The following is a 144,179-nucleotide window of genomic DNA, read 5'->3' as shown; positions in this document are numbered from 1 at the left end:
TGAACTGATGAAAACTGATCACTTGTGTTAACACGATCTCTTACAAGACCTTTCTCTGCCTTTGGGGACCCTTCCCAGACAGAGGTGGTGATGGTTTAGTCGCTAAGTCCTGTCTAACCCTTGCAACCCCATGACTATAGTCACCAGGCTCCTCTGTCCATGGAATTCTCCAGGCAAGAATACTGGAGTGGGTTGCCATTTCCTTCTTCCAGACAGAGGTCAGAATCCCCTTCTGTGACCACTTTGGCCACATAGAGATAGGAAGAGGAGGGGCTGATTCAGAAGTAGAAATGTGGGTTTCACCCACAGCTTAGTCCCTCCAACAGCCACAGCTACCATTGCTGGCCACCCATCATACTGGAATGCAGCAAACACTCCCTGCTAGTGTAATATGGTACAGAGCAGGCCCCTTCCTGCCTAGTGGGAGCACAAACGGGCATCAATTCTCTTTATACAGATATTTTTATTTAAGATGGATTACTACGTAGAACATGTTTTTTCCCCCTAAGATTCTAAAATCTTAAATGTATGACCAATTTCATACAATCTATCGTGTCTATGGTCCATGAATTAGAGAGCAACATTTTTATATGCATGGATTGAGACATGAATGCAGAGAAAAATGATATAAATAATATCACAATCAATTTTCTCTGAGCACTGATATAAATTGCAGTTGGCTACGCTTTTCTAAAGTCCTGATTGCATTGTCACACCAGAGATTTCTCAGCAGATATGCTTGCATTTCCAAATGAAAAGGCCAACACAATGGATAGTCTCACATATTTTAATATTTGATTCAATTGCTAATTAAAACAAGCAGAGCATAAGAATAGAATTGGAAAATAGACATGCCCGTATGATATCCCTATGGCCATCATATTTCTGAATTCCACTTATAATAATTTTAAGTATCTTTGAGCATTTACAGTGCTGGTAAAAACTTAACTTCCCTGATTCAGTTTTGTTGTGTATAAGTTTTAACTGATTTTGATTTTTAGCCATCAGGGAGAGCACAAGATAGTAATATAAACTGAGAAAAATAATCCAGTCTCTCATATAAAAATAGAGAATTTTTATATAAGTGAGTCCTTATATGTACATATTATATTGCCTTTTGAAAGTAATCTCAGAGTGTCCCCATTGCTGGGATCTTTCATAGCTCAGGAGTCAGTGTCATTTAGTAAATAGATACTCTGTTCTGTTTTTCTACCTGCAAACACTTTTGACAGCAAATGTGTGAGGTTTCCCCCCACACTAACAAATTCTCTGACTCTCCAGATACCACATGGGTATCCTACAATTCAACTCAACTCTGACAATAACTACCTGGAATTAACATCAGACTCCAGAGGTGAAGGGTTCAGTCCCATGAGACTGCCTTACTTCAGACACAAGTTCGCAAGTCTCTCAGGCCTCCCATATGTCTGATGGACCAGCTACTACCATGACTTCTTAGGTTTGATGACTTGCTAGAATGGTCCACAGAACCCAGAAAAACAGCTTATTTACTACTAGACAAAGGATACAACTCAGAAACTGTCAAATGAAAGAGTTGTATGGGGCAAAGGGTGGGATGAAAGGGTACTGAGCATCTGTGTCCTCCATGAGGGCACCACCCTGCCAGCAACTCATTGTGATCATTGACCCAGAAGCTTTGTGCACCCTGTCATTTAGAACTTTTCACGGATGTTCTATTCAGTTCAGTTCAGTCGCTCAGTCATGTCCGACTCTTTGCGACCCCATGAATCACAGCATGCCAGGCCTCCCTGTCCATCACCAACCCCCGGAGTTTACTCAAACTCCTGTCCATCAAGTCGGTGATGCCATCCAGCCATCTCATCCTCTGTCGTCCCCTTCTCCTCTTGTCCCCAATTCCTCCCAGCATCAAAGTCTTTTCCAATGAGTCAACTCTTCACAAGAGATGGCCGAAGTATTGGAGTTTCAGCTTCAGCATCAGTTCTTCCAATGAACACCCAGGGCTGATCTCATTTAGGATGGACTGGTTGGATCTCCTTGCAGTCCAAGGGACTCTCAAGAGTCTTCTCCAACACCACAGTTCAAAAGCATCAATTTTTCAGCACTCAGTTTTCTTCACGTGGATCTAATTGATCAAATCACTGGTCATTGTTGATTAACAAATCTACAGCCCTTCTCCCCTCCCAACCTTCTAATCATATTTTGATCTTTCTGGCAACCACATCTCGATGCTGTCTAGGCATGTCTCACTGCTCTAGGGTCTTGACCAAGAGTTTGTTCATACCTGCAAGCATGCCAAAAACCTTCTGACAATTCTGGTTTCTGTTACAAAGATTGGGTTTTCCCTCCAGATAATTTGACCAGTGCCAGGAATCACTTTCCCCTCCAGGAGAGACAGCCCTCCCTGTGTCTGTATTCTCACCTCAACTTGGAACTGATTCATTTTCTATCCTTTCATCAGAGAGCAACTGTAACTGTCACTCAACTGAAGTTATACACTTCAGTAATAAGGCTGTTATCTCACAGCAGGTTCTATTGAGGACTGAAGCCCTCCCTTCGAGAGGAATTACACAGAACAGGAAGCTCTTGTCATTCCAGCCACACTGAGAAAAATGAGCTTAGGTGTCCAGTCAGAACACAATCATCTTGATATTTTGCTTTCTTTCTCAAAATGCACACCTATTATCCTGCTATGATTGTGCCATCATCATGGCCTTGATTCTAGAACTTTCTCTGACCCTTCATCAGATTTTGAATAATATGGGGATTTCACACTAAGCCGATCTCCTGGGTAATTGAAACGCTTCTACAGCTTGTGAGGCTGCAGCTACTGAAATGAATTTCTTTCTAGCCTTTTGGTTTACAGTACTCACCAAATTCATAAGTGTGAATTATTCCACAGAGTGTCACTTAGGGGAGAATATTTTCCTTCGTGTACAGAGAAGCTTCTTTAATGACTCACTTTTCTTGAGGTATTTTTCACCTCCTACATACCTGGGCTGCTCATTAAAAACGAACCAATCTGGACTGATTTCTTACACTCTTAGAGCAGCCTCACTGAGTCACAGATTTGAATGCTTTGGTGCCATGGCTTTCACACTTTTTGAGCATAACTCTCCAGTGACCCAGTGTGTATGCCTGCACACGACTGCGCGCGCGCGCACACACACACACACACACACACACACACACACACACACACACCAAAATGTCAGACTAATGCTTACTTTCGCTTCATGTGACACACTCAAAACTATTATATTTATTTTGTTCCATTAATTATTTTTAATTTTTTTTATTTCATCACTGAACGGTGGATTACAAACGCATGATATTGGTGAGTGTGGCCTGTTATCATTAGGCAAGAGATACCTCATTTAACATATCCTGGGTAAAGGGATTATGTTTTAGAAGGGTGAAAATTGTTCATAAAAATGAATGATGAAGTGAACAACCAAGCTTCCAGAAGGTAATAATCAAAGCACTCTGGGACATCTGCCCTATCCTCAAACTGACCACTGATCCTTGTGGCTGTCTTGGTAAGGTCCTATAACGATACAGAAGCATTGGTCTAAACCATGGACAGTACTCAGTGTGCAAGAAGTAGATTCTGTGCCAAAGAGATGATAGCAGAGATGTCACAATGAAGAGAATCACTGGAAGCCAGATAAAAATGTTAACTTAGAAAAAAATGTATCACGCCCCTCAATTGCCTAGCATAGATGTACCTTCTTTGTATAACACTCTTTTAAAAGTATTCATTTTCCCAGTATCATTAACACCAAAAATAATGTAATTTTCCCTCATGCAACTGTAATCTTGCCTCAGTCTCAGCAATGTGACATAATCCAGGTTAGACATGGTCACAGCATCATCTTCAAGTCTAGAATTTCAAAATGACACCTGTTCCTCTGGACCAGGTTCAAATATGGTTCCTTCCATTCATATACTGTATGATTCAATGACACGCTTAACCATTCACAGGATTTTATATATATATATATAATTTATTTATATATTTTATATAAATACATATTTATAATATTATATATAACACTTATGTATATTTATATTATATTATATAAGTTATATATTATATAATATACATGTTATACAAATTATATATTGTATATTTATATTATTTATGTCATATATATTCATATAATAGATATAATATATATTTACATATTATGTATATGTATATAAAATATAAAATCAGTCAACTCAGTCACTCAGTTGTGTCCGACTCTTTGCGACCCCACGAATCCCAGCACACCAGGCCTCCCTGTCCATCACCAACTCCCGGAGTTTCCTCAAACTCATGTCCATCGAGTCAGTGATGCCATCCAGCCATCTCATCCTCTGTCATCCCCTTCTCCTCCTGCCTCCAATCCCTCCCAGTATCAGGGTCTTTTCCAATGAGTCAACTCTTCACATGAGTTGGCCAAAGTATTGGAGTTTCAGTTTCAGCATCAGTCCTTCCAATGAACACCCAGGACTGATCTCATTTAGGATGGACTAGTTGGATCTCCTTGCAGTTCAAGGGACTCTCAAGAGTCTTCTCCAACACCACAGTTCAAAAGCATCAATTTTTCCATGCTCAGCTTTCTTCACAGTCCAACTCTCACATCCATACATGACCACTGGAAAAACCATAGCCTTGACTTGACGGACCTTTGTCAACAAAGTAATGTCTCTGCTTTTTAATATGCTATCTAGGTTGGTCATAACTTTCCTTCCAAGGAGTAAGTGTCTTTTAATTTCATGGCTGCAGTCACCACCTGCAGTGATTTTGGAGCCCCCCAAAATAAAGTCTGACACTGTTTCCACTGTTTCCCCATCTATTTGCCATGAAGTGATGTGGTCAGATGCCATGATCTTAGTTTTCTGAATGTTGAGCTTTAAGCCAACATTTTTATTCTCCTCTTTCACTTTCATCAAGAGGCTTTTTAGTTCCTCTTCACTTTCTGCCATAAGGGTGGTGTCATCTGCATATCTGAGTTTATTGATATTTCTCCCGGCAATCTGTGAAACAAAACTGGAATGAAATAGCAATAAAAACTCCCATTTAATAACAGGAGATGGAGAAATTACTACACAAAGGGTGTACATACTTTACCTTGATGGACAGTGATAATAAATTGAGTCAGAAACATTCCTTTGCTGACTAATTTTTTGACTAAAGAAGAAATTATTTCATCAGGCAACCTCATGATTCTTCGTTCTGCTCCCATTTACTAAGTCTTCCAAGGCTGTTCTTGATAAAAGAATTAGGGTTAATTGTAGGTCACATGGAGAAGGCAATGGCACCCCACTCCAGTACTCTTGCCTGGAAAATCCCATGGATGGAGGAGCCTGGTAGGTTGCAGTCCATGAGGTCGCAAAAAGTCAGACATGACTGAGTGACTTCACTTTCACTTTTCACTTTTATGCACTGGAGAAGGAAATGGCAACCCACTCCAGTGTTCTTGCCTGGAGAATCCCAGGAATGGGGTCGCACAGAGTCAAACACGACTGAAGTGACTTAGCAGTAGCAGTAGTTCACATGCTTTGTTTAAGATTTGGTCAAGTTCACCCTTCCTCCATCATAAACTGTGATTAAGAGCTGCATGATATAAGAAAATACAGTTGACCCTTGAACAACACAGAGGTTAGGGGCACAGACTCTCCCTGTAGTCAAGAATCTGCATGCCACTTAGAGTCAGACCTCCTTATCCATCCCTGAGGTTCTGCATCTGTGGATTCAACTAATGGCAGATTGTGTAGTACTGTGGTATTTACAGGGCTTCCCAGATGGCCCTAGTGGTAAAGAACCTGTTTGCCAATGCAGGAGACATAGGAGACACTGGTTCGATGATCCCTGGCTTGGGAAGATCCCCTGGGGGAGGGCATGGCAACCCACTCCAGCATTCTTGCCTGGAGAATTCCATGGACAGAGGAGCCTAGTGGGCCACAGTCCGTGGGGTCGCAAAGAGTCTGACTAACTGACTGAAGCGACTTAGTATGCACACACATAGCATTTACTATTGAAAAATAAAAATCTGCCTATTAGTGAACTGGCACAGTTCAAAGTCATGCTATTCAAGGGTCAACTGTAGTACATTCCATGTAAACTATGTGTTTAGGGGCAAAGGAGAATTCATCCAAAGGGAGGACAACACAGTCTGAGGATTGTTGTGAGCTAGGCTGTAACCCCATTTTGCATCCTCTACTATTATGAATGAACTCAAATGAACAAACATTTATTGAATGCTTTCTGTCTAGTCAAAGCTATGGTTTTTCCAGTAGTCATGTATGGATGTAAGAATTGGACTATAGAGAAAGTTGAGTGCCAAAGAACTGATGCTTTTGAGCTGTAGTGTTATAGAAGACTCTTGAGAGTCCCTTGGACTGCAAGGAGATCCAACCAGTTCATCCTAAAGGAAATCAGTCCTGAATATTCATTGGAAGGACTGATGCTGAAGCTGAAACTCCAATACTTTGGCCGCCTGATTCAAAGACCTGACTCATTTGAAAAGACCCTGATGCTGGGCATGATTGAAGGCAGGAGGAGAAGGGGACAACAGAGGATGAGATGGTTGGATGGCATCACCGACTCAATGGACATGAGCTTGAGTAAACTCCAGAGTCAGTGATGGACAGGGAGGCCTGACATGCTGCAGTCCATGGGGTCGTAAAGAGTTAGAAGCGACTGAACTGAACTGAACTGAACTGTGTCTGATTCCTCCTCTTGGAGGAATTGGATTCAGCCAGTACAAGTGGATGCCAGCCATGGCAGCCAACTCTGAAGAGGATTATGGCATTTGGTAGCCTTATCAAGAAACATAGTTACTAAGGGCAGCCAGAAAAGACTGGGCAGGCCACAAGGCAATTTCAGCACTGCCATATGAGTTTCAAAGGTGAAACAGCAATTGCAGATCTGAGAGGGTGACTGCAGGGTCCAAAATGAGAGCTCATGTAAGAAATAAGAAACTGGGGGCAAGGAGGGACAAGTCAGGAGACAGAGTGACATCAGGAGAAAGGGTCAAGAATGTTAGCCGTGAATAGGGCTCAGGGTTTTGGAACTCTCTCTTGCTGAGCGCTGACTATACAGGGATGAATCAGAGTCAGAACCCTGAGCAAACAATGGGCCAACATCAAGGCCAGTTTTACAAACCATGCTGGTGCCAAGGTTCTGGCAGGGGAAGCAGCAATATTCTCCCTTTTGGGAATTTTGCCACCTACCCTGTGAAATGATTGATAACACAGTTCCTTAGGGCACAAAATAGTATGGTGTAGTAAGAAGAATCAGAATCTAGAAATCAGAAAAGCTAATGTTTGTTAATTTATTAATGCCACAGATGTTTATTGAGTGCCTTTTATATTTATTTATACTATCCCTGGGGCTGGTGATACAGTCATGGACAAGACAAGGCTCCTGCCCTCATAGATTAGATTCCAGATGAGTAAGTGATACATCCAGTTATTAATACCTCCCCAGGATCTCAGTTGAAGAAGGATTATCTATTTTTTTAAGTTGGAGGATAATTGTTTTATAATACTGTGTTAGTTTCTGCTGTACAACAAAGTGATTCAGCCATTTGCTATTGTTGTTCACTCACTCAGTCGTGTCCAACTCTTTGCGACCCCATGGACTGCAGCACACCAGGCTTCCCTGTCCTTCACCATTTCCCAAGCTTGCTCAAACTCCTGCCCATTGAGTCAGTGAAGCCATCCAACCATTTCATCCTCTGTAGTCCCCTTCTCCTGCCTTCAAACTTTCCCAGCATCAGGGTGTTTTCCAATGGATCAGCTCTTCACACCAGGTGGCCAAAGTTTTGGTGCTTCAGCCTCAGCATCAGTCCCTCCAATGAATATTCAGGACTGATTTCCTTTAGGATTGACTGGTTTGATCTCCTTGCATTCCAAAGGACTCTCAGGAGTCTTCTCCAACACCACAGTTCAAAAACATCAATTTTTTGGCTCTCAGCCTTCTTTATGGTCTGACTCTCACATCCATACATGACTACTGGAAAAACCATAGCTTTGACTAGACGGACCTTTTTTGGCAAAGTAATGTCTCTGCTTTTTAAACTTTGTCTAGATTTGTCATTGCTTTTCTTCCAAGGAGTAAGCATCTTCTAATTTCAGCCATATGTAAACATATATCTCCTCCCTCTTGAGCTTCCCTCCCACCACCCTCCCACCCTACCCCTCTAGATCATCACAGAGCACAGAGGTGAGCTCCCTGTGCTATACTGCGGGCTCCCACTAGGAATCTATGAATGTATCTATGTGGAGTCTAGAAAAATGGTGCAGATGAACCTATTTGCAGGGCAGGAATACAAACACAGATGTAGAGAAGGATTCTCTTTAGACAGCACCCTAGCTTGTCCCAAAGTGCTCAAAGCCTAATGGGATAGCCTTAGTTAACAGACAGCCCAACTTGTTATGCCAACTGGCACCCTGGATTTCTGCAAGGCCTACCAGCAGAGATAAAAGAGCAGGGACTGATTTCCTTGTCCTAAGTACCTGGGTCTGTATTAGGAGGTGGCAGTTGGGTGCAGTTTGGGAGCTAGATTATAAATTCTTTGAGGGCAGGAGTTTTGGTTCACATATATATCCTAGGGTTTAGCAGATTATTCACCACTTAGTAAAGACTCAAAAATTTATTGATTAAGTGAATTAATCCATGGAGATAAGCTAATTGTGGCATCTTTTTGCACTAGATCTATAGTGAGACAGCCCTCTAGTGAAAAAAAGGGAAAAATTTAGTCAAATAAGCATTTGACAGCATAAGTTGTGAGTGGAAGGTTTAAGGCTTTTATAGCCACACTAGTAAACAATTTATATTTTTATCTATTTTCAACAAATGGATTCATTATTTGATGTGCCCCAAAATACCAGTTGTTTTAACATCTCAAGTTGGCTTCATAATACCAAAAAATATTTGATATATATGTAGGTGTATGTATGATAGAGGCCTTTATGAAACAGGCCAAAATATCAGAGAGCTTGCCTCTTGGCAGTGACAGTTCCAAATGATTCATCTGTGTTCTTTTCAATCATTGCTGACACATCATCTGGTTAATCTCCTTCATTTTTCCTTCTGTACTCTAGAAATGGATGTGAGGATATTTTTTGCATTGTTAAAGCCAGAGTGTTAGCATCATGCTGTTTCTCGGGGACAGATCAGAGTAACCATTGGATAGCTATGGAGTTTCTCTTCTGTCCCTGTGTAATTATTTGGGTATTTTGGAAAAACAAACAAACAAACAAACAAAAAAAACACTAAATGTAAAATATACATTTATTTGGGTCTTGTTTGTATGTGACTTTTAAAAATACCATTACCGTGCTTATTGTTGTATATGTTAGAAGTGATCAGTCACTTTATGATCATCAGCTGTCCTGAATCTGTCAGTCTCTACCCAGGCCTGGCCCCAGACATTGTTGTGCTTTGGAAAAGCAGGACTAGGAGCCCAACCTGACAAGGTATTAGAATGATTCACCTGCCAAGAGAATATTACCATGCACTGTTGTGTGATGCAGCAAAGGCCTAGAAGCTCAGGCTGTGGGAGTAGCAACAGGCTTAGCCCTTGGGAACTCCATGGTCCTCATGACTGCCCAGGACGTCAGGAAACAGGTTCCTTACCTATCACATGGTGTTTGGTACACCAGACTACCTAACCCCACTTCTTGCCTCCTCCTGTTTGCTAGCCTGTGGTAGAGACTGCCTGATTCTCTCCATCCCTTCCTTATTGTCAGCTTTCCCTCCAGGAGCTCTCCTGCCACTGCCATCTTTGTTCTCAGTCTTGAAACTTTATTCCCAATATTTTTTCTAGACTTTCAACTCCTTTAGCTTCTGACCTCTCCTCAGGGTGCTACTCAAGTTTAATATTCTGGGAGGTTCTTTTGTTATTAATAAGATTTTCTGGCCTTTGACTCCGGAGAGAAAGGAAGACTGCTTATTCCACCAGTGGAGGGCGCTCGCTCGCTTCTTCCCCTGGGTCTGCCTCCATCCTGTTCCACCCTCCTCCCAATCTCAATTCCATCCTCCTCCAAACATTTGATGTGACCAGTATTGAGTTATGGTTTTTAACAACTTCTTTTTAGGAACCATTTCTGATTTGTTCACCATATCATCATCTTTTTCTTTCAGTGATATTAGGTAAATACTGCTGTTTCTATTATCACCATTTTGTAAATAAGGAAAATGAAACTCCAAGACAAAAATTAATATGATGTAATAATACATAGTAAGTTGATAATACAGTGCGACTCTCTCCTATGTTTCTTCCTTTAACCCCATTGTATCAGATACTGATGTTTCTATGTTTTTATTTAGAATATCCATAAAAGTCAAATGTGTATTAAGTTTTTAAAACATTTTAAAGATATAACATGGATTTATACTATTAGGTAAATTTCATGAGTACAGCATTATATTTCTACTTTTGTGTACACTACAGAGTGCTCATGTGTATGAACTCGGGCTATTATGCTAAGTGAAATACGTCATATGGAGACAGACAAATACTATAAGATTTCACTCATTTTTGTGGAATGTATTAAGCTTATTTTGACTTTTAGGACCACAGGAAAAACAACTTTATTTATTTTAAAAATATGCTTCTAAGCAAATATTTATTTAAAATATATTTCTGGGACTTTCCTGGTGGTCCACTGGTTAAGACTCTGTGCTTTCAATGTAAGGGGCATGGGTTCAACCCGTGGTCAGAGAACTAAGATGCCACATGCTATGTGGTGCAGCACAGCCAATTTTTTAAATAATAAAATGTATTCCCAATTATGTAATATGATGTCTAAGTTACTATGTTTCCAAGGGTTTTTTCCTACCTGTATAGGAAAGCTAGAGCCCACTACCTTTAAGAAAACTCTGTTGCCTGTCTGTTCCATCTCATGAGAAGAGTAAGAGAAAGCTCTAGTATAGAAGATAACTGAATACAAATTTCTAAAATGAGGAGAGATAGCAGGGTCAGAATAGGAATGTGATGATTCTCACTTCTTGCTAGGCAAGATAGAATCCAAACAATGAAATCCAAATAATGAAAAATAGAAATCCAAATAATGAAATAAAGTCTCTTCAGTACAGAGACTTTATGAATTTGATATAAAACAGAGTTCTTAACCTCCAGGAAAGTAACTGGAGTAGAAAAGTGATACATTCAGAAATTCAGTATTCACTTTTTCCATAACCATTCTTTGAGCACTTTCTATATGGCAGACATTATTCTAGATGGAGTAGGGGGACAGGGATACAGCAGTGAAGAAAACAGACAAAAACTCTACTTTCGTGGAAGTTGTATTTTAGTTGAGACAAATGATAAACATAAAGAAAATTTTACATCAGGGTCGCAAAGAGTTGGACATGACTAAGCGACTGAACTGAACTGAGGTAATAATATTATTAAAGAAAGGAAAGTAAGGAAGAGGAATATATAGGGACATGAAGGTATGATATTTTACTTAGGGCACTCAGAAGATATCAATGATTAGTGAAATTCAATGAGATAATTGAATGACACGAGGAAATAACACACGAAGATTTGGGAGGCATAGTTTGCAGAATAATAATCCCCAAAGGTGTCAATGTCCCACTCTCTGGAAGGTGTGAACATGGTATCTCACTTGGCAAAGGATTTTGTAGCTATGATAAAGAATCTTGAGATAAGGAGATTATTCTGGGTTATACAGGTGAGCCCAATGTTATCAAAAGTGTCCTTGTTAAGTGAAAGAAGGAGACACAATTGTGGGTCAGAGAAAGCTTTGAAGATGTGAGGCTTCTGATTTTAAAGATGGAGGAAGAGGCCATTATGAGCAGGGAAATCATCATGAGATAAGGTCAGAGTGAGAACACTGGCCAGATCAGGTAGCATCTCTTAGGTGATAGAAAGGCTCCTGCAATTTATTCTGGATGACAAGGGGGATGCTTGGAGTATTTGAGCTGGAATGAGCAGGGTTGGTTGATTGAAGTTAGCATTCTTGCTGACTAGAAAAAACCAGGGCTTCCCTGATAGTTCAGTTGGTAAAGAATCTGCCTGCAATGCAGGAGACCTGGGTTCAATCCCTGGGTTGGGAAGATCCCCTGGAGAAGGGAAAGTCTACCCACTCCAGTATTCTGACCTGGAGAATTCCATGGTCTATACAATCCATGGGTTCGCAAAGAGTCAGACATGACTGAGAGACTTTCACTTTCAGGAAAAACAAGCAGGTGCTCAGCAGATAGAATGTCAGACATAATAGGATAACAGGAGTAAAAGCACAGTTGCAGGTAGTTCATGGAAGGTTCAAAGATAGAATTAGACTAGTTTATATGATGATATACTATGGAGGCCAGAGTGGGAGAGGCTGCGATACAAAAGTAAGAAATCTGGGCTATTTATGAGTAAATGAAGGGACACTGACTGTGAGAGTGGGGAGCAGAAAGAAATATGATCAAACAAGTTTTAAAGAAGATTTTGCTGGTATATTATGAGCTCAATTCATATGAAACTTGATTCAGGTACAGAGTTTAGAAACCTGTGACCATACTACATATGAAATTGAATGCAAGGTTAAGGTTATTTTCCAGATAATTTGAGGGGAAAGCACAGTACTGTTAATTCTAAAAAGTAGATTGAACCCCTGTACTGATGGCGTTCTTTCATTTTACCTTTGCAGTTCAAGGCAACCAAAAGAACAAGTTGGTTTTTTTTTTTCTTTTTCCTCTTAAAATGAAATTTAGAAACTCTAGTTTCTAATGTGAAACCCCCAAATGATCACTGGTCATACATTTAAGTTAAAAGTTCCTTCAGTGTTGCTTAATATAGCCCCATTTTGGAAATAGCAATTGTTAATATTGCTCATGAAAACATTTGCTTTATGCTGCTATGTCAAATGGCTTTTCTAGGAGTATCTCCCATTTATAATAGAAAATATCAAACTTGATAGAGGAAGTGCAATGTATCAATACTTATTCCACTTGCAATATAAAGTAAATATTTTAATTAGAATATATTTGACCCTTGAACAACATAGGCTAGAATCAGGAAGGTCCACTTACACTCGAATTTTTTTTTTATAGTAAGTAAGTATTGCATGACCCACAGATGGTTGAATCTGAGGGTATGGAAAAACCAGACACAAAGGGCCAACCAAAAGTTATACATGGATTTCCAACAGTGCAGAGGGTCTGAGGCCTTAAACCCCATGTTGTTCAAGGATTAACTGACTATCAGGTATTGTGCATCTATGGGGAATAAAGAATGTTTTCTAAACCTAAACCTCACACCTTATAGAAAAATTAACTCAAAATGGATCATGGTCTTAAATGTAAAATGTAAAACTATAAAACTTTTAGATAACAACATAGGAGACCTAGGGCTTCAGGGCCTAGGGCTATGCAAAAAGTGCTTAGACTTGAAGCCAGGGATATGATCCAGAAAAAGAAAACCTGATAAATTGTACTTCATCAAAATTTAAAACATTTCCTCTGTGAAATACTGAAAAGACATGCTAGTAAGTAGCAGAAAATATCTGCAAGCCATGTATCTGACAAGAGACTAGGATCTAGATTATATCACATTTTCCAAAACTCAACAGAAGAAAAGAAAGCAATCTAATTTTAAAATGGGCAAAAACCACATTTCACCAAAGAGGATATATAGGTGACATATAAGCACATTAAAAGAAATACAACTTCATTAGCCATTTAGGGAAATGCAAAGCTTCCCTGGTGGCTCCGATGGTAAAGAATTTGCCTGCAATGCAGGAGACCTGGATTTAATCCCTGGGTTGGGAAGATCACCTGGAAGAGGGTATGGCAACTCACTCCAGTATTCTTGCCTGGAGAATTCCATGGACAGAGGAGCCTGGCAGGTTACAGTCCATGGGGTTGCAAAGAGTCATACATGACTGAGCAACTAACACTTTCACTTTTTCAAAGTAAAACCATAATGAAATATCATTGTACATCTGTCAGAATGACTGAAATAAAGTGACAACCCCAAATGTTGGTGAGCGTGTGGAGAAACTAGACCACTCATACGTTGCTGGTGGGAGTGTGAAGTAGTATTCTGAAAAACAGGTCACAGTTTTCTTTAAATATTAAACATAAAATCACCATATAACCCAGCAACTGCAGTCTTGGGCATTTACCTATGAAAAATGAAAACTCATGTTCACACAAAAATGTTTCCACAAATGTTTGAAGCAGCATTTTTTTTTAACATCTAGGAACTGGAAACAACCCAAATATCCTTCAACAGGTTAATGGATGAAGTGACTGTAGTACATACTTAAATATCTTGCATCTTGAAAAAATAATAACCAAACCTCCCTTGACCTCATTTTGCCTGCTTTCCAGCTACTGTCCCATCTCTCTGCCAATATTCACAGAATAACTTGTCTAAAATGCTGTGTGTACTCTTTGTCACCAGTTCATCATCTGCTCTTCTTTTTTTCAACCATTCCAATCCTGCCTTCAGCTCCTACCATTCCCCTAAAATTGCACTGATCATAGTCACCATGGCCTCCATTCTGTGATGGCAATGACCACTCTTCTGTCCTAATATTGCTGGACCCTTCAGCCTCATTTCATGTAGCTGATCCTCCCCCAGCACCCCTTTAAAATATCTTGGCTTCCATGAAATTACATGTTTTCCTTCCTAGCTTCCTGGCTATTTGTTTTCAGTTCTTTTTTTGTCTCTTCCTCCTCAACTTTACCTCTTAATGCAGAGGTATACTGTAGTTCAGTACTAGACCATCTTATCTTCCACCATTAATATTTTTTATACTTTTTAAAAAAATCTTTCCTCCTCATATTCATTTTACTCATTTACTTATTTAAATCTTTTGACCATGCTGTGTGACATGTAGGATCTTAATTCCCCAATCAGGGATGGAACCCAGGTCCCCTGACAGCACAGTCTTAGCCACTGAACCACCAGGGAAGTCCCTCTTCCACCATTAACTTAATCAGTAAATACATTCCAGCCACACTGGATTCCTTTCTAACTCCTGAATGTGTCAAGTCTGTTCTCTCCTTAGGGTGTTTGTCTTGTTCCCTAGAACACCGTTCCACTGGACCTTCCTATAACTTGCTCCTTCACCATATCCAATGTCTCCTGACATGACTCACCATCCTTGAATCTTCTGTCATTCATATTTTAGATCACATACCTTCCTTGAGAGTATTAACCCCTTAGTCTAAATTTGCTCTCCTCCTCCAGTTATCTTCTATCAGGCTTATTCTAATTTATTTTCTTTCTAGTATTTCTAACTAAACTCATCTCATTTATTCATTTGTTTTCTGTTATCTGCCCCAGTTTTTTTTTCCAGTAGTAATGTACAGATGTGAGAGTTGGACTATAAAGAAAGCTGAGCATCAAAGAATTGATGCTTTTGAACTGTGGTGTTGTATAAGACTCTTGAGAGTCCCTTGGACAGCAAGGAGATCGAACCAGCCCATCCTAAAGGAAATCAGTCCCAAATATTCATTGGAAGGACTGATGCTGAAGCTGAAACTCCAACACTTTGGCCACCTCATGCGAAGAACTAACTCATTGGAAAAGACCCTGATGCTGGGCATGATTGAAGGCAGGAGGAGAAGGGGAAACCAGAGGATGAGATGGTTGGATGGCATCACCGACTCAATGGACACGAGTTTGAGTAAACTCCAGAGTTGGTGATGGACAGGGAGGCCTGGTGTGCTGCAGTCCATGGGGTCGCAGAGTTGGACATGACTAAGCAAGTAAACTGAACTGAACTGATCTGCTCCACACACCCCACTAGAATGTGAACTCAGTGACAACAGAGTAACTCATATCAATATCCTAGAACCTATAATAGTGACTGACACATAGAAGGATTCAGTAAATTTTAATATTTAAGGAATAAATGAAGAAGCATATTACAAGCACAACTATTAAGTGGAAGTCATATAAAAAAATAAGACATTAAGTGGTCTTTAAACATGTGCTTCCTTTAGAGCAGTGAGTAGGTAATGAAAGTGGAATTATATTTGTATGGAGTTCTTAAGTATCATATGTGCTATCATATGTTTAATGAATTTAGTTAGTACTGCTTCTGTATGTCAAATTAGAAGCTTGAAATAGCATTAGGGAATTGAATCCTTCCTTACAGTTTTATTAGAAAGTCTGTGTTCAATCAAAGCCCTTGGATTTGAACTTTAATTAGATTTCAAGTGATCATTTAGGGGCTTATTTGTTGGTCAAAAGAACAGATTTTATGGTTATTTTGTTTCCTATTGCAACCAAAAATATCAATCATTGAACACAGTGACAAAAATAAAAGAACTAAAAATCTCATGATCATGGTTTTAAAAGTAAGTAAGAAAAAAAATAAAAGTAAGTAAGAAAAGTATATATAACAAATGAATCAAAATATAGTAACATGAAAGCAGTACTAAATCCATCAGCAAGTAGCTTGGAGGTCAAAGACAGAGAATAGTATTATGTGTCATAAAATTAGAAAAGAGAAATGAATACTGTAGCTACTTATTCATTCACCATCATCTGAAAAATCATTTTTCAGGTAAATGAAACTTAACTCTTGATGCAGTGAAATTTATATTCACTGAATGAAATATTTTTTTAAAAGGCATTATATCTTTTTTTTTTTTTTTTTGGTCTGGCGATCACTTTATTATCCACACTCACAAACAGCATATTTTACTTTTTGAAGCCTTCTAAGCTTGTCTTCCCATTCATAAAGAGTAACTTCCTGACACCTGGTCAGGAATGCTGGAGAAGAAATTGCATAGCCCAGAGTTAGCTGGAAATGTTTAAGATTTAAAATACCATGTCATTAAAATACCATTTTGATGCTGATGAACTTTCAAATAAAAGCATTGATAATCCCAAATGTTTGACCAGTTCAGTAGACAACACCGTGCAATAGCAAAGGGCTTCTCTTGAGGCTCAGCTGGTAAATAATCTGCCTGCAATATGGAAGATCTGGGTTCGATCCCTGGGTTGGGAAGATCTCCTTGAGAAGGGAAAGGCTACCTACTCCAATATCTGACCTTGAGAATTCCATGGACTTATAGTCCATGGGATCAAAGAGTCAGACCCAACTGAGTGACTTTCACTTTCAGGTGAATTTAGTCTGAGGTTCAGTTCAGTTCAGTCACTCAGTCGTGTCCAACGCTTTGTGACCCCATGGACTGCAGCACACCAGGCTCAGGTTAACCAGTCTGAGGTTAGACACATTCTTTTCCCCTTCAGCCTCAATTTTCTAATCTGAAAAGTGAGGTGGTTGGCTTCTGTTATGTTTCTAAAATAACTTCTACCTCTAATATTCAATGATGCAACGAATTTTCTTTTCTTTCCATAATAAATTTATACAGACACAGTGAAATGAAAGTCACTCAGTTGTTTCTGACTCTTTGGGGCCCCAAGGACTGTAGCCTACCAGACTCTCTGTTCATGGAATTCTCCAGGCAAGAATACTGGAGTGGGTTGCCATTCCCTTCTCCAGGGGATCTTCCTGACTCAGGGATCAAACCTGGTTCTTCTGCTTCGCAGGTGGATTCTTTACCATCTGAGCCACCAGAGAAACTCCAACAGTAGGCATAAAAATCCCTCCAATGTAGAATCATCTGCTAAGGACAGCATTTGTAGCCTTGAAAACCAGGAACTCCCTGGAGGTGAACATTTGGGTTCAGTAATCCTGAATTTACCATAGGAGGTTTGAAATTCTTTCCTGCTATATTATTATTTTAGTCTAAAATAATTGAAATCTAAAGTTTTAAACTTGGGGAAGAGTAACTAAACTATACAAGTGACATAGGGAGATGCAGTGATGAGCTGATGAAATATTCTTCATTTCATAGCTTTATTTGTTGTCATTATTTCTTGTTTTGTTACATGGTACAGACTAGCTATAAGCACTGAGTTTATTGTCAAGACACTCTTGATAATTTCAAAAAAGGGATGAATCCCCTTACTGTTCTAAGCTCCACTTATACTAAGAATGAATAAACTTGGCTATCGAATGTTGCAATGCCGATATTTTCTTTCTAATTCTTTATTATTTTTTTTCATTTTTTATTTTTCTTTTTTATTTTTTTCATTTATTTTTATTAGTTGAAGGCTAATTACTTTACAATATTGTAGTGGTTTTTGCCATACATTGACATGAATCAGCCATGGATTTACATGTGTTCCCCATCCCAATCCCCCCTCCCGCCTCTCTCCCCATCTGATCCCTCTGAGTCTTCCCAGTGCACCAGCCCTGAGCATTTGTCTCATGCATCCGACCTGGGCTGGTGAGGTTGGGATGTTCTGAGAGAATAGCACTGAAACAAGTATACTATCGAGGGTGAAATGGATCTATTTTTTTATTATAATGGAATTTCAAGCCAATCCTATTCTTTGTCCTTCCATTTATTTTATCCCTTCTGTTTCTCTGTTTGTTAGACAAGGTTAAAATAAAATCCATCAAGTTGAGTCATTCAAATTGAACTGCCAAAAGAGCTCAATGGAAAGCTAGATGAGAAAACCACCCTCCACCCATCCACCCATCCTCCTTTTCTTACCTTTTACTTGTCTAATTTCAGGTACTCCTGGAAGTGAACCCTGTGGTTTCAATAAGGAAAAAAATAAGCTGACATTAAAAAATGATGGTTTTGATTTTTCTAATTGAAAAACAGAAGTTTTGATATGGATGATTTGAAAAATACATCAACATAAGAAAAAGGGGAAAGCATTCTAATCACAGAGAGATCCTGTTATCTTACAGTTGCTTAAATGCCTTTCCCACTTCATGGGATCATACTGTGAATAAAATATTGCATCCTTTTTTGACATTTAAGATTATATCTTGAGACTGTCAGTTGTCATTAAGTATTCTTCAAAAATGTGATTATATTGGAGCAGCATATCATTCCATTGTATAGATATACAAAAACTGACAGCCAAACCAAGAAAGAGCTGATTGAAATGAGTTCTTCAAGCTGTCTTTCTCTTCTTTCCACCACTCTTGCTGGTAATTAAGCAGTCAATGTAGTTTGAGTTGTGTCATTTCTCCTCTATGGGCCATAATGACAAGAAATCCATTATCATCTGTCCCTGGTAACAAAGGTGAAAATCACACTGTCCCCCTAACCCTTTCTCAAATGTTTCTGTCACTTGTTATATCTGCAGGCCTTCTCCTATGTGTGGTGTGGAATCATTTAGTAATCAGTGGAGAGGAAGTGACAGCGGCTTGGGCAGAAAGCCCTTCATGTTGACATCTCCACCCCAACTCCCAGACAAGACAGACAACCCAAGGTCATGCTAATCAAATAACTGACCCACAGCCCCAGCACCATCATACATGGAGCAGGCAGTACATCAGGAAAGCTCTTTGCCTTTCTCTCTGGATTCCCCAGAGAATACTCTTTGGCAAATGGGATGACTTTAAGCTCTACTCCCCAATCCATCAGTCCCCAGGATCTAGCATCACTAGCCATCAGAGAAAATCTATTGCAAGGAAAGTTGTGAAGAGTCCAAAGGAGTAATAATAGCTCATTTGACAGCACATTAAAATTTGTTCTACTTTTAACAGAATGTGGATCTCCTTCTTTTGTTCCCAGAGGGAAGTAGTAACCCCTAAACTTTGCCTTTACCATTTTATCAACTGCATAGAACCCATGAAGAATAGTCTCACTTAGATGTCTGGTTGGTTTGGGTTCATCCTTCAGCGAATATAGCCTAGCCTGTGTTTCATCAAAGACTCAAAGCAGCTTCAAAATTGAATTTAGCCTAACTTTTAGTCTCTCGTGTGTCCAATTTTTCCAAATATCTAAGACTTACCAAGCTACTAGTCTAACACCTAAAGAACTGAAAAACAAAACAAAAGCAAACTTGAACCAAATTTTCAACTACTTCAACTGCTTATAATACTTTCTCCAGCTTTATTGAGCTGTAGTTCACAAAATTATAATACATTTAGAGTGTACAGCATGATGATTTGATATACATATCTGTCATGAAATGATTTCCACAATAGGTTAATTAAAACAAACATCACCTCACACAGTTACCATTGGGGGGGGGGGGCTGAGATTGCTTAAGATATACTCTCTCAGTAAATTTGAAATATAGAATATAGTATTTTTAACTATAGTCACCATGCTGTACAGTAGGTCCTCAGAACTCATTCATCTTTTTTTTTTTCATTTATTTTTATTAGTTGAAGGCTAATTACTTTACAATATTGTAGTGGTTTTTGCCATACATTGACATGAATCAGCCATGGATTTACATGTGTTCTGCATCCCGATCCCCCCTCCCTCCTCCCTCCCCATCCCATCCCTCTGGGTCTTCTCAGTGCATCAGCCCTAAGCACTTGTCTCATGCATCCAACCTGGGCTCGTGATCTGCTTCATCCTTGATAGTATACTTGTTTCAATGTTATTTTCTCAGAACATCCCACCCTCACCTTCTCCCACAGAGTCCAAATGTCTGTTCTGTACATTTGTGTCTCTTTTTCTGTTTTGCATATAGGGTTATCATTACCATCTTTTTTAATTCCATATATATGCGCTAGTATACTCTATTGGGCTTTATATTTCTGGCTTACTTCACTCTGTATAATGGGCTCCAGTTTCATCCATCTCATTAGAACTGATTCATATGAATTCTTTTTAATGGCTGAGTAATATTCCATAGTGTATATGTACCACAGCTTCCTTATCCATTCATCTGCTGATGGGCATCTAGGTTGCTTCCATGTCCTGGCTATTATAAACAGTGCTGCGGTGAACATTGGGGTGCACGTGACTCTTTCAGATCTGGTTTCCTCAGTGTGTATGCCCAGGAGTGGGATTGCTGGGTCATATGGCAGTTCTATTTCCAGTTTTTTAAGGAATCTCCACATTGTTCTCCATAGTGGCTGTTAGAGTCTTTATGTAGAGGATCATGTCATCTGCAAACAGTGAGAGTTTCACTTCTTCTTTTCCTATCTGGATTCCTTTTATTTCTTTTTCTGCTCTGATTGCTGTCGCCAACACTTCCAAAACTATGTTGAATAGTAGTGGTGAGAGTGGGCACCCTTGACTTGTTCCTGACTTTAAGGTAAACGCTTTCAATTTTTCACCATTGAGGATAATGTTTGCTGTGGGTTTGTCATATATAGCTTTTATTATGTTGAAGTATGTTCCTTCTATGCCTGCTTTCTGGAGAGCTTTTATCATAAATGGATGTTGAATTTTGTCAAAGGCTTTTTCTGCATCTATTGAGATAATCATATGGTTTTTATCTTTCAATTTGTTAATGTGGTGTATTACACTGATTGATTTGTGGATACTAAAGAATCCTTGCATTCCTGGGATAAAGCCCACTTGGTCATGATGTATGATCATTTTAATATATTGTTGGATTCTGTTTGCTAGAATTTTGTTAAGGATTTTTGCATCTATGTTCACCAGTGATATTGGCCTGTAGATTTCTTTTTTTGTGGCATCTTTGTCTGGTTTTGGTATTAGGGTGATGGTGGCCTCATAGAATGAGTTTGGAAATTTGCCTTCTTCTGCAATTTTCTGGAAGAGTTTGAGTAAGATAGGTGTTAGCTCTTCTCTAAATTTTTTGGTAAAATTCAGTTGGGAAGCCATCTGGTCCTGGGCTTTTGTTTGCTGGAAGATTTCTGATCACAGTTTGATCTATTTCTTCCTGGTTCAGTTTTGGAAAGTTATACGTTTCTAAGAATTTGTCCATTTCTTCCAAGTTGTTCATTTTATTGGCATATAGCTGCTGGTAGTAGTCTCTTATGATCCTTTGTATTTCAGTGTTGTCTGTTGTGATCTTTCCATTTTCATTTCTAATTTTGTTGATTTGGTTCTTCTTCCTTTGTTTCTTGATGAGTCTGGCTAACGGTTTGTCAATTTCATTTACCTTTTCAAAAAAACAGCTTTTAGATTTGTGATTTTTTGCTATGGCCTCTTTTGTTTCTTTTGCATTTATTTCTGCCCTAATTTTTAAGATTTCTTTCTTTCTCCTAACCCTGGGGTTCTTCATTTCTTCCTTCTCTAGTTGCTTTAGCTGTAGAGTTAGGTTATTTATTGGACTTTTTTCTTGTTTCTTGAGGTAAGCCTGTATCACTATGAACCTTCCCCTTAGCACTACTTTTACAGTGTCCCATAGGTTTTGGGTTGTTTTGTCTTCATTTTCATTCATTTATATACATATTTTGATTTCTTTTTTGATTTCTTCTATGATTTGTTGATTATTCAGAAGTGTGTTATTTAGCCTCCATATGTTGGAATTTTTAATAGTTTTTCTCCTGCAATTGACATCTAATCTTACTGCATTGTGGTCAGAAAAGATGACTGGAATGATTTCAATTGTTTGGAATTTACCAAGGCTAGATTTACGGCCTAGGATGTGATCTATTCTGGAGAAGGCTCCGTGTGCACTTGAGAAAAAGGTGAAATTGATTGTTTTGGGGTAAAATGTTCTATAGATATCAGTTAGGTCTAGCTGGACCATTGAGTCATTTAAAGTTTGTGTTTCCTTGTTAATTTTCTGTTTAGTTGATCTATCCATTGGTGTGAGTGAGATATTAAAGTCTCCCACTAAAATTGTGTTACTGTTAATTTCCCCTTTCATTCTTGCTAGCATTTGCCTTACATATTGTGGTGCTCCTATGTTGGGTGCATATATATATATATATATATATATATATATATATATATATATATATATATATATAATTGTTATATCTTCTTCTTGGATTGATTCTTTGATCATTATGTAGTGTCCTTCTTGGTCTCTTCTCACAGACTTTATTTTAAAGTCTACTTTATCTGATATGAGTATTGCATCTCCTGCTTTCTTTTGGTCTCTGTTTACATGAAATATTTTTTTCCAGCCCTTCACTATCAGTCTGTATGTGTCCCTTGTTTTGAGGTGAGTCTCTTGTAGACAGTATATATAGAGGTCTTGCTTTTGTATCCATTCAGCCAGTCTTTGTCTTTTGGTTGGGGCATTCAATCCATTTACATTTAAGGTAATTATTGATAAGAATGGTCCCGTTCCCATTTGCTTTGTTGTTTTGGGTTTGTGTTCATACAACCTTTCTGTGTTTCCTGCCTAGAGAAGATCCTTTAGCCTTTGTTGAAGAGCTGGTTTGGTGGTGCTGAATTCTCTCAGCTTTTGCTTGTCTGTAAAGCTTTTGAAGTTTCCATATCTGAATGAGATCCTTCCTGGGTACAGTAATCTGTGTTATATGTTATTCTCTTTCATTCCTTTAAGTATGTCCTACTATTCCCTTCTGGCCTGAAGAGTTTCTATTGAAAGATCAGCTGTTATCCTTATGGGAATCCCCTTGCATATTATTTGTTGCTTCGCCCTTGCTGCTTTTAATGTTTGTTATTTGTGTTTGATCTTTGTTAATTTGATTATTATGTGTCTTGGGGTGTTTTGCCTTGGGTTTATCCTGTTTGGGACTCTCTGGGTTTCTTGGACTTGTGTCACTTTTTCCTTCCCCATTTGGGGGAAGTTCTCAGCTATTATCTCCTCGAGTATTTTCTCATGGCCTTTCTTTTTGTCTTCATCTTCTGGGACTCCTATGATTTGAATGCTGGGGCGTCTCACATTGTCCCAGAGGTCCCTGAGGCTGTCCTCATTTCTTTTAATTCTTTTTTTTTCTTTTTTCCCCTCTGTTTCATTTATTTCCACCATTTTATCTTCTACCTCACGTATCCTATCTTCTGCCTCCATTATTCTACTGTTGGTTTCCTCCAGAGTGTTTTTGATATCATTTATTGCATTATTCATTTTAATTGACTTTTTTTTTATTTCTTCTAGGTCCTTATTAAACATTTCTTGCATCTTCTCAATCCTTGTCTCCAGGCTATTTATCTGTAACTCTATTTTGTTTCCAAGATTTTGGATCCTTTTTATTATCATTATTCTAAATTTTTTTTCAGGTAGATTCCCTATCTCCTCCTCTTTTGTTTGGCTTGGTGGGCATTTTTCGTGTTCCTTTACCTGCTGGCTATTTCTCTGCCTTTTCATCTTATTTAGATTGCTGTGTTTGGGGTGGCCTTTCTGTATTCTGGTAGTCTGTGGTTCCTCTTTATTGTGGAGGTTTCTCCCAGTGGGTGGGGTTGGAATTTTGGCTTGTCGAAGTTTGCTGTTTAGGAAAGTGTGTGTGTCGGTGTTCTGGTGGGTGGAGCTGGATTTTTTCTCTCTGAAGTGCAATGGAGTGTCCAGTAGTGAGTTTTGAGATGGGCTTATGGGTTTGGTGTGACTTTGGGCAGACTGTATATTGACGCTCAGGGCTATGTTCCTGTGTTGCTGGAGAATTTGCATGGTATGTCTTGCTCTGGCACTTATTGGCTCTTGGGTGGTGGTTGGTTTCAGTGTAGGTGTGGAGGCTTTTGGATGATCTCTTATTAATTAATGTTCCCTGTAGTCAGGAGTTCTCTGGTGTTCTAGGTTTTGGGCTTAAGCCTCTTGCCTCTGGATTTCAGTTTTATTCTTCCAGTAGCCTCAAGACTTCTCCATCCATACAGCACTTATAATAAAACATCTAGATTAGTGATGAAAGGTGTCCCTCCACAGTGAGGGAAAGAGGTGTGATGAAAGTGGTGTGGTGACACCACAGTGGTGAAAGTGGTGTCCCTCCACAGTAAGGGACACCCAGAGAGGTTCACAGAGTTATATGACGAAGAGGAGAGGGAAGAAGGAGATAGAGGTGAGCAGGAGGAGAAAAAGGGGGATTCAAGAGAAGAGAGACAGATCTAGGCAGTACTCTGTTCCCTAAGTGTTCTCTGCAACCCAGATCACCCACAGATTCACTGAATTGGATTGAGAATTTGAGAAGAGAAGGGGGAGGGAGGAAAGAGAGGTGATCTGGGGGAGAAAAAGGAGAGTCAAAAGGAGGAGAGAGTGATCAAACCAGTAATCACACTCCTGAGTAAAAATGGGCACTGAAGTTTGGATTTGTAAATGTTCAAAATTGGTATCAAATACTGAAAAACAAAGATTAAAAATCTAGAGTAGAGGTTAGACTCTTAAAAATACAATATTAAAAAAAAACTAAAACACAAAAAATTTAAGAAATATATATGAAGTTTGCTTTAAAAATAGGGTCCTCTTTTTTTTGGGGGGGGCCAAGTTATAGTGGGTTATAAAAATGAAAATTAAGGAGTAGTAGAGGAGTAATAGAGGACTTAAAAAAGAGAGAAAAAAATTTAATTAAAAAATAATAGTAAAAGTATATCTAAGAATTTCTCTAGAGCTTTTGTGGGCAGTGTGGGTTCAGTTCAGTTTCAGATAGCATCTTGTTCCAGCTTACACTTCTCAATATCTATAGGCCCCTTCCGGTGTAGTCAGTGTTAACTACAGAGATTTTAACCTGTTGCACCTTGTCACTTCTAAAGCGGTTCCCTTTATTTGGCTTCTGTTTGCAGGTCTCTTCAGTGTCTAATTTCCGCCCTGACACAAGTGGGTGGAGGTGGTCTCTTATTTAGGTTCCCTTGTTCAGTCATAATGTGGGGAGGGAGGGGCACTGCAGACAAATGTCACTGGCATGTGTGGGGAGTACCCAGAAGTGTTCCGGTCACACTGGGTTTGCTTCTGCTCATGGCGTGTGTGCTTTCCCTGTCTACACTGCTCAGGCTCCTGGTTGCTCTGCAGGGAGTGGGCCCTGCATTGCGTGCACTTCCTAGGTCTAAGCCACTCAGGTTCAGGTTCTCAGGTACTCCACAAAGGCCCAAACTTGGTTGGACCTGCATTTTGTGCCTTCCCTGACTGAGCAGCTCAGGCAACCAGGAGCTTGATGAGTGCACTCTCCCCAGGTGCAGTGCGCCTTATCCCCTCCGCGGTCCCAGCCTCAGTTTCTGGGCGTGCTGTCTCCTCGTGTCTCTTCTGGGGACCTGATTTCTGGTTGCGACCCTCCTGGTGGATGTCAACCATCCAGAATCTCAGGAAGTTTTTGGTTAGAGACTAGAAGCCTGTTTGCAGTTTGGTAGAGGATGCCATCTCTGGGGCCAAGTTTGCCCCTTTCCTCTCACTCCTGCCTCCTGCCTCAGGCGGGTGATGGGCCAGTCTGCAGCCTGCAAGCTCCTCTCTGGTATTCGCTCAGTCCTTTGTTCTGGGAACAGGCCAGTATTGCCTAAGTTTAGGGCTTTTCCCAGGTTAATACTCTCCCTCTTGCTATCCCACAGTTTAAGTTGCTAGCCCCCTCAGATTGCCCTCAGGGCTTTCAGGCCCGGTCCTTACCCTAAGCAAAGCCACCGCCTGCTCCTCTCTGTTCAGCCCCCACTTGCTGGTGGCGGATGCAAGCGTCTGGGGAACTTTTCTGATGGGAGTTGTTTCTAGGCATGTAATCTGTGGGTTTTATTTATTTGTGCTCCCAGTTAGGTTGCCCTCCGAGATTCAAAAACTTCCCCCAGGCCCACCAGTTAGAGGGTTTCCTGGTGTTTGGAAACTTCCTCTATTAAGACTCCCTTCCCAGGACAGATCTCCGTCCCTAACTCTATTCTCTCTCTTTTTATCTTTTATATTTTGTCCTACCTCCTTTCAAAGACAATGGGCTGCTTTTCTGGGTGCCTGATGTCCTCTGCTAGTGATCAGAAGTTATTTTGTGGAGTTTGCTCAGTGTTCAAATGATCTTTCGATGAATTTGTGGGGGAGAAAGTGGTCTCCCCATCCTATTCCTCCACCATCTTAGCTCCTCCCCCAGAATTCATTCATCTTATAACGTTTGCATAATGGCTATATCATTTACATTTTTACCAATGGTATGCAAGACTTTCCTTTTATCTGCATCCTCACCAACATTTGTTATCTCTTGTCTTTTTCACAGTAGTAGATAGCCTAACAGGTGTAAGATGAGTCTCACTGTGCCTTTGATTTACATTTCTCTGATAATTAATGATGTTGAGTTCCTTTTCATATACCTGTTAGCCACTTACATATATATAGCAAAAATGTCTATTCAAGTCCTTTGACTATTTTTAATGGGATTATTTGGTTTTTTGTTTGTTCATCTTCCTCTTGAGTTGTAAGAGTTCCTTGTATATTTTTTTCTAATTTACTTTGTCCAAAAGTCAAATATTTCTATAATTATAAAAGGCAATACATTTTAGATTTAAAAAGAAAATGATTTCCCCTAAATAAACTTTCCTCTTGCAAAATGTATTAGACTGGAAAGGAAGTATTAATCTGGAATATTCTGAACTACAGAACATATTGCCATGTCTTGGTACAAAGAACCTAATGCAAATAGTAATTCCGATGAGTCATTTTATTTCCAGCTTGTTTTAAACTGTGAGATAGCAATCAGGCCTAATTATTTGAATTTATAAACATTTAATCTCAAGACAAATTCCTTGTGCTGATAATGTTAACTTAGTAAATGCAACTTGACATTGATATATTACAAAACAGTAAACGCAAGTTGACATTGATATATTATAAGACTTCCTCTTTGGATATTATATTGAAAGAACTTCATGAAGGAGGGCAAGAATAAAGGGCACAAAGAGCTTCTCTGGCTACCCAAATTTAAGCTGCAACCTCTCCAAAACACACACAAACACACACACACACACACACACACACACACACACATTTCCTGTTCCCTTTTCAACCTTATATTCCCCCATAGCACTTACTACCATAGTATCTGTACCACTAGAATGTATGAACTCTGATATTCTTGGATATTTTGTACATTAACTTCTTATCACATATTGGGTTTTCAAATATTTTCTCCCATTCTATAGGTTGCCTTTTCATTTTGTTGATTCTTTCATTTGCTATGCAGAATGTTTCTAGTTTTATGTAGTCTTGCTTATTTTGTTGTTGTTGTTGCTTGTGCTTTTGGTATCAAATTTAAAAAAATTGCCAATACCAAAGTCAAGGAGCTTTTCCCCTATGCTTTCTTCTAGGAGTTTTATAGTTTGAGGTATTATTCAAACTCTTTAATGAATTTTGAGTTGATTTTTTATGTGATTTAAGATAAGGGTCCAGTTTCATTCTTTTGCATGTGAATATCCACTTTCCCCAACACCATTTATTGAAAAGACTAACCTTTCCCCATTGTGTATTTTTGGCATTTTTGTAAAAAAAAAAATTAGTTGATTTAATATGACTGGGTTTATTTGGGGGCTCTCTATTGTGTTCAGTTGACCTATGTGTCTGTTTTTATGCCAATACCATATGCTGTTTTGATTACTATAGCTTTGTAATAGTTTGAAATTGAAGTGTGATACCTCAAACCTTGCTTTTCTTGCTCAAAAGTGCTTTAGCTATTTGGAATCTCTTATGGTTCCAAACAAACTTTAGGATTGTTGTTCAGCTGCCCAGTCATGTCTGACTTTTTGTGACCCCATGGGTTGCAGCACACCAGACCTCTCTGTCCCTCACCATCTCCCGAAGTTTTCCCAAGGTCATGCCCATTGTCTTGGTGATGCCATCTAGTCATCTCATCCTCTGATGCCCTCTTCTTATTCTACCCTCAATCTTTCTGAGCATCAGGGACTTTTCCAATGAGTCAGCTGTTCACATCAGATGACCAAAATATTGGAGTTTCAGCTTCAGCATCAGTCCTTCCAATGAGTATTCAGGGTTTATTTCCCTTAAGACTGACTGGTTTGATCTTTCTGTCCAAGGGCCTCTCAGGAGTATTCCCCAGCACCACAGTTCAAAGGCATCAATTCTTTGGCACTCTGTCTTCTTTATGGTCCAGCTCTCGTAACCACATGTGACTACTGGGAAGCCCATAGCCTTGACTATATGGGCCTTCATCAGCAGAGTAATGTCTCTGCTTTTCAACATGCTGTCTAGATTTGTCACAGCTTTCCTGCCAAGAAGCAAATGTCTTCTGATTTCATGGTTGCAGTCACCATCTGCAGTGATTTTAGAGCCCAAGAAGAGGAAATCTGTCACTACTTCCACCTTTTCCCCCTCTTTTTGCCATGAAGTAATGGGGCCAGATGCCATGATCTTAGTCTTTTTTAATATTTAGTTTTAAGCTGGCTCTTTCACTCTCCCCCTTCACTCTCATCAAGAGGCTCTTAGTTCTTCTTTGTTTTTTGCCATTAGAGTGATATCATCCACATATCTGAGGTTCGTGATGTTTCTCCTGCCTGTTTTGATTCCAGCCTCTAACTCATCCAGCCTGGCATTTCTCATAGCCTGCTCAGCATATAGAAAAAGCAAACAGGATGACAGCAGACAACCTTGTTGTATTCCTTTCTCAATCTTGAACCAATCAGTTGTTCCATACAGGGTTCTAACTGTTGCTTCTTGAACCACATACAGGTTTCTCAGGAGACAGGTAAATGGTCTGGTATTCCCATCTCTCTAAGAGCTTTCCACCATTTATTATGATCCACACAGTCAAAGACTTTGGCATAGTTGATGAAACAGAGGTAGATGTTTTTCTGGAATTCCCTAGCTTTCTTTATAATCCAGGAAATATTGGCAATTTGATTTCTGGTTCCTCTTCATTTTCTAAACCCAGTTTGGACATCTGGAAGTTCTTAGTTTGCATAATGCTAAAGCCTAGCATGCAAGATTATAAGCATGACCTTACTAGCATCGGAGATGAGTGCAATTCTCTGATGGTTAAAACATTCTTTGGTACTATCCTTCTTGGGACTTGGGATGAGGATTGACCTTTTCCAGTCCTGTGGCCACTTCTAGGTCTTCCAGATTTGCTGACATATTGAAAACAACACCTTGATGGCATCATCCTTTAAGATTGCAAATAGTTCTACTGGAATTTATTCTACACCATGTATTAAAAAGACTATCCTTTCCACATTGTGTATTTTTTCGAATTTTTGTCAAAAAGTAGTTGATCTAATATGCCTGGGTTTATTTGGGGACTCTCTATTGTGTTCAGTTGACCTATGTGTCTGTTTTTATGCCAATACCATATGCTGTTTTGACTACTATAGCTTTGTAATAGAGTTTGAAATTGAAGTGTGATGCCTCAAACTTTGCTTTTCTTGCTCAAAAGTGCTTTAGCTATTTAGAATCTCTTATGGTTCCAAACAAATTTTAGGATTACCTTTTCTATTTCTGTGAAAAGTGTCATTAAAATTTTGATAGGAATTACATTGCACCTATAGATCACTTTGGGTGATATGAACATTTTAACAATAGTAATGCTTTCAATCCAAATATTTTTTCCATGTATTTTCGTCTTCTTCAACTAAGTTCATAATGTTTTATAGTTTCCAGTGTGTATGTCTTTCATATCTTTGTTTAAATTTATTCTAAATATTTTAATGCTATTTAAATATCTTTTTGATGCTATTGTAAGTAGGATTGATAACATTTTTTTTTCAGAAGGTTCATTACTATTGTATGGTCCTGCCATTGGTTTTTGTATGTTGATGTTATATCCTGCAACTCTGCTGAATTTGCTTATCAGTTCTAACAGTTTTTAATTTTTTTTTTTAGTTAGAACTGATAAGATCTAACTAAAAGATGATGTCATTAGCAAACAGAGGTTAATTCCCCTTTCTGATTTCGATTCTTTAATTCTTTTTTTCTAATGGCTTTGGCTAGGGCTTCCTTATGTTAAATAGAAGTGGTAAGAGAGGGCACCCTTATCTTATTCCTAATCATAGAGGAAATTTTTTCAACTTTTCACTGTTTAGTATAATGGTAGCTGTGGGCTTATCATTATGGCCTTTATTATATTGAGGTGTTTTCCAGCTATACCTAATTTGTTGAATTATTAGAACAAAAGGATATTGAATTTCATCAAATGCTTTTTCTGTGTCTATTGAGATTATCATATGATTTTTATCCTTCAATTTGCTAATACAGTATATCATATTGATTTGTACATGTCAAACAATCTTTGCATCCATGTGATAAACCCCACTTGATATAGTGTATGATTTTTTAATGTTCTTGAATTGTCTTTGATATTTTGTTGAGAATTTTTGCATCTGTGTTCATCAGTGATATTGGTCTTTAATTTTCTTTTCTTGTATAGTGCTTGTTGTCCTTCAGTATCAGAAAAATGCAGGTTGCTTAGTCACTCAGTTGTGTCCAAGCCTTTGCATTCCTATAGACTGTATTCCACCAGGCTCTTCTGTCCATGGGATTTTTCAAGCAAGAATACTGGAGTGGGTTGCCATTCCCTTCTCCAGGGCATCTGCCCAACTGAGAGATCTAACCCAAGTCTCCTGAGTCTCCTGTATTGGCAGGCAGATTCTTTACCACTGAGCCATGTGGGAAGTCTCAAATGGTGACTTGTTAAATAATTTTGGGAGTGTTTTCTCTCTCTCCCCTCCCTTCTTTCCGGCCTTCCTTCCTTCTTTAATTAACTTCTCCTTTTCTTTCTTCTTTTCTCCTCCTTTTCTTACTCCTTCTTACCTTGCTTTTTTTCACCTTTTGCTACTACAGAAACATTGTGATAAGTATCCCTGTTTACATAGCATGTTCTGGTGATTTTATTTCTATGACATAGATTCTTAGTGACCCATTTCACTAGCATATATAGCCTAATCAGTGTCATGGAATAGCTCCAATCCTTAGAAATTCTTGATTCCTTGAGTAGGAATCAACATGGGTAGGTGGAAAGAAATTCTTTTTATACCTAAAGTCTTTCAATGACCATATTGCAGATGGGAAATTGAAAACCCAGGGAAGTCAACTGACTAATCTAATGTTTTAACTGGGATAATGCTAATTGCTGTAATAAAGAAACTCCAAAGTCATGCTGACTGAAACCAATAGAAACTTATCTCTCACTTACATATTAGTCCAATGTCACTGTTTGTGCTTGACAGACTGGTCTTCCACATGGTAACTTAACATAGATTGCTTCCATATTTTGATTTCACCTTCCCTTAGAACCTCTATGCCATTTAGATTTAATTGTCAGATAAAAAAAGAGAGATTAGAGAAAGCACATCTCTATTAGTGCTTTGGACATCACTTCCATTCACACTCCACTGGCAAAAACCAGTCATAGGATTCCAGATAGATGCATAGGGAACTGCAAAATGTAGTACTCTGTTACCCAGCCTTATTATTCTTAGCACTTACCATAAAGACATTATTCACTTGTTTATGCATTAGTTTTCAGTTTCTCTCTCTCTTAAAATGTAAGTTCTATGCATGCATTGCCATTGCTGCTGTATCCTTAGTACCTCATACAATGTTTGATGCATAGTATGTGCATTGTGCTTAGTCACTCACATAGGAACTACTGAATAAATATCTATTGAATGAATAAATTAATTTCTTTCCTCCCAATTATTTCAATTTCTTTTTGTTCTTTTTTAGTTGAATTCTTATTTTTTTCTTTTGTGTTGAGTCATAAAACATATACAGCTGTAAATCTTCTAAATTCATCTTCAATCAAAATCCACATATTTTGAGTTTTAGTGTTTTCACTGTCATCATATTCTAAATAGCCTATAATTGTGGTTTGGTGTTCCACTGTGACTTAAGCATATTTGGGAGAGTGAAAATTTCCAAAGAATTGGATTTTTCTATGAATTTCAACAGTTTGTATTTAATTTCTTGCTTTATTTCATAATGGTCAGAGAAGCAATAGAGGAGAGTGCCAAAAAGCAGAATTTCTCCCACATACACACTCAACAGTTAAAAATGTCCAATTTTAGCAAATGATCATGAAGTACAGAATAAAATATCAGATCCTTTGGATTTCCATGCAATCTTACCATGTTAAATATTTCATTTCCTCCATGTTTTTGTCCAAGGTTTCAGCTTGCTGCCTCATGATATAAATGCCTTTGAATAGGGTTTTAAAGTCCTGGCTTGTTGTCCCAGATAAGTATAAGTTAGCCTGGGCGTGGGAGAGAAAAGCAGGTTGTTTCCACTTTGGTAATACATGATATTTAACAACTCTGCTCTTCTAAATTCTCCTCCAAGAAGTTGTGCTATGGGACTTCTAAGACCCATGGGCTTATTAGAGGTTTCTGGCTATTTCAGTTCTCTGACTCTTATTAGCCCTTGGAATTCAAGTTGCTAGTCACTTGTCAGATGCTATAATCAAAACTGTGGCCTTTCTCATAGTGATAGTGCCACAATTCCTGGCCTCTCTTTATTCCTAGCTGGTCCATTGTAGAGCTTGTTCTTCAGTTAGGATCTACCAAAATATGATGCTTAGAAAATGCATGCTGCTGTATATTATCTATGGTGAAGCAGATCACCAGCCCAGGTGGGATGCATGAGACAAGTGCTCAGGCCTGGTGCACTGGGAGGACCCAGAGGAGTCGGGTGGAGAGGGAGGTGGGAGGGGGGATCGGGATGGGGAATACGTGTAACTCTATGGCTGATTCATGTCAATGTATGACAAAACCCACTAAATGTTGTGAAGTAATTAGCTTCCAACTAATAAAAAATAAATAAATAAAAATAAAAATAATAAAAAAATAAAATAATGTAATATGAAAAAAGCAGCAAAAAAAAAGAAAAGAAAAGAAAAAGCATGCTGCTGTGACCCAGGGATCTTAGGCTGTGTGGGATCTTAGGTGCTTGACATTCATCCTGCAACAGGAAAGCCATCTCGGTGGCCAAGGGAGTTGGTGCTGCCCACGGTTGCCACCTGTGCTTTAGCAACACCTGTCAGGGGAGAACATCAACAGATTATTTCTTTCTTCAATTCAACTGTCTTAGAAATTTAATCTACTTTTTGGCAATTTATGGTAATCAAAGTAAGGGTAAACGAAGAGATACAAAAATGAGAAACATTGCATTGCATCAAAGCTGCTCCAAGTCATTTTAATAATAGGATTACATATACAAATTGATCCTCAAGTGGATTGTAATGAAACTTAATAATCAATCTTATGACACTTCGGGCTGTAAGAAATCTCTTAGTGAATAAAAAAGAAAGAAAATAGCATTCCTTTAGTACCTATTATTTTTCTAGGGATGTGTGTATGCATGTGTATTGTCTGAATTATTGTAAGCTTAATATTAGATAGATAGTTCTAGATATTAGAGTCTTCATTTTACATTTAAGGACACTGAAACTAAAAATTGCCTAAGGTAATATGGCAAGTCATTGGCAGTCCTAGGTTTATACCTCCTGTCCATGAGTGAGCAGTAGAAAGAGAATTTATAATGATGTCAGTTTACCTTGAAAGCGTACACTTTTTATCTATTCATTTGATACTATGTGTTTGTGCTCCCCCACCTAGCTGCCTCCAGGAGGAAGCTAGATAGATATTTGGGTGTAAGTATGAGAGACCCAAACATCTTAAATTTTCTTTTTTTTTTTTTAATGGGAGTATGTCAATATCACTCTGGGTACAATTACTTCTCAGCTTCTAACTGGATAAGCAGCACTCACAATTCATTGTGACTTTCTGTTTGGTTGACATGGGAGAACCAGATCCCTGACCTCCTCTCCTCTCACTTCATTAGCATGCTCTTTTCAGTATTTATTAAAAAATAATTCAGATATACACAAAGTGTCAAAAATAGCATCACAAGTGGCCATGTACACATTATCTAGCATAAGAGCTGGAACACTGTAAATATAGGTGAAACTCCCTGTGTACCTCACCCTGATTACACTCCACTCAACTCCTCCCCACCCCATATACATGCCTTGTCCAGAATTAGCCTCTATCCTGAATTTGATGATCATCTCTATTCATGTCTTCATAGTTTTACCATATATACATACATGCTTTAAAATACCATCTAGTATTATTTTGTAAGTTTTCAAATTTCATATACATGATATCACATTGCAAATATTCTTCTGCAATCCGATTTTTGTGTTTTTGAAAATAATCAATCATGTTGACATGTAAGCTATATAGTTCATTCATTTATTGCTGCTATATATATGCTGTTTATTGAGTAAATTACATATTCACCCTTCAACTGATGGACTTTTAACTTGTTTCAAGTTTTTCATTTTGTAAACAATTCCACATTTACCATTTCTGTTCATATCCCACTTTAGATGTGCTTAAGAATTTCTCTAGGGTATATATCTAGGAGAATCTTTGTTAGGTCAGAAACTTTATGAATTGTAAATTGTAGTAAATAATGCCAAATCAGTCTCCTTGGTCTTTTTTTATGCAATTCTGGGTGTGGACTATCTACTACTATTTAGTGGTCCTATAAATCAGCATGACCTCAGAATTTGTAATGCAAATCTTTCTTATTCCAGTTGTAATATTTTATAATCTCTCTCCTCCCTTCTCACTCATCCCATCCTGCCTCTCTCTTGTTCTCTCTCACTCTCACAAAGAAAGTTTGAACTAATTTGTCGACCAGTAGGAATACGTTATCTATACAATGTATTCTCTATGCAAAATTAAAATAAGTACTAACTACCTTAATAATAGCTACTATCCAATGGTCAGCTCTTAACTTATTAACTGTCAAGTATTTTCCTTATACTTCCTCATTAAGCACACATAATAACCATGAAAAATAGCTATTTTGATCCAATTTTAAAGATAAGGAGTTCAGAGATATTCATTAACTTGTTCAAAATCACAAAGCAAATAAAGTGTGGAGCCAGATTTCAAACCTAGTTACAAAGTATTTTCATATTTTAATCAAGTGTGGTTTATTGCTTCAATATTGTCCTCTGAAACTAGGTTAGTATCATTCTTATTTTACAAATGAGAAAAAGAAAGCTCAGAGAATGATATGCTTTGCCAAATGTTATCCATCTAATGGCACCACTAGGACCCAAACCCTGGGCTTTGGACTCCTGGATCAGTTCTTTTCCTTCTACTTAGCACTTCCTCTGAAGTCATGAGATTATCAACATAGTATTAGGCCAGGGCACATTGGGTAGAGAATGCCCAATTCAAGAATTTGCAACATATTCTGTAATTGATAGAGAGTCTTGAAAGCTTTTGAGTATTCAAAGGGCTTGCTTATAAGCATGCTTTGAAAAAAAAATGGCTTAAATGGTGGAGGACATAGAGATGAGAGGATAGGGACAGACATTGGTGTCCAGAAAGTTCCAACAATTATTTCTTTGCATGAAGGCAGAAATTTTTAAGTCTGTTTTACTCACAGCATGTTATCAGTGCCAACTAGCACAGTGCCTGTACACATTAGGCAATAAATATTTGTTGAATGAATTTAGAATTTTGGCACTGGAAGAAAAGTTGGAATTTACTTAGCACAATCCATTTGTTTTATCACTGAAGCAAATGAGACACAAATGAGCTGAAGTTTTACAGCCAGCTTCTCACAAACACTAGAACACTACCTTCAGATGAAAGATTCTTTTCACTCAGCAGTGTTATCTAGCACTAATATTTTTAAATGGAATTTTTAATTGTATGGCTTTCAAGCATTACAGTAATCATAGTCACTTTATTACTGCAGTGTACATAATGTGATGTCATATTATTTCCCCTTCAATTTGTTCAAAACTTCCCCAAATTAAAAAAAAATCAATAGTTTCTATATATATATAGATACAAAGCATTAGATAAGTTATTATTAATTGGAAGTGAAGTGAAGTGAGTGAAAATCATCCAGTTGTGTCCGACTCTTTGAGACCCCATGGATTGTAGCCCACCAGTCTCTCCTCTGTCCGTGGGATTCTCCAGGCAAGAATACCAGAGTGTGTTGTCATTCCCTTCTCCAGGGAATATTCCCAAACCAGAGATTGAACCCAGCTCATTAATTGGAAAAACTGTCTATAAAACAACATATAGGAGGCAACTTGTGTATAGAAAATTATTTGAAATGCATATGAAGATGGGTTAGAGTTATTATATTAGAATACTCAGGATTTAATGAAGGCATTTTCAGAATTGCAAGACAGCTATAATTATAACTCCTACATAATGTTTTTCCTCTTCCAGGGCTGAAAATGTCTATGTTGCATTTTGTTCCAATTTTACTCCTTTAAAAGGAAGTGGATTTTTGTGCACATAATCATATAAAAACAAAACATTTAGTGAATGCATTTGATTTTCATGCAGTTGACATAGCATGTATGATCCACCCAATGAATTTTTGAGAATTATGAAGCAGGTTTGTATCTTATGTGGAGATGTGGAGTGTTAATCTTTCTTTTGAATAGTATAAACACCACAGGTCTTAAGTTGACAAAAGCTGATCAAACTTTACATTTTTCCCTCTCAGAGCAGAACTGGCTTCAGATGACCATTTATCTTGTATAATCCCCAATTCAGCTCCTAGCAATGCCAGTCTCCTGGACGTGGTTGGTAGTACAGGAGTGGGGAGAAGGTAGGGGAGGTAGTTGTTAGAAACAGATGGGGGCTCTGCATCCTCCATCTGATGTAGCTGTGTACATCTGTTGATGTCTGTGACTGTATCACTCAGTATATTCTATTCAGGATGGAAAAAACAAAGGCTTGTCCAAAACTGTTCATTGTCTATGGAACAATGAATGGTTTACAGACATCTGCTAGGCACTCCTCAACAGCTCTCTGATACCAATGGTCCAACAGAGGCACAACTGCTACCCCAAGTTTGTCTTTCACCCCACGACTTCTAATGAAATCCTTTCATCCCAGTGGGTGGCTTCTTAGAAGGATCTGGCAAGCTAGCTAGTGCCCCTGGCTACTTCCTGTAGCCCTCCATGCCCACTGTTGTATGAATGGGAAAGATCTTTGCCCTTTCTTGACTTCTTGGGCTCCTCTGTCCTCTCTCTGCTGCCCTTCTCCTTTAGCTCTCAGTGCCAGATATACCTGTGACCTTGGATGCAATGTGAATTTCAAAGAGGTTGCAAGTCAAAGCCCTCTATTTAGAAATAGCTCCAGGTTGTTTAGGGGATTATTTGGTATTGAGGAAAGGGGGTCACCCAGAAGGGAGGAGGAGGACAATGTTAATAATATATTTGCTGTTCTCTTTTTGGAAGTTGTTAAACGAACTTCCTTTCATTTTCATCTTAGTGAGAATTAAAATAATCTGTCCTTCTAAATAAGAGTTGTTGTTTTTTTTTTTTTTAATTTAGAAGTTAGAGGATATAACTTCTTTGTTCACAGCTCTAAGCTTTTTTCCACAACAACCCTATACTTCAAGTTTAACCACCAGACAGAGAAGAATCCAGCTCAGTGTTTTAGGGAGCACAAAGAGTATTTGCTTCTCTTCTCCAATGTATCCAGACAAAGCTGGAGAAAACACAGTCTCACTTTGAAATCATGGCCATAAACCTCAAGTGGGCCCTTAATGCTGCTGAGCAATCATATCCTGCATCCCTAGTTCATTCGGTCTCCCACTGTCCTAAAGGAGCATATAATAGTCACCTTTCTACCCACACCTCCAATATCACCTTTCCTTTTCTCATCCTTTATCCTTATGATCACCAACCTTCTCACTTATTCAAGGACTTTGTTTCTCTCTCTCCCCTGCATCATCAATATCCCACCTCTTGCATTGGATATTTCCAATGAGCATACAACCATGTTTTGATTTCTCTTATATTAGAAAAAGTATAGAAGAATAACTACCCCTCATTTGCCTCCACTTTTTACTCCATTTACTGGCATTCCCTTAAACAAAATGAAACAAAACCTCAGATTTGTTACTACTATCTCCAACTTCTCTGTTTTGATTCTCTCTTCAACCATTCCAAACAGGCTTTTGCCCTTACTACTCCACCTAGACTTGCCTTGTCAGGGTCACCAATGCCATTGCTAATCTGATGATCATTTCTTGGTCCATGTATTATTGCAGCAGGATTTGACATAGCTGATTACTTATCCTGAGACAATTCCTTCACATAGCTTTGAAGATCCCACACACACTTAAATTTCCTTTCTACCTCACTGACTAGTCACTCATTCTTTGTCTCTTTTCTTGGTTCCTTAAACTTTTTCCAACCTCCAAATGTTGAGATGCTATGAGGCTAAGTTCTTGGACATTGTCTGTCCTCTGTATATACTAACTTTCTAGGCAATATCATCCAGTTTTGTGAATTTGATTGCCATCTATTTTGTAACCCATCAAAAAATATTTCCAGCCTGCATCATTTCTCCTGAACTCCAATTAATACATCTAAATGCCCAATCATCATCTCCAATTACATGTCTTATATACATCCCAAACTAAACATATCCTAGACTACAGTTACTCCCATTCAAATATCCACTCTTCTTCCAATTACATTTCTCTTACAGTCTTCCCCATCTCAATGTTGATTCCATCTTTCCACTAGGAGGTGGAGCTAAACTGTCAAGAAGACACATCCAAATCTCATGTATCACCAGAACTTTAAGGCCCTTGGAGTCCTTTGTTGCTAGGTTCTTATCCCCACCCTATTTACCACCCTATTTACTGTGTTTGTGCTTAGCCACTCAGTCATGTCTGACTCTTTGGAACCCCACATAAAATAGCCTCCCAGGCTCCTCTGTCCATGGGAATTCTCCTGGCAAGAATACTGGAGTGGGTTACCATGCCTCCTCCAAGGGATCTTCCCAACCCAGGGATTGAACCTGGGTCTCCCACATTGCAGGTGGATTCTTTCCATCTGAGCCACCAGGGAATCCTACCTACTACATTGTCTTATATGACCCAACCATGACACTTGTTATATTTTCCTGGTGAGTTAAACTTTTATCATTAAATAATGTCCTTATTTGTCTCTTGAGATAACTTTCTACTTAGGGTATACTTTGTGTCTTATAAGTATGACTACTCCTTCTCTCTTTCGGTTAACCATTTGCATGAAATAGAATATCTTCTCCCACATTTTGCTTTCAGCCTTGTCTTGACTATTTTTTAAAAAGATATTTTTGATGTAGACCATTTTTAAAGTCTTATTGACTTTGTTAGAGTTTTGCTTCCGTTTTCTGTTTTATTTTTTTGGTCCTGAGACCTGCAAGATCTTAGCTTCCTGACCAGGGATCGAACCCACACTCCTTGCATTTGAAGGCAAAGTCTTAACCACTGGACCACCAGGAAAGTCCCCAGCCTTGTCTTACCTAAATGCATAACTTCCCTTTTAGCCTTGTCAAGCATATACTGTTTCTGATTTGTCTATTTTGTTGTCGTGGCTGATTTTCTCATATTGGAAATCTCAAGAACAAGAGACAGGTAATCCAGATTTTCATTGCCCTTTGCTCTTCATTGACAATTCCTGGTGATTTGTTCTTCTACCTTTGCTGCATGAGACTCACTAGTATTCTGATAATAATGTCTCCCTTTTTGCTTAAGCTAAGTACAAACAAAAGGGTCGTAAGCAATGCAGTTTCTGCAGCATTGTTGTTACTAATACCATACAGTGTAGGTAGGGCTTCCCAAGTGGCTCAGTGGTAAAGAATCTGCCTACCAATGCAGGAGCCACAGGAAACACGGGTTTGATCCTTAGGTCAGAAAGATCCCTTGGAGGAGGGCATGACAACCCGAGAAGCCTGGTGGATTACAATCCATGGGGTTGCAGAGAGTCAGAGATGACTGAGTGACTGAGCACACATATAGTGTAGGTACTTACGAATGACTGGATGGATAGATGAAAATATATATATAAACTAATTTGCCCAATATCATATAATGCTTCATGGCATTGCTGGAACAAGAAATTAGTTGTCTTGCCTGTCTGTGCAGTGTTTTCTCCTCTTCATTGCAAAATAACTTAGTAAAAATAAACATCAGTATGAAATCAATTTTATGTTTTGAATAAAGTCCACACACATTTACTTAAACCAGCAAAAAACAACCAAAATACTCTGGAGCAAGTTTACATTATAATTTAATTTTAGCATTGTATTTCAGCTAGAGAATTTCTTTATTGTGCCCATTTGCATGAAATATCACCTTTACTTCGATTCAGTTGCTAAGTCGTGTCCAACTCCTTGCGACCCCATGGAATGCAACACACCAGGCCTCCCTGTCCATCACCAATTTCCAGAATTTACTCAAACTCATGTCCACTGAGCCCAGAGAAGGCAATTGGCAACCCACTACAGTACTCTTGCCTGGAAACTCCCATGGACAGAGGAGCCTGGGAGGCTGCAGTCCATGGGGTCGCTAGGAGTTGGACACAACTGAGTGACTTCACTTTCATTTTTCACTTTCATGCATTGGAGAAGGAAATGGCAACCCATTCCAGTGTTCTTGCCTGGAGAATATCAGGGACAGGGGAGCCTGGTGGGCTACCTTCTGTGGAGTTGCAGAGTCAGACATGACTGAAGCAACTTAGCAGCAGCAGCAGCATATCCATTGAGTCAGTGATGCCTTCCAACCATCTCATCCTCTATCGTCCCCTTCTCCTCTACCTTCAATCTTTCCCAGAATTAAGGTCTTTTCAAATGAGTCAGCTCTTCCCATCAGGTGGTCAAAGTATTGGAGTTTCAGTTTCAACATCAATCCTTCCAATGAATATTCAGGACTGATTTCCTTTATGACTGACTGGTTGAATCTCCTTGCAGTCCAAGGGACTCTCATGAGTCTTCTCCAACACCACAGTTCAAAAGCATCAATTCTTTGATGCTCAACTTTCTTTATAGTCCAACCCTAACATCCACACATGACTACTGGAAAAAACATAGCCTTGATTACATGAACCTTTGATGGCAAAGAAATGTCTGCTTTTTAATATGCTATCTAGGTCAGTCATAACTTTTATTCCAAGGAGTAAGCGTCTTTTAATTTCATGGCTGCAGTCACCATCTGCAGTGATTTTGGAGCCCCCAAAATAAACTCTGACACTGTTTCCCCTGTTTCCCCATCTATTTGCCATGAAGTGATGTGACCAGATGCCATGATCTCAGTTTTTTGGATGTTAATTGTTTCCTTATCTTTATATTTCTTTTTCTTTTAATTGGAGGCTAATTACTTTACTAAACTGTGGTGGTTTTGCCATAAATTCACATGGATCATCCGTAAGTGTACATGTTTTCCCCATCCTGACCCTCCCTACCACCTCCGTCCCCATCCCATCTCTCAGGGTCATCCCAGGGCACCAGCCCGGAGCACCCTGCCTCATGCATTGAACCTGGACTGGCGACATATTTCACATATGATAATATACATGTTTCAATGCTATTCCCTCAAATAAACCCACCCTCGCCTTCTCCCGCAGAGTCCAACAATAGTCTGTTCTTTACATCTGTGTCTCTTTAGCTGTTTCTCATATGGGGTCATCATTACCAGCTTTCTAAATTCCATATATATGTGTTAATATACTGTATTGGTGTTTTTCTTTCTGACTTACTTCGCTCTATATAATAGGCTCCAATTTCATCCACTTCATTAGAACTGATTCAAATGCATTCTTTTTAATGGCTGAGTAATATCCCATTCTATATATGTACGACAGCTTTCTTATCCATTCGTCTGCTGATGGACATCTAGGTTACTTCCATATCCTGGTTATTGTAAACAGTGCTGTGCTGAATATTGGGGTACACGTGTCTCTTTCAATTCTGGTTTCCTCAGTGTGTATGCCCAGCAGTGGGGTTGCTGGGTTGTATGGCAGTTCTATTTCCAACTTTTTAAGGAATCCCACACTGTTCTCCACAGTGGCTGTATTAGTTTGCATTCCCACCAACAGTGTAATATGGTTCCTTTTTCTCTTCACCCTCTCCAGCATTTATTGTTTGTAGACTTTTTGATAGCAGCCATTCTGACTGGCATGAGATGGTACCTCATTGTGGTTTTGATTTGCATTTCTGTGATAATAAGTGATGTTGAGCATCTTTTCATGTGTTTGTTAGCTCTTTGTATGTTTTCTTTGGAGAAATGTCTGTTTAGTTCTTTGGCCCATTATTTGATTGGGACATTGTTTTCTTGGAATTGAGCTGTAGGAACTGCTTGTATATCTCTGAGATTAATTCTTCGTCAGTTGCTTCATTAGCTATTATTTTCTCCCTTTCTGAAGGCTGTCTTTTCATCTTGCTTATAGTTTCTTTCATTGTGCAAAAGCTTTTAAGTTTAACTATGTCCCATTTGTTTATTTTTGCTTTTATTTCCATTACTCTGGGAGGTGGGTCATAGAGGATCCTGCTGTGATTCATGTCAGAGAGTGTTTTGCCTAGGTTTTCCTCTAGGAGTTTTATAGTTTCTGGTCTTACATATAGATATTTGATTCATTTTGGGTTTATTTTTGTGTATGGTGTTAGAAAGTGTTCTCATTTCATTCTTTTACAAGTGGTTGACCAGTTCCCAGCACCACTTGTTATTGTCTTTTCTCCATTGTATATTCTTGCTTCCTTTGTTAAAGATAAGGTATCCATAGGTGTGTGCATTTATCTCTCGGCTTTCTATTTTGTTCCATTGATCTGTTTCTGTTTTTGTGCTACTACCTTACTGTCTTGATGACTGTTGCTATGTAGTATAGCCTGAAGTCAGGCAGGCTGATTCCTCCAGTTCCATTCTTCTTTCTCAAGATTACACTCGATATTCGAGGTTTTTGTAGTTCCACACAAATTGTGAAATTTGTTCTAATTCTTTGAAAAATACCGTTGGAATCTTGATAGGGATTGCATTGGATCTATAGATTACTTTGGGTAGTATACTCATTTTCACTATATTGATCCTTCCGATCCATGAACATGGTATATTTCTCCATTTATTTCTGTCCTCTTTGACTTCTTTCATCAGTGTTTTACAGTTTTCTATATATAGGTAATTCGTTTCTTTAGGTAGATTTTTTCCTAACTATTTTAGTCTTTTCGTTGCAATGATGAATGGAATTGTTTCCTTAATTTGAAGTTCTGTTTTCTCATTGTTAGTGTATAGGAATGCAAGGGAATTCTGTGTGTTAATTTTATATCCTGCAATTTTCCTGTATTCATTAACTAGCTCTAGCAATTTTCTGGTGAAATCTTTAGGATTTTTTATGTAGAGGATCATGTCATCTGCAAAGAGTGAGAGTTTTACTTCTTCTTTTCCAATTTGGATTCCTTTCATTTCTTTTTCTGCTCTGATTGCTATGGTCCAAACTTCCAAAACTATGTTGAATAGTAGTGGTGAGAGTGGGCACCCTTGTCTTGTTCCTGATTTCAGGGGAAATGCTTTCAATTTTTCACCATTGAGGATAATGTTTGCTGTGGGTTTGTCATATATAGCTTTTATTATGTCGAGGTATGTTCCTTCTATTCCTGCTTTCTGGAGGGCTTTTTTTTTTAAAATCATAAATGGATGCTGAATTTTATCAAAGGCTTTCTCTCCATCTATTGAGATAATCATATGGTTTTTATCTTTCAATTTGTTAACATGGTGTATTATGCTGATTGATTTGTGGATATTGAAGAATCCTTGCATTCCTGGGATAAAACCCACTTGGTCATGATGATTGATCTTTTTAATATGTTGTTGGATTCCGTTTGCTAGAATTTTGTTAAGGATTTTTGCATTTATGTTCATCAGTGACATTGGCCTGTAGTTTTCTTTATTGTGGCATCTTTGTCTGGTTTTGGTATTAGGGTGATGGTTGCCTCATAGATTGAGTTTGGAAGTTTACCTTCCTCTGGAATTTTCTGGAAGAGTTTGAGTAAGATAGGTGTTAGCTCTTCTCTAAATTTTTGGTAGAATTCAGCCGCGAAGCCATCTGGTCCTGGGTTTTTGTTTGTTCGAAAATTTCTGATTACGGTTTCTATTTCCGTGCTTGTGATGGGTCTGTGACGATTTTCTATTTCTTCCTAGTTCAGTTTTGGAAAGTTAAACTTTTCTAGGAATTTGTCCATTTCTTCCAAGTTGCCCATTTTATTGGCATATAGTTGCTGATCGTAGTCCCATTATCTTTTGTATTTCTGTGTTGTCTGTTGTGATCTCTCCATTTTCATTTCTAATTTTGTTGATTTGATTCTCCTCCTTTTGTTTCTTAATAAGTCTGACTAATGGTTTGTCTATTTTATTTATCCTGTCAAAGAAAGAGCTTTTAGCTTTGTTGATTTTTGCCATGGTCTCTTCTGTTTCTTTGCATTTATTTCTGCCCTGATTTTTGTGATCCTTCCTTCTACTAAGCCTGGGGTTCTTCATTTCTTCCTTTTCTAGTTGCTTAAGGTGTAGAGTTAGGTTATTTATTTTATTTCTCTCCTGTTTCTTGAGGTAGACTTATATTGTTATGAAGATTACCCTTAGCACTGCTTTGGCTGAATCATATAGGTTTTGGGTTATTTTTTGTTCATTTTTCATTAATTTCTATGCATATTTTGATTCTTTTTATTTCTTCTGTGATTTGTTGGTTATTCAGAAGTGTGTTGTTTAGCCTCCATCTGTTTGTATTTTTCAAATTCTTTTCCTGTAGTTTACATCTATGAATGTTGATTTTTAAGCAAACTTTTTCACTCTCCTGTTTCACTTGCATCAAGAAGCTCTTTAGTTCCTCTTCACTTTCTGTCATAAGGTTGGTGTCACCTGCATATCCATGGTTATTGATATTTCTCCCAGCAATCTTGATTCCAGCTTGTGCTTCATCCAGTGCAGCATTTCTCATGAGGTACTCGGCATATAATTTAAATAAGCAGGGTGACAATATACAGCCTTGACGTTCTCCTTTCCCTATTTGGAACCAGTCTGTTGTTCCATGTCCAGTTCTAACTCGTGCTTCTTGACAGATTTCTCAAGAGGCAGGTCAGGTGGTCTGGTATGCCCATATTTTTAAGAATTTTCCACAGTTTGTGGTGATCCACACAGTCAAAGGCTTTAACATAGTCAATTAAGCAGAAATAGATGTTTTTCTGGAATTCTCTTGCTATTTCAAAAATCCGAAGGATGTTGGCAATTAGATCTCCGGTACCTCTGCCTTATCTAAAAGCAGCTTGAACATCTGGAAGTTCATGGTTCATGTACTGTTGAAGCCTGGCTTGATGAATTTTCAGCATTACTTTACCAGCGTGTGAGATGAGTGCAACTGTTCGGTAGTTTGAGCATTATTTGGCAATGCCTTTCTTTGGGATTGGAATGAAAACTGACCTTTTCCAGTCCTGTGGCCACTGACACTTTCAAATTTTCTCGCATATTGAATGCAGCACTTTCACGGCTTCATCTTTTAGGATTTGAAATAGCTCAACTGGGATTCCATCACCTCCACTAGCTTTGTTTGTAGTGATGCTTCCTAAGGCCAATTTGACTTCACATTCCAGAATGTCTGGCTCTAGGTGAGTGACCATACCATTGTGATTATCTGGGTCATGAAGATCTTTTCTATATAGTTCTTCTGTGTATTCTTGCCACCTCTTCTTAATATCTTCTGCTTCTGTTAGGTCCATACCATTTCTGTCCTTTATTGAGCCTGCCTTTGCATGAAATGTTCCCTTGGTATCTCTAATTTTCTTGAAGAGATCTCTAGTCTTTCCCATTCTACTGTTTTCCTCTATTTCTTTGCACTGATCATTGAGGGAAGCTTTCTTATCTCTCATTGCTATTCTTTGGAACTCTGCATTCAAATGGGTATATCCTTCCTTTTTTCCTTTGCTTTTCACTTCTCTTCTTTTCACAGCTATTTTTAAGATTTCCTCAGACAGCCATTTTTGCCTTTTTCTATTTATTTTTCTTGGGAATGTTCTTAATCTCTGCCTCCTGTACAAGGTTATGAACTTCCCTCCATAGTTCTTCATTGTTCTTCAGGCCCTCTCTCTATAAGATCTAATTCCTTAAATCTGTTTGTCACTTCCATTGTATAAGTGCAAGGGATTTGATTTAGGTCATACCTGAATGGTCTAGAGGTTTTCCCTAATTTCTTCAATTTAAGTCTGAATTTGGCAATACAGAGTTCATCATCTGAGCCACAGTCAGCTCCCAATCTTCTTTTTGCTAACTGTATAGAGCTTCTCCATTTTGGCTCCAAATAATATAATCAATCTGATTTCAGTGTTGACCATCTGGTGATGTCCATGTGTAGAGCTTTCTCTTGTGTTGTTGGAAGAGGATGTTTGTTATGACAGGTGCATTCTCTTGGAAAAACTCTGTTAGTCTTTGCCCTGCTTCATTTTGTACTCCAAGGCCAAATTTGCCTGTTACTCCAGGTATCTCTTGAATTCCTACTTTTACATTCCAGTCCCCTATAATGAAAAGGACATCTTTTAGGGTGTTAGTTCTAGAAGGTCTTGTAGGTCTCCATAGAACCGTTCAAACCCCATTAATTCATGGCAAATAGATGGGGAAACAATGGAAAGAGTGATAGACTTTATTTTTTGGACTCCAAAATGACTGTAGATGGTGAAGGCAGCCATGTAATTAAAAGCAACTTGCTCCTTGGAAGAAAAGCTATGGCCAACCTAGACAGCATATCAAAAAGCAGAGACATTACTTTACCAGCAAAGGTCCATCTAGTCAAAGTCATGGTTTTCCCAGTAGTCACGTATGGATGTGAGAGTTGGACTATAAAAAATCACTGCAATATTATAAAGTAATTAGCCTCCAACTAATAAAAATAAATGGGAAAAAATGAAAAATAAATAAAAATAAAATTCTAGCATAAGGAAAAAAAAAAAAAGAAAGCTGGGAGCTGAGGAATTGCTGCTTTTGAACTGTGGTTTTGGAGAAGACTCTTGAGAGTCCCTTGTACTACCGGGAGATCCAATCAGTCAGTCCTAAAGAAAATCAGTCCTGAATATCCATTGGAAGGACTGATGCTGAAGCTGAAACTCCAATACTTTGGCCACCTGATGGGAAGTACTGACTTATTGGAAAGAACCTGATGCTGGGAAAGATTGAAGGTAGGGGGAGAAGGGGATAACAATGGATGATATGTTTGGATGGCATGATGGACTCTATAAACATGAGTTTGAGTAAGCTCTGGGAGTTGGTGATGGATAGGGAAGCTTGGCATGCTGCAGTTCATGGGGTTGCAAAAAGTCGGTCACAACTCAGCGACTTAACTGGAGTGAAGAAAATTTCCACTTTTCTTGAAACGTCTTTAAAAATACATCTTTCACAACATTTTATTGCCAAGCAATCATTCCCTTCTTTGAAGCAGCCTTCTAACCTATGTTCTTCTTTCACTGCTAAACTGGAACAGATGGCTCAATACCCCCTTCCCCAAAGAGATGGTAATTCCTAGCACTATGACAAGGCCCCAGCAGTTCACTTTCCAAGTCACTAGCTGCTCACTGAGAGGCTAATTTTATTCTGAGAAATGTTAGACTATTTACAATTTTCAGTGCTTCAATAATATTCTTAAAAATCTCAGCGTAATATTGTACATTTTAAATATCTTTCAATTTTATTTGTCAATTATGCTTCAATAAAACTGAAAAAAATTGTCAGTAAAGTATGCTATGTTCCATGACATGCAACCTGAATGCTGGCTATGTAGGAAAACAAAAATATGTAAGATAATAGGGAAGAAGAAATGTTATTAGTTGTATAATCTAATTTAAAAATGGAAAAAAATAAATAAAAATGGGCAGAGGATCTTTATAAGTATTTTTCCAAAGGAGACATACAGATTACCAGAAGGCACATGAAAAGATGCTCAACATCACTCATCACAGGGAAATGCAAATCAAAACCACACTGAGATGTCACTTCACACCTGTCAGAATGACTATTATCAAAATGACAGAAAAAGCAAATATTGGCAAGGATGTGGAGGGAAGGGAACCTTTGCGCACTACTGGTGGAAATGTAAATTGGTGCAGTCACTATGAAAAACAGTATGGAGGCTTCTCAAAAAATTAAAGTAGAGCTACCATATGATCCAGCAATTATACTTCTGGTTATTTATTTGACAAGAAAGAGAATACCAATTTGAAAAGATAGCTGCCCCCCTACCTAGGTTAATTGCAGCATTATTTACAGTAGCCAAGATATAGAAACAACCTAGGTGTCCATTAATAGATGAATAGATGAAGAATAGATGAATAGATGAAGTTGTATACACATAAAGTGGAATATTATTCAGCCATAGAGAGAAAGAAATCTTGCTATTTGTGACAACATAGGTGAACCTTGAGGGTATTATGCTAAGTGAAATACTTCATAGAAAGACAAACACCTCGTGATTTCACTTAGATGTGAAATCTAAAAAACAAACAAACAAAACAAAACTCATAAATGCAGAGAGTAGATTAATATAATAGCTGCCAGAGGGGAAGGAAGTTGGGAGATTGGCAAGATGGGTGAAGGGAGTCAGGAGGTACAAGCTTTCAGTTATAAAATAAGTATGTCTTGGAAATGTATTGTACAGCATGGGGACAATAGTCAATAATATTGGATTTCATGTTTGAAAGTTGCTAAGAGAGTGGATTTTAAAGGTTCTCATCACAAGAAAGAGTGTGTAACTTTGGGGTGATGGATGGTGACTAGATTAGTGGTGATCATTTTACAGTGAGTGTAAATGTCAAATCAACAGTTCAATCAAATATCAATTCTAGATATAGGTATAGTTGAAGTCTTCAAGGAGAAAATGTATTATGAGTTTAGCCTTGCAAAAAGAGAATTTCAGCTAGAAAAAAATGAAAAAAAGGACATTCCAAGTAAAAAGAATAACATGAAAAAAGTTGAGGATGTTTTGCAAATGCAGGCACAATTTGAGGCTCTGAAGAGAGTCTTTTTTCACATAAAGTATAAGGATCTGAGAGACGCATAGTAGGAGATGATGCTGCAAACACCAGAAACAGACATGGCCATATCTGGGTCCAGAAGATTATTTAGGCATCAGTTCATCCACACTCAGGGTTTTAGATTCCATTTAGATGCCTAAGGAAAATAAAGCTAAATTTTGTATGCTCCTGAGTTTTAGAGTGGTCTGTTTTTCAGTATTATTGTGTCCATGGCTGATGGATAGACACCCTTGAAAGTAAAAGTGAAAGTGAAGTTGTGTCCTACTCTTTGCCACCCCATGGACTGTGGCCTACCAGGCTTCTCCATCCATGGGTTTTCCCAGGCAAGAGTACCGGAAAGGGCTGCCATTTCCTTCTCCAGGGCATCTTCCCAACCCAGGGATTGAACCTGGGCCTCCTGAATTGCAGAGAGATGCTTTACCATCTGAGTCACCAGTGAACAGAGCCATCTTTGAATGCTTAGATCAAATCATAGCACTCTACTGCTCTTAATTTTATGATAACTACAATCATCTTAGAATAAAATTCGATGCATATACTACCATCTCCAAAAACTTACATCATTCTGATTCCTGACATCTTGCTCACTACATGTCAGGCACATGGCTTACATGAAGTAACCTTGCACGAAGGGCATGTACAGGTGCAGTTCCTTCTGTGTTGATTTCTTTTTTCCAGAATACTTGACATGATTTACTCTTTTATTGGATTGACCAAAAAGTTCATTCGAGATTTTCTATAAGCTGTTGTGGAAAAAACCTGAATGAACCTTTTGATGAATCCAGTATTTTATTCAAATGCTACCTCTTCAAACAAACCTCACCTGGCTAATCAATATAAATATCTTCTAACTCAAAATTCAAGGGATATTGCTATCCACTTACCTTGCTGTATTTTTTCTTCCTAGAACTGAACATGTTTAAAATGTATGATATAGCACAAGCAACAAATGCAAAAATAAACTAGATGCAGAGAAAGCCTTTGACAAAATTCAACACTCATTTATGATTAAAACTCTCCAGAAAGCAGGAATAGAAGTAACATATCTCAACATAATAAAAGCTATATATGACAAACCCACAGCAAGCATCACCCTCAATGGTGAAAAATTGAAAGCATTTCCCCTGAAATCAGGAACAAGACAAGGGTGCCCACTCTCACCACTACTATTCAACATTGTGTTGGAAGTTTTGGCCACAGCAATCAGAGCAGAAGAAGACGTAAAAGGAATCCAGATAGGAAAAGAAGAAGTGAAACTCTCGCTGTTTGCAGATAACATGATCCTCTAAATAGAAAACCATAAAGACTCTACCAGAAAATTACTAGAGCTAATCAATGAATATAGTAAAGTTGCAGGATATAAAACTAACACACAGAAATCCCTTGCATTCCTATACACTAACAACGAAAAAGCAGAAAGAGAAATTAAGGAAACAATACCATTCACCATTGCAACAAAAAGAATAAAATACTTAGGAGTATATCTACCTAAAGAAACAAAAGACCTATACATAGAAAACTATAAAACACTGATGAAAGAAATCAAAGAGGACACAAACAGATGGAGAAACATACCATGTTCATGGATTGGAAGAATCAATATTGTCAAAATGGCTATTCTACCCAAAGCAATCTATAGATTCAATGCAATCCCTATCAAGCTACCAACGGTATTTTTCACAGAACTAGAACAAATCATTTCACAATTTGTATGGAAATACAAAAAACCTCGAATAGCCAAGGCAATCTTGAGAAAGAAGAATGGGACTGGAGGAATCAACCTGCCTGACTTCAGACTCTACTACAAAGCCACAGTCATCAAGACAGTATGGTACTGGCACAAAGACAGAAATGTAGACCAATGGAACAGAATAGAAAGCCCAGAGATAAATCCACGAACCTATGGACACCTTATCTTCAACAAAGGATACAAGGATATACAATGGAAAAAAGACAACCTCTTCAACAAGTGGTGCTGGGAAAACTGGTCAACCACTTGGTAAAGAATGAAGCTAGAACACTTTCTAACACCATACACAGAAATAAACTCAAAATGGATTAAAGATCTAAATGTAAGACCAGAAACTATAAAACTCCTAGAGGAGAACATAGGCAAAACTCTCTCCAACATGAATCACAGCAGGATCCTCTATGACCCACTTCCCAGAATATTGGAAATAAAAGCAAAAATAAACAAATGGGACCTAACGAAACTTAAAAGCTTTTGCACAACAAAGGAAACTATAAGTAAGGTGAAAAGACAGTCCTCAGATTGGGAGAAAATAATAGCAAGTGAAGCAACAGACAAAGGATTAATCTCAAAAATATGCAAGTAACTCCTGCAGCTCAATTCCAGAAAAATGAATGACCCAATCAAAAAATGGGTCAAAGAACTAAACAGATATTTCTCCAAAGAAGACATGCAGATGGCTAACAAACACAGGAAAAGATGCTCAACATCACTCGTTATCAGAGAAATGCAAATTAAAACCACAATGAGGTACTATTACATGCCAGTCAGGATGGCTGCTATCCAAAAGTCTACAAGCAATAAATGCTGGAGAGGGTGTGGAGAAAAGGGAACCCTCTTACACTGTTGGTGGGAATGCAAACTAGTACAGCCACTATGGAAAACAGTGTGGAGATTTCTTAAAAAACTGGAAATAGAACTGCCATATGACCCAGCAATACCACTACTGGGTATACACACTGAGGAATCCAGATCTGAAAGAGACACGTGCACGCCAATGTTCATCACAGAGCTGTTTATAATAGCCAGGACATGGAAGCAACCTAGATGCCCATCAGCAGATGAATGGATAAGGAAGCTGTGGTACATATACACCATGGAATATTACTCAGCCATTAAAAAGAATTCATTTGAATCAGTTCTAATGAGATGGATGAAACTGGAGCCCATTATACAGAGTGAAGTAAGCCAGAAAGATAAAGAACATTACAGCATACTAACACATATATATGGAATTTAGAAAGATGGTAATGATAACCTATATGCAAAACAGAAAAAGAGACACAGATGTACAGAAGAGACTTTTGGACTCTGTGGGAGAAGGCGAGGGTGGGATGTTTCGAGAGAACAGCATGTATATTATCTATAGTGAAACAGATCACCAGCCCAGGTTGGATGTATGAGACAAGTGCTCAGGCCTGGTGCACTGGGAAGACCCAGAGGAATTGGGTGGAGAGGGAGGTGGGAGGGGGGATCGTGATGGGGAATATATGTAACTCCATGGCTGATTCATGTCAATGTATGACAAAACCCAAAAAAATTTAAAAAAAAAATAAAGAAAAAGAAAATAAAAAAATAAACTAGGATTTCATAAAACTAAAGGACGCCTGCACACAAAAAGAAATGATCAACAAAAAGAAAAGGCAACTATGGGAGAAAATATTTGCAAATCATATATCTAATATGGGCTACCATCCAAATTCTTTTAGGAACTTATACAGTTCAGTGGCAAAAGATAATTTTGTTTAAAAAAAAATTGGTCAGAGAAACCAAATAGATATTTTTTTCCAAAAAGGACATATAGGTGGCCAATAGATACATGAAAAGATGATCTACATAGCTAAATATTAGAGAACTGCAAATCAAAATCACAATGAGATTTCTCACAATGAGAATCTCACATCTGTCAGAATGGCCATCATCAAAAAGAAAAGAAATATTAACAACTTCTGGGGACTTCCCTGGTTGTCCAATGGTTAACAAGCTGCACTTCCATTGCAGGGAGCATGGGTTTGATCCCTGGCTGGAGAACTAAGATCCCACAATCCATGAAGCACTGCCAAAAGAAAGAAATAACAAATATTAGGAAGAATACTTGAGGAGATATTAGTTGAAAATGTCCCTAAAATGGGGAAGGAAATAATCACCCAAGTCCAAGAAACCCAGAGAGTCCCAAACAGGATAAACCCAAGGTGAAACACCCCAAGACACATATTAATCAAATTAACAAAGAACAAACAGAAAGAACAAATATTCAAAAGCAACAAGGGAAAAGCAACAAATAACACACAAGGGGATTCCCATAAGGATAACAGCTGATCCTTCAATAGAAACTCTTCAGGCCAGAAGTGAATGGCAAGACACACTTAAAGTGATGAAAGAAAATAACCTACAGCCCAGATTACTCTATCCAGAAAGGATCTCATTCAAATATGAAGGAAAAATCAAAAGCTTTACAGACAAGCAAAAGCTGAGAGAATTCAGTACCACCAAACCAGCTCTCCAACAAATACTAAAGGATCTTCTCTAGACAGGAAATTCAGAAAGGGTGTATAAACTTGAACCCAAAACAATAAAGTAAATGGCAACAGGATTATACTTATCAATAATTACCCTAAATGTAAATGAGTTGAGTGCCCCAACCAAAAGACAAAGACTGGCTGAATGGATACAAATGCAAGACCCCTATATATATTGTCTACAAGAGACCCACCTCGAAACAAGGGACACATGCAGAATGAACGTGAATGGCTGGAAAAATATATTCCATGCAAAAAGAGACCAAAAGAAGCAGGAATAGCAATACTCATATCAGATAAAATAGACTTTAAAACAAAGGCTGTGGAAAGAGACAAAGAAGGACACTACATAATGATCAAAGGATCAATCCAAGAAGAAGAAATCACAATTAGAAATATATATGCACCCAACATAGGCACACCACAATATGTAAGACAAATGCTAACAAGTATGAAAGGGGAAATTAACAATAACACAATAATAGTGGGTGACTTTAACACACCACTCACAACTATGGATAGATCAAATAAACAGAAAATTAACAAGGAAACACAAACTTTAAATGATACAATAGAAAAGTTAGATCTAATTGATATCTATAGGACATTTCACCCCAAAACAAAGAATTTCACCTTTTTCTCACGTGCACATGGAACCTTCTCAAGGATAGATCACATCCTGGGCCATAAATCTAGCCGTGGTAAATTCTAAAAATTGAAAACATTCCAAGCATCATTTCTGACCACAATGAAGTAAGATTAGATGTCAATTACAGGAGAAAAACTATTAAAAATCCCAACATATGGAGGCTGCACAACATGCTGCTGAATAACCAACAAATCACAGAAGAAATAAAAAAAGAAATCAAAATATGGATATAAACGAATGAAAATGAAAATACAACAACCCAAAACCGATGGAGCAGTTTAAAAGCAGTGCTAAGGGGAAGGTTCATAGCCATACAGGCTTACCTCAAGAAACAAGAAAAAAGTCATATAAATAGTTAAACTCTACACCTAAAGCAGCTTGAGAAGGAAGAAATGAAGAAACCCAGGCTTAGTAGAAGGAAAGAAATCTTAAAAATTAGGGCAGAAATAAATGCAAAAGAAACAAAAGAGACCATAGCAAAAATCAACAAAACCAAAAGCTAGTTTTTTGAGAAGATAAATAAAATAGACAAACCATTAGCCAGGCTCATCAAGAAACAAAAAGAGAAAAATCAAATCAACAAAATTAAAAATGAAAATGGAAAGATCACAACCGACATCACAGAAATACAAAGTATCATAAGAGACTACTATCAGTAACTATATGCCAATAAAATGGATAACTTGGAAGAAATGGACAAATTCTTAGAAAAGTACAACTTTCCAAAACTGAACCAGGAGGAAATGGAAAATCTTCACAGACCCATCACAAGCCCAGAAATTGAAACTTTAATCAGAAATCTTCCAGCAAACAAAAGCCCAGGACCAGACGGCTTCACAGCTGAATTCTACCAAAAATTTAGAGAGGAGATAACACCTATCCTACTCAAACTCTTCCGGAAAACTCCAGAGGAAGGTAAACTTCCAAACTCATTCTATGAGACCACCATCACCCAAAACCAGACAAAGATGCCACAAAGAAAAGAAAGCTACACGCCAATATCACTGATGAACATAGATGCAAAAATCCTAAACAAAATTTTAGCAAACACAATCCAACAACATATTTTAAAAATCACATATCATGACCAAGTGGACTTTATCCCAGGGATGCAAGGATTCTTCAAAAACTGCAAATCAGTCAACATAATACACCACATTAACAAATGGAAAAATAAAAACCATATGATTATCTAAGTAGATGCAGTGAAAGTCTTTGACAAAATTCAACACTCATTTATGATAAAAACCCTCGAGAAAGCAGGAATAGAAGGAACATACCTCAACATAATAAAAGCTATATATGACAAACCCACAGCTAACATTTTTCTCAATGGTGAAAAATTGAAAGCACTTTCCCTAAAGTCAGGAACAAGACAAGGGTGCCCACTCTCACCACTACTATTCAACATAGTTTTGGGTTTTTGGGTCACAGCAATCAGGGCAGAAAAAGAAATGAAAGGAATCCAGATTGGAAAAGAAGAAGTAAAACTCTCACTCTTTGCAGAAGACATGATCCTCTACATGGAAAACCCTAAAGACTCCACCAGAAAATCGCTAGAGCTAATCAATGAATACAGTAATGTTGCAGGATATAAAATTAACACACAGAAATCTCTTGCATCCCTATACACTAACAGTGAGAAAACAGAAAAAGAAATTAAGGAAACAATTCAATTTACCATTGCAACAAAAAGAAAAAAAATACTTAGGAATATATCTACCTAGACACAAAAGACCTATATATAGAAACCTATAAAACACTGGTGAAAGAAATCAAAGGGGACACAAACAGATGGAGAAATATACCATGTTCATGGATCAGAAGAAACAATATAGTGAAAATGAGTATACTACCCAAAGCAATCTATAGTTTCAATGCAATCTCTATCAAGCTACCAATGGTATTTTTCACAGAACTAGGACAAATAATTTCACAATTTGTATGGAAATACAAAAAACCTCGAATAGCCAAAGCAATCTTGAGAAAGAAGAATAGAACTGGAGGAATCAACCTGCCTGACTTCAGGCTATACTACAAAGCCACAGTCATCAAGACAATGTGGTACCAGCACAAAGACAGAAATATAGATCAGTGGAACAAAATAGAAAGTCCAGAGATAAATCGACACACTTATGGGCACCTCATTTTTGGCAAAAGAGGCAAGAATATACAATGGAGAAAAGACAATCTCTTTAACAAGTGGTGCTGGGAAAACTGATCAACCACTTGTAAAAGAATGAAAGTAGAACACTTTCTAACACCAAACACAAAAATAAGCTCAAAATGGATTAAAGATCTAAATGTAAGACCAGAAACTATAAAACTACTAGAGGAAAGCATAGGCAAAACACTCTCCAACATAAACCACAGCAGGATCCTCTATGACCCACCTCCCAGAATATTGGAAATAAAAGCAAAAATAAACAAACGGGACCTAATTAAACGTTTTTGCACAACAAAGGAAACTATATGCAAGGTGTAAAGACAACCTTCAGAATGGGAGAAAATAATAGCAAACTAAGCAACTGACAAAGATCTAATCTCAAAAATATACAAGCAGCTCCTGCAGTTCAATTCCAGAAAAATAAAAGACCCAATCAAAAAGTGGGCCAAAGAACTAAACAGACATTTCTCCAAAGAAGACATACAGATGGCTAACAAACACATGAAAAGATGCTCAACATCACTCATTATCAGAGAAATGAAAATCCAAACCACAATGAAGTACCATCTCACGCCAGTCAGAATGGCTGCTATCCAAAAGTCTCCAACCAATAAATGCTGGAGAGGATGTGGAGAAAAGGGAACCCTCTTACACTGTTGATGGGAATGCAAACTAGTACAGCCACTATGGAGAACAGTGTGGTGCTGGGAGATTCCTTAAAATGTGGAGATTCCTTAAAAAACTGGAAATAGAACTGGCATATGACCCAGCAATCCCACTTCTGGGCATACACCCTGAGGAAACCAGATCTGAAAGAGACACGTGCACCCCAATATTCATTGCAGCACTGTTTATAATAGCCAGGACATGGAAGCAACTTAGATGTCCATCAGCAGATGAATGGATAAGAAAGTTGTGGTACATATACACAATGGAATATTACTCAGCCATTAAAAAGAATACATTTGAATCAGTTCTAATGAAATAGATGAATCTGGAGCCTATTATGCAGAGTGAAGTAAGCCAGAAAGAAAAACACCAATACAGTATACTAATGCATATATATGGAATTTAGAAAGATAGTAACAACCCTGTTTGCCAGACAGCAAAATAGACACAAATGTATAGAACAGTCTTTTGGACTCTTTGGGAGAGGGCAAGTGTGGTATGGTTTGGGGGAATGGCATTGAAACATGTATATTATCATATGTGAAACAAATCGCCAGTTCAGGTTCAACGCATGATACAGGGTGTTTGGGGATGGTGCACTGGGATGACCCAGAGGGATGGGATGGGGAGGGAGGTGGGAAGGGGTTTCAGGATGGGGAACACATGTGCACCCATGGTGGATTCATGACAATGTATGGCAAAACCAATACAATATTGTAAAGTTAAGAAAAAAAAGTCCTTGAAGAATGAATTTTTAGCCATTAAAGGTACTGAAATAAACATGACATATGATCATTGTAATAAATTAAATCTCCATATTGAGAATTTTTTTTTTAAATGTAAGTATGTGGAGAAAAGGAACACTTGTGCACTGTTGGTAGGAATGTAAATTGGTGCAGCCACTATGGAAATCAATATGGAGGTTCCTCTAAAGAAATTAATAATAGAACAATGACATGATACAGCACTCCCACTTCTGGGAAGCTATCTCAAAGAAATGAGACAATTATCTGAAAGTGATATCTGCACCACCACCCCCATCATGTTCATAGCAGTATTATACACTGTAGCCAGACAATGGAAACAACCTAAGCGTCCATCAGTGGATGAATAGATTTTTTTGAATAGTATAATATATACAATGGAATATTAGTCAGACATAAAAAAATATTATTCAGAGGATAATTATGTCGTTTGGTCAACATGGATGAAAATTGAGGATATTACACTAAATGAAATAAACCAGAGGAAGATAAATTCTGTGTGATCTCACTTATATGTGAAATCTTAAAACTAGACATAGAAACAGAGAGTAACCTGGTTGCCAGTGGTGGGAGAATGGGGGAAATTGGTGAAAATGGGCTAAGAGTACACACTTCCAGTCACAAGATGAATAAGTTCTAGGGATCTAATATGCAGCATAGTGACTATAGTTAACCTTTCACTAAACTTGGTAACTATGTACAGTGACGCATTTGTTAACTGACATTATTGTGGTCATTATTTCACAATATATAACAATATCAAATCATCATGTTGTATGCCTTAAACATACATAAGGTTATATGTCAATTATATCTCAATAAGGAGATCCAACCAGTCCACCCTAAAGTAAATCAGTCCTGAATATTCATTGGAAGGACTGATGCTGAAGCTGAAACTCCAATATTTGGCCACCTGATGTGAAGAACTGACTCATTTGAAAAGTCCCTGATGCTGGGAAAGATTGAAGGCAGGAGGAGAAGGGAATGACAGAGGATGAGATGGTTGGATAGCATCATTGACTTGATGGACATGAGTTTGAGCAAGCTCCAGGCATTGGTGATGGACAGGGAGGCCTGGTATGCTGCAGTCCATGGGGTTGCAAAGAGTCAGACATGGCTGAGCGACTGAACTAAACTGAAGGCTGGAAATAACGTGGACCTTTGGCCACCTGCTGCAAAGAACTGACTTATTGGAAATGACCCTGATTCTGGGAAAGATTGAAGGCAGGAGAAGGGGATGACAGAGGATAAGATGGTCGGATGGCATCACTGAGTTGATGGACATGAGTTTGAGCAAGCTCCGGGAGTTGGTGACAGACAGGGAAGCCTGGTGTGCTACAGTCCATGGGGTGGCAAAGAGTCAGACACAACTGAGTGACTGAACTGAAATGAAGACTGGAAAAAAAAAACTTTTAATATATGATATGTTTGACTGTTGATTAATTTTAGGTCTTCCCCAGTCAAACAAAAAATCTCCTTGAGATGGTATTCTGGTCTTGTTCACCATCATATCTTCAGTGTCTACAAAACTCCATGGTAAATAGTAGTCATTCAATAAACATCTATTAAATAGGAGTGAAGGAAAGGAGGCTTTTGTACGTTATATTATTAAGGCAAAATCATATTTAATCACAGTAGTTAAGAGGCCATTACAATAGTTTAGGTGAAGGACTCTGGATAAGAGCAAAATGATTGGAAAGGTGAGGCCCATAAGATACTTTAGAGGTGGAATCCATGGCATTTTGTGGTTGATTGACTGTCATAATCACAAAACTGATAGAAGTCAAATATAGCTTCAGGGGGTCAAGTTAAGGAATGTGGAAGGGTAACTATAATATACATATATGAACTTGCTTCAGCAAATACCAGCTCTATGTTATATACCATGCTTGATCTTGAGAGCACAAAGATAAATTAGAAACCATTTCTTGTTGTAAAAGTTATTAACTGTTTATAGGAGGAGGCAAATTTTTGATAGAATGTGCTGAGTGCTATGATAGCTTTTAGGACAGGTGGGCAACACACTTCCACATATAAAAACACAGATTGAGAACACAAGAATTGAAGCAAATTTTCAAGAAAATATGATTAGTTTGTTGTTGTTTTTGTTGTTGTTCAGTCGCTCAGTTGTGTCCAACTCCTTGAAACCCCATTGACTGCACCACACCAGGCTTCTCTGTCCTTCACTATCTCCAGGAGTCTGCTCAAACTCATGTCCATTGAGTCGATGATAGCATCCAACCATCTCATCCTCTGTCACTCTTTCTCCTTCTGCCCTCAATCTTTCCCAGCTCCAGGGTCTTTTCCAATGAGTCATCTCTTCTCACCAGGTGGCTAAAGTATTGGAGCTTCAGCATCAGTCCTTTCAATGAATATTCAGGCTTGATTTTGTTTAGGATTGACTGGTCTGTTCTTGCTGTCCAAGGGACCCTCAAGAGTCTTCTCCAACACCACAGTTTGAGAGCATCAATTCTTTGGTGCTCAGCCTTCTTTGTGATCCAACTCTCAGGTCCATACATGACTACTGGAAAAACCATAGCTTTGACTAGACAGATTTTTGTCGGCAAGGTAATGTCTCTGTTTTTTAATACACTATGTAGGTTTGTCATAGTTTTTCTTCCAAGGAGCAGCCATCTTTTAATTTCATGGCTGCAGTCACCATCTGCAGTGATTTTGGAACCCAAGAAAAGAAAGTCTGTCACTGTTTCCATTGTTTCCCCATCTATTTGCCATGAAGTGATGGGACAAAATGCCTTGATCTTTGTTTTTTGAATGTTGAGTTTTAAGCCAGATTTTTCACTCTCCTCTTTCATTTCATCAAGAGGCCCTTTAGTTCTTCTTTGCTTTCTGCCATAAGTGTGGTGTCATCTGCATATCTGAGGTTATTGATATTTCTCCCGGCAATCTTGATCCCAGCTTGAGCTTCATCCAGCCCAGCATTTCTCATGATGTACTCTACATATAAGTTAAATAAGTAAGGTGACAATATACAACCTTGACATACACTTTTCCCAATTTTGAACCAGTTCATTGTTCCATGTCCAGTTCTAACTGTTGCTTCTTGACCTGCATAGAGATTTCTCAGGAGACAGGTAAGGTCGTCTGGGATTCCCATCTCTTTAAGTATTTTCACAGTTTGTTGTGATCCACACAGTCAAAGGCTTTAATATAGCTTCTGTCAATGAACCAGAAGTAGATGTTTTTCTGGAATGCTGTTGCTTTTTCTATGATCCAACAGATATTGTCAATTTGATCTCTGGTTCCTCTGCCTTTTCTAAATCCAGCTTGTACATCTGGAAGTTCTTGGTTCCCATACTGCTGAAACCTAGCTTGAAGGATTTTGAGCATTACCTTACTAGCATGTAAAATGAGTACAATTGTGCAATAGTTTAAACATTCTTTGGCATTGCCCTTCTTTGGGATTGGAATGAGAACTAATGGTTACCAGTCTTGTGGCCATTTCTGAATTTTCCAAATTTGGTGATATACTGACTGCAGCACTTTAACAGAATCATCTTTTAGGATTTTTAATTAGCTCAGCTGGAATTCCATTACCTCCACTAACTGTGTCCATAGTAATGTTTCCTAAGGACCACTTGAGTTCACACTCCAAGATGTCTGGCTGTAGGTAAGTGATCACACCATCGTGGTTTTAGGGATCACTGAGACCTTTCTTACATAATTCTTCTGTGTTTTCTTGCCACCTCTTCTTGATATCTTTTGCTTCTGTTAGGTCCATATCATTTCTGTCCTGTCCTTTATTGAGCCCATCTTTGCATGAAATGTTCCTTTGAGACTCAAAATGAAGATGCCCATCAGTTCACATCTGAAATTTTAGAGCAAGGCTTTGTATAAGTGTAAGGAGTCATCAGAGTTATCAACAGCTGATTCGGTTGGCAAAGACCATCTCAGAAAAACCTAGATAACACATGAATAGTGGCCTAAGATCAGAACCACTAATTGGAGATGAGCAGACAAAGAGAAGCCTATGAAGGGGAATAAACAATGCTGTAAGTTATGGGAAATGAAATAGGAGATGAAAGTGGAGACCAGAGAAAAAAACATTTTTAAGTAGAAAGAAATTGTAAAGATTGAGATACCTTCTAGGTCTCTCAATTTTTAGTTGAAGTAAGGTAATAATAGAGCTGTTTCCATCCATCCAGCCATCCATCCATCCATCCATCCAAGTATTTATTGAGCAGTTGCTACTATGTGTCAAGCACTATGCTCAGTATTAATGAATATAAAGTTCTCTCCTTCATATGGTCTTCAGGCTAATTGGAAATATATTCATTAAACAAATAATCCAAAAATACATGTAAAATACAAATTGTAATGATTCATATGAATAAAGTGGAAAGTGCTATGAGAATGAACCCCCAGGAAACTGAATACTAACAAATCTGCTAATCCTTCTGGTTGTGTTTTGCTTTTCTTTATGAAAATAATGCTCTGTTCTGTCTCTGCCTCTGAAACACTGGATAGATTCTGCAAATACTCTTCTCTCTAATTATTTTCCTGAGATATGGTGCCTGGTTTTGTCCATTCTCCATACTTGCAAATTCTTAATTTTTGTCTAAGTTTCTGACATTTGTCTTGCCTTCGGCATTTCTATAAAATCAGTACTGATTTATGATTTATTTCTAACTCTTGATGTTTAGCTTGTTTCTAAGTTTTGTTTTATTGTTAACATTCCAGCTCCATATAGACCATGCAAACTGGAGTACCATGCAATAGAAGCTGATGAACAGCATATGAGGTAGAAACAAGTGTTAGACAATCATCAAGGGCAATGGCAGGAGAGAAAGATTGTTTCTAACCCTCTGTCTTGAAAACTCATATCCAAAAGAAACTATGCCACCTAGAAAGTTTCTGGTACTGTTAATATCGATTGATAAGTAAGTGAACATATAGACTTGACATCACATGATGTTTTGTTCAATGAGATCTTCAGAGTAGAATAAAAGATTCACTTCTCTTCTGTGGTAGAGACTGATTCAGTATTCACCAAAACATTTATTTTTTTTCCACATTTGCCAGCCCTCCCCTTGACCATGGAGTCAGTATAGTGATATGACTGAGTTCCAGCCAATGGATTCTGAGAGAAAATCATATGTGCTCCTTCTAGGACGGGTTCCTAAAATCTTTCTCACTCGATTGTCTTAATTCTGTCTCTCCTGATTGAAGCAACAAAGGCTGATGACCTTGGAAGTCATTTATTGAGAATGGTAGATCCATTAGAATAAAGGATCCTAGGTCCCTGAATCACCGTGTGAAAGAGAACCACTGGTTAATTAGAAAGACCTGTTTTGGAATTTAAGTGAGTAAGCTTGTATCAGGTTTAAGCCATCAGATGTACTAGGATTTGCTTATTACAGGAGCTAGTGTCAACTTACTTGACTAAGTTACCAAAACAATAGCTAATATCTAATGAGCCCCGAGTATGAAATAAAGTCTGGAAATAAAAGTGATGGAATTTGCCCCAGTTGCAATAGCTGATAGAATAAGAATAAGGTTTTCAACCACGATGTCTTTTCACTATACATCCATTGAAACATGCCTCATGTAGTTTCAAAAGAAAGCACACTGTGTTTAGAACAAAAGGCTGGAATAAGAGGGCCAGGTGAATGGTTTCAGACCCAGCCAGTCTAAGAGACCATGAGAAGAGGTGGTTTGAGTCAGCCTTAAATCAATGTGATTTATGCCTGAGCTTGTCTTTCACTAACAAAGGCCTTGTATTATTCAAATTTACATCTCTTTTCCCCTCCCCATTGCTTTGTTCAGTATCTTGCATATAGTGGATGTCCACTGAATTACTTTGCAAATGAATTGTTTTGAATACAAAGTACAAATATCTGGACTATGGTTAAGTTGGTTTCATTTCCTTGTTCCTCTCTAGATTCGTCCTCCTGAAAATTGTCCTGCTTAAAAGTTCAAATCTGAAACTAGCTTTTAAGACATTGAAATCATGTTTTTAAAGAGACAGTTCAATTTTTAACACTTGTAGCTTTCTATGCTTTTAAAATCTGATAATCCATGTAAAGCTCTTAACACAACTCTAAGAACATGGCAGGCTCTCAATAAACCAATAAATGTTAATATTAACCTCAGGTTTTATTGTGAGCCAGTTCTCTTTCATATTTTCCCTTTGGACATTTTTTCCTGCTGAGTCCTTGTGTTTTTTAAACTTTATTAAAGTATAGTTACTATACAAAAAGTTATCATATTTAATGTATATATTTTGGTGAGTTTGGACATATGCATATACCTGTGATACCATCACCATAAACAAGGGAATAAACATATCTACCATCTTGAGAAGATTTCAAGAGTGTCTCTTTGCTCTTTTATGTGGCATAAGAACACTTAGCATGAGATCTACCCTCTTAACAATACAGTATTGTACTCTTACAATGCAATATTGTTAACTATTGGTAGAATGTTGTACCACAGATCTCTAGAAGTTATTCACCTTGTACAAATGTAACTTTCTACTTGTTGAGCAGCAACTCCTCACCTCCTCCTCCTCCAGCGTCTGGCAACCACCATTCTATTCTCTGCTTCTTTGTGCTTGACTATTTTGGATATGCCATATAAGTGGAATGATGCAGGATTTGTCCTTCTAAGACTCAATTCACTTAACACAGTGTCTTCCAGATCTATCCATGGATAAAGAAAATGCAGTATATTCATACAATGGAATACTTTTCAGCCTGGTACTAGTGTTTCAAATGCTATGACTGCTTTTGCTTTGCTTTCTCTTCTCTGAGTTAACCTATTTGCATATTAGAGATACCAAACAATGTGGTCGACATTCTACATACATTAACTCCTTACCCTTCACTAAAAAAAGGAGTGTTTTGTTAATTTGTCTTCCAAAGGAGGAAACCAGGGCTCATAAATTAATTATCTTGTCGAAAGTCACATAGCTCTAAATGGTAGAGCTGTAGCTTAAATGTCTATCTAACTACAAAGCTCAGGCTCTTTCCCACAGCACCAATGACTGACTTTCCTTTTCTTTAAAGAGAAGCTGCTAATATTAGTAATTCAATAATTGCACAAAATGGAATATAAAAGTTTAAAATTAGAAAGGATCTAGTCAGTGGTGAGCTGGAGCCAGTTGGGAAGAGATGCACACAGTCTGCTCTCACAAATTGGTGCTGTGGGACATCACTTTGATAGCTTGACAGTGGCCATGGTGGCTGAAATTCTTTCTCCCATGGAAACTGGCAGATGCTACAAACACTACAAATCAAGCTTTTTTTTTTTTTTTCACCAGCACACAATTGGACTTAGTAGTGCAGACTGTTTTGTTTAAGAGAGATCTGAAGGTAAGAGGCTGCTAATGGCTTATCCAAAATAACAGAGCTAGTATGTGGCAGAGATGGGACCATAACCTAGGTTTTCTGATGTTCAGTAAAATGTTAATCTGCTATTACTTCCATTATCAGGATAGAAGTATGTGCATGTGTGTATGCATGTGTATGAGAGAGAAAGAGAAACAGAATATTAATGAATCATGAAGTGTGTGGTAACACAGGACATTATTGACTCTGATTCTGCATCAGAAGGAAAGAACATTATTAGATGAACATCATCTAATGCAGTAATACATTGCAATTATCTGGGGCGGTTGTTAAAAATAGCAATTTTCATGGACTGAATGAGCCACTCCAGGTGACATTGCATGTTTAATATGAATCTCCAGGTGTTGTGATGCAATGCAGACTGGCATTCAGGAACTGCTTTATATAGTTCAATCTTATATCACATCTGTGAAACTCTTGTACATAATGCATGCTTTTATACTTTGTGGGTTTAATCTTAAGTTCTAAGCTTTAAGCAGTTCATTCCCTTAAATAAGTTTTATTTTTGTTTGAATGTGGCACAATTTTGGGGCCGTATAGTGCAAAACGAGTTTCCAGAAACCAATCATTTATAGTTTTAAAAAATCTTATTATAGTTTTAATTTGCATTTCCTAATGACTATAATACTAAACATCTTTTTTATTAGCATCTAGTTGATTTGCAATATAATATTAGCCACAGGTATACACATAGTGGTTCAATATTATTATAAATTGTACTCAATTTAAAGTTATAAAATGATGATTATTTTCCTTTACTGTACAACATATCCCTATAGGTTATTTTATACATAGTAGTTTGTATCTCTTAACCCCCTACCTCACTTTGCCCCTCCTCCTTCCCTCTCCACATTGGTAACCACTAGTTTGTTCTCTATATCCATAAGTCTGTTTTGTTTTTATTATATTCACTAATTTGTTTTACTTTTTAGATTCCAAATATAAATGGTATTATACAGCATCTGTGTTTCTCTTTCTGACCTATTTCACTTAGTGTTACCCTCTAAGTCCATCCAGGTTGTTGCAAATGGTATTATTTCATTCTTTACGGCTGAGTAGTATTCCATTCATTTGTTAATGTGACAGGGTTGCTTCCATATCTTGGCAATTGTCAATAATGCTGCTATGAACATTGGGGTGCATGTATCCTTTTTAATTAGTAAAGTTTTCATTATTTTCCCAATATATACACAGTAGTGGGATTGCTGGGACATTTGGTAGTTCTATTTTTCGTTTTTGTAGAAACTTCCATACTGTTCTCCATAGTGTCTGCACCAATTTATATTCCCACCAAGAGTGTAGGAAGGTTCTCTTTTCTCTACATCATCATCAACATTTGTTATTTGAGGTCTTTTTGATAATTATGGCCATTCTGACAGCTGTGAGATGAGATTCCTCAATGAGATACTTCATTGTGGTTTTTATTTGCATTTCTCTGATGACTAGTGATGGTGAACATCTTTTCCTGTGCCTGTTAGCAATTTCTATGTCTTCTTTGGAAAAAAGGTCTATTCAGGCCTTCTGTCCCTTTCTTAACTGGGTTGTTTGTTTGATGTTGAGTTATATGAACTGTTTATATATTTTGGATATTACTCCATTATCATTTGCAAATATTTTCTCCTACTCTAGCATTTAATGTAACAGCTTGTTAAATATATAATAAAGCACACATATTTGTTTTGGGGGGCTTTATAGTTACTGCTTCCTTTTGGATGCAGGAAAGAATTATCAGCAAATGTGGGTGTGCAGAATGGCCTTAAGAATGGCCTCATTCTAGGGCTCTGTGAGGAGCTTGGAGTGCTCAGGGGATGGCCCACTTTGGCACTCAATGCAAAGGCAAGGAATGTCCCACTGAAAGAAGCCAGTCGTGATCACTGGCAGGGAGAGCAATAAAAACAGAGACTTTGTTCTCAAAAGCTTGCTGAAAGCATAACATTGGGCTATTGAGACAGCTCAGTCTCTCACACACACTCCCACTAGGCTTTGCCAAGGTGCAGGACACCCCTGCTCAGCCCAGTGCACAGAGAATTGCTCCTCCTGAAAGGAACCAAGTAGCTCACAGACAGCAATAAAATTCTTGAAAGAATGTGCCAAAGAAAAGTCTTTAGTCTTTAATTTGTTTATGACTTAAACCTGGGGTTTATCAGCAAAGATGGCTTGGAAGCATTCAGAATTAAGTGACGGTATTCTTTTTTAATCATGCAAAGTTCAAAGGTTATCAGCAAGTGCAAGAGCATGGTCTTCTCTGATATTCTTGTTTCTCATGGAAAGGTAGCAACAGAAGATACCACAGATACCACGTTTATAAAATTATGGCCTATAGCCATGGCAGAGGCTCCCAAAATACTCCTGGTAGTCACAAGAGCTATGCTCCTCATGGTTGTGGCAAACAGTATAAATTTAACTCTGGGATCTCAAGTTTCTTAATACCATGAATAAATAAATAAATAGAAGGTCTAATTAATGACTGGAAACCAGTCACCCCAATGTTGATAGTGTCTAAAAAGCAAGCAAGAAGAAACATCACATCCTAAAAGCTTCACATGAAGGAGAAAATACTGATTCATTAATTCATTCATCAAAACTTTCCTGAGCATATACTACCAGCTAGAACACACAGACCGTTAGGAGGGCCTGTCCATTGGTTCTAAAATTTAATGTGCATCAGAATTACTTGGATGGCTTGTTAAAACAGAGATTGCAACAGAAATAGACTCACAGACATAGAAAAAAATCATAGTTACCAAAGGGAAAGGGAGGAGGGATAAATTAGGGGTTTGGGATTAACATATACATACTACTATATGTAAAATAAAATAGATAAGCAACAAAGTCCTACTATACAGCACAGGGAACTATACTCAATATCTTGTAATAACCTATAATGGAAAAGAATCTGAAGAAGAATACAGGTATGTATATGTATAATTTAATCACTTTGATGTACACCTAAAACTAATACAACATTATAAATCAACTATATTTCAATAAAAATTTTCTGAAAACACAATTCCATGGCTGTACACTAAGAGACTCAGATTCATTAGGTCTAGACTGAGGCCCAAGAATATGCATCTCTAACAAGACATCACTTTACCGACAAAGGTCCATGTAGGCAAAGCTATGGTTTTTCCAGTAGTCATGTATGGCTATGAGAGGTGGATCATAAAGAAGGTTGAGAGCTGAAGAATTAATGCTTTCAAGCTATGGTGCTGGAGAAGACTCTTGAGAGTCCCCTGGACAGCAGTGAGATCAAACCAGTCAATCCTAAAGGAAATCAGCCCTACATATTCATTGGAAGGACTGATGCTGAAGCTGAAGCTCTAATCCTCTGGCCACCTGATGCAAAGAGCCGACTCTTGGAAAAAACCCTGATGATGGGAAAGATCGAAGGCAGAAGAAAGGGCCGACAGAGGACAAGATGGTTAGATGGCATCACTGCCTCTCAAAGGACATGAGTTTGAGCAAAGTCCAGGAGATAGTGAAAGACAGGGAAGCCTGGTGTGCTGCAGTCCATGGGGTTGCAAAGAGTTGGACACGACTGAGTGAGTGAACAACAAAAGCAATGAGGGAAGGGAGGCCTAATCAAGTGGAGGGACTAGCATGAGAAACAGTGTGGTATTGAAAATAAACATGGGTCCAAATGCTGAAGAAGAGGCCAGCCTGACTGGACAGAAGAGTTCCTTTGGGGTTAAGTGTGGTGACACTTCAAGTATGGAGAAGCCAGGTTCAGAGGATTGGACTTTCATCTGGAAGAGGACCACGGAGGAGACAACAGGAAGGATGTGGCATTTTTAAAGAGCTTTAGTCTTGAGACAGATTTTCTTTTGCCTGCAACAGTTTTCTCTCTCTCTCTCTTTCTCTTTTTCCTGAAAACAAGTTTTCTTGTGGGGGATGCTTGTCACCAGTCTGTAGAGAATCCAGGGTAGAGTCATTTCAGACGATGGCTGGGCACAGGGGATGGGACACAGCCTCCCCACCCTGAGCACTGGGCTGGGAGACATCTTGCCTCATTGAACTGTGCTCTCCTCATCTCTAAGATGGTCACATTCATTCCCCACCTTGCTTTCTTCAGCAGATAGGTCTGCACAAACTTGAAAAGAAATGTGTGAAGACTACTGCTTGCTTTAACCCTTCATTTCTGGAAATCTGGGGTGGAGCTTTCCTGAAAGTCACAAGCACTCTTTATTGCAAGTGTGTGATCTTTCCTAAGCAGCCAACTCACTTTGAAGAGACCGGCTTCCCCTACATTTTCTAACCAGCCCATCTTTTGTAAGGCTCTTCTTTTTTTTTTTTTTTTTTTCCCAGATCAGACAAGCTGCAATTACAAATTACTTTCAAGGCACTGAAAATGGACTGGGAAAGGAGGCACATGCCCTGCCGGGCAGAGACCATGTCTGCTTATCAGGTTGTCTGCTCCTTATTACTGCTATCCAGGATCCCTTTCTTTAAGCATCCCCTCTTCTTTTATGGGAGGGAGTCCTGTCTCACAGCTGACAATGTGCTTCCAGGAACCATTCATCTTTTCTTTCACATGCCCTGCATTTAGCATTCTCTCGTGTAGCAGTTGAGAGAGTGCACCAACTGCAAATCAGCCGGTCCAGGCTGGAGACGGGGAGTGGGGCACACCTGTCTGACGCTGCCATTTCCACTTTGATTTATTCAGAGATACACCCAAGTGTTCTGAACATCTTCAGTCCTAGGAAGTCCTTTTCAAAGCTGTGATCGGGGGAGCATCCGAGAGACCCATACAGATGAGGGGGAACCAGGTCTTCCTTTCTGTGGATGAAGCAAGAGCGGGCTTGAGCTACAGAATGACGGCAGTGCCTTTAACCTTAATGGGAATGTGAGGAATTCTTTCACTCCCACACTTGACTTCCTGTGCTCATATTACACCTTGTCATTGGCGAGGTTTCCAAGTTCCTCATCCTACTAAAGCTTTACAGCGTATGATAGAAGAGAGATTTCAATTGTAAAGTAAAAAGGCACTCTGTCAATTTTATCTTCACTGATTCAAGTCAGCACACATCTAGAAACTTTTCTGTTATTAGGCCTACATTTTAATAGGATGATTCTGAAAAGTGCCCATTTTCCTAATTATTTCAGAATTATGTGGACAGTAATTACCACCTTCCATTAGCAGCACTAGTAGTGGATAGAACAAATTTCAAATGCATACAGCAAGTGCTTTACACTAATATGTTTGCTTCATTAACTTCAATTAAAAGACAGCAGTAGCTCCTCATAGCAATAAGTTTGCTTTGATACATTCTCATCAAATATTGATCTGAATAGTCTGTAGGAGTGCTTAGCTGGGCCATGTGAAATTTATTTACTGAACACATTATTTCTATCCTCAAACTTCCAATTGCTATCTCAGGAAATCTATTTATGTTAAAACTTTATTAACATTTAGGAAATCACTATATTTTTGGCCATTAATACACATCTGTTAAAATGTTTTCACTGCAAAATCTTCAACAGAAAAAAAGAGTGGATCAAAAGTTATATCAGATGATATATTTTCTTTCCTACTTAGTCAGAAAAAAATTTTTTTCAGATAACAAAATTTATATGAGTGACTATCAGTCGAGTACCCCTTCCCTCAAGCAGATTTACACAAATGTGATTTGATAGCTTGAAGTTACACAGAGATTTTGTTTAAAAGAAATCCATTTGGAATTTGAGGAAAACTAATAGAGAAGCAGACTTCTGATGTTTAAAACCTCACTGATTCAGGAAAGAATGGTGATTTCTCTCTGAAATATATGCATCATGGAGCTGAATTCCCTAGTTCACATGGACTCTTCAGTCACAGCTGAGGCCTGTGAGAATGTCTGAGCAGTGGATGGAATACAGAGCAGGAAAAAGAGCAGGCCCGGAGAGTTCTGAAGGAGGAGATGGGCAAGGCTGGCAAATAGGTTCTGACAGTCCTGTAGAACCGACAACAGACAAAGCACCGGGCATGAAATGGGAATTCAAAAATCAGTGAGTAATCCAAAATGGCAACCTGATCGGCAACTGAGTTGGCAGGGAAAGAAAAATCCAGAGGTGCTTCCTTCCTGTTTTCACTAGAGATTTGAAACTGAGGTCACAAGAGCGTGCAAAGGAAGGTTGTCTTTGAGGGGGAAAGAAGACAAGTGAGACAAATCATCTTCCCAGGACTGAGGCACCAAAACCTCCATTAAATGCTCTGTGTAGTGACTAAATGGAGACTCAGTTGACTTTCAGTTATTAAATGTATTGGGGTCATGAACCTTGAGATTGCCTGAAATTCTGCAGCATATATTTACTGGTCACCTACAGTGTGCTAGATAGCAGTGATTAGAACATGCTTTCAAGATTGTGGCTGCTATCCCTGAAAATGGGTGTGTTCAGTTCAGTTGCCTATGAGAATCATCAAGAAGTCTACACCACTGCTTTCTCATCTCCATATCCAGTGCCCAGATGGGCCCTTTCCCTAACTCCTGGACATACCTGCAACTGTGGCAGTTGCCCCTCAAGAAACAGAATGGAGAAGTTTAATGCACATGGGGCCAGAGGCTGTTGTCAGATTCCAGGTCTAAGATATCCAGGTAGCAAATGCAATTCAAAAGGCCATGTGGGAGAAATGAGGCCTGCACGTGTCTTCTCAGCTACACACAGAAGCTCAGATACCCAGTTAACAGTGAGTCAAGACTCAGTCGCTGATTTTCTGATTCCAAACCAGGCACTCTTTCAATTATTTCATAGTTTACATTTCTCCAATATCCATGCTTTATAATTCAAATATGTATATGTATACATATATATATTTATTTGTTGTATGCCTATACTATCTGACTCATTGGAAAAGACCCTGATGCTAGGAGGGATTGGGGGCAGGAGGAGAAGGGGACAACAGAGGATGAGATGGCTGGATGGCATCACCGACCCGACGGGCATGAGTTTGAGTAAATTCCTGGAGTTTGTGATGGACAGGGAGGCCTGGCGTGCTGCGATTCATGGGGTCTCAAAGAGTCAGACACGACTGAGCGACTGAACTGATACTATTTACATATGTCAATATGCCTAATAGATCTATTCAACTATCTGGTAACTAATAGAATGATTGCTATTGTTTAGTTATTTTAGAGCTTTGTCTTATTTTATCCTCAACAGCCCTATGAGATATGTATTCTGATTCACATCTTACAGATGAGGAACATCAGCTCAGGAGATTAAATATTTGGCTCAGGGACACATAATGAATGTGCAAATCTGTGTCTTTTCTATTACATAATATTGTCTTTCTCTCTCTTTCTTCCTCCTTTGCTCTCTTCCTCATAGTTCCTCTGTCTTTCTATCTGCGTGAGTCTGTCTCACTCTCATTGCCATGTAGACTGTGTGCTGTGAAATTTTGCTCTTGATTTCTATGAAACATCAAGTGTGAATGCAGCATGATGTAGACAGGCAGACACAGGTCTTAGATGGGTAACAGTGTCCTCTTTGGTCATTTTGGTTATTGAGCTGAAATCATCCTTCCTTATTTCCTCTTGGCAGTTCTGGAAACGATCTTGTTGAAGAAAGAAATGTGAAAAGAAAACTTTGGGAGCAGACAGATATGTTGCCTGCCTGATAAGGGGTAGTTTGTTCAGAGCTGTGGAAAACAATGTATTCAAAGGTGGGAAGACAAGCTAAGACTGACAATGGGAGCTATGTATTCATCTAGAGAGAGGAAGTATTTTTTAAATAGTAAGAAATGACTATAATAAGACACTATTCATAATTCAGTATAGAATTGTGCTGTATATTGTGAAAAATTAAATGGGAAGCATTGCCTGTAACCTTGCTGTTACTTTAGAATTACACTGAGACTCTCCAGAAAGTTTATAATTATAAATCCAAAGGATCATTATACTGCATTAGCGTGGATAATTACTGACCTGATTCGGATCAAGGTGAATTTAGCTTCTTTTCATCAAAGTGTAATTATTCTTTATCCAAGCCCTTTCCAGATCTAGTTTCCCTTTGAGAGAAGGGGAAAGAATGCATTCTTTCTAAAATAATAAGCATATTTATTGAATACCACAGATCCTTAATTGTAAACTGAATTTTTGCTTTCCTGGTGCCACTGGAGGATTGTACTCTGTAATTGAACAATGCCTTAATGAATGTAATTTGGTGGCTCCACTTGCTAATGTGACTAGTTCCTACTGTTTATTTCATTTCAGAATTGGACACAATCAGATATGGAAACATAATTACACTGTGTAGAAATAAGCCCCAAGATTTCCAGACCTGACAGAAGAAAGCTTGTGGGCATGTAATTAAGAGAGAGAAAAAGGTTGACCTACTTTTTCTGAGTTTCAGGGATCAACCGTATATCTGACTGTGGATCAGTTCATCTCCTTGTCTATTCTTCTCCTAATAATCCTGACCTCATTTTCTATTGTTTGCACTAATGAATTAATTCGTAGTCTAATTCTGTTGATTTAGAAATCCAAATAAATGAGAGATTTGGAAGTGTCAATTAAGCAATCTGTGGAATTCCTATCACAAAGATTGCTTTGTTAACCTCACTCTGCATTCAGAATGTGAAATTAATTGGGGGCTAGGGGTAATGGGAGGGAACAGGTGCCAATTACAGGATTATTGTAAGGGACAATTCAGCTTAGAAACTGTCAAATGCCACACGTGAAAACTGGGAATCTTCTTTATCTTAAAGAACTGTCGTTATTGAAATTAATCATCTGGAAACAGTTAAAATTCTTGACGATTCTCCCCTTCATAAGGAATAAAGATGAGAGTCCTTATCTCTGCCTTCTAGGCCCCAATGTGGCTTCCAGGAAGGGAGCAGTTTGGTGGAAATAATTTGTGAGACCCACAGAAAATTCAGATGAAGACATCCAGTAGGCTTTTTGAGTCTGAGGCCCAGTAGAGATGTCTAAACTATTGGAGACTATTTGACACCTATTTGATAGTCATTAGCATGCAAAGTAATGTTTTCTAATAGAACTCTCTGTGATTATAGAAATGTTTTCTATTTGTGGCTATTGAGCAGTTGAATATGGGTAGTGTGACTGAATTTATTTTATTTTAATTTATTTAGATTTAAATAACCACATCTGGCTATCAGCTACCTTATTGGACAACACAGATATAGAGGAAAACTGAAGACCAGTGGAGAATGAGATTGCCCAGAGAGATTGTGTAGAGTGAGAAGGGAAGAAACCTAAACTAGAACTGAGGGGAATAAATGAGCACTTCAGGGATGCACAGAGAAACAACCCACAAAGGAATCTGATTAGGGATAGAGCTAAAGAGGGAACTCCGCAGATCAATAGACAACAGACAACAGAACTGTACAACAGGGAGGGCAATAGTGTCAAAGATTGCTGAGAGGTCAGGTAGGATGAAGATTTTATGAGCCTCAGGATTTATTGGTCTTTATATGATTTACTGTTACAAAAGTTGCAAAACAGGTACTAAAACACAGGAGGAAGCATGTTCTTCTCAAATGGACATATAATGCTTTGGAAATGACTTAATTTTTAAAGGATGTCTAAGATTTTGTTTCTAAAAACAAAAATTCTCTTCTGTTGGAGTTGGTCTGCATATAGAGTGTTAACAAGCAACTTAATTCAGTCAATGCTCTGCTTGGTGACAGGATGCTAATGAGTAGTTTTCAAAGTAACCACTTGTTTGATGAAATTTAACCATTTGGGGTCTTTTCAAAGCAATTTATGTGCTGTGTGGAGCTAGCTATAAACTTGTCTTGAGGATGGATGTGGAAACTGTATTCAGCAGAAAGCCCAAGGCAATAACATGGATATTTTCTTGACCATTTATTGAAGTCCCCAAGGCCTAGACTGTGCATCTCTGAAAGGAAAGCCCTTTGAAATCAATGCCCATGTCTTTCAAGCATTGCCTGAACCCTCTTCTAGTTGTCCATCTGCCATTTCTTTACTTGACTAGTTTGAACTCTTTACAATTTCACGTCAAATCCCCATGGTTCAGTAACTTCTAAAGAGCAATATTTCTTCCCCACCTCATTTTGTGACAACTCACACAATGAAGCCACACAACTGAAATATCTTGTCTTGAGCTCCAGAGCTTTCAGTTGAGTAGAAAATAAGCCATATAGATCTTTTCTGAAAAGCATCCTTTGTGCAACAGTCATTCAAGGGGAAATACGAATGTAGACATTTTAATTCACTATCCAATCACTGCTAAGTGATCTGACCAGAAAGTCCTGTTTAGTAAGCACAACTCAAAGATCTGTTTTCTCATTTCCCCAGTGTCTGCACCCCAAAAGCGTCTCCCTGCCACTCATGGTCTTCCCTAGTGATTTGCTCCAACTGCTGTCTGACCCTGATGAATTCAGTCTACTTTCTTACAAACACCAGCTTCACAAAAGCACTGGGGTTTGACAATTTGAAGCTCTTCTATAGCAGAAATATTACCATGCCCTCTGCAGTGTACAAAGCAGAGTAAGATGTGCAGATCTTTCTGGAAAGCAGAACCTCACACTGATTTATTCCCTGGAGCCTTCACACAGAAATGCTAGTGGATGTGGAGATTTAAAGATAAAAAGATATTCTTTCCAAAGATGCTAGAGAGTTAGGACAGAAGGCCAACAAGAAACTACTACTGCTTTGGAATATGCAGTTAGGGGGCCGTGTGACTAGTTGTCTCTCACTAAATGTTTCTCAGTGTTTCTCTCATGAGACTAGGTGTGAAATAATATTATCCAGCTCAAATGTGATTGGTAGGAATTTTCACCAGTGCACTTCAGGGCTAGCAACTTTTCTTTTTTAAAATCAAATACATCTAATTTGCCTCCCCCACGTGTTACAATTGATAAGAAGTCCAGTGTCAGCATTGTTTTGGGACCCTCCGCCCTCCCCTTGGGAATTAGCAGGAGACAGAAGGGCTGTTCAGACCAGAAAATATGGTGATGGACCTCTGATCTTCCATCTATCGTGGCCCTTGTTCATGACCAGCATACTCATTCAAACAAAGCTCTGTTCCCTTCATGTCAAACTTAAGCACAGAAACCTGACAGTATTTCGAAGCTAAAGCATCTAATATATAGCCTCCCCATTCATAGCACAAAGCCATCTTACTTTTGGAGATTTTCATGGAAGTCGAGAGAGAACCAGTATCTTCCATTCAAGGAATTTGATACCAAATCTAAAACCCCAAACCATTTGCAACCCCTGAGGGAATCCACTAAGTATCCCTTGTCAGGTCACTCCACCCTTTTGGTCTTGGTATTAGCTTCCCTCTCCTCAAGCCAGCCCAGCATGATTCTTTGAGCGATCTAACACTGAAACCTACAAATTCTTAACTCTGAGGAGAGGAGGAGAGAGGCGAAGGAAGCCCAGCCACTGGACCTCAACCATAGAAAATTTGGTGCTCCTTTATCTTTTTTGTCTCTCCCTCTCTCTCTTTTTTTGCCCTTAACACACCAATATTAACTTTTTTTGTAATTGAAATATATACTTGATTTATGATATTACATTCATTTCTGGTGTATAACGTAGTGATTCAATAATTTTATAGATTATACTCCACAAAGTTATTATAAAATAATGGCTATATTTCCCTGTGCTATACAATATATCCTTGTTGCTTATTTATTTTCTATACAGTAGTTTGTACCTCTTAATCCTGTACCCCTATCTTGCTCCTCACCGTTTTCTTCTTTCCACTGGTAGCAACTAGTCTCTTCTGTGTATCTGTGAGCCTGTTTTTGAGAATAATTCTGCCATTTGCAACAATGTGGATGGACCTAGAGAGTATTATGCTTAGTGAAATAAGTCAGACAGCGAAAGACAAATACTCTGCAGTGCTCCTTTTTCTAACAAATATTTGGTAATGCCCATTTTACTATCCTGAAAAGAAAGTCACAATAATCAAATTTGCAATCTGACATAATTAAGGTAAAGAATATAATGATAGAACTGTATCATAGAGAGGAAGTTAAATCAAAGAAATTAATGATGAATGGCAGTTTTTAGAATAAGTAATAATTGTCTAGACAAATTTATATATGGTATGAGAAAAAGGAGAAACAGCCTTTGTTGTAATGGGGATAATATGCCAAATAAATTATACATTCCAATATTAGAAAAGGAGCAAGATTAGAAAAGGAGTGAGCAACCCATTGTTTAAGGGTTGTGAGATGGTATATCCCTATAGGTTATAATGAAGTATCATGAAAAACACACCTTCTAATTTGAAATTATATCACATTTCAAGGTCTACACTGTGGTTTCTAATACATAAGAGACCTTGGAGAGTATGTCTTTCAATAACCAAAGGGAGTATAGAGGGAATATTTTAAAAGGAAACTAAGAAAAGAAGCTTTAGAGAGATATGGTAGACCTCAAGGGACAGGATCAGAATAAGTTTGAAAAGCAACAGGCAACCCCCCAAAATTAACTAAAATTTTCTGTATGAAATGTTTTCAACTAAGAGGGCTAATCGGTATAATTATTGTGTTGCAATAATAGTAATAAAGACATACTTACAACAATGTTTATTAATAAAATTCAATGATATTACTGCAAATATCAAATAATTTAGTAATATTTACTCCAATGTCCTTGAAAGGGCCAGGAAGTAAAAATTTCATTTTACTGACTGGCATACAGGAAGTATATATGCAGATACAATTATCTCAAATACATCTAGCAAGCTCATAGTAAAGTGTCTTAACTTGTGATGTGGTTAAGTGTGTTGGAACTTGACAGATTCTGAGCAAAACTAAAGCCAGGTTCCCCCCCATTTTATATGGAATTTTGCATCTCCTCAAAATTTTGATTATTAAAATACAGAACATTTTTTTTAGATTTCTATGTAAAAATAAGCTTGGTCCCCAAATCTGATATAAACAGTTTTTACACCTACGATAATGTCTACTGACACAGTACAAAATAGTGCCGAAAATGGTGTGAGTTTTCTTTTTGCAAAGCCTTTTCCAACACTGCAGAACATCTAGGCTGCCTGGCTACCACTCACTGAATTCAAGTAGCTCTCCCTAAGCTTTGTGACAACTGAAAAAACACACCAACCCATTTCCATGGTGCCTGGGAGGGTGGTGAGGGGTTCGGGGGAAGGGAGCACAGTGAGCTCCTACTCTGGCTTAGAACACAAGACTTGAGTGTGGGGGGAAATATTACCTTTTGATTTTTTAAATTTTCTACAGCAGGAACAAGACAAAAATTAGTATCTCAACAGACCATGCATTATCTCATTATACATGTTATAAAAATAATGAAAAAGTGAAAATGCCCAGACTTTATGTCAAGTTTAGAATATCCAAAAAGAATTGAGCTGCCTTCTCTATTCCACTTTATCTACCCAGTCCCACATTCACACTGTAGACTCTGTTATTACCTGGAGATGTGCTGCCACTGAAAGCAATGATTCAAATATATCATTCTTGAATACTACCTCTAACTCTTCAAGCTAGTTTAAAGCAGCCTCATTAGGATTGTTAAATTAGCCCCTACTTCTTATGACATTCAGGCCATCAACTTCTTAACTTTCTACTTATTGATCAGCCCTTGAATTTTTTTCTCTGTCCTCTTTATCCAGCTTCGGTTCCACATTCTGTCACTTCCATAATAACATTGTCAGCACCATAGTCTACCTCAGCCATCTGTATTTCATTGTACTTATCTCACAAATCCCAGTGAGAGCTAAATTCAAACATCCACCTTTTCTCTCTCTACAAGGAAGAAGCCCAGGGCTGCGGGAGAAAATCCTAAAATAGTGCAGGTTTATACTACTATAAATTCATAGTCACAACCTTAAATAAATCAATCTTCAACACTGCTAAGCATTCCTATTATATTTCTCTTCTCAACTGACTTTTCCACTGTCTCCAAGATCTATTTCAAGAGTGATCACTCATTCCAAAGCTCTGACCTCACCTTCTCTTTTCTCTCTAGGATCTTGTCTCTTCCTTCACAAAGGAGATAAATACAAAAATTCCTTCCATCTCTGCCTATCAAATGTTATCAATACAAACCTCCCTATGTCTGCACCACTCCTTTCCGCCTTCCTTTCTTGTTATAGCTGAGAGCCTCCTTCTTATTTAAATTTAAAAATGCATAAAAAATGCCCTCAAAATTGATTTCCTCTGACCCTGCTTTGTACATTTTCATGTCTATTTACTTTTTAACCTATGCTAATCTGTCTCCCATTCCTCCTGTTCTATTTAAATCATTTCTGTCTAGATCACCACATTCAGTCAGGAAGTTCTGGCTACATCACTTATTTTGAGTTGATAAGCCTCTAAGCTTTAGCTTTTTCATCAATAAAACTAAAATAATAATATTTATCTATTAGAATCATTAGGGATATTGAATGGCATAATATAAATGGAATTCTTATTAAAATGCCCAGTTCAGTTCAGTTGTTCAGTCATATCCAACGCTTTGCGACCCCATGGACTGCACCACACTAGACCTCCCTGTCCATCACTAACTCCCAGAGCTTACTCAAGTTCATGTCCACTGAGTCGATGATGCCATTCAACCATCTCATCCTCTGTCATCCCCTTCTCCTCCTGCCCTCAATCTTTCCCAGCATCAGGGTCTTTTTAAGTTAGTCAGTTCTTCACATCAGGTGGCCAAAGTATTGTAGCTTCAGCTTCACCATCAGTCCTTCCAATGAATGTTCAGGACTGATTTCCTTTTGGGTGGACTGGTTGGATCTCTTTGCTGTCCACAGGACTCTCAAGAGTTTTGTCCAACATGACAGTTTGAAAGCATCAATTCTTCAGCACTCAGCTTTCTTTATAGTCCAACTCTCACATCCATACATGACTACTGGAAAAACCATAGCTTTGACTAGATGGGCCTTTGTTGGAAAAGTAACATCTCTGCTTTTTAATTTGCTGTCTAGTTTGGTCATAGCTTTTCTTCCAAGGAGCAAGTGTCTTTTAATTTCATGGCTGCAGTCACCATCTGCAGTGATATTGGAACCCAAGAAAAGAAAGCCTCTCACTGTTTCCATTTTTTCCCCATCTATTTTCCATGAAGTGATGAGACCGGATGCCATGATCTTCGTTTTTTGAATGTTGAGTTTTAAGCCAGCTGTTTCACTCTCTTCTTTCGCTTTCATCAAGAGGCTCTTTAGTTCTTCGCTTTCTGCCATAAGGTGTGGTGTCATCTGTGTATCTGAGGTTATTGATATTTCTCCTGGCAATCTTGATTCCAGCCTGTGCTTCACTGAGCCAGGCATTTGATGTAATCTGCATATAAGTTAAATAAGCAGACTGAAAACATACAGCCTTGATGTACTCCTTTCCCGATTTGGAACCAGTCTGTTATTCCATGTCTGGTTCTAACTGTTGCTTCTTGACTTGCATACAGATTTCTCAGGCAGCAGGTCAGGTGGTCTGGTATTCCCATTTCTTTAAGTATTTTCCACAGTTTGTTGTGATTTACACAGTCAAAGGCTTTGGTGTAGTCAATAAAGCAGAAGCATATGTTTTTCTGGAACTCTCTTGCTTTTTCGATGATCCAAAGGGTGTTGGAAATTTAATCTTTGGTTCCTCTGCCTTTTCTAAATCCAGCTTGAACATCTGGAAGTTCACAGTTCACATGTGGTTGAAGCCTGGCTTGGAGAATTTTGAGCATTACTTTATTAGTGTGTGAGATGAGTGCAATTGTACTGTACTTTGAACATTCTTTGGTGTTGCTTTTCTTTGAGATTGAAATGAAAACTGACATTTTCCAGTCCTGTTCCAAAATTCAGCCACTGCTGAGTTTTCCAAATTTGCTGGCATATTGGGTGCAGCACATTCACAGCAACATATTTTAGAATTTGAAATAGCTCAACTGGCATTCCATCACTTCCACCAATTTTGTTCATAGTGATGCTTCTGAAGGCCCACTTGACTTCGCATTCCAGGATGTCTGGCTCTAGGTGAGTGATCACAGCATCGTGGTTGTCTGAGTCATGAAGATCATTTTTGTAGAGTTCTGTGTTTTCTTGCCACCTCTTCTTAATATATTTTACTTCCGTTAGGTCCATACCATTTCTGTCCTTTATTGTGCCCATCTTTGTATGAAATGTTCCCTTGGTATCTCTAGTTTTCTTGAAAAGATCTCTGCTGCTAAGTCACTTCAGTTGTGTCTGACTCTGTGCGACCCCATCCCTGGGATTCTCCAGGCAAGAACACCAGAGTGGGTTGCTATTTCCTTCTCCAATGCATAAAAGTGAAAAGTAAAAGTGAAGTTGCTCAGTCATGTCTGACTCTTGGCGACCCCATGGACTGCAGCCTACCAGGCTCCTCCATCCATGGGATTTTCCAGGCAAGATTAAAGATCTCTAGTCTTTCCCATTCTATTGTTTTCCTCTTTTTTTTTTTTTTTTTTGCATTGATCACTGAGGAAGGCTTTCTTATCTCTCCTTGCTATTCTTTGGATATCGGCATTCAAATGGGTATATCTTTCCTTTTTCCTTTGCCTTTAGCTAAAGCTAAAGCAAAAGGCAAAAATGCCCAGATTGGAGTATAAAAACTCCATAAATGTTATCTATTCCTAGTAGTAGTAGTAGTTGCAGCAATAACGTTAATAAGCCCGATAAGCAATCTTTGTCCTCCTCCTTGGAAAGCTATGACAAACCTAGGCAGTGTATTAAAAAACAAAGACATCACTTCGCCAGCAAATGTCTATAGTCAAAGGTATGGTTTTTCCAGTAGTCATGTATGGATGTGAGAGTTGGACCATAAAGAAGGCTGAGCACTGAAGAATTTATGGTTTCTAGTTGTGGTGCTGGAGAAGACTCTTGAGAGTGCCTTGGAGAGCAAGGAGATCAAACCAGTCAATCTTAAAGGAAATCAATGCAGAATACTCATTGGAAGGAATGATGCTAAAGCTCCAATACTTTGGCCACCTGATGTGAAGAGCCAACACATTGGATAAGACCCTGATATTGGGAAAGATGGAGGGGAAGAGAAGAAGTGAGTGGCAGAGGATGAGATGGTTGGATGATATCATCAACTCAATGAACATGAGTTTGAGCAAACTCCGGGAGACAGTGAAGGACAGGGAAGCCTGGCGTGCTGCATTCCATGGGGTCACAAAGAGTCAGACTCGACTGAACGACTGAACAGCAACAGGTCCTCCTCCTATGTGACTTCTCAGCACCTTTGACTCAGTTAGCCATGCAAAATACTGGCTTCCTCCTTTATTGATTTATTGTTTTAACTTCATAATGCTGTTATATTTTCTTTTTAGCCCAAATGATACATCCTTGCTCTGTCAGATATATTTCTTCTATTATAATATCTGTGATCTCTGAACACTGTGGCAAAATAGACAGTTTTTAAACCTTTCTTAGCAAAAACTTAACTTCCTATTTGAGATTTTGTAGAAGCTAGATACTGAGCAGTGCCATTTTATTTTCTGTTTGACTTCGTTATATTCTGCATCCTCAACTCACCTTGAGCAGCTCAGACTGTAGAGTTTAATCATTTGGTGCAAAAGACATGTGAGCTGTACATGATATATTGCCAGCTCCTTAAGGGTAGGAACTGTGACTCATTCATCTGTATACCCCATGGCATGGGACAGTGTGCTTGACATATACCAAGGCCCAAATAAATGTGCTTTGAATCAAACTTGAGAAAGAGCAGACTGAATATTCAACTTGACATTCAGTAACATACTTTTCATGCTTAAGATTTAAACTTATCTTTAGAAGGCCTACTCTTGCTGATTAAGCATCCTATTTGCTAAAATGTTGTCTTTCCTTTTCTTGGTAGCTAACATTGTAAGTGTTTCCCATCAGTCCTCTTTATAGAGCATCTATCCACGGAAATAATTAGTGTACTCATCAGTCTTGTTTAGATGTTGCCTTCCCTGGTTGGCAATTTCCATTTTAGGGCATCACCAAAAGACTTCAGATGCCCTGACAGATTAAATGGATGTGGAGTTAGAAATTCTAAGATACACCAAGTTCAGGAAATGGAGTAAAGGGACATATTTTTCCTTTGAGTCAGAAAGAGGCACCACTGAAACCAGCACACCTCATACTCTCTGAGATCTTCACATATAACCATTAATTTGTCTCTGAAGAGGACTTATGCACTGGAAACAGACAGTCAGATATCTGAAACTTAAAATACTGCCAATAGGTTTTGTTTATTCATCTCAGGCTTAATACAATCATTGGTCTAGCCTAGTGTGTGTTTGTGTGTGTATACATATAAATATTATACATGTGTAGAAAAAAGCGTTGTTTCTAGTGAAATATTACATAAAACTCCAATAATACAAACTGGATAAAAAAAATGCAACTGGCCTTACTGAAACCCAACAAGGGGCCTGGAGTCCCATAAGCTCAAACCTTCCCTTGATCTACCCCACAGTGAGTTCTTCTTCATAGAACTCAAGGATTCTGCAGACTCAGTTTGAAAGCTGTTGGCCCTAGAGGGTCAATTATGAGAAGTCTGAGGTAGAAATTTTTAACTGGACTCTGGTATGAAAGCACCGTGGAAATAAGAACACAACAATGCAAGGTGATCCATCTACTTAAGGCATCCTCTCTCACCATGACATAAGGTATTTGAGATACTGACAAAGATATCATTGAAACTGATTAGTTATGAAACCAGTCTGGTTAACAAGGGAAGTGAATATAAGGGAAAGGTCAATTGGGTGGGAGAAAAGAGAGGGATGAGTGGCCTGGATATTTTAAATTGGTAAAATAACAGTCATGATAATAGTTAAACTAGAAAGCTGGAAGGAGAGGTGGCTGTAGTCATAGAATTGGGGAAAGAGGAATTATAAGAGATAACAGTTCTGGTGATGATAATGTTCAGAATGTAGCCATGTGGAGGGCTAACTGAGGAGGAATGGAGAAAAAGGTCATTGGAACTAGGAAGCCAGTATATTTGAATGGATCATTCATGGAAGCACAGATGGCATCCTATGATAATTGGATGGAAGGTGAGGAAGACTGTGAATCAGGTGCCAAAGTCAGGTGAATGAGTACAGTAGTTGACTGCAATATGGAGAGGGAAAGGTTTTTAGAGCTAGATGATAGGGCTTTCACAATAGCAAAATAAGTTAAATACAGCATAGAGGACTAATATTCTAGAAAAGGCCACAGAGAGAAATGGTGACATTACCTTTATTTCCAGATCCAGCACTTGAGTAAGGGAAGGCAATGGCAACCCACTACAGTACTCTTGCCTGGAAAATCTCATGGACAGAGGAGCCTGGTAGGCTGCAGTCCATGGGGTCGCTAAGAGTCAGACACGACTGAGCGACTTCACTTTCACTTTTCACTTTCATGCATTGGAGAAGGAAATGGTAACCCACTCCAGTGTTCTTGCCTGAAGAATCCCAAGGATGGTGGAGCCTGGTGGGCTGCCATCTATAGGGTCGCACAGACTCGGACATGACTGAAGTGACTTAGCAGCAGCAGCAGCACTTGAGCACTGGTATAAGGAGAGTAACTGAACTCAGGTGGCCTTATAATCTACTTGTGCCTTCTCTCCCTAGGCCATGCCAAGATTTGCCTGAAAAGTGAAAGTGTTAGTCTCTCAGTCATATCCTGCTCCCTGTAACCCCATGGACTATAGCCTGCCATGCTCCTTTGCCCTTGGAATTCTCCGGGCAAGAATACTCGAATGTGTAGCCAAGATTTGCCTAGAAACTAATAAATTCATTGTGAAACTAGAGTGTGTTCCTGCATCCATTGTTCAAAAATTTAATGGATTTTAACAGTGCAAAAAGGTAAGAAAACATATTAGACTGATGTCTTTTTGGCATCCCCATAAACTATATCTGGGAACATACAGCCTTCCCTTCATTCTGCTTCTTCATTTGAGAGGAGCTTCAAAGAAAGTAGTATCCTTAGGAGAACCAGTTTTCAGTAAGACAAAGAGGTGGAAGAGATGCCTGGAAAGAAAGTGAAGCTGAAACTCATTTTGCAAAAGCAACTATCTGGACAGCATCTTTTGCTGTCAGAAACATCCACACCCACTAAAGCACCAAGCGCTTTCAAATTTACCTCTTAAATATTGCTTTAAATAGTATACTCCAACACCGCTACTGCTACTGTCTTCCAAGCCCCATCCTCTCTCACTTGGTCTATTGCCACAGCCTTCTCACTAGGCTCACTGTTTCCATTCCAGTTCACCTGAAATCCACATTCCATCCTGCAGCCTGAATGATCCTTCAGAGACAAAAGTCAGTCCATACTGCTTCTCTCTTCTCAAAGATTTCAGGACAAATGTCCTGGCTGCAGTACCCCTCCCACCTAAATGTACATCTCATAACCCAACTGTAATAGATTACTTGCAAAACTATGTCATATGTTGCTTATACTTGTGCTCATTTTCTACTCCATTTTGAATGCCTCTCTACAGTCTTTGCTTTCTGTGCTTGGCCACTTCATGCTTTCCTTAAGGTTTCATCCTTCAGAGTCACTCAGATCTTTCCTGACATCCCCAATCCAATGGGCAAGTTAAAAGTTCTCATCCTCTGTGCATTGATGGGACTATATGATTCCCTCCACCATAGGCCTTGTCAAACTATATAAAGATTATCTATTTACTTGTCCCTCTTTCAGAAAAAAATTTATTTTGCTGGTCAATCACTAAGTTGTGTCCAACTCTTTGCAACCACGTGGACTGCAGCACACCAGGCTTCCCTGTCCATCACCAACTCCTGGAGCTTGCTCAAATTCATATCTATTGAGTCAATGATGTCATCCAAACATCTCATCTTCTGTTGCCCCTTCTCCTCCTGTCCTCAATCTTTTCCAGCACAGGGTCTTTTCAAATGAGTAAGCTCTTTGCATCAGGTGGCCAAAGTATTGTAGCTTCAGCTTCAGCATCAGTCCTTTTAATGAATATTCAGGACTGATTTCCTTTAGGATGGACTGGTTGGATCTTCTTGCAGTCCAAGGGACTCTCAAGAGTCTCTACAACACCGTAGTTCACGAGCATCAATTTTTCGGCACTCAGGTTTCTTTATAGTCCAACTCTCACATCCATATACGACTACTGGAAAAACCATAGCTGAATAGACGGATCTTTTTGGCAAAGTAATATCTTTGCTTTTTAATACACTGTCTAGGTTGTTCATAGCTTTTCTTCCAAGGAGCAAGTGTCTTTTAATTTCATGGCTTCAGTCACCATCTGCAGTGATTTTGAAGCCGCACAAAATAAACTCTGTCACTGTTTCCATTGTTTCCCCATCTATTTGCCATGAAGTGATGGGACCGGATGCCAGGATCTTCATTTTTTGAATGTTGAGCTTTACACCAAATTTTTCACTCTCCTCTTTCAGTTTCATCAAGAGGCTCTTTAGTTCTTCTTCACTTTCTGCCATAAGGGTGATGTCATCTGCGTCTATAGGGTTAATGATATTTCTCCTGGCATTCTTGATTCCAGCTTGTGCTTCATCCAGTCCAGCATTTCTCATGATGTACTCTGCATGTAAGTTAAATAGGCAGAGTGACAATATACAGCCTTGATGTACTCCTTTCCCAATTTGGAACCAGTCTGTTGTTCCATGTCTGGTTCTAACTGTTGCTTCTTGACCACCATACAGATTTTTCAGGAGGCAGGTAAGGTGGTCATCAGGTGACCAGATTAATGGTGTTTTTCAAATAACAGGAACTCAATAGGTGATTGATTAATATAAATGTGTTGCAAGGTACTTGAGCAATTGTGTAAGATAATAATAAATACATCTCAGCTCCTACTGAGAAAATTACATAGATTTTGATTGTAAAAAATGAACTATAGAATAAGGAGAAATTATTTGCAAATCTGATAAAGGACTATATCTAAAATATATAAAGAACTCATAGAACTTAATAAAACAATAAAACCCAAATAAGTTCATTAAAGGACGGCCAAAGGACCTGAATGGATATTTTCCCAAAGAAGATATACAGATGGCCAACATGCACCTGAAAATGTGTTCAGCATCACTCTTCATTAGGGAAATGAAAATCAAAACCATGAGATGCCACCTCACATATGTCATAATGGCTATTATTGAAAAGACAACAAAAAATCAATGTCAGCAAGGATGTGAATAAAAGGGAACCCTCCTGCCCTGTTGATGAGAATACAAATTGGTGTAGCCACGATAAAAACAGTATGGAAGGTCCTCAACATATTAAAAATAGAAATACCATGCAATTCAGCAGTTCCACTTCTGGACATTTACCCAAAGAAAATAAAAACATGAATTTAAAAAGATATCTGCACCCCTAAGTTCATTGCAGTATTGTTTATAATAGCAAAGACATGGAAGTAACCCAAATGCCCATCAATAGATGAATAAATAATATATGGTATATATACAGAAGGGAATATTATACAACTATAAAAAGAATGAAATCTTGCCAGTTGTGACAACATGGATACATCTAGAGTTTATTACAGTAATACAAGTCAGACAGAAAAACACATGCTATATGATTTCACTTATGTGTGGTATCTAAAAAAACAGAACCAAAGAACAAACAAAACAGAAACAGACTCACAGATACAGAGAACAAGCTAGAAACAGCCAGAGGGGGTGGAGGTGGGTGAAATAGATGAAGGGGATTAAGAGGAACAAACTCCCAGCTATAACTAAATAAGACATGGGGATGCAATGTACATCATAGGGAATATAGTCAATAATATTGTGATAACTTTGTATGGCAGCAGATGGTTAGTAGTCTTATCATGGCAATCAATTCATAATGTATGTCAATGTCAAATCACTCTCAGTACACCTGAAACTGATATATTGTATGTAACCCTATTTCAATTTTAGAAAAGAAAATGAAAGGGGAAAAAAAAGAGATTTGGACCAAAGAATACCAACTGAAGTGCAGGAGACCTGGGTTCCAGGCTCAACTCTGCCATCAACTAGCCTTGTGAACCTATGTGAATCTCAGAGGTTCATGAGGCCCCACTGAGCTCATTGACTTCTAAGATCCCTCCCAACTCCAAAGTTTAATGCCAGAGGATGATGTAGTTGAAAGAGCAATATTTAAAACCAGTGTCACATTAATATTTTAAAAGTTCAGTGCTAGAGTACAATGAACAATGAAGTGAGGAGGCCACTTGTATATCTAATTGCAACAGAATTGCCAAGGGGAATTATTATATTTATTTTACACCCCTGCAATACCATACTAAATGGTTCTCTGTTATCTTTCCTAGATATTGACTTCTGCTTTGATCTTTGGCTGGTGCAGCAAAAAATGCTGATATTTCTAGTTAGGGTTCAGATAAAAAGATTTATAGGTTTCAGTCTGAAGGGGAAGGACTAGTGAGAATATAACCCTTAATGTTTTCAATAAGAGCAAATTCATTTGAAAAACTTAAGTATGGGAGAGCTCATAAAACCAGGATTGAACCCAGGTCTCCTTCACTGCAGGCAGATTCTTTACCAACTGAGCTATCAGGGAAGCTTAGGACCCACCCTAGTCAAGTATGGTCTTCCCATGTGTTTCAGAGTCAAGAACCTACCCGCAATGCAGGAGGCCTGGGTTCAGTCTCTGGGTTGGGAAGATCCCCTGGAGAAGGGAATGGCAACCCACTCCAGTATTGTGGAGGAGGAGCTTGGTGGGCTACAGTCCATGTGGTCACAAAGAGTCAGACATGACTGAACGACTAACACATAGTTGATTTACAATGTTGTGTTAGTTTTAGGGGTACAGCAAAGTGATTTAGTTATACATAGTCATATTCATGTATCTATTCTTTTTCAGATTATTTTCCCATATAGGTTTCTACAACATACTGAGTAGAGTTCTGCCTGCTATACAAAAGATCCTTGTTGATTATCTATTTTATATGTATGTATTCAGCTGCTCAGTCATGTCCAACTCTTTTTGACCCCATTGACTATAATGCAAGGTAAATTTCTTCTTTTCTGAATCACCCATCCCTCCACATTGAGATTACCTTTACCATGGCATTTGGTGCCTATATGAGTAGGACTCTGTCACTGTCACTCTCTTCAACCTCTTTCTGTTCCTACTGAAAAGGAAAGAAAATACTAACCAAAAGAGGTCAGTTTCAATAATACCTGTCTGGCCATGTTACCATCGTGTGGGGTCAGTGTGCACTGAGTGGTCATACCTAAGTGTATAGCTTCCTGCTTACTTGAAACAGATGGAGTCAGTGAACAGGCCTCTACCTGGATTTTTTTTCGGATGCTATCTTCGGCTTCCCTTGTGGTTCAGATGGTAAAGAATCTGCCTGTAGTGTGGGAAACCTGAGTTTGATTCCTGGGTTGGGAAGCTCCCCTGGAGAATGGAGTGGCTACCCACTCCAGTATTCTGGACTGTATAGTCCATGGGGTCGCAAAGAGTTAGACACAACAGAGTGACTTTCAATTTTCACTTTTCTTCAACTCATATAAGAATAAGAAAGTAGGATAGGACCTCATGAGAGAACCTCATATTCCCTCTCTCTCTTCTGCTAGTTTACTTTATCTCTACTGGACTGTGATGTTCACAACCATCTTACTGCCTTTATTTTTCTACCCTTATTTTAGCCTGGAAGTCTAGAGATAGCTGGAGTCAAGCAAATGTTCTTCCACAGATAGGAGAAGTTTCTGGCAACGTCCTTCCCCTGCAGAGTCGATCTTTTTATAAAGAGTGCTCTGGGAATATTTAACAATGATTACATTTCCTCTCTTCTTTCCAGGCCCTGGATGGGATCTCTCTTGGCTCTGCTATGTGATAACCTGGGGTGTTGTTCCCCAAAAAGGAGCAAGATCTTACCTAATACTGCTGCTCCATGAGTTTCTCACTCCGAAGCTAGTTTGCTCTCAGCCTCCAACAATTTGTCAAAATTCTCATTTAAGTCTGAGAAAATGGCACAGCCAAGAGGTGCCTAAGTAGGCATGACCAGTAAATATAATTTGCTATTCTAGATGGAATCCTGGACCATAAAAAGAATCTTAGGGGAAAACTGTAAAAATTTGAATAAAATGTGAACTTAAGTTAATAATAGTAATGTAAAAAAATAATAATAATGTATTCATATTGGTTCATTAATTGTAACAAATGTACCATAAAAATAAAAGATATTGATAATAGGAGGAATTGGATATAGACTTCATGGGAACTCTCTCTACTATCCTTACAATTTTTCTGTAAATCTAAAACTCTTCTAAAAAGTAAAATTTATTTTTTGAAAAAAGTAGAGCAGAGTAAGTCAGCAGGCCTTGGGGGAAGGGTGGATCTCCATATTAAAGGATGTGACCAGAATAGAAGTCATTTACTCAAAGGTTCAAAGGCAGTGTTGTAATCAGAATTCTAAGATCAGCCGTGTGCTACTCCTACATCCTCCTCTAAAGTGTGGTCAGAACATTACAACATACTAACACATATATATGGAATTTAGAAAGATGGTAATGATAACCCTATATGCAAAACAGAAAAAGAGACACAGAAGTACAGAACAGACTTTTGAACTCTGTGGGAGAAGGTGAGGGTGGGATGTTTCAGAAGAACAGCATGTATATTATCTATGGTGAAACAGATCACTAGCCCAGGTGAGATGCATGAGACGAGTGCTCGGGCCTGGTGCACTGGGAGGACCCAGAAGAGTCGGGTGGAGAGGGAGGTGGGAGGGGGGATCGGGATGGGGAATACGTGTAACTCTATGGCTGATTCATGTCAATGTATGACAAAACCCACTGAAATGCTGTGAAGTAATTAGCCTCCAACTAATAAAATAAAATTAAAAAAATAAATAAATAAAGTGTGGTCAGAACCTGTGAACACTATGGAGGTGACTCCCATGGCTAGGTTATACTGAAAAGGTGGAGGGACTTCCACAAATAATATTAAGGTCCCTAATCAGTTTGACTTTGAGGTAATTAAAAGGAAAATAGCAGAAGAGCAAAAGAGTGACAGGACCTGACAAGGGCTTTACCAGGATCACTGGCTGTTGTGATGAGAACAGATTCAAAAGGGAAGTTTAGCAGGAAGATAAGTTGGCAGGCTACTACAGTAATCCAACCAAGAGACAATGGTGGCCTGAGCCAAGGGAATAGTGGAAGGGGATGAGAAAAAAAAAATCAACAGAATTTCCTCAGTTCAGTTGAGTTGCTCAGTTATGTCCAACTCTTTGCGACCCTATGGACTACAGCATTTGAAGCAAATTGGAAAGGTGAAAAAGCTTGAAAAGTGGGTGCCTCATGAGCTGACCAAAAATCTAAAAAAATGTTGTTTTGAAGTGTTGTCTCTTGTTCTACACAACAACGAACAATTTCTCAATTGGATTGTAACATGCAACAAATGTGGATTTTATATGACAACTGGCGATGATCAGTTCAGTGGCTGGAGAACCTCCAAAGCACTTCCCAAAGTCAAACTTGAACCCAAAAAAAACCTGTTTGGTGGTCTGCTGCCGGTCTGATCCACCGCAGCTTTCTGAATCCCAGTGAAACCATTATATCTGAGTAGTATGCTCAGCAAATCGATGAGAACTGCAATGCCTGGAGCTGGCATTGATCAACAGAATGGGTCCAATTCTCCATGAAAATGCCCAACTGCATGTTGCCCAACCAGTACTTTGAAAGCTGAACTAATTGGGCTACAAAGTTTTGCTTCATCTGCTATATTCACCTAACCTCTCACCAACCAACTACCATTTCTTCAAGTATCTTGACAACTTTTTGCAGGGAAAACGCTTCCACAACCAGAAGGAGGCAGAAAAAAATTTTCCAAGAGTTTGACGAATCTCAAAGCATGGGTTTTTACCCTACAGGAATTTCTCCTTGGCAAAAAATGTGTTGATCATAATGGTTCCTATTTTGATTAATAAAAATGTGTTTGAGCCTATGATGATTTACAATTCATGGTCTGAAACTGCAGTTACCTTTTCACCAACCTAATACATGCCAGGCACTATTCTAAATGCTTTATGTATCTCATTTGGTTCTCTGAACAATCCTATTAGCTCTCATATTTGAAAAATGAAAGTACTGAGGATAAGACAGGTTACACTTGCCTCAGGTTGTGGAGCACCCTGGTGAGAAGTACAATCTCTAGAATCAGATCAACTGGGTTCAAATGTTAGCTTTAGTAGTTATTATCCTTGTGACGTTGGGTAAGCTACTTGACGTCTCTGAGCCTCAATTTCCTAATAATAGTAACTGAACTGGGTTATTTCGCCTGTGTTAGTTCATACAGTCCTGTGGCCCAGTGAAGCCTGTTCTATCACCAGGTGTAGAACCTGATGGGAAGAGTCATACAGCAGTCTGCTCAAGGGTCACTCACATTTGGGTGTTAGTGCCATGGCTCCCAGGGAGACCCTGGGAATGGCTTAGTGTCAATCTACTTTCTGTACTGTTCTGATGGAAAGATGTTTGCAGTTCTATGGAACACTGTTCACTATTTTGAAAGCAATGCTGATGTGAATGTTGTACTGAATAGAAATAGACATTTTTATTAATTAAAACTATTCTCAAGGCTTCTAACAAGGACTGCTATTTAAGATTCTGAAATAATAAAAGCTACAAACTGTTGATTGCTTCCTATGTGCAGGGCACTGTGATAAGTGTTTTTACTTTAAATGTTCTAACAGGTGTAATTCTCAGTCTTGTTGGGAATATACTCATATTTTCCTGTTTTATAGATGAGGAAACTGAGACATGTAAAGTTGCCCAGGACCATTACATACTGGGTTTATGACCCATCCAGGTGGGCTACAGAGCTGTTGCTTTAATCACTATAACTTTTGAGGTTGACTCCCTACTCTGAGTTAAGTGTGTTAGTTGCTCAGCTGTGTCCAACTCTTTTGCAACCCCATGGACTGTAGCCCACCAGGCTCCTCTGTCCATGAGATTCTCCAGGCAAAAATACTGTAGTGGGTAGCCATTCCCTTCTCCAGGGGATCTTCCTGACCCAGGGATTGAATCCCCGTCTTCTGCAATGGCAGGCAGATTCTTTACTGTCTGAAACACCAGGGGAGCCCAAAGAGCTAAGTGATGTGGCCAACTCACATTACCTTCATGTTATGTAAATGGACCAGAGATGGCCCCTGCGAATTGGTCTAAACGGTCCCCATATTCTTCATTTCTTAAAAGCAGGCTAGGACCATTAGCCCAAAGCCCTGTGGCACCAAACTCATGTTCTTATACATTCCATTGTTTTATTTTTATTTATTTATTTTTTTTGTTAACAGAATGCAATTTTTATTTTTATTTTTTTAAAGCTGGCGACTGAAGTTTACCTTTATTCATAATAACATTTTGATCAGCATAAGCTCATACTTTCATTTTTTAAAGTAAGTTTTTAATTTTATTAATTTATTTAATGACTGCACCTCACTGTATGTGGGATCTTAGTTCCCCAACCATCGATTGAACCCACACTGCTTGCATTGGAAGCACAGAGTTTTAACAACTGGACCACCAGGGAAATCCCCCAGTTGTTTTAAACACAGTCCAGCTAAACATGCTTTTGAACATTTAGAGCCTACCTACTTTATGTACCCTGTGAAACTGTACCCACCATCTGCTAACCATAGAGTAGACAAAACTGTGTTTTGACAGTTTTATTTGAGCATTTCTCATGGTATAACTTACATACCATCAAATTCACTCATTTTAAGGGTACAAATCTTCCAAAATCTACTTTCTGTCTCTAGATATTTGCATATACATTTTCTATTTAATTTTATTTAGAAAATTATCTGAATTAGCTGATTCTGACCCAAATGACCCAATTTTTACTTATACAGTTACTTCGTGCATGGGTGCTAAGTAACTTCAGTCATGTCCAACTCTTTGTGACCTTACGGAATGTAGCCAGCCAGGTTTGTCTGTCCATGGGATTCTAATTACTTTAGTCATGTCTAAATGAACTTTGAGCAAGTTTATAAAGACTGTTGTATGATGTGTGTGTGTATCACATACATAACACAACTCCCTTAAAGATTACCTCACATTTGTATTCATTCACTCATCTCAGCCTAACAACATCCTGGGGAAGGCAAAATTCTGTGGTATACTGATTAGGATTTGGGTTTTGCACTCAAAGCAAGCTGAATTCTATTTACATTCAATGGGCATACGTCTATTATCTTTTTTAAAAAAAGATTTATTTGGCTGTGCTTGGTCTTAGTTGCAGTATGCAGGATCTTTATTTGAGGCATGGTAACTTTTGTGGCATGTGAGATCTAGTTCCATGTTCAGGGATTGACCCTGGGCCCCCTGCATTGGGAGCTCGGACTCTTAGCCACTGGACCACTGGGAAAGTCCCTATACATCCATTATCTTTACGATTATGTCCCCAATATTCAGTAGAGTGCTTGGCACCAAGTAGCTTCTCGAGTGAATGTTAAGAAGTGGGAAAAAAAGAATAAATGAACTCTAACTCATCAGCAAGCTAAACTATGGACTTGGGAATGTCAGATTCCATTCACCGAGGCTGAATTCCATCACATAAAAAACAGGGACAATAACCACCTCCTAGAGTTGTGACTATTGACTGAGATGGTGTATGGTAAGTGTCTGACATAGGGACAAGATAGTGAGGTTCAGAACTGTTTAGTGACCTGGCCAATACTGTAGTATAAGTAAGCTCTGCATGAAGAACTTAAACCCAGGGCTTACCTGCCTGAAACAGCAGTTAAACAATCTCACAAATGCTTCCACAGGCAGCTTAAATGAGTACAGATATTTTTGATCATGTGCTATATTATTAAAGAAAGATGCAGTGATGGTAGTGTAAAAAACTCCTAAAATGTCATTTTTCTTCTCGGTAATGCTAGTAGAAAAGCCCCTGAATGTAAACCTATGTCACTTCACAGCCCAGCCTTTATTACAGAAAATGACCTGGCTCATCTTTTACTTACCCACAGCCCATAAGATGGTGTTGGATCACTTTAAATCCTCTTCTCTGCCTGGCTCGGATTGCAAAAAGTGGTCAGGTTAATTGGAACAATTAAGGTGCTCCTGGGGGATAATTACCCCTTTTCCTTTCTGTGTGTGAAGAGGAAGGAGGATGGCTGCTCCTGAAAAGGGGGTCTCTGAGGCACATTGGGAAGGAGAATTCAAACCACAGTCAGATGGAGCTCAGAATGTGTTTGCTCTTATGTTTAATATGATTAGCAAATAAAAGCATATGTGGTTTCCTGTATCTTTTCTCCCAGTTTCCACACTGTAGAGGATGCAGAAAGTGGTAATCCGAGCCAAGGGAAAGCCATGTCTGGGTCAAAGAGGTCACAGTGGGCTTTCACACGTGCCCATCAACCTCTTCCTACTTCCTCAACTGCCACATCACCACTCCGAGATTATGGCCAGGCCTGTCCACTGAGCTTCAAGAAACAAGAGCCACAATGAGACAGCTTTTCATTTTTGATACAGCAAGATTCTCCTTTTAGAATTCTGCCTTATTAGCTATCCTCACCAGCAGGATTCAAGTCCATTGGGGACAGTCCTCTTGTGCTTTACAAGTTGTTGTGGACTGCGATGTCTAGCAAATTGGATTTGCTGTTGTTGTTTAGTCACTAACTTATGTCCGACTCTTTACAACCCCATGGACTATAGCCTGCCAGGCTCCTCTGTCCATGGGATTTTCCAGGCAAGAATACTGGAGTGGGTACCCAAGGATCAAACCTGTGTCTCCTGCAATGGCAGGTGGATTCTTTACCACTACACTAATTGGATTGGGGGTGTCTGAAACTAGAAAACACTCTTCTCACCCTCTAACTTGTATAACAAGCACATTATGGAAGTGCCTTGCATTTAAGTTGAGTGACTTCAGCACAGTGTGATGGAAGACAATTAAGGTGTCAAAGTAAATGGGCTCCTTTATACAGTGGGTGCATTTCTCACAACCAGTCAATAATTAACGTTGCAAGTTAGGAGCAAGAAACATGTTGGAACTGGCATCCTTTAAAATGATATCCTGCTGTGTTATCAAGAGGAAAGAGGGCAGAGAAAGTTCTCTAACAAAATTCTAAGGAGATGGTCTACTGGCTTCTACTACAGCAAACTATTGGAATGGCCTGCCAGTTATGGTAAAATGCTTGAATGTGGACTATCAAATCATGGAGGGAGTCTTAAATCCATTTCACCTGTAAGGGTGCTTAAATTTATAGTTAAAAAATAAGAGTTGGGAAAGGTGACACAGCAGAAATGCCTTTGGAAACACAGCAAGCCTCACCACTACTCTGGGACCTTGAGAAATGTACTTCATTTGGAGAATTTCAGTCTTCTCCTCTATGAGAGGAAGTGGTATGTTTTCCTTTTGAAGGTTACTATGGGGATTAAACCAGCCTCTGAATATGAAGCACCTAGCAGCAAGCCTATCGTAGAGGAAATGTGTACTGGAGAGTCATTTTCCTTGTTGACTTTCTCTGGCCACTCTTATGGCAGGAAGCGAAGAAGAACTAAAGAGTCTCTTGATGAAAGTGAAAGAGGAGAGTGAAAAAGTTAGCTTAAAACTCAATATTCAAAAAAAAAAAAAAACTCAACATTCAAAAAACTAAGATCAGGGCATCTGGTCCCATCACTTCTTGGCAAATAGATAGGAAATAGTTACAGACTTAATTTTGGGGGGCTCCAAAATCACTGCAGATGGTGAGTGCAGCCATGAAATTAAAAGATTCTTGCTAAAAAAAAAATGCTTGCTCCTTGGAAGAAAAGTTATGACCAACCTAGACAGCATATTAAAAAGCAGAGACATTATTTTGCCAACAAATTTCCATCTAGTCAAAGCTATGGTTTTTCCAGTAGTCATGTGTGGATGTGAGAGTTGGACTATAAAGAAAGCTGAGTGCTGAAGAATTGATGCTTTTGAACTGTGGTGTTGGAGAAGACTTTTGAGAGTCCCTTGGACTGTAAGAAGATCCAACCAGTCCATCCTAAAGGAAATCAGTCCTGAATATTTATTGGAAGGACTCATGCTGAAGCTGAAACTCTAATACTTTGGCCACCTGATGCAAAGAGCTGACTCATTTGAAAAGACCCTGATTCTGAAAAAGATTGAGGGCGGGAGGAGAAGGGGATGACAGAGGATGAGATGGTTGGATGGCATCACCAACTCAATGGACCTGAATTTGAGTAAGATCTGGGAGTTGGTAATAGACAGGGAGGCCTGGTGTGCTGCAGTCCATGGGGTTACAGAGTCGCACATGAAAGAGCGACTGAACTGAACGCTGATCTGATTAGTCTTCATGCATCCTTCTAAGAGAGAGGCCATAATTGAAGAGGTACAAGCACTTTATGTGTGTGAACTTTCCTAGAGAGAAGGTCTGTAACTTTCAGCCAATGTTCAAAGGTCCAAAATGTTAAGAACCACCACATTAGACCAAGTCTTAAAAGCTGGAAAGCCCCTTATTAATTTCTATACACACAGGGCCACATTATTTTGAAATAAGAATCATGTCCCTCCTGGAACCAGATGTCAATTCAGATATTGAAGACCCTGTTTGTGTGATTATTAAGGAGGGTTGATTTCACATCTGTCATGAGGTGTTCTGGGTGCAAATTATAGTGACAAAAGCATCATAATAATAACAAGAATAACAAAAAAACCCCACCTTTATTAAACTCTTTACGGGTTCCAGGACTGGGCAAAGTATCTTATAACTATCACTTTATTTAATCACCAGACAATCCTATGAGGTAGCTATCATTATTACTACCTCCATTTCTACAGGTGAAAAATTGAAGAACAGAGAGATAATGGAATCTTTCTATCACCAACCAGTAAGTGGTGCAATGGGGCTAGGATCTAAGTATCATGACTCACAGCCTGCCCACGTAGTGAAGTAAATAAGTCTGAGAAAAAACTCTATCCTGAAGGAGCTTAACATCACCTTACTGGGATATTTGAAATGACAGATGCTAGGAAATATGTACTTGACACCAAGTGCTCTGGCCTTAAGCAAGTCCTTAACATTCTCTATCTCACTTTATTCATATATTTAAATGCTCTGATGGGAATGTAAAATTTTGCAGCCACTTTGGAAAACAGAGTGGCAGTTCCTCAGAAGTTAAACCCAGAGTTGTCATATAACTCTGAAATTTCACTCCTGGTTAGATACCCAACAGAAGTATATCCACTCAAAAAACCTGTGCACTACTGTTCATAGGAACACTATTTATGAGAGCCAAAAAAATGGAACAACCCAAATGCTCATCAACATCCATACAGTGAAATATTATTCAGCAATAAAAAGGGATAAAGTACTGATAGATATTACACCACAAAAGAACATTGAAAACATCATGCTAATCGAAATAAGACAGACACAAAAAACCACCTATTATATTATTTCATTTTTAGAAAACTCTAAAAAATGTAAACATTTATAACAACAGAAGGCAGATAAACTGTTGCTTGGGATAGAGCAAGGGAAAGGGGGTCAAAGAGATGCGGACCACAAGGCAGTATGAGGAATTTCCATGGGTGATGGATGTTTGCTCTCTGGATTGTAGTCATGGTTTCATGGGTGTATACATATATTACACCTCTTCATACTTTAAATTTTAAAATTTACATTTTTATGTTTCTATTATTTCTTAATAAAGCTAATTTTTAAAATAGAGATAACACCACCTACATCCTAGAATTACCATAAGACTTAGAGAAGATCATTTATGTGAAAATGTCAAGAAAAGTGCATGAAATAGTCATAGGTAAAATATATCTAAAAGAACCTAACATAAAACTTTTAACATACAAACAGTGAAGAAAATAGGAGTTCTGACTTAAAAATGGAGAGCCATTATTTAGACCATAGTATGTTGAGACTCTAACTAAAGACATTGTTGTTGTTAAGTCACTAAGTTGTATCTCAGACTCTTTGTGACCCCAAGGACTATAGCCTGTCAGGCTTCTCTGTCCATGGGATTTCCCAGGCAAAAATACTGGAGTAGGTTGCCATGTTTTCCTCCAGAGGATCTTCCCAACCCAGGGATTGAATCCAGGTCCCCTGCATTGCAGGTGGATTCTTTACTGTCTGAGCCAGCAGGGAAGCCCAATATGTATATATAGAGTTTCTAAATAAGTATAAATATATATATATATATATATATATATATATGTATGTATGTATGTATGTGTGTCTGTATATATGTGTGTGTATATATATATATATATATATATATATATATATATAAAAAAGTTTGTGTGTGTATATATACATATAGTGTAGAGAAAACATATACATTTAGATATACATATAGTATTGACGGGCTTCCCTGGTGGCTCAGATGGTAAAGAATCTGACTGCAAAGTGGGAGACAGGGGTTCAACTCCTGGGTTGGGAAGATCCCCTGGAGGAGGGCATGGCAACCCACTCCAGTATTCTTGCCTGGAGAATCCCCATGGACAGAGGAGCCTGGTGGGCTACAGTCCACAGGGTCACAAAGAGTAGGACACAACTGAAACAACTTAGTAGCACATTTATAAACTTCTATAAAGATCTTTCTACATTACTTATGAGAATTAATCTACTTTTTCTCACTTCTATAGACATAAAGGATTGTTTGAAATCAACAAATTTTCCTAAATTCAAATAACTGGGAGCTCATTTTGTGGCACACATTGGGCTATGCCCTTGAGGTACATCATAATAGCTCTCCTGGGAAGAAGGTATTATCAGCCCCATTTTACAGATGGGGAAAGGAAGGATCACTAAGATTAAATGATACATTTGGATTCACAGCTAGTATGTGGCAGAGTCAATAATCATGTTCGACACCATCTAAACTAAAATCCCAAGCTTTCTCAGCACTGCCAGTCTTTCTTCCCAAATTGTTAAATTTAATACATGGGTAAATTGCTAATACTACCTTAGCCTTCATATGTACACACAAATTACTCAAATGAATTCAAAGCTTGTCTCAAAGATTAGTGTCACTTCACTGTCAGTGACACCAAGGCTCTGATGAAGAGAGGAAGCCAAAATAGATTCAGCAAGGCATAGAAAATAATCACTAAATATGTGGTTCAAAGTGAAATTATAAATACTCTTAAGTCCAGGCTTCTACCCATGTGATAGGAATTAAAACGTTAAGACATTCAATATCTTAGCACTATATACAGATTTCTGTATGCATTCATTTTATTTTGAATTCTCAATTTTGTCATCATTGTTTGATCTTAAACTAAAAATTTAATTTAAAGATGTGCTAAAGAAGAAGTAGCTAAGTGTATCAAAGTAATTTATCAAGTACTATAAATTGAACAGCTTAATCATGAACAAGGAATTTTAATAATAGTGCCTTAATAAATCTTTAAGTGTATGAAGAAAAGTTACTTATAATCATTTAGCTTTAAAAGAGATTTTTATAGTCCTTTCTTTGAAGTCATAATAGATGTAAGACCCTAGGGAAATATTTAAAAAAAGAATAGAAGACTATTTTTTGACAATTATTGCTAATATTACAGTAGTCTCAGATCTAAGCACATGCTTTCAGCCCAGAGAGGCTTAAGTTAGATTCCCAGCCCTGCCACTTACTAGATTACGAGGTAACTAGGTTACGAAGCAAGTGCTTACCTTTCTGCGCTTCGTTTTTCTACTCTATGAAATGGTGCTAAGGACAGGGCCTACATTTAGAGTCATCTTGTGGATGAAATGACAGCAAGTATGTTAAGACCCAGAAATGATGCTGGTTGAATAGAAGTGCACTCAGCAAATAGGAGCAGTTCGAGAATTATAATTTGGGCCGTGTGGGGGCTGAACTTTACTCCCTTTCCTGGCCTCAGGCAGTACTGGCAACCCCTGTGTTTAGCGTATTCAGTGACCAAAGGAAGGCTTCTAGACTTAAGGTGAGAGACCATAGTCCTAGTTTTGAATAAGCAATGCTAATTTCACACTACTGAGGCTACTCCAGACCATCACCTTGGTACACAAAGCATAGGATGACTCCACTTTCAAAAACTGATTAGGTTACATCTTTACAATCATCTCAAATGAACATTTAGATGCTTTCCTATGTGCTCTCCTTCATTTGAGGGGCTGTGCATGCATTCTCACATAGCCCCTCAAAAGGAACCCTATGAGACAGATGCTATGCTTTTTCTAAGGTAATAGATGAGGAACTTACTGTCTTGTCTGAAAGGAAGGTGCTAGTTGGTCTCTGCTACCGTCTTCATCCCTAGGAATTCTGTTAGCAATTAGCAGTCGTGTGTATGTGTGTGTGTGGCCACACATTTGATGGTATTATGTATACACTAGAAATCTGTTAGCTGTTGTAGGAAGTCTTTCTCTGATTGGGCTCTTGTCTATTCTGTGGATCTTGGTTTTGTATGTGGAACGATTGTCATCAGCAACCCAGTGATGCTTTACCTCCCAAGACTCAAGGCAACAGCCTTTCTTGGTGAGCTAAAATAAGTTTGATATGAATCTTCAAACTGGAGTTTTGACAGGTATGTAAGAAAAACAGATCAGTGAGTCCATTACACCCACTGTGCTGTAAGATAAGCATTTTCTTACATAAAACATCATTGCATTTTTCTTTCTTGGTCTGACTTTAAAAATTAGCATGCAGCAAAGCACCTGGCTGGCTGTGGTCAGTCCTCTTTCCCCAAAGGGCAACCACTTTACAGGTGGGCCTGAGTAGCTCTGCTCAGAGGCCTGGAGGCATTTTTGTTTTTATTGTTTTTTCTGCTTGCAAAGCTTCTCCCTGGGACTGAGAATGCTGGACAATCTCCAACTCTCTAGAGATAACAGGCCTGTTAAGATGAGAAGGAGGTTACAAGTCATCACCACCTCAGCCCTACTTGAACTTTGGCCCCATGTTTCATGAGACTGATCAGACAATAAAGAGTCTGCGTGCAATGCAGAAGACCCAGGCTCAATCCCTGTGTTGGGAAGATCCCTTGGAGAAGGAAATGGCTACCCACTCCAGTATTCTTGCCTGGAGAATTCCATGGGCAGAGGAGCCTGGTGGGCTACAGTCTACAAGGTTGCAAAGAGTCGGACATGACTGAGTGGCTAACACTTTCTTTTTTCATGAGACTGAAAATTGTGTGCCCAACTTTCATGAAGAGGAGAAGGTCCACAAGAAAAGGGGAGAGAATTAAAACAAACAAAAAGGAGATCCTAGGAATCTGGTATGTGGGTTGCATAATAGACTGAATCCCACAGATATCTCCTAAAGAAAGACCTCAACATCCCAGCTCCAGGAGAAATGGCCAGGGATGTCTCAAGACCCAGGCTGAGATAAAGCAGTAGGATGAGCACAGTGGGCATAGAAGGGACTGATCTAGAGGTGTGTGTGTGTGTGTGTGTGTGTGTGTGTGTGTGTGTGTGTGTGAGTAAGTCAGGGGAGACAGATATTGTAAAAGTAATTATAAGAGATTGTGGTTAAGGAGGAGAATGTAGAATGCTATGTGAACATGAAACAGAGAAACCAAATTGGACAATAGTACATGATGAAGGCAACAGCAAGAATATAAACCCTCAAAAGTGCTCACGACAGTTTCGAATATGCATCCTATTTGCAGATGCCCAGGCTTACCATGTGGAAGGTATCTTCTGAACAACTTCTCTTTCATCTTGCCACAGATTCTCAGGGAGCTTTTTTGTTTGTTTGTTTTTCAGGAAATCTCTCTGATACAAGAGGCCAGATGGCTTGTCCTAAAACTACTGTCTGGGTACCACAGAGGGTGTGCCAACAGTGAAAAGACCATGGGAAGAGTTCTACATCCCTGCTCTGTTGGACTTAGATATGTAGCTTAGTTTAGCCAATAAAAATGAACAGAAGTGATCCATACCCTACCAGGACAGAAGCCCTGAGAGTCACCTCGCTCTTTGCCACTGCCTCTCTTTTCCTTCTGCCAAGAGATGAGCAATGTCCTGGCTAGGGGTGTTCCATCTGTATGGGTGAAGTAGATGTGCTGCCAGCTCACTGTGGACATGACATGTGAGCAAGAAATCAATATTGGTTAAGATAAGCCATTTATATTTAGAATCTACTTCTTAGCGCCATCTAAGCTGACTGATAAAAGTTCTTCTATTGGGACACTGTGGAAAGCTCAGTTTAGAGAAAAGTTTTCTATTGTTTATCTAAGGACAGCTGATAATTCAGTACATAATGAGTCATAAGTTTCACCAAAGCAAAACCAGTGATTTAGTGATGAGCCCAAGGATGCTTACTACAGCCTGCATATAACAAGGTTTCATTTAAAATAACAAAGGAAAATGAAACTAAGCTGGTTGCCTTTATTGGGTTATGAGTGAGTGTCATAACAAAACGTACAGTGTTATCTAACAACTAAGGAGAATGGTCTGGTCACAGAAGACAAGCTAATGAACACAGAGAGCCTCTGAATTCTCACTTGACTTCTAAGATACCCTCTCCTCCCTCATCCTGCTTAATAACCCGGCCTAATGTGTTTATCAAGTTGGAAATTTCAGAATAGTTTTTCGTTAAGTGTGACTATACAAAGGGATGGGATTTTAAAATATGGATGAAGCCAGTGATTTTACCCCAGGCAAACTTCTAAGGACAGGCTTTATAATGTGAAACCCAAAACACTGCATGCTCAAGGACTTTTTTTTTTTTCATTTATTTTTATTAGTTGGGGGCTAATTACAATATTGTAGTGGTTTTTGCCATACATTGACATGAATCAGCCATGGATTTACATGTATTCCCCATCCCAATCCCCCCTCCCACCTCTCTCTTCACCCGATCCCTCTGGGTCTTCCCAGTGCATCAGCCCCAAGCACTTGTCTCATGCATCCAACATGGACTGGTGATCTGTTTCACCCTTGATGATATACATGTTTTGATGCTGTTCTCTCTAAACATCCCACCCTCGCCTTCTCCCACAGAGTACAAAAGTCTGTTCTGTACATCTGTGTCTCTTTTTCTGTTTTGCATATAGGGTTATCGTTACCATCTTACTAAATTCCATATATATGTGTTAGTATACTGTATTGGTCTTTATCTTTCTGGCTTACTTCACTCTGTATGATGGGCTCCAGTTTCATCCATCTCATTAGAACTGATTCAAATGAATTCTTTTTAATGGCTGAGTAATATTCCATTGTGTATATGTACCACAGCTTCCTTATCCATTCGTCTGCTGATGGACATCTAGGGTGATTCCATGTCCTGGCTATTATAAAGGTGCTATTCCCACACGTAGATTCTCAGATGCTTAAGCCTGACACTCATGTCTAGTTTCCTCTTTTGCCTCTTTTCGAGTTATTATGAAAGTGTGGCTATGAAGGACAGGCACCACAGAGTCAATTCATTTCACAAATTGTTTGTTTGTGGACCTAGGAATGTGTTTGTAAGGCTCGGAAAGTGCAGGGAGACACACCACCCTGACTTGGGAATTGAAGCCCTTGGAGCAGGCCTGGAGGTCTGACGTCTGAGGAGTCAAACACCTGCTTCAAGACAGAGGCCTGAAAACACACTCCTGGGGCTGCCCTTCCTGCCTCCAAGAAAGATAGCGTCCCCAGCCGCATGTGGGCTGAGAGTCACACATGGCTGGGAAGTGCTGGCTGGGAGGTCATTTTTCAGTGGCAATGACCTCTGAGGCCCTGCACCCAGGGAGGGCTCCCACACTCCCAGGAAAAGTCAAGGAAACCTCCACACAGCTGTTCCGTCACGTTTCCTCTGCAGGAGAGAGCTGGTGAGCCTAGGTCTCTCTGCCACATGCTTGGATCCTTCGGGGAGGACACCCTGGGCGTCCACCTGGATCCCGGGCCTAGGGGCCCTTGATATGCTAGACACTAGAGGGAGGAATGGGAGCTGAAGCCTCATCGATCCTGGGTGAGCTCATGCTCTATGGAGAGTCAGAGCTACTGAGCCAAGTCACTCTTGTAGAGGTTTCTACACTCTACTACCAGAACTAATCTTCCCTGGTGGCTCAGTCAGTAAAGAATCTGCCTGCAATGCAGGAGACCCGGGTTTGATTCCTGGGTTGGGAAGATCCCCTGGAGGAGGACATGACAATCCTCTCCAGTATTCTTGCCTGGAGAATCCCATGAACAGAGGAGCCTGGCAGGCTACAGTCCATGGGGTCACAAGAGTCAGACACGACTTAGCAACTAAACCACCACTACCACAGGAACTAAAGCCCTGAGGACAAGCAAAGAGTCAGATTCTAGGTCCTGGTGAGCCAAGCATTGAGCTTAGTGGAAGGTGGGGTCCAATGGCCCCAAGTCATGCTGGGGGATGGACAAAAACTGTCCAGCCTCTTTCCATAAACTGTGTTGCACTGAACGAGAATTCTGGACTGGGTGATCTAGGACTGCATAGATGAAAGCCCGGCCACATCTCCAGCCACCCACAGCTGAGTTAGTCATGGAGGAGAGGCTGGATCAAGTCTTCAAGTCTAAACATGGAAAGAAAGAAAGGATCACTTCTGATGGCATTAGCAGAGCCTCTGAAACCCTGGGGAAACAGCAGCTGAAGAAAGGAAGGCGAGGCTGGAAGTGTCTTCCTTAGTTGACCGGTAGCCAGCTGCCGAGGCTTTTTATAAGAATCCGTAGGTGCAGGCGAAGCTGTGTGGGCGGGCTTGCAGCACAGAGTGGGAGCAGAACTGAAGTGTCCCCATCTAGCACCAGCCAAAAGCCAGGATGACAAGTCTGCAAAACTGGACCAAGACTGGGGCTGGAAAACTGAGAGCATCCTATTTGCTACTGGCCCACACTTAAAGGTGAATCAATATGGATGGAGGAGTGTATTCTGCCTGACTGGTCTGGGAAAGGCTTTAAAACTGCAGGGTAGATGGGAGTCAGGAGATGGAGGAGGCCCCCTTGCAAGCAGCACTTGGTACAGGCCTGGAAACAGATCAGACAAGGCTTGCTTTCTAGGAGCATCAGGTAAGGGATATTGAGAATGTGCAAATGAACCTGTGCACCAAATAGTTAAGCATCATAAGACGGATACACCCCCTTAGCTTCCCTGGGGTACCCTCTGCTTCTCAGAGTATCATGGCTTCAGAGACCCTGAGATCCCTGGGAGAATTCACCTGATGGAGAAGCCAGTGCAGCTGCCCTGTCTTTGGGTTTAGAAAAGGACAACATAGACTGAGCCCTAGTGTTGGTAGTGGGGTTGCCCAGCCCCACCCTAGCCCTGACTTGGTTCCCCTGGCAATCCACATGGTGGGCATGGAAGCCAGCTTTAAGGAGCTCAGTGGAGGCCCTGGGACTGAGCTGAATGCTCTTTGTAGCTACATAGACTGTGGCCCTGGCAACACCAGCACTAGATTCCAACAGGAACACACTTAAATGCACAGACAAGGTTGGCAATATGGACATCAACATTTATTTTCATTTTACTTTCACAGTTTAGAGGGTTTTATGTATTCCAAAACTGGAGTGACTCATTTTAAATTAAAGTGCTGCATGCAATTAATTAATTGTCACCAGGAAGTTCTTCCTTAATCTCCAGAATCAGCAGGACTCCTTCAAGGGAATGCTTCTTAAGCACAGAATGAAATGGACTCTCTGACTTTCAAGCCACTGGGATCACTTTGGAATTTAGTCCAGCTAAAGAGAGACCTCTTAATTATTATGGCTTCCAACAATGCTGTGTTCTCTAGGATTCTCACTCTAATCCTGTGGAAATAGCTATATAAATCAGCAAGTGAACTATACTCAGGCTTCTCCCTCCCCCACACTCACACCCACATCATCACCAGATCGAAGGATCAAAGTCAGCTCGCAAGTATAACTGGTATTGGCTGCACTAGAAAATTAGTTGTCAAAGAAATTTCACTGAGGGGCCTAGATATTCACTAGATATTAACAGAGATGCCTTCTAAAAAAGCTAATGCTGTTTGAAATTCTAGGTTTTGACAGAATTTAAAAGATTATGTAACTGTTGGGTGATATGCAGTGCTGTAACCTGATACATCGAATGTAATTTACACTTAATTAACATAGAGGGTTATTTAAATATTGGAAATTGGAGTATGTCAGTATGACTTTGAATTGTTAATTTTTGGTGTACCAAAAAATAAGATTAAAAACTGACACTGCAGAAAGGGACTAGATAGCACAATGAATTAAGACAAGATTCCCTACATTCTTAAAGGTTTTTTTTTTTTTTTTTAAACCCAGTGATGCTGCAATTAACAAACCTGGGAGAACAGAGCTCCTTTTATGACAAGCTCAGCTGTGGGAAAGCAACCAACAAAACACCACTTCTGAGCAAGGGGAAGCAATGTCAGGGAGTGTCATGTGCTGACGCCTGTTCCCACTCTAGCTCCCCTCCCACTCACAGAGCTAGGAACCTTCGTGTCCTCTGGCCTCTGAACTCCAAAAATAGAGCAGGGGCCAATGGAGCCTGCCAAGAATCTGATGCCAATGACGCACATTTGAGAGGCCTGAGTGGATGGGCTGTGGATTAGGCTTCCCTCTAGCAGAGATGTTTGTGGATAAAGGACCCACTGAAATTATATGCAGAGTGCATCATAAGAAACGCTGGGCTGGAGGAAGCACAAGCTGGAATCAAGATTGCCTGGAGAAATATCAATAACCTCAGATATGCAGATGACGCCACCCTTATGGCAGAAAGTGAAGAAGAACTAAAGAGCCTCTTGATGAAAGTGAAAGAGGAGAGTGAAAAGATTGGCTTAAAGCTCAACATTCAGAAAACTAAGATCACAGCATCTGGTCCCATCACTTCATGGCAAATAGATGGGGAAACAGTGGAAACAATGGCTGACTATTTTTCTGGGCTCCAAAATCACTGCAGATGGTGACTGCAGCCATGAAATGAAAAGACTCTTACTTCTTGGAAGAAAAGTTATGACCAACCTAGACAGCATATTAAAAAGCAGAGACATTACTTTGCCAACAAAGGTCCGTCTAGTCAAGGCTATGGTTTTTCCAGTGGTCATGTATGGATGTGAGAGTTGGACTGTGAAGAAAGCTGAGTGCCAAAGAATTGATGCTTTTGAACTATGGTGTTGGAGAATACTCTTGAGAGTCCCTTGAACTGCAAGGAGATCCAACCAGTCCATCCTAAATGAGATCAGTCCTGGATGTTCATTGAAAGGACTGATGTTGAAGCTGAAACTCCAATACTTTGGCCACCTGATTCAAAGAGCTGACTCTTTGGAAAAGACCCTGATGCTGGGAAAGATTGAGGGCAGGAGGAGAAGGGGATGACAGAGGGTGAGATGGTTGGATGGCATCACTGACTCAATGGACATGGGTTTTGGTGGACTCCAGGAGTTGATGATGGACAGGGAGGTCTGGCGTGCTGTGGTTCATGGGGTTGCAAAGAGTCTGACACAGCTGAACGTTGTGTCAGTTCAAAGCGACTGAACTGAACTGAACTAAAATCGGAGAGGTAGGCCAGGTATCCAGAAGATTGGGAAGCTGACACTGACGTGTAGGCAATAGCGGAAGAAACAAAAGAAGTGTAGGTGGGAGAAGAGACAAATTGGAGACTGTAAAATAGATATCTTTAGATAAGGAAAGGGCTGTGGTGTGTAAAAAGACAATTTATCAAGGGAACAGCACCGAAACTTTGTGCTGTGTCCAGTCATCCGTCCATCCATCATCTGTGCTGTGCTCAGTTGCTTCAGTTGTGTCCAACCCTTTGCAACGCTATGGACCAGAGCCTGCCAGGCTCCTCTGTCCATGCCTGGAGAATAGGCAAGAATACTGGAGTGGGTAGCCGTGCCCTCCTCCAGTGGAATCTTTCCAACCCAGGGATTGAACCCCCATCTCTTACATCTCCTGCATTGGCAGGTAGGTTATTTGCCACTAGTACCACCTGAGAATTCCCCATCTATCATGCGTGGGATAGTTATTCTAGCCAAGTATGGAAAGAGCTTTGTGATATGTGATTGCAAGCAACAGCCAGCAGGTGGGGAAAAGTTTTAGGCAAGAAAGTGAAAGTGAAGTCACTCAGTTGTGTCCAACTCGTTGCAACCCCATGGACCGTAGCTTACCAGGCTCCTATATCCATAGGATTTTCCAGGCAAGAGTACTGGAGTGGGTTGCCATTTCCTTCTCCAGGGGATTTTCCCAATCCAGGGATCGAACCCAGGTCTCCTGCATTGCTGGCAGACGCTTTACTGTCTGAGCCACAAGGGAAGTCCATTAGGCAAGAAAGGGGCCCCAGAAATCACACTTCTGTCTCCATTATTCAGAATCCCCTCACACCTCTAGTCCAAGACCTGGTTTTCCTATTCAAGTAGAAGAACAGAAATGATGATGAACAGACAAAATGGGTTAACTTTTGATGTGACAGACTTGAAGAATTGGAAATCTTTTATCACAGGAAGTGTCCACTCTTCATTACTAGGGAGCATACAGCCAAGTTTCCAGGTAGCCCCAATTTTCATGAAGAAAATGCAGATCATTCCATATACTGTCTCTATCCTCAGTCCTGAAATCAACCTAACATTCTGTTTCAAATAAATCCTATCCGTATCATTTGCAGGTTTCACTGCTATAACCTCAATGAGTGAATACAATTGTACTGGGAGAAAGAATCCTGGGAGGCCTGAATTTGTGATTGTCCACACTGCAAAAATAATAACTACTGATTCTTTCATATACACCAGGAACGTCACCTTTTTCATCTCAGGTAATCCTATGACAACCATCAGCTTACACATTATCTCAGTTTTACAGGTGAGTAAAATGGGTTCAGCAGGGTTAACCAACCTGTCCAGTCATGTGGATAATAAAGTACCATGTTGACCCCCAAATGGCCTCCCTGCATCACCCCATCCTCACCCCATGGCCAGATTCATTACAGTGGCATTTCCCCAGATTATTTCAACAGAGCTGACAACAGATGTATGGGAAAAGGGTTCAATGCCAAATATTCACATTAGGGAACCTGGTTTAAAGAAACTTAACCACATTTCTTAATAGCAGCATTTCTCATTAGTAAATAAAAAGGCCTAGGCCTTATTTTTGTTGTTGCTGTTCTTAAGTCTCACCAAAGCCAGCGCAGGAAACAGGCCCTGGGAAAAAGCCTCCAAGTGCTTCAAAATCTCCCTTGCAAGCAAGCGCTGTCCCAGCAGGCACGGTCAAGTCCTTCCACAGCCAGAGACCGCAGAGGTGCCATGCTTTTGTGCATCTTGGCTGTAGTCCAGCAGAGATGCTGCTTGCTCATGTCTGTTGGGGGCAGAGATAGAGTTTACATCCACAAGACTGTCCTAGCAAATGCCCTGAAAGCTTCGCTGCCTCCGGGCCAATCCGTGACCCCCTGAACAGTAGGGCAGCTGAGCCTGATGAGGAAGGCCACTGTCTCTCTTATTCCCAGGGCCTGTCATTTCCCCAGGGCCGGTGGAATCCAGGGATTGGAGGGCAAATAGCCCAGCCATCATCTAAAGGGGTGCTACTGAATGGGCCCTGTGTGCTGAGCAGAGAGGAGGGGTAGCTCTCCTCGCTGGTCCCTGGCCACCTGCCAGACCTGAAGTAAGTACTGTATATGGTAAATCATTGTCAGCACCGGCATTGCCAGATGCTGGGCAATGCATATAAAAGAGCCTGGGCTTTCAGACGTGGGTTTCCTCAACAGAGCTCTGCTCTCTCCTCTCCGCTCTTGCCTCCAGCCTGGCCTCCTTCATCCCCTGCTCCATGAAGATGCTCAAGAGATCTTCCTGAAGCAGAGATCTCACTCTATGTTTCCTCTGTGTAAAATACTTCTGTAGCTCAGGAAATGGATGCTCTGAGAGGTGAGTTAACTGGCTCAAGGCTTCACAGCTCCCAGGTCCTGAAATAGAGCCTGGGCACAGATCTGGCAGATCCAAAGCTGATCCCATTACCAATGACAGCTTTGACCTATGACTGCCAATCTAGCTCCCACCCTCTTCTAGGGACCCCCATCTCACATGTGCACTCCTGCTGAAATCAGCTCACTCTCTCTCCACTCTCCCTCTACATCCTTACTCCTCTGTCTGTGTTACTCCCCCATTAGACTGAGAGCTTGTTGAGCCATGGAATGTATTTTATTGAGCTTCTTATCCCAGCCCATAGCCCAGGGCCTGGACAAAGTAAATGTGTCTTGAGTGGATAATAGAAAAATTTCCCAGGGTCCCTATTCTTAGTACTCTGTCAAAATCCATACATTGGCATTCAAGAGTGCTTCACTTTGACTAATCCAAAATACCGATTTCTAGCATTTGTGGTTCTTAAAACCCATGCCAATAAAGTCAAACTGATATTGAAACCAGAATTAAAAAGGCAAGATGAGGATTAGAAGGACTCAGTGGAGGTGCAATAAGGAATCCTCTGCCTGCCTCTGAGAAAAGTCTGATACATTTTCCAGATAATAGCCCAGGTTCCACAGAAGAAGGGTTTCCCACATGGTCCAAGTGATATCTGTTTTTCAAAAGTTAGTGTTTTCTTCCCTCCTGTTCGTATCTTTAAAAATGGAATTTTTCAGTTGTTCACCACTGAATTTGAAAGCAAGAACATTTTAAACATCCATCTTGTTCCTTGTTCTCTTTATTAAGTTTGATAACCAGCTCTCCTTTATTTTAACTAATCAAATTATGTAAAAACACAAAGTAATCACCATAATAATGTAACAATAGACAGATACAACTAGTCCTCTGCAGATTCTGCTCCATACCTCCTTTGGAAGGGGTACATACTGACATTCTCAAGTTTATACAAGCAAGGCCATTTTGTTCTATGGGCAGCAGTGCAACCACAGATTCTCAATTAATATGCTTACTGTCAAATTTAAGTCCTTCATTCCAGGAAGGAAATATTTCCAGTATGAATTCCCTTCCATACAATGGCTGTATTGTTTGCTATTTTACACACTGGCCAATCCCAACCCAGAAGGGACTCAAACCAAAGTCTTAGTGGTTCTGAGTCATGAGAGTGGGTGCAGTTTCCATGATTCATTATTGGTTTTGACTGGGAAGCATGTGCAGCATTTTACAATACAGGAGGGACATGGCTGGGGTCCTGAAGGGAACAGGTGGGATGTCTTCACTTTGTCCCATCTCATGAGTCAGTGAACAGCCCTTCTATTCTGGAATTAGAACTTTGCCTGTCTTCTTCACAGCTACATTCCCCGCATCCTACCCAGGGCTAAAGACACAGTAGGTTCTCAGTAAAGATGTGCTGAATGAATAAATGTTATTGGATGAAAGGGGACCTAGGAAGTGAGTAGCACTCAGAAAGCTAGTGCATGTAGATGTTAGGAGCTCAAACTCTGGAGCTCAAATTCCTAGGATCCAGTTCCAACTCTGACCTTGACTAGATGGTGACTTTGAGCCAGCCCCCTAACTCATCTGTACCACTGTTTCCTCATCTGTAACCTAACGATGCTAAGCATACTTACCTTAAAGAGCTGTTGTAAGGATAGAAAGTTTTAAAGCATAAAGAGCACTTAGAACAGTGCCTGACTGGTCATGAGGGCTCAGTAAGAATGTGCTGTTAGCGTTACTTATTGCTAAGCAGCTATGGATGCAGGGTGATGTGAACACCCACCGTGCAATGTCTGCGTAAGTGTGCAGACTCTCCTTTCTGTTGCTCCAGGAAATGTGACTTGCTTATCTCTTTATTTTCAGTGACTGACCAAGAGAAGGTTCTCAGCACATGAGAACTCTCTGAATGGATGAAAGCTTATTCAGCAGCACAAGCTGACTGGCAGTCTTACAGACTCACGCAGTGCCACTGCTACTCTTTCCAGTTCAACAATCCCTCGAGACGCTGGCTTCAGACTTCCACTTGGAACCCTCTTGCTCTTTTCCAGTTCCCTTGGCAGGCTGTTGTATTTGGAGTCTCCATCTGCCTTGCCCCTTCTGTCTGATGGTCAGTGGGACTGTCTGCCTAGCTCTATCATGTCTCTTTCTCAGACAACACCTCCCTGGTTTCACAGACACAAGATAGCCCACCCTAGATTGCAGTGGTAACAGGTTCCAAGCCTTGGTATGGTGCCCCTGGTCCCTGTTTTCCTTGGTAGCATGTTCAGACACCAGAAGCATTATTCCTAATAGTAAGATCAGGGGCTTTGAGGTCAAACCAACATGGATCATATCCCCACTCAACCACCTACTTGTTTTGAGACCACAGACGCTTTTAACTGATCTGAAAAATGAAGATAATTGTAGTAACTATCTCATGACTGTATGCAATAGTGCATAGCCTTAAAAGATGAATAGAAGGAGGCCAGGGAACAGTGAAGTCAGAGGAGGGTACCCTGTGCCACGTTAGCTTAAATGGATGGATACACTGATCAGGGAGAGGGGGAAAGTTTCTAAACTCATTAATGGACAAACCCTTAAAATTAGCACCAGGAATAACTGGAATAATAAGATTGATATATTTTTGTCTATAACCTAACTTCCATTCATTTGCGCAAGATTAAGCACAAGATAAAATGATAATCAGAGGAACTAGGCAAGCACAATTTCCACTAACTGCACAATCTGGTATGAACAAATTGAAGCAGTATCAGAATTATAAGTTTTTAATTGACCTAATTTCACCTGTCACATTCCACCTTTGTGTAATATTGCTACTACATGGAGCTTTCTCCTATGAATCATGGCGCCCCAGAGAGCCATAGCTTCTGTGGTATTTGATGGAAGTCCAATCACAGGGCATGTGAATCAAGTCTCCAGCAGCCAATTATCACCATTCCATTGAATGTAATTTCATTTTTCTGTTGGTTGTCTGCTCAGGTAATTGATGCTAAGCCTTTTGAGTCCTCTTACTGATTAATAATAAAATCACCAAGAATGTGATTTCTAGTGGGTTTTCACCTCTACATATTTCCCCTTTACACTAAAGGATTCAGTTAACACAAAGAAAGCAAAAGAAGCAAAATTTTGTTTTAGGAACCTTTCAGGCAGTTTTATGGTGAAAACAAAGACAATGCTAATAAAAATTATAATATATTTCCTACAATGATTATTCAACTTACTTTTACTTATTTCTTATTCTAGTACCTGAGTAACAGCAGTATTTGGACCCATTAGAGATCTGCCCAATTTGTGACTTCCCTGGTGGTCCAGTGGTTAGGACTCCACACTTCCACTGTAGGGGTGATGGGTTCCATCCCTGGTCAGAGAACTAAGATCTTGCAAGCTGTGCAGTGCAGTCAAAAAAGAAAAATTAAAGTGTGCCCACTTCATACCCATTAGTACCCATATTACTGCAGCAGACTGAGTCATACTCCAACATCTCCAGCATTTTCTAACCTTTTGCTTTTAATAGAAAGTAAGTGAACACGAAGTGTTTTTCTTAAAAAAGCAGCTTCATATGGGTTTATTAAGATGAATTGAGATGCATTTGCTAATCTCCACTTATAGAGGTAAGCAATGAAAACTACTTTGAGTGCCTGGAAGGCATGGAACACACAAGGTCGCTACTGTAATCAAGGAGAAAATAGAATATAAGGTCCATGGTCCGAGTGTTGGAGTCAGAGATGGGTAGCGAAATAATCCTATCAGATGGGAGCTCAACAAAGGGTGAGCTTGGCTACTCAAGCCAACAGGGCTTTAAATGGGGTCCGAGATTCCTCTTGCCTAGGGTTTCCTTAGGTCAAGTTCGGTACAGATACAGAAATCCATGCTCTGAAAATTTTTGACATCATCACATACAGGAATTAAAAACTGCATTGCTTCTCCCCAGGGCAAGGTGGAAAGCAAGAGGTAATAGCCAGAGTCAAGATGAGAAGGTTCACAAAGAATGATAATTGAGAAAATGTAATGACAACAAGATGTGGACAAGTGACCTGAATTCCTATGTTAGACTCTTATTTATTCAGAAATGGAGTTTAGAGGGTGGTAGGTTTTTATCTGCTAATAGCATGGCTTTGGTGGACTAATCCAGTCAATTTCAAGGGCACTGGGTGAGATGGTGAGATTCTAAGTTATTTTGAGGGCTGAGTCTTGAGCAGAAGTAAAAAAATCTGCAATCAGGAAAAAAAAAAAAAAAGGAAAGCAATAAGAGATGGATACATGGACAAAGTGGCAATAAAGGCCAACCAATAGCACCAAATCATACTTTTCTCACTTCAGTTTTCTTTAAAGAAGTAACATCCATGTGTGTGTTAAAGACACAAACCAGAACTTGCCTGGCACAATAACACAATCAACAAAACGTGGTTCAGTAAGGTAGAAAAGGAAACTGATGGGTTTTCCCATCAGGGTAAAGCAGGGAGGATTTTGAGTTTTCCAATATTCCATTAACTCTAACGTTCACTCCATGGATGCTAACATGTTCAAGGTACTTTATATTAAGGTTTAATTTCACCCTTTTATTCTGCTTACTTAGTGGAAAACTTCTGTCTATGCACTTTAACAAGCGTAAATATTGGTCCTTCCTGCAATAACATTAGGTCCCTGGATCTGCTGTCTGTGTGTGTGTTTGTTGTACATGCATGCCATGTGTACAAACCTGAATGTAGCTATTAAAACAGTTCAATGTGGAAAAATATTCACCACTGTGTAACATAATTAATCCACGGGCACACCTCAGTAACTGACTCTAGAGCTGCATATTAAGAATACCAGCCAGAAAATTCAGGAGAATTAGAATACCATATATATAGAAAATATCTTTGAAACTCACCCAAGGTAATTCAACTAAATGCTTGCCTTTTTGCCTTTAGTAAAAACATTTATTTTTCAAGCACACATAATATGACAAGAAGCACAGAGTGGTGAGAAAAATACAGGCTCTGAAGGTCTCCACATTCATATTTAGAGCCCAGCTCTGCTCCTTACTAGGTAGCACTGGAAAAGATCTATGACCTCTCTGCATCAGCTTTTTTCCATGTAGATAATGTGGATTGTAGGAATATCTGCCTCCTAGGGTTGATGTGACAATCTGATGTACATAAAGAGCCTAGGAATTGGCACATATACACTATTGATACTGTATATAAGTTAGATAATTAATGAGAACCTACTGTATAGCACAGGGAACTCTACTCAGTGCTCTGTGGTGACCTGAATGGGAAGAATGTTCAAAAAGGTGGGAATATATATATGTGTAAGGCTGATTGATTTTGCTGTACATCAGAAACTAATGCAACATTGTAAAGCAACTATACTCCAAAAAGTTTAATTTAAAAAATATAAAAGTTTTCTTAAATAAAAAAAAAATTAATACAAAAAAAAGAGCTGAGTGAAGTACCAGGTATATACAGATTCTCGGCAAATGTTAGTTCTTATTCTCTATCTGAAGATTGTGGACAGAGGTTTCTGAAATGACTCGTAAGGCTTGAAATCTGCCTAACTGCATGAGTGGATCACAGAATATGACAACTATCAGGAGGAAGTGGGGACCTGGTGTCCCCTCCATCTCTTTAACTCAGTGATGGCTCATGTTTGGTTTGCCCTGGCATCAATCGTGTGAACAGGAACTCCCTAGCAGGAAGCAGGTACTCAGTCCTCTTCTCTGTATCTTACTTTGGCATAACCCAATACTCCAAGAATACTATTTCAAGACTTACCACTAAGTTTTTGTTCTGTAGATGAAACACTATGAAGTCCAGCAACACAGCTTGCTAACTGGTGCTCTGATAAATTTTCACACTTGATTTTTACTAAATAAAAGATCACTTATTATTGATGCTGTCACCAAACATTTTCATACAGGAAATTGGCTTACGATAAAGAGTTGGCCGAACATATGGGGGGCGGGGGGTAACACAGACGCAGGTGGTACAGCTGTTCCACTATTAAATAACCCTTAGTGTCAAGTAATACATGTGTCCAATCAACTTTTATTGTGTTGGTCACCTTCCTTTCCCCACGAAGAAGCCTCCATGAATTTATAATCATTATTAAATTGTTTTCATTCTCTTGATTAAATCGCATCAAAGTATTTATCTTTTTTCCTTTAGATTTTATCTTTCAACTTTAAAAATCTTTAAGTATGATCAGAAGATAACTATATTGATTTTTATTTTTTTTATTTTAAATTTTTTTATTTTTCAGTGGGTTTTGTCATACATTGATATGAATCAGCCATAGAGTTACACGTATTCCCCATCCCGATCCCCCCTCCCACCTCCCTCTCCACCCGATTCCTCTGGGTCTTCCCAGCCCACCAGGCCCGAGCACTTGACTCATGCATCCCACCTGGGCTGGTGATCTGTTTCACCATAGATAATATACATGCTGTTCTTTCGAAACATCCCACCCTCACCTTCTCCCACAGAGTTCAAAAGTCTGTTCTGTACTTCTGTGTCTCTTTTTCTGTTTTGCATATAGAGTTATCGTTACCATCTTTCTAAATTCCATATACATGTGTTAGTATACTGTAATGTTCTTTATCTTTCTGGCTTACTTCACTCTGTATAATGGGCTCCAGTTTCATCCATCTCATTAGAACTGATTCAAATGAATTCTTTTTAATGGCTGAGTAATATTCCATGGTGTATATGTACCACAGCTTCCTTATCCATTCATCTGCTGATGGGCATCTAGGCTGCTTCCATGTCCTGGCTATTATAAACAGTGCTGTGATGAACATTGGGGTGCACGTGTCTCTTTCACATCTGGATTCCTCAGTGTGTATGCCCAGAAGTGGTATTGCTGGGTCATATGGCAGTTCTATTTCCAGTTTTTTAAGAAATCTCCACACTGTTTTCCATAGCGGCTGTACTAGTTTGCATTCCCACCAATAGTGTAAGAGGGTTCCCTTTTCTCCACACCCTCTCCAGCATTTATTGCTTGTAGACTTTTGGATAGCAGCCATCCTGACTGGCGTGTAATGGTACCTCATTGTGGTTTTGATTTGCATTTCTCTGATAATGAGTGATGTTGAGCATCTTTTCATGTGTTTGTTTGCCATCTGTATGTCTTCTTTGGAGAAATGTCTGTTTAGTTCTTTGGCCCATTTTTTGATTGGGTCGTTTATTTTTCTGGAATTGAGCTTCAGGAGTTGCTTGTATATTTTTGAGATTAATCCTTTGTCTGTTTCCTCATTTGCTATTATTTTCTCCCAATCTGAGGGCTGTCTTTTCACCTTACTTATAGTTTCCTTTGTTGTGCAAAAGCTTTTAATTTTCATTAGGTCCCATTTGTTTATTTTTGCTTTTATTTCCAATATACTGGGAGGTGGGTCATAGAAGATCTTGCTGTGATTTATGTCGGAGAGTGTTTTGCCTATGTTCTCCTCTAGGAGTTTTATAGTTTCTGGTCTTACATTTAGATCTTTAATCCATTTTGAGTTTATTTTTGTGTATGGTGTTAGAAAGTGTTCTAGTTTCATTCTTTTACAAGTGGTTGACCAGTTTTCCCAGCACCACTTGTTAAAGAGATTGTCTTTTTTCCATTGTATATCCTTGCCTCCTTTGTCAAAGATAAGGTGTCCATAGGTTCGTGGATTTATCTCTGGGCTTTCTATTCTGTTCCATTGATCTATATTTCTGTCTTTGTGCCAGTACCATACTGTCTTGATGACTGTGGCTTTGTAGTAGAGTCTGAAGTCAGGCAGATTGATTCCTCCAGTTCCATTCTTCTTTCTCAAGATTACTTTGGCTATTTGAGGTTTTTTGTATTTCCATACAAATTGTGAAATTATTTGTTCTAGTTCTGTGAAAAATACCATTGGTAGCTTGATAGGGATTGCATTGAATCTATAGATTGCTTTGGGTAGAATAGCCATTTGGAAGAATCAGTATTGTCAAAATGGCTATATTGATTTTTAGTAAATTTTGTCTTTGCTTTGGCGAGGCGTCCCAGGTGGCTCAGTGGTAAAGAATCTGCCTGACAATGCAGGAGACACAAGATGTGGGTTTAATCCCTGGGTCAGGGAGATTCCCTGGAGAAGGACATGTCAACCCACTCCAGTATTCTTTCCTGGAAAATCCCATGGATAGATGTGCCTGATGGGCTACAGTCCATGGGGTCACAAAGAGTCAGACATGACTGAGTGACTTAGCACACACGTACATCTTTGTTTAGGCAAGGGCATGGAGTAATCACATAAACTGGAATGATGGATTCCAAGTTCATATTATTAAATGCCACTTATCACTTCATGCCATGACCGAGAGTGGTAAATTTTGTTCAGAGTAACCACGGCAAATATAGCTGTAAATGTGCACTGAACAAAGCCTTGTATAATTGAGGACAGAAAATGCACATGAATTCACATCACTATTGCATATTCACCTGCAGGAATTTGAATCACACAGAATTACCATAACAGTTTAGATTTAAATCAAATCCTAGTTGAAGCCACAAAACCAGATCAGGTATGTTTTATGCAAGGAGAGGGGGAGACACTGGGGGTATTTTCTCTCTTATCTCAGTGGTTTGTTGTTTGTACCTGACATAAATGTGTGTAACAGGTGTAACGTGTTACATCTGCTGTTGACAGTTATGGTTGGGGCATCTGGCCTGTCAGACATGTCACTGTGTGGTTGTTCCCTATGGAATATATGAGCGGTCATCCTGTCCTCTTCTCAAAAGGAAATGCAGAAAGTAAAGATGACACCTATCTTACACTGAGTCCCAAGGAAGGTCAAAAGCCCTGGGTTGAGAGTCCTTTTATGGGGATGTGGTATTGTCAATTTCCAATTCGGTGCTCCTATATTCAGAATGAAACAGAACACAGGAGGCAGTATGGTGGCCTGAGTTCTAATCCTGCTTCTGTCTCTAATAGTTATCCCTGGGCCAAGAATTTGGTCTCTCAGAGTACTCCAATTTGCCTGATAAAGGCACTAGATTGGGAATGACATTAAATGACATTAAATCCACCCACCTCATCTGTAATATTTCAGGAAGACATGCTTCTCTTTATTTTTATATTTAAACTTTTCTCAACCAAGTATTTGAAAGTGCACTTTAAGCTAAGCCATTTTAAACATTAGCTGTCCATAAAGTTTAACAAAGCAACATATACAAAAGCAGTGGAGCTAAATATTTATTTGAGACTATCCATCACTATCGAAGTAGCAGAAAATATGTAGAAATAAAATGGTAGATATTAAGAAGACACTTTAAAAGAAACATTTCCTGGCTTCGTGATGGTTGTTTTATTAGTACTCTTTGCTTTTCTGCTGAATTTATCATATAAATGTATCTCTGTATCTACATTTTATTCATATTTAATATGAGTTAATTCAATATGCAAAACCAAACTTTGTGACACTGAGAAATTCACACGTTCATAAATTTAACTTCAAATCTACTGTTAGACATTAATAATGAATTTCACAGCAGAGAATATTTGAGTCCCAATTTTGAATGTCCAGAGATAAAGGGCATGGTAATTTCCCTCTATTAGAATGTGTGCAACTCGGGGAGATATTCACATCCCTCTTGAAGTCAAGTGTTTGACATCTCAGAGAATGATAGTTATGAAAATGGAACTTTTAAACCCAGAATGCCTAGCACCAATGTACACTGGGTGGAAGGATGTTTTGCGAGTTGCTGAAACCTCTCAAATGATTCATCTCTTCGCCTGCTTTTTAATTCTGATGGTCACTTTTTATTTACTATTTACTATGCCATCATGATGGTGGGTAATTTGTGTGTTTTCTCTCACTGACTCCTCATAACAGTGCCATAGGGTAAGTGTTGTCCCATTTTTTTGGAAGTGACCATGACTTTCCCAGGAAGTGACAGAGATGGGTTACAAAATGGTATCTTTTTGATCCAGATGGGTGCTTTTCCTTTTACAGAATGACCCTTTGGGAAAGAAGGCATAAATGCGATGATGATACTAATGCATGTGTGCTGCACTCTATCATCCACGTAGGGTCTCTTCCTCAGCGCTGTGCTTCCTACCCAGTCCTTTCCTCTGAAATTCCCAAAATGCTGTAAAAGGAAGCAATAGCTCCCCTTTGCAGGCAGAAGGATGATGTTGAGAAAGGTTAAGTGACATTATCAAACATGCAAAAACAAGTCACGATGTTGTCAGGGACCAAGTCAATAGTTAAGCTATTAGCACTTGCCACAACACACAGGTGAGTTATCAGTACACCTGGATGCTCTTTAAATCTCCTTCCAAAAAGTATCTTTGAGGCTATTGTTTCCTATATATCCTTTATAAGGAAGCAGATGTTGGAACATCTGCATGGAACATCAAGCACAAAATTGCAAATTATTAAGTGTCCTCTAAAGTAACAGAATCTGACACTTTCCAAAACTTGTATTGCTCTGACTCTCAGTCCCTTAACTCTGAAGAACTTTTCTGGAGTCTCTACCAAAGCCAGAGTCCATCTACAATGACCTTTCCTGCATTCACACAGCATCAGAGATGACTCCATTTTTCTCAAATGTATGCATCCTCTCTGCAAGCCAAGAAAAATGAAAGGCAGTTGTGTCCTTTAACCAGGAGACAGTTGGGAAAAGTAACTAAAAATAAAGCAGGAAGAGTGTCATTGAAATATCTTCTATCTTCATAGTTTGGATATCATTGGGGATGTTCAGAAATATTTCAATTTTCTCCTACTATCAGGAAAATGATAGGATTATACTTCCTTGTCCCCTTTTAAATTTATTATGAGCATGTGACTGGTTTTGGCCAATGAAATATGAGTAGAAGTCAGATGTAGTAACAGTGATGTGTGTGTGTGTGTGTGTGTGTGTGTGTGTGTGTGTATGTGTGTCTTCCAGGCAGAAGCTTTAAGAACCAAGGCATAATTTCCAATGTCCTCCTCCTCTTGTTGCAGTGATGTGGTGAGGCCTGGGGCCATGAGGAGCAGAACCCCTCGGGTGAGCTTTGTTTCACCAGTTGCATGAAAAAAAATAGACTGTTGATGTGTTAAACCACTTTTATTTATCTGCTTTTAATCACAGCATAACCTAGTCTATCCTGACTAATTCATTTCTTCATTTATCGAAGCATTTAAATCATTTAACTTAGAGAGTGATAAGGATGCTTATTCTTCTAAGACAGAAGGAGGAGATAGATCAGGACATGAATAGGCCTGGAGGTGGAGAGACCAGAGTCGTTGAGGAGGCCTCTACATATTTTCTTAATGGCGCTGAGCAACAGTACGTGGTTTGGCACCCATGGAGCAGAGGGCATATGGAAGAAGGGTAATAGGAAAGAAGCTGGAGTCAGATCCTGGAAGTCAGTAGCACCAGGCTACAGCCTTCTGCTTTCATTTTGACATCAGCAGTGATCCCTATCAGACACCTGAACAGAAGCTGCTCTGACCAGAAACGCAGGCTCAACACCATGCATCACATCTCCCACCTGAGCTATTTAGACAACAGACCCTTCAACACTAAGTGAAAGAACTGGGTTAACCAAGCTACAGATCCAGTTGTCAAAAAAAAAAAAAAAAAACACTCATACATGAGACACACATATTCATGTTTCTTCAACTTGCCTGCCCATGGGATCACCCAGTCTACTTAGTTACAAAAAAAAAAAAAAAAATGGATGGGATTTCCACGGCGGTCCATTGGTTAGGATTCCACATTTTCACTGCCAAGGGCTTGGATCAATCCCTGGTTAGGGAATTTAGATCCTAACACAAGCTGTACAACAGGCAGCCAAAAAAAAAAAAAAAAAAATAGAGATTTCTGGACCGCCCTCAGGCCCCTCTGCCTGATCATCAATACATTTAGCAAGCTCTTCAGGGGATTTTTCTGATGAGGAAAGTTTAGGAAGAACCAGTCTAGCAGAGAAGACAACAGGCCTGGTTGCACAAGAATTCAACGTTTGCCTCTATGCATACATTCTTTTATTTCAAAAGCAAAAGTATTCATTGAATATCCTGCATGCTGGGCACCATGCTAGAAACTAAAAATGCAAGAGGAGGCAAGAAAAAACCCCTGCTCTCTCCAAGTTTCCATCCTGCTAAGAGAAAAGCAAAATAGGAATTATAGACAAAGCTCTTTACACTTCTATGGCATGCTGCTGAGTATTTTAGGATGCTATGCAGGAGCCTATCGGGGAGATCTGCCTTCCTCAGGGGTGCCTGAAGGCTTTCTCTGAGGAAATAAAATTTAAGCTGGTATTTGAATGATGAAGAGGCTTGAGGTAGGGAAAGAGATGGAAAAGATCATTTAAGGCAAACGGAAGATCACTGGCATCCGCCTGGACAGAGAGAGTCCAGAAGAATTATAGAAAATTCCACTGAGACTTGGCTACAGAAAAGGAGTTAAATGGTCAACATGAGCTATGGCCACTGTGGTGACACACTGATCTATGTCCAGTCTGTGTGCCAACCAGACGGGATTTAGACCTTGGCCTGAGTCCCAGATGAAACTGCTGAACTTCCCCCACCCGGTGACCTTTCCCATGAAACTGATATGCTTCAATACCAAGGGAACAATATTCTATTATCCTGTTCACATTGCTCATTTGAACATTTTAAGGCAGTGTCTCAGAGTGGGAAAGTGTGGGGAGTTTAGAGGCAGCGGACAAATTAAATCCAGCTCTATCACTCACTAACGATATGGTTTTAGGCAAGTCACTTAAATCTCTTTGAGCTTTAGTTTCTCTAACCGTAAAATGGGATTAAGAATTGTCTCTACCTCCTAAAAGGGTTTGAGCATTCGCTGAGATAAGGCATGCAGAGTACAGTGGAAAAGAACTAGGATTTGTGCAGACCTGTGTATGAATGCCAGTTCTGCCACTTATCTCCTGGGCAACACAGGGACATGTTGATTTACCTTTCTGAGCCTCGATTTTATCATCTGCCAAGTGGTTAAAAAAAAGTACATACAGCAAAGAGACGCTGTGAGGAGTAGAGAGACTATATGAATACTGCCTCATGCAGTGCCTGACAAGTAGGCTATACTCTACAAATGACTGCCATCATTCATCTTTTCTGAGTACCAATTCAGCATTCTGCTTCCAAGGAGTTCAGAATACAATTTGGAATACACTAGGCAACAGGCCAAAACTGAGAGCCATAACGTGCCTTTCCACTCTGGATTTCTCTTTGCCCAGGTATGACATGAGGGAGATATGCTTCTCCGTCTACAGTAAAAGAGCTTTTCATCCCAATACATCATCAACCACGTTCTTGTATGTGGCCACAATGCCAAACTGCTTTAAAAGTCCATCAGTGCTGATTCTCATGCTCTGCATCTAGCACATTGTCAGCAGATGCCAGTCCAAGAGCCAGCCCCCATCCAGGGCCACATAAGAGTACCACTGGCCTAAATGAGTTCTGCAGGCTCTTTTAGCTCAGACAGACTGATGCTGAATGGAACTAACAAAATAGCCTGTTCTACTACAGACAATTGGAATCTGAGGTCCAAGAAGCTCAACAGTGTTGCTCCCAGGGCGGTCTCAGTATATCTCAATGTACTGGAGATTAGGCTGGTGAGGGGTGTGATATTCCCGCTTCAGTTACTCACTTCATGGTCTCCTTCACTTCTGAATAACAGTGCCTACTAAGGAGGACACTGCATACAATTCTGCAGTGAAATAGATGAAATTCAATGAAAAATCTCCCCAAATGTCATGAAATCCTGGCTGCTTGATCCTACAGCTTGCCTATAGGTTTTGGCTCCATGGAGCAAAAACAATTTGTTGGAAGAGGAGATAAAAAGAAGTGAGAGAAAGGAGTGGGTTTCAGGCTATGAATGTACAGTAGACTTGCCTGAAAGCTTTGGAAAGAGGATGTGATGTGATGGAAGGGGTGAGGCCAGATATGCACCTGGATGTGCAGGGGTGACCAGGAGCATATTAAGCCAGCAACTGGAAAGTGTGGGTACAGCAAAAGCAGCCATCCCTGACTGGTGCAAACATAAATGGGAACAGGGATGTTTGTGCATGTGTATGTGTGTGTATGTGTGTGTGTGTGTGTGTGTGTGTGTGCCTCGTGTGTACTGACATATGCACAAGCATGTGTAATAACTAAAAAAAGTGTCTTAAGCTTGGAGTTCAGACTAAAGTTTTCTCATCTGGTCTTTTCATTAGCAAGCTGTTGGTCTCCAGCCCTTAGGTTGTCAACAATGCGAAACTTGGAGCCCACTGTATCCCCAGTGCTTAGAACCTGGAGGTGCGTATTGAAGCACATTGATAAATATCTATTGAAAGAATGAATCTGCGGAAAGCATTCAGCACAGTACCTGCACACAATAAGTGCTTGGTCAATGTCAGCTGCTATTGTGATATCATCATGCCTTGTGTGCAGTGAGAGTTAAACAAATCACAGTTGAACCTTGAATTCTAAATTAGCTGGTTGCCTATGCAGAGTGATTTTGTTTGTCTTATTATGAGGACTTCTCTGCTAATTTTTATTCTTTCTAAACTTGATTAAGGTATAATTACAGAGAATGAGATGGTTGGATGGCATCACTAACTCAATGGACATGAGTTTGAATAAACTCTGGGAGTTTGTGATGGACAGGGAGGACTGGTGTGCTGCAGTCCATGGGGTTACAAAGAGCCAAACACGACTGAGTGACTGAACTGAACTGAACTGAGGTATAATTTAGATAAAATACATTCTTTGAAGTGACTAGTTCAATGTATTTTCACAAATATAGACACCCAGGTAATCCGCATCACAATCAAGATACAGAATATTTCTGTTATCCCAAAAGTTTCCTTTTGTCCCTTTGGACTCAATTTCCCCTTCCTAGCCCCAGGTAACACTTATCTGCTTTCTGTCATTATAGGTTATTTTTATTGTTTTCAAATTCCAGATAAAATTCATACACAAGCTTTTATGTCTAGCTTATTTCATCTAGCACAATAGTGTGCAGTTCATCAATGCTGTTACTGGTATCAGTACTTGAACGGATATACCACAATTTGTTTATACATTCCCTGGTTGGTAACATTTTGGGTGTTTCCAAATTTGGGTTATTACAATAAAGCTGCTGTAAACATTTGTGTATGAATCTTAGCTTAGACATATGCCTTAATTCCTCTAGGGTAGAAAACTAGAAGTGAAATGATTGGACATAAGCTAAGTATATGTTTAACTTTATGAGAAACTGCCCAATATTTCTCCAAGATGATTGTAGTAGAAAATAAAATCAAATTACCCAGAATTTCTGTTTGGGGATATGATGGAATGAATGACATCATACTTGCCTTCACACAGTAAGCAACTATATGAAACTATAGTTTTCAGATACTGGATATCAGGCAGCACTGAACTGAGTTCCCTTAGAGAAGGAAAACAAAGAAATTTAGCCCCATAATCACTCTTCACTGGGAAATCTTAGCCTTTGGATAAATATTTCTGGAATGTTAGCTGGCAGTATATACTAGTCATCATTACATCTAGTATAATGGCTTGCACACAGTAGGGGCTCAAAAAATGATACTGGAATCTAATTCTAAACTATGCAGTTTCTTATATTTATTTCAGTGCCTTAAAAATACTTTGCAGTTTGAACAAATCTACATAAAAGTGCCAATAAAAAACTGCAAAGACCTCCCCTATACCGTTTTCCCAGAAACTCCATTTGTCACACCAGTTGTACCCATCTCTTTTCTAGGAAAGGAATACAATCCAGGACCACAGGTTGCACCCTGTTGCTGTAGCTTTCCTGTCCCTTTTACTCTGGAATCATTCTTCCAACTCCTTGATTTTCATGACCTTGACATTTTAAAAGATGACAGATGTCATTTCATAGAATGTCTTTCAGTATGAGTTTGTCTACGGTTTCATCAAGATTAGACTCGAGTTCTGCATTTTTGACTGAAAAATCAGAAGAGTGATGTTGATGATCTCATTCTGTTCTATGGGGTGGTACATGTTGTTGATTTCTCAGCCTAAGGTGGTGTGACATTTGGTCACTTGATTAGTATGGTATCAGCCCTGTTATTTACTGTGCAATAATTCTTTCCTTCTTAATAAGGAATGCATGTTTTAGGGGGAGATATTCTGGAACTATGTAAAATCCCATTCCTCATCCCATCTGCACCCACTAGTTTTAGTTTCTGTTGTTGTTTCTTACTTGAATTAATTATTCCTATGAGAGCTGCCAAATGGTGATTTTCTAATTTGATCATCTCTTCTACATTCATTAGTTGACTTTCTATTGTAAGGAAGAGCTTCCTCTTTTCCTCCATTATGGTTTTGTTTCCATCTGGATGGATCCATGAGTTGCTATTTTTAGTCAGTTATAATATACATATTATTTTATATATTGATGTTAAAATTGTCCTGGATTTGACCACAGTGAACTTCTTTAGGCTGAGCTTTCTGTTCTTTTGACATAGCCCCATCCATTGCTGAAAACTTTCTTATTTGGGGAAAAATAACAGGTTCAAGAATCATCTGGTTCTTTTCTTGCTCCAATCCTAGATTTAGTCATTTCCAAAAGGTACTCTGGTTGCTTTTATTGGACAATGGATTATATTCAAATACCAGTATCTGGGCACTAAATGTGCTTATTGCTATCAGAGTATCACTGATCCCAGGACTGCTCAGTGGGCAGAGTTGGCAGGTATATGTATGTAAATGTACATGAATATGCTTGTGGAGGTGTATACATACATATACATATATACACACTCACATATAGACATCTGCATCTATATCTAGTTCTACATTGTATTTGTTGAATGCTGAGTTCACATCAATACTCCTAATCTTCACCCAACATCTCTGGGTTCAAGCTAGCTGAACTCTTTTACATATTTGTAACTACTATCTTTAAGGGTTAAAAAAAAACTGGCTCTGTTTGCCCTCAATATATTTACTTAATTTCTCAAAATGTTTACTTATTATATTTATTTAAATCTCCTGACCCTGCCAAGCTTGCACATATTTCTTGAACGTGCCTCAGCTACCACTAAAGTGCCTTCCCATTACACTCAGGTCTGCCTAGTCACTTTTTTACAAAAATGGAGGGACAGAAGGATACAAAGAAGAAAAGAAGGAAGGAAAGATGAAAGGAGGGAGTGAAGAAAGGAATGGAGGGAGGAGGGATGGAGGAAGGGAAGAGGGATTTCATTGATATAATATTAAGGCTATTTGAAAGAATAAAGCACAGTTATAGTGAAGTCACATATTATTCAAAGATAAAGTTACAAAGTTGGTCTAAGATGAAAATCAAGTAGTCAAAATTTACACTTGAATATCTGTTAAGATGGAGACCCATGTACCATCTCACAGTAAGTTTGCAACAACCTTTTCTTCTCTGGTGTTGAATATAGCTATGTTTCTTTAGTTAAGCAGGAGAGTAAGTAGTTGGGCTTGAATATAAGAATTACATTACATAAAAGTCACATAGAGAGTGTTCACATCCTTAATTCATGTGCAACAAATAGGAACTGAGATCAACTATGGGTCTAGACTCCCAGTTCACACTCACTTCTAGGTGTAAACTCATCAGACTATATAATTTTGATATTACCACTCAAACATAGTTCTGTCTCAGTCTCTGTGATGTCTCTGGGTCTTGGTGCACACAAGGTTTGTCTGAGTCCTCTAAGCATTTCTGACGGGTATGGGGTTTGATTCTAAACGCAGTTTTGCCGCTCCTACTGTCTTGCTGGGGCTTCTCCTTTGCCCTTGGATATGGGGTATCTTCTCACACTTGCTCCAGTGCCACACAGCCACCGCTCCAAATTATTTTGGGCTCCAAAATCTCTGCAGATGGTGACTGCAGCCATGAAATTAAAAGACACTTGCTCCTTGGAAGAAAAGCTATGACCAACCTAGACAGCATATTAAAAGCAGAGACATTAATTACTTTGCTGACAAAGGTCCATCTAGTCAAAGCTATGGTTTTTCCAGTAGTCATGTATGGATGTGAGAGTTGGACTGTGAAGAAACCTGAGCACTGAAGAATTGATGCTTTTGAACTGTGGTGTTGGAGAAGACTTTTGAGAGTCCCTTGGACTGCAAGGAGACCCAACCAGTCCATCCTAAAGGAAATCAGTCCTGAATATTCATTGGAAGGACTGATGCTGAAGCTGAAATTCCAATACTTTGGCCACCTGATGTGAAGAACTGACTCATTTGAAAAGACCCCGATGCTGGGAAATATTGAGGCAGGAGAAGCGGATGACCGAGGATGAGATGATTAAATGGCATCATGGACTCAATGGACATGAGTTTGAGTAAGCTCCAGGAGTTGGTGATGGACAGGAAGGCCTGACGTGCTGCTCCATGTGGTCGCAAAGAGTCGGACATGACAGCAACTGAACTGAACTGAACTGATATTACCACCAGGTCTCCTGACTTCTAGTAATGGTTCTCTTAACTAATTTTCTCTTCATTGGCCAAACATTTGCTGAGCTACTGCTACGTGCCACCCAATATTCTCAGTGTGGGGAAACAAATATAAACAAATCCAACAGAAGTCCCTATTCACCTGGAGCGTTCACTCCAGTGAGGTGAACAGACAAGAAGCAAACAAATTGAGAGCGGAGGATGGAAATATGTGCTAGGGAGAGAAGTAAAGAAGGTGCCATTATGAAATGGCTGGTTGGCGAATTGGAGTGGGAAGAGGTGAACACAAGAGCACCTGGGCACCTGCAGAGGGAATGGAAACATAACATGTGGGTACCATTGCCATCATTTTGCTGAGGGCCTGAGGTAGCTGCCAAGGCAGTGTTTCTTAAACTTTAGTTAGCATCCATGAGAATCCCCTGGAGGCCTTGTCAAAAAAGAGATTGCTGTGTTCCAACTCCAACTCTAGGGTTTCTGATTCAGTAGGTCTGGGGGAATGTCGGAAAAAGTATGGATCCTTAGCAAAATCCGCAGTGAAGCTGATGCTGGCCCAAGCACCACACCTTGGGAACTACTGCTTCAGGGTCTTACATCCTGTGCCAGGGGAGATAATGGACACTTGTGGACCATCAAAGACAAAGGGAAAACTTCATTAAAATGTATTGTGTGGTTCCTGGTATAAAGGATATTGAGTACTATTTTAGCCAATATTTGTGAGTACACTTTGATAAAAGACAGAGGTACTTTTTTCACATGGATTTTTCTTAGCCACATCTCTATAAGAGAGTAGAAAATAACATTAAATCATCATGAAGGCATTTCTATAGGGATCTAAGATAATAGAGTCCAAGCACATTTCTTTTTCTGATTATCTAAGAATCTGCAGGACACATTTCTTAGAAAAATCAATATCCCTTGAGGACTTGAGGGAAAACTTTCTTTTATGTTAAAATAAATAGGGATACATAATGAATAGGAATACAAAATTTGCATAAAATTTTATGAAAAAATAGGAGACTTTAAAATCATTTCATGCTTGAATTGAGTTGCTCAGGCTCTCTTCTGCCATTAGGGTCATGGGAGAGAAGGTTGAAAGACATAATTCTAAGGCAAGCCTTCCTAGGCAGTGGCAATGGTGAATACATTTGTGTGGTTCAGTGGAAGTACCAATTTTAGTTGTTGGCCTGACTGTGAGTTAGGGTGAAATAGCAGGGTTCTAAATAAAAGATGTAGCCCGAAGGACTTCTGAGATCATTGCCATATAGCAAAGCAGGGATGGACCAGAGTGGTGGTAGTACTAGTGATGGACAACCAGTGACTACTACTACAGAGCAAGGACATAAGTAGCACCTTAGGGAAAGCAGGGGTCCTTTCACTGCAAACTCTATTTACTCACAAGTGCATAGGGACTTTCCCTGTGGTCCAGTGGTTAAGACTTCACCTCCCAATGCAGGAGTTGAGGTTTCAATCTCTGGTCAGGAACTAAGATCCCACATGCTATGTGGCAAAAAATCCAAAACAGAAACCAAAAACAATATTATAACAAATTCAATAAAGACTTTAAAAATAGTCCACATCAAAAAACAAATGCCCACACTTTGATGCTATAAACTCTGATAGACATGTACAATTGAATGTAAAAAATCCAAGGTTTTATTTTAATAAGGGAGATGTTCACTGAATTACCATGTGATCTCATTTCATCTCATTTAGGATCAAAAGCAAAGTCTTCCCAATGGGCCACAAGTCCCTTTGGGACTCGCCCCACTCTCCTCATACCTCTTTGTCCACACTGTTACCGAAAACACTGTTTCTCAAAAATACCAAATGCATCCTCACCTCAGGTACTTCTGGCTTACATTACCCTTGCCTGGAACTTTCCCTGAGATATTCTCATAGGTCTATCTCACCTTTTTCTTAATGACACCTTCCTTGACCACCCTCTTTAAAACAGTAATCCCTCAGCCCCTTCTCTCCTTTACTTTCCTCCTTGGCATTTCACTCCTTTTGATATAGTGAGTAATGTACTCATTTTGTTTGTCTCCCCATCTAGAATGCTCCAGAAGAGATTTGTGTTTTGTCTACTGATATAGCCCCATCACCTAGGACAGTGCCTGGTGCTCAAAGATTGGCTTCTGATATGAGGAATTTCAGAAATTCAGGCTACTGAAGTCATTATTAGAAATATTTTATAGAGCAAAATAAAGTTCTGCTTCCTCAGGTTAAATAGGCTTCTTATAATGCTCCTAATATTTTATCACCACTGTTTATAATATTTACTTGTTCAAAAGAGGTTCTGATAATTATGCTAGCATTGTTGATATATTGGGAATAGGAAACTGAAATGATAGAGAGATACTGTTACTCAACCAATAACAATTGCTCACTGTACCAGACAGAAGGAACTAGATTATGCTACCATAATAGACAACTTTCAAGACTCAGTGGCTTCAATTAATAAACATTCATTTCTTCTTCAAACTACATCCAGTATATTTTGGCAGGGCTGAGGGGCTGGATCTTTGCTCCATGTAGTCACTTAGGAACCCTAGATGATAGAGTCCTTGCCATCTTATAATTTCTCCATATCAAGACAAGACTCCGAGGTTTGCACAGCAAAAGGAATAGAGCAGGCAGAATCACAGTTCAGTTCAGTTGCTCAGTAGTGCCTACGATTTGTGACCCCATGGACTGCAGCACACCAGGATTCCCTGTCCATCACCAACTCCTGGAGCTTACTCAAACTCATGTCCATTGAGTCAATGATGCCATCCAATCATCTCATTCTTTGTCATCCCCTTCTCCTCCTGCCTTCAATCTTTCCCAGCATAGGGTCTTTTCAAATGAGTAAGCTCTTTGCATCAGGTGGCCAAAGTATTGGAGTTTCAGCTTCAGCATCAGTCCTTCCAATGAATATTCAGAACTGATTTCCTTTAGGATGGACTGGTTGGATCTCCTTGCAGTCCAAGGGACTCTCAAGAGTCTTCTCCAACACAACAGTTCAAAACCATCAATTCTTCAGCTCTCAGCTTTCTTTATAGTCCAACTCTCACATCCATACATGACTACTGGAAAAACCATAGCTTTGACTAGATGGACCTTTGTTAGCAAAGTAATGTCTCTGCTTTTTAATATGCTGTCTAGGTTGGTCAAAGCTTTTCTTCCAAAGAGCAAGCATCTTTTCATTTCATGGCTGCAGTCACCATCTGCAGTGATTTTGGAGCCCCCCAAAAATAAAGTCTGTCACTGTTTCCACTGTTTCCCCATCTATTTGTCATGAAGTGATGGAACTGGATGCCATGATCTTAGTTTTCTGAATGTTGAGCTTTAAATCAACTTTTTCACTTTCCTCTTTCACTTTCATCAAGAGGCTCTTTAGTTTTCCTTCCCTTTCTGCCATAAGGGTGGTGTCATCTGCATATCTGAGGTTATTGATATTTCTCCCGGCAATCTTGTTTCCAGTTTGTGCTTCATCCATGTGTGCAGAATTACATTGTGACTCTAAAATGCTTCCACATAAGTGTCAATAATGTAACTTCTGCTCACTTTTCATTGGTCAAAGAAAGTCATATGGTCATGGCTAAATTCAAGAGGCATGAAGGAACATAGAACTTGAAATCTCAGTGATACCAGTACACCCACAAAATGTATCATCTCATTCTCTGTACCAATTCCTGTGCTTGGCATTAGGTATGGAAATGAGAGTGATCCCATCCCTAATCTTAAGGAACTCACATGGGAGAAGACTATCAAGTACTAAGTACAACAAAGATAACTTCTGTACCTGAGTTTCAGACTAGCAGCTATCAGGAGCTGCAACTAGAAGCCACAGAGAGTAGAGGGTAAGTCTACAGACTACAATCAGGCTGCAAGGATGCAAATCCTGGCTCTGGGAGGTGTATGACCGTGTGTAGGTTAATCTTCATGTACAGAGTCCTCATCTGTAAAATGGAGGCAAAACATGTACTGATCTGGTTGAGAACTTGCATAGATTAAAGAAGATAATACATGTAATGTGAAGATCCTGCATACGGTGAGTTCCAAGTAAATCTTAGCTCTTATGCATCCTCTCCACTTCCATGTAAGTACCTAAAGTTCAACAACAGTGCTAGTGGTATACAATAGTATATAATATACAGCAGTATATCCAGTATGTCCTATATAATAGTACACACAACATCATTACTGTATACTATATGATTATATATGATATACTTTTATATATACAATATGCAATAATATTCTCCAGACTGTTACTTCTCCAGTTTTCTCTCCTCCAATCATTAGCGTCATGTGGTTTCTTCTCTTTGCAAAGCTTATCATATCACTTTAAAAAAAAAACTCCAAATTCAAAGTCCTCAAAAATTTTCCCTGCCTACCATTGATTAAACATCATCCCCTGCCTCTCTTTCCTTGTCATACTTACTTTTCGGTCACATAGAAATAATGAAATTTCTTTACATATGGTTCTGTGCATGCATGCAGGCTAAGTGGCTTCAGTCTTGTCCAATTCTTTACAACCCTATAGACAGTAGCCTACCAGGCTCCTCTGTTCATGGGAATTTCCCAGGCAAGAATACTGGAGTGTGTTGCCATTCCCTCCTCCAGGGGATCTTCTGACCAAGGGATCAAACCCACATGTCTTATGTCTCTAACAGCAGTGGGTTCTTGACCACTACACCACCTGGGAAGACCATGGTTAGTGCAGTGAGTACCAATTGGTGTCAATCAGACACTTTTCACTGGGATCACCTCTGATTGTCCAGGGGTCCATGACCCAGCAGTTACATTCCTGCTGTGTGACACTGACCCATAGTTAGAGTACATTGGATTGGATACTCACTAACCTTAGCAGGCCAATCAGATTTTCTTTTCCTGGGAAGCACTCTCTAAATGAGGCTGGAAAGTCATGAAGCCATATTTTACTATGGATACACTGAAGTACTGATCACTGGTTGAGACAGAAAAAGTGTGAGAGGGAGGGAGAGAAGGAGAAACTTAACTCTTCAGAAAGAGATGAGAAGTGTAACAAAAATCCTTCGAGTATTTCAAGCCCTTGTCCTTGGAATCTTTAAGACACCATTGGAAACCTTTTACTACATTATTTTGCTTGCTTCAATTAGATAGAGATTTAGCTTTATCACTGTTTCAGAAAAGTCTTCCCTAATTTTCCCAGGTAGCCTGACGTACCGTTTCCTTCATTTCCCTGTAATACCGGGGGTTTTCTGTTCATGTGTCTATCTTCCCTCCTGCCTGTAAGGTCCTTGAGAGTAAAGGTTGTGTGTTTTCATCTCTGCATCCTGTGTCGCCTGGCACAGAGAGGGCAGCTTAGAGGTGGGTGTGCCTATTATCTGAGACCTGAGCCAGGCTCCCGCAGAGAAAGTATCTGAGCAAGGCTCTAAGGAATGATGCGGAGTCGGCCAAGAAGGAATGAGGAAAACTCTTGTCATATTTAAGGAAAGATGCTGGTTGCTTTTGCCCTTGGGCATGTCTCTTGAATTCCTTACTATAATAGGATCACTTGGCCCTTTGTGTCTGACATCCATGGATTCTGCAGTGAGGAAGAGGGACAGACACACACGTCCTGAAATAGCAGTCATGTCTTACATGGTTTCTCCAGTGGCTTGTGCCACCATTGGAGATGATATGAGAGGGAGAGAGGCTTGAATTAGCTATGCTCAGGCCCTGCAAAGGATTTACAGGCAAGCATGGAGCTTTGAGAGCACCCTCCTGAGCCCCATGCGTTTCATCAGGCGCCTTTTCATACTTATTGCCCTCTCCTGGGAGAGGGCAGCAGGTGTTCTCTAAATACTCTGGCAACTATAATCTAGCCCCTCAGGGGGTCTCTTCCTACTCCTCTTAATATTATTCTTTATGAGCACATTTGATCTCTAGTGTTGGCCTCCCTCATCCTAGGTGATTCAAACTAAACCAGGAGCCTCTGGCTCTATTTTCAATCAACAGCTGTATCTGGCTGTTGCATCCTTGAATAAACAGGAGGGTTTAACCAATTTTTACTAAACATGCCTTTGCATTTCTGATGATATCATGTGAATTTCTCAGCAGATTTTGTGAACACAAGGGGAAGAAAGTTCAGATAGGACTTTGAATAGGAAAGGTCACAGTGTGATGGAAAATATTTAAGATATATTGGCACTGATACATGTTTTTGTGTTATGTTCATAAAAATGTCATGTTTGTGAGAATCAAAAAGTCACCTGGTTTACAAAATCAGAGACCAGGTGGGTTGATGTCAGAAAAGAAAATGGTTCTATTGAAGGATCTACACATGCAAATATTTTGCCTTTTTGCATCAAGAGATAGAATAACTAAGGTCAAGGCATTATGCTGATAATGTCACAGGCCATCCTCCATGACATGGTTCAGTTCTGCTGGGCCCTTTCCATGTACTTATTCTTGTACTAAATCTCCTCTTTCCATGTACTTATTCATGTACTAAATCTCCTCTTGAATTTTGTTGAAATTGACTGTCAGAATTTGATATTCTTGAACTAGGAAATGTAAGGGATAGACCTCTCCTCATAGCAGATGGGGAGTAAACATTCATGTTTACTATGACCTTGACCAAGGGTGTGCCTATGCTGGCCAAATATCCAGTCCCTTTGTTTCAGGCTAGGTCTCTGTGAGAAGTAGCAACAACACAGTTCTGGTCATTCTGATCACTATTAAGGTCAAACTGTTCCCCAGTTGTCCATTCCCCCCAGAGAACAAGTGATTTGCCAATCATAATGTGATTTATTGTGGACCAATTCAAATTCAAACAGCCTCAGAAGGACATCGGTGAAAGAACACATAACTCTTCAGCACAGGTAGACTCCAGTCATCCTTCATTTATTTACTGGAAACCCATTCACTGAGTCACAGTCATTGGGCCACACATGATACACAACAGGGAAGGCAAATATATAAGCAGGTAATTACAATTTGAGATATTGAGAGCCTGAAGGAGAGGCCCCCTAATCCTGACAGGAGGGGGCCTGGCTGAATATGCTCATTGCAGCAGATACCCTCATTATAGCCCTGATAACCTAAGGCAACTACCACCTTGGCAAACTCCAGTATTCCTTCCACACTCAACAGGTCTTTCTTCTGAAACTTTATGTACCAGGCACTATGCTAGGTGATGAACATTAAATCAGAAATCAGGCATAGTCTCTATCCAGATGGAACCTTTGGTCTGGAGAGAGGAGACACATATATGAACAACAGCAATAGAAGGCAGATTGAGAAAAATATTATATTAGAAATAAATGCAGAGTGTTGTGGAAACATAAAAAAAAAAGTGCCATAAATTTTGCCCGACAGGTGTTGGGGGAAGAAAATAGCAATTAACCTGAGCCTGAAAAATGACAGGACTTTTGTTCGACTAAAAAGGAGGGAAGTGTGCTCCAGGCAGAGAGAAGGCACGAGTCAAGTTCTAGGGCATTGTGGTCGCTAGAATATTGATGGGAAAGCAATCAACTTGGAGGATGGATTGTCAGGGGCAGTTACATGGGAGATAAAGGTTAAGTAGGCTAAGTTTAGATTATGAAGGTCTTTGAATGCCAAGATTTAAAAATTACCTTTTGCAAAGGGATCTGTGTTTTTGGAAGAGGTGTGAGAGGCAGGTGTGAGGTAGTGCAAGAATTGTTGAGTCTTAACCTTGCCACTGTTTAGCTGAAAGACTCAGAGCAAGTCGTGTAACCTCTCTGAACTTGCTTCTGTCTGGATACTAACTCTTACCAGGCCTAGGCACAAAATGTGTTTGGCAGAATGAAAGGAATAATACAGGTGAACCACCAGAAGCAATATACGAAATACAGAAACCATTCAGGACCTGCTCTCTGAATCATTTCTGCATGAATATCACCTTAGGGACACATAAAGCTAGTTAGGATGTTCAACTGAAATATGCTGAGAGATGGACTGAAGCAGTGAGAATAGAAAGGAAGGAACACAGATCGGCAACCCTCACCTTAGAGGTGAACCAGGGGAGACATAGGGAAGGAGAAAGGGACCTAAAATGCCTGAGCTCTCTTACTTGGAGGGGTGGAAATGGCGCAAAAACCAAACCAGTGTGGAAAATTCACCTGAGAAGATGTGGGGTATGTGTGTGTGTGTCTGTTTGTGTCTGTATTGGGGGACAAAGCCTCAAATAGTTATTCATGACATGATATTGTCAGAAATTATTTTTTCTTCTCAGTCAAGCCCTGTACTTAGAAAAGTAGAAACTGTTAGTTGCTCAGTTGTATCCAACTCTTTGCAACTCCATGGTCTGTTCATGGACTTCTCTATGCAAGAATACTGGAGTGGGTTGCCATTTCATTCTCCAGGGGATCTTCCTGACCCAGGGATCAAACCAAGGTCTCCTGTGTTGCAGGCAGATTCTTTACCATCTGAGTTACCACAAGACATTATTATATGCTTGGCCACCTCCTGTTGGTGTGCTCTCTTTGGCAATGTGTAGTCAGAAGACTATATTCTTTATCTCCCCTGGTACAGACTTCCTTATGTTTGTCTTTACTTGCCTCTTCCTGCCTTTGTAAGTTAAGGTCTTGAATGTCTGTATTTAAGTGTGGGACAAGGTAGCCACTTGGCTAGGTTTCAGTGTATGATTAAGCCTGCCTTTAATCTAAGCAAAACAGAATTTCCAAAGATTGCACACAGATTTTCATAGGTCGGCCAACCTAGGACTTGTTGGCTGTATATATAATAGTTAATATTTCTATGCATTACAGCCTATACTTTATATATATATACACATATACATATAACATAAATTCATACATGAAAATGAAAGTTGTTCAGTCATGTCTGATTCTTTGCGACCCCATGGACTGTAGCCTGCCAGGCTCCTCTGTCCATGGAATTCTTCAGGCCAGAATACTGGAGTGGGTAGCCATCCCCTTCTCCAGGGGATCTTCCCAACCCAGGAATCAAACCCAGGTATCCTACATTGTAAGCTGATTCTTTACCAACTGAGCCACCAGGAAAGCCCAAATACACACATATATAGTATATACACATGCACACACACACACACACACACATATATAGCATATACATACACATATATAATATTATATATGCATAATATATGCATTATATATTATTATATATTATATATGTGTATAATGTATGTACTATATATATATTGGGTTAGCCAAAAAGTATAATATACATAGTATATTATATATATGGTGTATAGATAGATGTGGTCTTTTCCATTTATAAAGATATAAAATCTTGACAACATCTCTACAAAAGAGGTACTAGTGTAACCCTGACCTAACTGATTATGGGTATATAGAATTTTAGCTCTGAAGGAGGAAAAAGAACCAAGCATACAAGAGAGATCTGAAGAGTTAAGAGTAAGTTGCCACATGAGGTAGATACTGAGGGAAGATCTCACTAAGAAGGTGACATTTGAGTAAAGGAAGTGAGGGAGCGGCTCCATGCTATGCCAAGGCAGTGCACTCCAGGAAACGGGAACACCAGTTGCAACATCAAAAGCAAGAGCTGCCAGGCTGCAGTGTCACAGGAGGGAGGCAAAGAGGAGTAGAAGGTGAGGTCAGAGAGATGGGGGGTGGGGGGACAAAGATTGAATGTAACCTGGCAGATTTGAGGACTTTAGCTTTCTCTTGGGTCAGATGGGTGCCACTAGAGGTTTTTGCAAACAAGACTGATATGACCTAATTTCTACATGAGTATTCATGTTCATCTGGGCTGCTGTATTCAAAATACACCAGGATGAGGGGGTAAGGGGAGAAGCTGAGGAGCCAAGCACTCCCAAGGTAGAGAAAGGTAAAATCCAATGTGCCAGTTGCCAGCTCGTTGTCTCTTAGGTTCCAAATCAGTGTGGTTTCTGTCTTCTGATTAGACCTGAACTAGTATACCCGGGTTCATTAAACTATATTAATTTGTCTGAAATAATAGCCCACCTCCCTCCGCCATCTCCAATCTTGAATATTTCATCCTCTGGGGAAGCTGTGGGAGTAACTGGTGTTTAGCCCAAGATTCAGCCATCACGGGTTCCCTCATTCCTCAATCACTTTCCTTCTGGAAATATAACCAATGGAGCTATAGTCTTTGCTTAAAGAGTTCTCCAGATAAAACTAAATTAATTCATGCTAATACATATTTAGATTAAGACATGACAGAGAAAATAATGTGGTGCTAATGAAAACTAGCTATAGAAAAATCAACTAAAATATTCATAAATGCTAATTCTGGCTAACAGTACACAGATTTTTCTACTGCGTCTCTTCTCCTCCTGAGAGAGAGGGATGAGGGGGAGAAGGGGACGACAGAGGATGACATGGTTGGATGGTATCACCGACTCAATGGACATGAGTTTGAGTAAGCTCCGGGAGTTGGTAATGGACAGGGAAGCCTGGCATGCTGCAGTCCATGGAGTCACAAAGAATCGGACACAACTGAGCAACTGAACTGACTGACTATGTCTCTTGCAAAACTTTTTTCAGACCTAAGATTGTTACTAGATATGAAAATGAATGCTTGTGAGAATAACTAAGAGTAATTATGTGCTTTACAAACACGTCATTGAGGAAATAATAACAAAAAGGATGGAGAAATACTGTCAACTTTGCTTTCGGAGGAAAATTCAAATGATGCTTCACACAGAAATACTTATGTAATCAACACTTAAAGAGCTGCAAAATGTAGTACTCCTTCTAATTTCTAGCAGGTATTATAAGCTCATAAAATCATGTTATTTTAGGTGAGGAAAAACTTGTTGCTATTACAGAGAAGCAAACTCCATGCTATTTTGCCATAATAAGTTTTTTCCCCTTTCTGACATTCTAAATGCCTATAATTTTAGTCACCAAGACCCTACATAAAGTTTTACTAGCAGAAAACTGAAATCTCTTATTATCTTTTCTATTTACATGGCATAGATTCACCAGATATCTGTGTCTCTGGCATTCTTGTTTTCAAAGGTGATATCACAGATACAAAGAGACAACACCCTATTTAATTAGAGCTGATAATTGACCTTGGATTGAGGGAACAGCCAAATTAACTTACATCAAAATTGCTATTTTAAAATGAAGAAAGAGATTCCCACACAATAGAGGGTAAACCAAGCTTATTATGAAAAGAATTTTCAAATACATGGTTCAAATACATGAGCAGAAATGTTCGTAGATTGCAACTTAAGAAAAGGAGAAAAACATTTGATCCATCATAGATGTGGCTGATTTCAGGTGTCTTTGAGGTGCTTACAGAAAAGCATAATGAAGTGCAGAGTGCCTGGCACACAGGGGAGGCACAACAGATCTTATCTTAAATACATGGATCATAGGATGAATATGTTATGTGAAAAATGTGTCAACTGGAATGAGATGGGAGTTAAGCAGCAGGGGTAGCATCCTCTTTCTCAGACTTCCTGTCATTCTGAGGACACCTACAGGCTACTTACCATATTCCTAAACCACCCATGTTATGGTTTACTTAAGACTGTTCTTTTAATTGACCCACATTTTCTGCTTCAATTAACTGCTTCATCTTAGTTCATCAGTTCAGTCGCTCGGTCATGTCTGACTCTTTGTGACCCCATGGACTGTAGCACACCATGCTTCCCTGTCCTTGTGAGGCGAGCAGAAGTAACGCAACTTAGATCAGGAGTAGGCCTTCCTACTTGGTAAGATTATCAGGTAGCTTTCACTTAACAATGACCACTGTTTGCCAGTTAGGACCAATTAGCTTTCACTTAACACTGGCCGATGTTTGCCAATTAGGAAATTAGGAACGGGGCGGAAACCCCCAGGAAAGTCCCACGAGCGCGAAAGTATTGACCAATGAAATTGCTTTGCAAACGTGTAGCCAATCTGCTTCTCACCCTATAAATTTGTGTAACAGGTTGGGCTCGAGGCTCTCTGACCCACACCACTGCGTTGGTTGCGGCAGAGAGTCCTGGCTCGAGTCAGTAATAAACTTCCCTTCCTGCGAGTTGCATTGTCTTGGAAGCCTTCTCTCTTCCCGCTCGGGAATTCAGACATCGGGCATAACATCCTTCATCAACATCTGGAGCTTGCTCAAACTCATGTCCATCGAGTTGGTGATGCCATCCAACCATCTCATCCTCTGTCATCCCCTTCTCTTCTCATCTTAGCTCATAATACACATGAAATTAGAGGCGTTTTGTCCTAATTTTATTTTGAGACACATGAAAATAAATGAATAACTTTAAAATTTTAAAGTTTCCTACTTGTACCACCATGGTTCACCAATTGTGTGTGTGTTGCTTCACCTTGAGAAATACTGGTATAATGCAAAGAGCACAGACTTTAGAATGATTCAGCACTCAGTTCTAATTCCACTTCTGCCACTTCCTAGCTCTGTAACCTCAAGAAAGTTACTTGACCCCTTAAGTTCCACCACATAGCCCTTTGAAAAGAAAATGCTTATTTCCCTTTGGGGCTACATGGCAGATGCTGGGACTACAAATGTAACATGAATCCTGTCTTCATCAGGTTCACATTCTAGTTGGGGATTTAACACAAAAAAGCATGTACATGCCACACTCAGTCATACATAAACAATATTTTGAACTTTTTAACAGTTTAGGATTTAGGAGTTAGAAGGATTTTTTTTTTTTTTTTTTTTGGAGGATGGGCAGGAGAATAGTGTAAATTGGGTTATGAGGCCCCCATGCGTGTACCTCACCTCAGCCACTGAACTCACTGCACTGGCCATGAGTCTGTTCCAAGCTCCAAAGAAAGTAGCATCCACCAGGCCCCTCTGCAAGGGCGGGGTACATGACATCTCCGGCCCAGTCTGCCCTTGTGTGGAACCCTGTTCTCTGCGAACTAATCTCCCCAAAGGAGTTGAAATTTTTACAGTGAATTAAAGTTTGGTCATAATATGCCACATCTCTGTAGATATGATACTGAGAACTGGAACATTTTCTTCAGAGTTAGTTTATAATTGTGGTTCACATTTTTACTTTTTCAGGATTCAGGATTTGGACTATTTCCCAAAACATTTTGAGACAGGTTATAGGTTTAAAAAATGCAAATCTGGACAATTAGGGGATTCAATGGAACAGGAACTATTTCAAGTCAGCAGAAGGAGAAAATTGTACCAGGCAGCTGAGTTGAGTCAATGCCTACACTTTGGCACTGAATTGGGTACTAAGATTTCTGGCAGTAAAGTCCAAAAAGGGAAACACAGTAGATTTTTTCTTTAGTCATTGTCTGAAGAAAGAAAGCACACACATTAGTCTACAGAAACAAGCTTTGTTTCTGCAGAAAAAAAATGTCTGATGATATCCTGTTAGTTTCTGAGTACAAAGCACAGAGAAGCACAGTTGGGCAATATTTTCAACTGTAAATCAACAAAAGATACAGAAGCACTGTTTACAAAATAGGCCATTCTTGTCTAGACTTTTTGAAGAGCCAGAGAAGGTAATGTTCCATCATAGCTGATGGGAGGCTTCTCCACAGAGCAGAAAGCACAGTCTGAGAGTCTAAGGCAGAAACAGAGATTTGGTAACACACTGTAGTCATAGACCTAACAGAATCCAAAAATGACTGAATTGCTCACTTATTACATTGTTTCATTCAAGTTTCAGCTGTCTTACCTCAGCTTCACATACTCCTTATTTACCTTATGAAAGCTTTATACTTGAGAGACCGTATGTGATAAATTGTACTGTTATAATATTTGCTGCCCTCAGTCTTGCCTGAAACCTCATGACTGAGTCATCCATCCCTAGGGGATAATTATATTTCTCTACTCATGGACATCAGACTCAGGCATGTAACTTGGTTTGGCCAATGAACTTTGATCTGAAGTGTCATGTGCCACTTTCTGAGCAGAAACTCTCAGAGCCTTCATGTGGCATGTGGGTTTTTCTCTTTCATTTTCCCTCTGCCCTGAGATTGATGGGTCTCAGAAACTGCCTGTTCCTTGTACTTTGTTCTCAGAATGGAGGGGATAGAGAGTAGAACTTCATTTGACCTATAAAGGACATGAAAGGTGACTGAGAAACAAACTTTTCTTGTTGAAAGATACTGAGATTTGGAAGCTTAATATTTGTTACCATGGGATAACTTAGCAAGGCTTTCGAGGTGGTGCCAGTGGTAAAGAATCCACCTGCCAATGCTGGAGATGCAGGTTCAATCCCTGGTTCAGGAAGATTCCCTGGAGGAGGAAACAGCAACTCACTGCAGCATTCTTGCCTGGGAAATCCCAGAGACAGAAGAATCTGGTGGACTGCAGTCCATGAAGTCACAAAGAGTCAGACATGACTGACCATGCACACCTGAACTTAGCAAAAACTGACTGATATGCAAAATACATTGGAAAGAAACTTGCTTTGCTTTCATGAATTAACTCTGAGTTGAGCTTGCGGTCTATCAGAATATTCTGTGCTATATTATGCAGAACATACAACTTCTATCTTATAATTTTTAGTTCAGAGAGAGACAACTGACTCCTTTAGTTCATAGAGCAAGTAATTTTAATAAGTATCCTTGATGAGCATGTCAGTAATGAATGTTGAGCTAGTTGCAAAATGCCCAGAGGGATAGATAGGGGGAGAAAATGACTAGTAACACTGACTGTGCATCTTCCATGCACTAGATGCTTTACATATATTATTTCATTTATGGTTATGGCAACTCAGGTTCCAACACCACTCTACAAATGTAATTCAGAAGGGTTGGGTGAGTTGGCCGCAATCAGAGAGCTACTAAATGAGATAGCTGGAATTTGAACTTTGATGTGACTGACTCCAAAGTCTTTACTTTCCATTATCCTCTTTCTATTACAGGTTTTCCACTACACAAGAGGATGAATTGATGACACAGACACAGAGGATCATTTCAAAGTCTTTGGAAGCTTAATGTTGCACTAAGTTTAAAGAGAAAGGGGTCAGGTTGTAAAGGGTTGTTCAATATGTTTGCACAAATATACCT

Source organism: Muntiacus reevesi, chromosome X, assembly GCF_963930625.1.
Source record: "Muntiacus reevesi chromosome X, mMunRee1.1, whole genome shotgun sequence".
NCBI classification, from domain to species: domain Eukaryota; kingdom Metazoa; phylum Chordata; class Mammalia; order Artiodactyla; family Cervidae; genus Muntiacus; species Muntiacus reevesi.
Note: the sequence above shows the minus strand (reverse complement) of the source record.